We start from the raw sequence: 121,896 nt of genomic DNA, 5'->3' as shown, positions 1-121,896 counted from the left end.
TTGGTACTTAGCTCCTTCTCCCTTTTTCCTGAATTGTGAATTCATCTTCCTTACTGCTGCCTGCTTAACTCTATGATAACATCTCCCTTCCCTGAGGAGACTGCTCCTCTCTCTTCTTTCAGCATTGCCTTTCTCGCTATCCCTCCTGGATCCTGCAACCTCACTGCTGCCCCCACTCCACCCCAGCTGCCATGCTTTGTGGAGGAAGCGTGTGTGTCTGAATAAAGACTGATTTCTCAGTTCCAAAGTTAGATACAAGAGCAGGATTTTTCCTAGCTGTAGGTGAGTGGGCCTTTACATACAGACAAAACAGGCATACTAAGTGTGAGTAAAAGAGAAGCAGGTTTTAAAGCTGCCTCTTTTCCCCCCAGCTCAGTGTGGAAGAAAAGGGCGGATGTCCAGTCCAGAGGGATCAGCAGGGTCAGGTAAATGGTGATGGCAAAGAAGGAGCTGGGTGAGTAATATTGCAGCAAGCCAGGGGCTTCTTGAGGAAACACAGCTTGCCTAGTCTGGCCAAGGGAGGAAGAGCATGAACTGCCTCCATTGGATCTCAAAGGGGCAACGTCAGCAGTGTGGATTGGGTGAAGGTCATGTGGCTCAGGCCTGTCTGAGGAAGGTGGCTATAGAACTTTTGCTTTTGGTAGCCTGCCTGGGTGTATAGTTCTGTCTGGGCGAGCAGCAGCCAGGCATCCAGGGGCTGGGCCGATCAAGCACAAGGGACTTTCATCCTTTAAAAAGAAAATGCTATAAGTCAATCACATTCTTACATTTTAAGCATAACGCTTGCGACTAAAACCAAACTGCCGTATTATAATCAAGATGCATCCGCCTATTTTATATTTAAGGCCCACAGGCTTCAACTAATTTAGGGGACCATCTGGTGAGAAAGAGAGAAAGTCTCATTACAAAGTGGCATTTGTTTGCAGGCTGAGGCCTCAAAGTAGATTATCTTGGGGACCCCGACAAATGTCCTGTGTGAGTGCCCAGTGCTCCCAAGCCTACCGCTTAGGTAGAAAGAGCACAGCTTTGGATTCAGGTAAGATTGAATTCCTCCTCCCAACATTCACAGACTGGGTGCCTGGAGCCACAGGACTTCTGAAGTTTGAGTTTCCTCAGTTTCCTCTTATGTAAAACGGGAATCCTCAGTTTCCTCTGATGTAAAATGGGAATCCAATTGTACCTGAAGTTGTTGGGAAGATTAAAGGAGATAAGTGTCAGAGGCAGCCCAGAACTATTGCTTCCTTTCCCATGACCCATAACTTAGTTCTCCATTTTACTCCCTCAGAGCCTTGCTCTTCTTGCCTCCTTTGCTTAATACCCACTTTCTCGTGCATAGACATGGCATGCTTTTAAACAGATCTTTTTTCTTTAAAATTTTTTATTTTTTATTTGACAGAGAGAGTACAAGCAGAGGGAGCGGCAGGCAGAGGGAGAGGGAGAAGCAGGCTCCCTGCTGATGTGGGGCTTGATCCCAGGACCCTGGGATCATGACCTGAGCCGAAGGCAGACGCTTCACCATCTGAGCCACCCAGGCGCCCCAAGTGTAGTATCTGTTCTTATCAGTTTAAACAGATCTTTAAAAAAAAACAGATTTATTTATTAGAGCACGTCTGCATGTGTGCACAAGTGGGGCGAGGGGCAGAGGGAGAGAATCTTCAAGCAGACTCCCCACTGAGCACAGAGCCCAACGGGGGGGGGGGGAGGGGCTCCATCTCAGGACCCATGAGATCATGCCCTGAGCCGAAACCAAGAGTTGAAAGCTCAACCAACTGAACCACCTAGGCGCCCCTAAACAGATCTCCGAACAAAAGATGTAAAAAATAAATTTTGTTCTAATTCTGTTATTTGTTCGCCTCTCCAGAAGGTAAAGAGGTGAAATGGAATTGCCCTGGGATGCACGGGTCAGACGGCAATTTTGCCTCTTCTGCAGCATGCTGAACAAATGTATTCTCAAAGCCTCCCTGTCCTATGTTCCTGTAGTTGAAAGGAGACAGGATTAGATCATTAGATCAGTTAGCTGGGACAAATGCCGGTTGCAGCACAGGGGTGGGAGGAGGGGGAGTTGGGGAGCGGGTTGGTTAGAGATGGGGAATCTGGGAATGGGGATGCTTTTAGATTCTAACTAGATAACCGCTACTGAGGTGGCAGCTTTATTTCAAGTGAGACTATGAATTTGGCTGTATTCCTAGTGAGAGCCCAATGCTCAAAATTTCCTCTAAATCAAGAAACAAAATTAAAAAGTGATGATTGAGATTGGCAGAATGTAATTGCTGAAGCTGAGTAATGGATACCTGGAACTTAATTGCATTGTTCTCTATACTTTCATGTATATTTGACAATATCCAAAATTAGACGTTTTTTGTTTATGTGGCAACTATGGGACAACAGAGGTGACTCAAGAACTGGGAATTTTGGGCGCCTGGGTGGCTCAGATGGTTAAACGTCTGCCTTCGGCTCAGGTCATGATCTCAGGGTCCTGGGATCGAGTCCCACATCGGGCTCCCTGCTCCTTGGGAGCCTGCTTCTCCCTCTGCCTTTCTTTCTCGCTCTGTCTCTCACGAATAAATAAATAAAATCTTAAAAAAAACAACTGGGAATTTTGACTGTCATGTCAGAAAAGCTAGTAGAAGATATTTGGACCAAAAGAATTCCTTAGAGGAGATGTGATTTCTATAACACTTATCTAGTTAACTGGATTTATTTGAAGGATTAAATAGCATGCAGATAAAATATTCGGTGGATGTAATATAAATTGACCTCATGAAACTTTTGATAAGATGTCACAACCACTGTTTTAAAGGCAATTGAGTCACTATAGGACTGTGACCCTCTTTCCTCTGAGTAGATACTGTCTTAGAAATAGGAAACAAAGGTAGAGATAAAGGAGGTTAAGGATATTATTTTGACATTGCAAAAGCATGATTTCTTAGGGGTGGGGGGTAGCTAGTTTTTCAAAAAATATATCTTTACAAAAGATCCAAAGGGAGGAATGCACAGTGAAATCTCCAAGTGGAAGATTATATGAAACTGTTTCTGACAATGAAAAGCTTAGTTGATGGGAATAAACTATAAGGAAATCTCATGGCCACGGTCATGGGCTCATTACTGAATGACCTAAAGACAATTTACATAGGTAATGTACGCAAATGTGTTTGACGCTAGAGTAGTTGCTGCCATTGATTGTGTTACTCAGGAGAACAGGCTTTTCCCCTGCCAGGATCGGCATTTTGGAAGGTATAGGCAGATATTGTGAGGGACACCGATAATCCATCCTGTTGGGGGCTGGGAGAGAGTGTAAAGCTAAAATCTAATAGGGAAGAAGAACAGTCGGTCCTCAGAGGCTTTCCTTCCTCTTCCAGGGAGAGGGTTGATCAGCCTGCTGACAGTGGAAAAAATGAGTCCAAAGCCTCCTTGTCGAGAGGTTTTCCTTTCTGTGTGAAGGAAGGAAAATTGAAAACAGCACATTCTCACAGCGGTGGCGGTTGCGGACAACACATTTCAGGATGACAGCTGAAGAGGCAAGGTATCCTCCTGACAGGGCCAGCTACAGAATCTGCAGGACCCAGTGCAAACTGGAAATATGGGGCCCCTTATTCGTGAATTATTCAAAATTGCAAAATCATGACAGTAGGGTATTAAACAAAACAGGGGCTCCCGTAAGCCTGGAGCCCTGTGTACCACCACAGGTTGTGTGCCCATCGAGCCCACTGTACCTCTGCTGCCCAGGAGTGGTGTTGATAGCCGACGTTCAGAAGGCAGTCGTGGAAAACCAGAAGGCAGAAAATCAAAATCATCTAAAATCCCACCACCTGGAAACAACCGTTGTTACCATTTTGCTATATATCCCCAAGATTTTTAAAAAAATTTTATTTATTTATTAGAGAGAGAGAGAGGAGAGAGTGTGCGCACAAGGAGAGGGAGAAGCAGGCTCTCTGCTGAGCAGGGAGCCCCATGCAGGGCTCAATCCCAGGACCCCGGGATCATGACCTGAGCTGAAGGCAGATGCTTTTTTTTTTTTTTTGAATTGAAGCGTGGATTTTATTTTTATTTTATTTTTTTAAGATTTTATTTATTTATTTCACAGAGAGAGATAGTGAGAGCAGGAACACAAGCAGGGGGAATGGGAGAAGGAGAAGCAGGCTTCCCGCTGAGCAGGGAGCCTGATGTGGGGCTCGATCCCAGGACCCTGGGATCATGACCTGAGCTGAAGGCAGACGCTTAACTAAGACTGAGCCACCCAGGCGCCCCTCCCCAAGATTTTTCTGTATACATATGTTGATAGATATTCATGCAATTTTTATACGATGGAAATGGGATATCGTACATCATCTTCTGTAGCCTTAAAAAAAAACTTAACTCTATTTTAGAGAGCTTTCATGTAGTAAATATAGATCGTTTCAATCCTGTTGTATAGAGGTTCCATGATCCATTTAACCAAACCCTATTGTTGGGTGTCTGAGGAGTCTTGAGTTTTTCATTATTACAAATGATGCACATTGAATATCAATAAAGCTGAGTGAGAATTGAATAACTTAATCAGTGCAAAGCTCCTTACAAATGTTAGTGTTATTTTTATATTGTTAAATAGCCCTGTATAAAGGTGAACTAATATACATTCCCAACAGTAGGGTGAGGGGGCTTGGTTTCCCTAACTCCTTGCCAGTTGTTTCAATATTTGCCTCTTCATATTTCTTTCTCTGTGAATGGCCTGTTCATGTTCTTTGCCAGTTTTCCTGTTGGATTTCTCATGCTTTAAAATTTTTAATTGATTTCTATATTGGGGCTATCAATCCTTTGTAATATGAATAACAGGTACTTTTTTCCCCTAGGTTTTTTTTTTTAATGTTTGATTTTGTTTGCTTTAACCTCACAGATATTTTTAAGTTTAGTATGGCTGAATCTGTCCCATCTTTTCCTTTAGGATTTCTGTCTTTGCTGTCCTCCTTTAGGAAGTCTTTTGCCACAGAACGGGTTTAGAATTCAGTGGTGAGGAAGGCTTTCCTGCCATAGATTAGCTCCAGCAGGTTTCCTCTGAGGCTTTATTCTTCCGGGGCGTGGTTTTCCAAATTCTGTCAATGGAATTCACAACACTAGACTACTTTAAACGTATATGGGAGGGGAATACTTTTATTAAGTTTAAACCTACTTGTGAAGACACAAGATGTATTAAAAGTGAGTGTTGTCTATCTTCATCCAACCCAAAAAACACTTTTGCTCCTTTTACATTTTCTGCCTTTGTTTGCTTTCTATGGAGAGTTCTGTTTTTACTGGAGCTATTCTTTTTTTTTAGAGATTTTTTTTTTAAAGATTTTATTTTTTGACAGAGAGAACAGTGAGAGAGGGAACACAAGCAGGGGGAGTGGGAGAGGGAGAAGCAGGCTTCCTGCTGAGCAGGGAGCCCGATATGGGGCTCGATCCCAGGACCCTGGGATCATGACCTGAGCCGAAGGCAGACACTTAACGACTGAGCCACCCAGGTGCCCCTTTTTAAAGATTTTTATTTATTTGAGAGAGAGAGAGAACAAGCAGGGAGGAGGGGCAGAGGGAGAGAGAGAGAGAGAAGCAGACTCCCTGGGGCTTGATCCCAGGACCTGGAGATCATGACCTGAGCCGAAGGCAAACGCTTAACTGACTGAGCCATCCAGGTGCCCCTTTACTGGAGCTATTCTTTTGGGGATCCAACCAAAGAGAAATTGAGTTACAGATACATTAATTTGGGGTTAGCAGGATATATTTTATGTGGTTTGCTATCATTTCTGCATATAGTTAAGTTATGGGTGGCTGTACCAGTGTAGAAATGACTTGAGGGCCCTCAACACTTTTAAAGCAGTAAATCTAAACCTTATTTAAGAGTAGTCATTACATAAAGAACTTGACATAGTCTAAAATCTTACAGCTTATATATACAAGAAATGATAGAGATTTGATAGAGGTTTTCCCAAATTTGACAACAACCCAGAATATATACATGACATTAATCAGTGATGGGTTGGGAAACCGAAAGAAACTTTTCTAAACTCTTAGGAAAAAATTGTTTCCTGTTCTCTCTATAGACATTATAGTACAAAAGTGGTATCAGATGAAGAGGTGATCAAAAGATGCAGGCAAAAAATATAGAAAAGGTAGCAAGGAGTTGTACCAGTTAATATAAGGAAAAATACTGTTGTTTTTAAAAAATTTTGTGATGTTTGTACATTTTGTCAGTTTTTAAAACTTGTAGTTTCTTGTCATTTATTGTATCATTTTAAATAGATATTCAGGATTGTACCTAATTTTGCACTTTAAAAAAAAACTTACTTAACCCAAATGGTATAAGCTTCGGGCCCCACAAAAGCTGGATCTGCCACTGCCTGTGTACTAAATATTGATGGTCACTGGGAGTGTTTCATGTTACAGATAAGGGCACTGGCTTGCCCAAGCCAGCATAGATAGTGGGAGAGCCAGGATCCAACCCTGAGTCTGTCTGGCTTCAGGGCTTTTTTTCCCCTCACTTTCCAAAACTGTCTTCTTTCAGATGAAAATGTACAGTAATCAACCCAAATTATAGTAATAATGATAATCTACTGGCCTCTTTAGGGCCATATTTATAGTTGCCACTGAGGGTCCATCGCATTAACCCTAAAGCAGCCGTGCTCTTCCTTTGCTCTTACCAGTCCTGCTTTTCTGGCAACACTACTACCTTTTTCAGCTTCTTTTGTTGATGTCAAATGTGGTTGTCAGCACCTGGACTGCCATGGTACCTTTTTCTTCAAGAAGGGTAGACCCCAGGGCATATACCTGGATCATTGCCAGTTTTTCCCTCACTTCTCAGCTTGGAGGAGAACAGGGACCTCCAGGTCACAGCCTTTCCACATTCCAGTATGAGATTTTAGCCTGCAGATCTCAGTAGGGCAGGCGGAGGCTGAAATAAGCATTTTGAGGGCCTGTGAAAAAATGTGAGACAGGGCTCGCCTTCTCAAGTTAGAGCTTACTTTGACTCCAAGCAAGCTTAGGGAAACCATTTTGCAGGTGTCTTCTCAATCCTAGAGACTGAGCCTGTACTTGACTCCTTCCTCCCCACTCTCCGTACTCACTCTGAACAATAGTTCAGCTCTCCACCATAAAGGAGATGCTTTTCCAGGGTGCCTGCGTGGCTCAGATGGTTAAGCATCTGCCTTCGGCTCAGGTCATGATCTCAGGGTCCTGGGATCGAGCCCCGTGTGAGCCTCCCTGCTCAGCTGGGAGTCTGCTTCTCTCTCCTCACTTCTGCTCTCTCTCTCTCTCTCTCTCAAATAAATAAAATCTTAAAAAAAAAAAAAAAAAAGGAGATGCCCTTTCCTCAAACAATCAGTCCAGGCCTGACTTCAGCTCCAAGGCTCTGCTTTCCAGGACACCAAGTACCTGAAGGTGTTGTCTGTCATTGTCCACTTTGTGCTACAAACTCAATTTTAAAAACTGGATCCCAAGTCTCACCAGCTGACAGACCTCACTTGGCAGATGCAGTGGTTATCCTCACCTCTGTGTTTTTATGACATAGCACAGATCTCCAGTCTTCAAAACTGCCGTCAATTTATAAAAGGCCATGGCAGTGGAGGACAACACATGCTAAAACAGATCCCTGAGCCAGGCAGCCGGCCAGTCTCCAAAAGCGCAAGAGGAAGCGCATGAGAGCAGTTTGCCTGGGGGAAAACTGCTTTGTTTGCTTTGGGGCATCCCCCCGCAAGGACAGCTTTATTTTCATATGCAACATAGTTGTGCCCCACGCACAAGTCTTCCTAACTGCCAGGCCTGGTATTTTGACCTGCCTCTCCTCCCTCTTCAATCACGTGTGTTCCGATTCTGATCTGATCACCCTGAGCTAACTCATTGAGGTGTTCTGCAATCTTTGAACAGTCCTTCAGCCAGCTCCTGTGGTGTCTGCTGAATCCCCTTCATGTTTTAAATTTCGGGGCCTGACCAGTCAGTGATATTCCAGAGTCTGCCCAGCCCCTGTTGTGATTTTATACATCCATCATATTTTATTGAGGTCTAGCAGGCCTGGCATTTGTCAGGGGACAGTTTTAGGCTATTTCCCAGGTGATCCAGTAATATAAGGAGCCATCGTTCGCCAAAGCTCCGCCAAACATAATTATGCCATCTAAACAAATAAGCACCTCTAGTTCATTCATATCACCAAATGCTTTTTCCATCAAACTCTTGAAGGTGTCTCTGGCTCCAAAGACGTGTGGAGCAGCCTTTCAAATAGGTAAAACCTAACAGAGCAGATGCAAGCTGTCTTGTTTGGCCCAGTCAGACGTAGGGATTCAATAATAGCACTTCTCAAACATAGTGCTGGAAATCACTGATTCCCTACCATGCAGGCTAGAGGTTAATCTGGACACAGAAAACTCTGTAAGGTGGAGAAAAATAATAGAACATCAATACCCCTGTCCCGTCCCCCATCTCCTTGCTGTCTTGAGTCTGCTCTCTTCTATCATGAACTTTCCTTCTTCCCCTTTCCATATTTGTTTATCCAGCTAAACAGTAGTTCTTAACCCTGACTGCCTATTATAATCTGTGGAGTTTGTTATAAAACATGTATCCTTGAACCCCACCCTCCCCTAGAGATCCTAACATTTTCTTTTAAGATTTTATTTATTTATTTGAGAGAGAAAGCGAGAATGAGAGAGAGCACACAATCAGGGGGGAGGGGCAGAAGAGGGAGGGAGAAGCAAACTCCCTGCTGAGCAAGGAGCCCAATATGGGACTCCATCCCAGGACCCTGGCATCATGACTTGAGCCGAAGGCAGACGCTCAACCGACTGATCCACCCAGGTGCCCAAGATCCTAACATTTTCTAAATACCTATTCTATGCTAGGCCCTATGTCCTGCCCTAGGAGTAGAGGCAATTTATTTGTTTGTTTGTTTGTTTAGTAAATTCTGCCCCCAACATGGGGCTTAGGAGTAGAGGCAATTTAGTCATGGTCCCTGCCGCCACATAGTTCATGGTCAAGGGGCAGAGACAAATACATTAAAAAGTATAATTCACAGAATAAATATGGTATAACTGCATGTTTTTTTCTTAATCTCGCTTGTTTCTCATAAAACTGTGCCAGTATTAGTAAGGTAAACATAGATTAGTTCAACAATTTCTAGTATATAGGAGGAGGCGGCTTTCTTGGGTTCTTGGGTGACAAGTTAAGAATTTAAAAAAATAGTAAAATGTGAATGTCCATAGAAAAATTTTTTAAGTAATAAAAATTTATTGAGAATTCCTGAGATGGTGGTTATCACCTCCCCACCTGGAGGGAGGAACCAACACTGTAGGAAATCACTTAGAAATCACACTGTCCCAACACCTCTGGCCAACACAGGGAGGAGCAAAATCATTCCCCCCAAAACTGGTCAGGCTTTGTTCATTCAAGAAGGCTTGGGAGGACAGATGCAGGAGGGACCATCACATGATGCTGGGGGTGGGATGGGGGTGTGCTTGGACCCCAAGCTGGCTCTTCAAAAACCAGAGGAGAAACAGATCCACTTCTTCTCCGGGAGTGGAGTTCCTGGTCACCAGGCTCATTTCTTCCCTTTGATGAGGCTGTCACTGCCCCGGGCAAAACTTTCATCCCGTAGGTTCAGGACAAGGTTGTCAGCAGTGAGATAGATAAGATTCTGTGATGTGGCAATCATCTTGGAGATTTTCCGGGCTGTCTGGATCTTGCACAGTTTGATATAGCCAGGGTTCTTGCTCAGGGCTTCTCCAAGGTGAGCAGGTTAGGGTTAAGGGTTCACACAAGGCCCGTCACAAACCCTGGCCCCATCCTTACTACTCCAGCCCTTCTCTAGGCTGTCAGATCAGATGGCTCATACCTAGTCCCACTTTGGTCCCTTCCTGTCCATAGAAATTTTATTTGTAATAGCCAAAAACTGGAAATAGCCCAGATGTCCTTCAATGAATGAATGGTTACACAAACTGGTATATCCATACCTTGGAATACTACTTAGCAAGAAAAAGGAACAAACTCTTGACACCTGTGACAACCTGGATGAATCTCTAGATAGTTATTCTGAGTGAAAAAGGCTAATCTCAAAAGGTTACATCTTGTGTGATTCCACTTACATAACATTTTTGAAATGACAGAATTATAGTGATGGAAGGATGTTCAGTGGTTGAAGAATTGGAGAGGGAGGTAGGTAAGTGTGGCTATGAAAGTGCAACATGGGGGAGCCTGGGTGGCTCAATGGGTTAAGCATCTGACTCTTGATTTCAGCTTAGGTCATGATCTCAGGGTCGTGGGATCGAGCCCCACATTGGACTCCACGCTCAGCGCGGAGTTTGCTTGTCCCTCTCCGTCTGCTCCTACCCCACTCATGCGCTCGCTCTCTCTCTCTTTCTCTCTCGCTCTAAAATAAATAAATAAAATCTTAAAAAAAAAGTGCAACATGAGGGATCCTTGTTGTGATGAAAATGTTCTAGATCTTGATTGTGGTGGTGGTTATGCAAGCCTATACATCTGATAGAATTATATAGAGCTAAACACCCACCCACACACAACACCCAGACAAAATGAGTTCATGTATAACTGGTGAAATCTGAATAAGCACTGAGGATTGTACCAATGTCAATTTCTTGGTTTTGATATTGCACTATAGTTGTATAAGATGCTAACATTGGGGGCTACTGAGGAAACAGTGCATGGGACTTCCCTATACATTTCTTGCAACCTTTGTTGAATGTATAATTATTTCAAAAAAATAATAGGACAAGTTACTAACCAGAAGCCAAAAGGTTTAAAAAGGTTAAACACATTTACAAATGCAAAACTATAAATGGCTACATTAGGAGAAGCTGGGAATATAGTTACTCTTTGATGTTATGAGGAAGACAAATAGTCCTTCTCAGGGAATATTACATTTAAAAAATAGAAAGTTTCATTGTTTTGTTCCCAATTAAAAAAGAATGTTTCTTGTGGAAAATTTAGAACAGGTGGCTCAAAAAAGGTCATTAATAATCCTATCATTTTGAGATAAACATTTTTTTCAACATTTAAGGTAAATCTTTTCAGTCTTTTTCTATGCATAAAATTAAAACAAAAATTTTCACAATCAACAATAGATTTTTCCTGTCTTTAAAGAGTCTTGCATTAATAGGACTTTAATGTACATACAATATTCTATCATATGGATAAAGAATGAATTATTTACCTAGCCCTCTATTTTGGATATTTAGATTGTTTCAGTATTATAAATAATGCTGCAATACACATCATTGCACTTGCATCTTTGTATGTATCTCTGATTACTTCCTTAGTATAAATTCTTAGGAGTAAAATTACAGGTCAAAGATTATGTGACTTTTTAAAGCTTTTTCTACGTTTGGCTAAAAAGCCTGCCAGAAAGGTTGTATGAATGTTCCATCTTGGTTTTTTCTTTCCTTTTTTTTTTTTTTAAAGACTTTATTTATTTATTTATTTATTTGAGAGAGAGAGAGAGGCGCGTGCGTGCGTGCGGGCACACACACACACACGCACGCACACACACGCAAGCAGGGGAGGGGCAGAGGGAGAAGCAGACTCCCCTGCTGAACAAGGAGCCTGCCATGGGACTTGATCCCAGGACCCTGAGATCATGACCTGAGCCAAAGGCAGACGCTTAACCAACTGAGCCACCCAGGTGCCCCATCTCTGTTTTTTCCGGAGTGTGTTCTTTGTTGATAATGTTAGCAACTGGGGAGTAGGCTGGATAAATCCACTGTGGCAATTTTTCTTTTTTTATAAAGTATTTTTTAAAAGATTTTATTTATTGGAAAGAGAGTGCATGTGCACCAAGTGTGTGAGCAGGGGGAGGGGGAGGGGCAGAGGGAGAGAGAGAGGGAGAGAAGTAGACTCTGTGCAGTGCATGGAGTCTGACGCGGGGTTCAATCTCACGACCCTGAGATCACCACCTGAGCCGAAATCAAGAGTTGGACGCTTAACTGACTGAGCCACCCAGGCACCCCAGTGGCAGTTTTTCTGTTCCTTAATACAGTGCTATAGGATCTAGCCCAGTGCTGGGTTCACACTAGGCCCCTAAGAAATTTGCTGATTTAATATTCATCATAATACATTCCTTGAAACTCTTATGTGGGGCATGTGGGAAACAAAATCATCAAAATATTAGTGTGCCTGAACCCTGAATTATATCACTGACATCTAGTAAAGAGTATGGCCTTGAGGGAATAGACAGGTACATTTTGTTTTTTGTTTTTTCTTCAAGATTTTATTTATTCATTTGAGAGAGAGAGAGCACAAGAGAGGGGAGCGGGAGAGGGAGGAGCAGACTCCCTGCTGAGCAGGGAGCCCGATGCGGGACTTGATCCCGGGACTCCAGGATCATGACCTGAGCCGAAGGCAGTCGCTTAACCAACTGAGCCACCCAGGCTTCATTTGACAGAGAGACAGCGAGAAGAGGGAACACAAGCAGGGGGAGTGGGAGAGGGAGAAACAGGCTTCCTGCAGAGCAGGGAGCCCGATGTGGGGGCTCAATCCCAGGACGCTGGGATCATGACCTGAGCCAAAGGCAGACGCTTAACAACTGAGCCACCCAGGTGCCCTAGAGAGGTACATTTTGACTGGGAGGAAGGACTTGGGAGAGGCTTTAAAGTGGAAAGTGTGAAGATAAAGGAAACCTTATTTAAAATGGAGTCAGCGGGTGCTTGGGTGGCTCAGTCGGTTAAGCTTTCCACTCTTGATTTCAGCTCAGGTCCTGATCTCAGGGTTGTGAGATTAAACCCTGCGTCGGGCTCCGTGCTCAGTGGGGAGTCTCCTTGAGATTCTCTCCCTCTCCCTCTGCCCCTACCACCATGCGTGCTCACTCTCGCTCTCAAATAAATAAAAAAATAAATCTTTTAAAAAAATTTAAAAATTGAGTCAGGAAGCCCTGAAGGGGGAGCTCTCACGTGTTACCACTTGCTTGTAAGAAGCATATTTCACATTGCCCAAGAGGAAGCAGCTTACCTTATAATGCCCCAGCAGGAGGAAGAATTTCTCCTGGCCCAGCAACAATCCAGCCAGTAAGAACTCAGCAAAACAGCCCCTCCCAGCTTCTTCCTTTCCCCTCCTAAAAGGAAGCCCCTCTCCTCTGTGTTCGGAACTTGCCTGTGGTTCACTGTAGTTTTCCTGTCTTGAGTTGCAATTCCTCTCCATTACCTAATGAAGTTATTTTGCTGGTAAAATAACTGGCTCTTTTGCTTTTTAAGGTCACCATGTAATGTTGGGACCCAAAGGAGATGAACCCCTGAGGAACTAATGACCCCCAGAACCGTGTGAAGTACCCACAGTTAGTGCCTTGTGCTCTCTGCTTCTGTGAGTTATCTTCTTGCTTTTAGTTCGGTAAGTCTCCTCTCGGATCTGAGCTCCCTCCTTCTGGTTGAGCTCTCCGACTTTATTTGGGATCTGATTAATTTTTTTTTTTTTTGTGAAAATGTTGTCCTTCCTGGTGAGTACTCTTCTGTTTCCTGAACCTCTGGTTTTGAGTAATGGGTTCTCAATCTGCTAAATTCTCTCAGGAGGGTCCTCCTTCTGGGACCCCAGCCAGTTTTATGTTTAAAAACTATGGTTCCTCCTCATGTGCATTTTTAATTGGACCAACTTAACAAAAAATAACTTAGGACTCCAATGGCTGTTATGGGGAACTTTTGGTCTTCTCAAACTTGCTTTTCTTAGAACGAAATGAGAAGCTCTAAAATAAAATGAACTGAATGGGATACCTATTTCAATTAATATCTTGAAGCTTCCAAGAGTATCCAAGACTCTAAAATCATCTCTTTACAAAATACTATTTTAAATTAACCAAGGTGAACAAACAATTGAAAGAATGCAAAAAACCCTTTTCAGGCCTTTTTCTTCCTCCCCTGTCCTCTTTGTCTTCGTCCCCACATCTTTTATACCCTCTGCTTCCTCATTCTGGTTCTCTCAGTGAACTTCCCTTTTTTTCTGAACCTTTCCCCTCTCCCTTCTCTGAACCCATTAGAACCTGCCCCTTTAAAGTTAGACTCTTAAGAGGATCCTGATGCTAAGCTCCTAATTTCCCATGTCCCCTGGACTAAGGCTGAACTATGAGTCATAGTCAAAGATTTTCCTGGAGTTATTGAAGATCCTCATAGATTTGCCCAGGATTTTAACAGTCGTTCAGACCTGCCAACCAGTTTCCTCAGATTTGTATCAACTAGTTGACATGCTTATTGAAGGCCAGGCCCAGCACTGGTTGAAAACAGCTAATTGGGATGATCCTGAAAAATCTTTAGAACTTTATTTTTTTTTTAAGATTTTATTTATTTGTCAGAGAGAGAGTGCGAGCGCACAAGCAGGGGGGCAGCAGGCAAAGAGAGAAGCAGGCTTCCCGCTGAGCAAGGAGCCTGATGCGGGACTCGATCCCAGGACCCTGGGATCATGACCTGAGCCGAAGGCAGACGCTTAACTGACTAAGCCACGCAGGTGTCCCATCTTTAGAACTTTAAATGAGAGACCAACCCCATGCCTTTTTATATGATCAGGCTGGGCAGTTGCCAGACAACTTCACCTCGCAGTCCCTAGGGCTTTCCCAAGACCTGTTGATTGGAACAAGACTGAAGCTTGCACTCAGAAACCCAGTGAACCTGTACACGACTATTACAGTCACCTCTGAATTGTTTTTAAGGAAAATTCTGGCCTCCCTCTGGATGTTAAATCCACTCAGGTACCCTTCAATTCTGTGTTCATTAAAGGGCTGAACTGGGATTTTTCCCTTGTAGTTAAAAGGACTAGGATGGAATGGGAAACTGTCCACTTCAGATTCAGTTAATTTAGCAAAGTGGTCTACCCACATCCCAGAGAATTCGGCTACAAGGAAGACCACTAAAATCTTTAATTTTCAACTCCAACAAGTGGAGGCCCCTAAAACAAAACCAGCCCCCTCCTGGTCTCTGCCATTATTGCAAAAACCATTATGGAAGAAAGATTGTTCCAAACGCGAGCATTCTAGGTGCCTTCAGCCCTCCAACCAGCCTTTCCAGTGCCCTCCGAACTCCCAACTACAGGACTACGAAGAGCTACAGGGGCTTTTCCCAGTCCTTCCTCTTTACCAGCTTGGAGAAAAAACTCTCCAGATTGGGGATGAATCTCTTTGTGTCCTTATCGACACCGGAGCTACACTTTTGGTGCATGACCCTACTGTTATTAAACAGCCCCTGCTCAAAGTACTGAAATGGTTCAAGTAGTGGGGGTCTCTAATAAACCTCAACAGGTTCCTACTTTAAACCAATTCCTTCTTGTTTCCTTTAAGAGATACCTATTCTTTTCTTCTTAGTTCCTCTGCCCCTATTCATTTTTTGGGCTGAGATTTCTTAGAAAAATAGCATTGGAATTTTTTTTCTCCTGAAAGGGGGAGATAATTCTAGAATTTGATAGCAACAACCAAAATTGCCAACTAGGTGAATCAGATGACCTTCAACATCTTTTATTTGTTCCATCAGATTTTTCGCTGTGATTGATTTCTCTGTGGATAAGGTCAGTCAATTACCTCTTTGCCTTTTGGGGAAGAAAAGCAGTGTACCTGGACAGTAATGCTCCAGAGTTTTGCTGAAAGTCCTTCCTACTTCTCCCAAAACTTAAAAGTGGATTTAGAAGATAGAAAGTTACCTGGAAGTTCTGCTTTATTAATACTTAGGCGACTTGCTTCTCTGATCCCCTTCTCAGGTGTCTTTGCAGGGACAGCATCCAGCCATTAAGCCTGTTAGCCTTAAAGGGACACAGAGTTTCCACGGAGAGACTGCAGTTTGCTCAGACTCTGGTTTGATATTTGCGGCACTTGAGTTCAGAACAAAGGCTACACTTAGATCCAAATAGGCTTCATGGCATCCTGAACTTCCCCCAACTAAGCCAATTATAAGGTTTTCTTAGGCTAGCTGGCTACTGTGCAAAACTGGATTCCAAACTCTTCGGCTGTAATCTTAACCCTGCCACCATTCTTCCTTCTCTGTGGACAATACTCTTCATGACTGTCTGACTCCCCATGATGGCTTATAGAAAACTCCTTTGGATAAAGCAGACTTTTTGGTGGTTTATCAGTAGTTCTTATTTAAAAGGCGAAAATGGTAAATATTATGTTGGGTATGGTATTACAATTGTTTTTGAAGTCATTAAGGCAGCACCTTTGCCCTCAGCTATTGTGGCCCAACAGGCTGAATTATATGTTCTTGCTTGGACCCGTGTTTTAGCCAAGGGCAAAACTGCAAATATCTATACTGATGGTAGGTGGGCCTTTGGAGTAGCTCATGACTTCGGAATGCTATAGAAACAGTGAGGCTTCCTCACTTCTAGTGGGGACAAAATTAAAAATGGCCTTTATGGGGGCGCCTGGGTGGCTCAGTCGTTAAGCGTCTGCCTTCGGCTCAGATCACTGTCCCAGGGTCCTGGGATCGAGCCCCGCATCAGGCTCCCTGCTTGGCGGGAAGCCCGCTTCCCCCCTCCCACTCCCCCTGCTTGTGTTCCCTCTCTCGCTGTCTCTGTCTCTGTCAAAAAATAAATAAAAATAAAAAATAAAAATGGCCTTTATGTTCAGGAATTACTAGATGCCATACTCTTGCCAGATGCTTTGGCCAGTATCAAGGTCCCTGCGCATTCCAAACTGGATTCCTTGGAGGCCAGAGAAAACCACCTAGTTGATATTTCCACAATGAATGCTGTTCTCAAAGGAACCAACAGCCAAGCCTCTGTCATGGTCCAAAGGGATGTTCCCCTCCCCAAATGATAATCTAGAAAAAATGATAGTGATGCCCAACAATCAGCCACAGAAAAGGAAAAACAATATTGAAAACCTAATGACTGTTGGTTTGATTAAAAAAAAGAAAACTCTGGGCTGGGCCAAATAATAATCCAGTGCTGCCAGAGACTCTAAAATTCCCATTACTGACTACTGTACATGTATCCAGTCATTAGTCTGCTGATAAAATGAAAACCTTTGAGCCAATACTGGTGGGTAAATGTAAATAAGACCACAGAGTGCCTACTTTGCTTGCCCCACCTGCCTTTAAATATAATTCGGGAAAACCTGTCTGCACTGCTCCTGGACACTTTAAGTTGCCCAGTGGATCAAAGTTTGGCAGATGGATTTTATTCACCTTCCTCCATCTCAGGCATATAAATATGTCTTGGTAATGGTTTGTATGTTTTCTCACTGGACTGCTATTTTTGTGGCTAAAATCCTACTGGAAAAAATCATGCCTACCTGGGGAATCCCCCTCAAACTTCATAGTGACCAGGGAACTTGCTTCAGCAAGTTTGTGCTGTTTGGCTATTGTTACAACACTTCCACTGTGCTTACTACCCTTAATCCTCAGGGCAAGTCAAACACACTGATGGCATTGTCAAGCAAAATTTGTAGAGGCCCTTCAAATACTCCGGCCAAAAGCACTGCCATTAGTTTTCCTACATCTTAGATCTACCTCTTTGGAACCTATAAACTCTCACCCTTTGAGATAATCACAGGATGGCCAATGTACTTGGCTTCTGCTTCTTTCGATCCACAAATGGTAAAAAGAGATATGCTTAAATATTGCAAAGGCCTAATTGCTTCTGTTGACAATAACCATGCTTTAGTAGAACAATCTTTCCACAGTGTGTTCCTGGGAGATAAAGATCTTAAGCATCATACCTTGCAGTCCAGAGATTTCATCTATTGGAAAAGACATCTACAAAAAGACTCTCTTCAACCCTGTTGGAAAGGCCCCTATCAGGTACTGTTAACTAACCCTTGTGCGGCCAAACTTCTTGGATGACTCTTGGATCCATATGTCACATCTTTTTTTTTTTAAGATTTAATTTTTTAATCTCTCCACCCAACGTGGGGCTCGAACTCACAACCCCGAGATCAAGAGTTGCACACTCCTCCGACTGAGCCAGCCAGGTATTCCCCCCATGTGTCACCTCTACAGAAAGCACCAAACCCTGATTAGATCTGCACACCAACTGAGTACCTGGAAATAAAGATTTCTAGGAATTGAAGCAGACGACAGCTGAAGGAGACAGATTTCCCAAGATGACTGGACCAGACCTGTATACCTTTTTCTTGCTGTTACTTCTTACCTTATTTCATCCCTTTCTTTCATGGTCTAATCTATTGCAAAAGGGGAACCTTTCTGACCGTTGGATCTGACACCAGAAACAGATTTGTTCTTCCCTATTTATTATTTGTTCCCCTGCATCCAAGGGAAATACAAATGAGCTAAATCCTCTTTGAAAGGCTTTTTTAAAAAAATATTTTTATTTATTTGAGAGAGAGTGTGTGCAAAAGTGAGCGAGCAGGGAGGGGCAGAGGGGGAGGGAAGAAGAATCTGAAGCAGACTCCACACTGAGTGTGGAGCCCGACTCGGGGCTCGATCCCATGACAGCAAGATCATGACCTGAGCCAAAACTAAGAGTCTGACACTCGACTGACTGAGCCACACAGGTGCCCCTGCAAGCCTTTTAGAAAAGACCCCTTTAGCCTTGCAGAAGTTCTGCTCATCTTATTCTGTATGATCACTTTTTAAAAGATTGTATTTTTAAGTAATCTCTCACCCAATATGGGGTTCGAACTTACAATGCTGAGATCAGGAGTTGCAAGCTCTACTGACTGAGCCAGCCAGGTACCTCCTCTGTATAATTATTTTTTTTAAGTAGGCTCCATGCCTAGCATGGAGCCCAACGCAGGGCTTGAACTCATGACCCTGAGATCAAGACCTGAGCTGAGAGCAAGAGTCGGACGCTTAACTGACTGAGCCACCCAGGCGCCCCTTTATAATCATTTTTAAGCTTTATACCTGTTGCCTCTCAAACCTTCATAGAAACAACGTGCCTGATAGGGTGATGCTAGCTCAGCACCTTGAGATGATCTTCAACGTTTATCTCAGATGGGAAATGCCTGACTGTTCTCCCTCCTACCATTCCCTGTTACTCAAATGTGACCTCAGCGGTTTCCAGTCTATGCACTTTCCCTCTGATGTGGGACATGACAACCAGGAAAGGTCCTTTCTGACACCAAGGGCACGAAACCACTAAATATGAAAACAACAACAACAACAACAACCCAACACAACCCTGACTTTTGATTAGCAATTCTTTTGAAAAAAGACTTTGATCGAAAGGGGGAGATGTGAAAATAAAGGAAACCTCATTTAAAATGGGGTCAGGAAGCCCTGAAGGGGGAGCTCTCATGCATTACCACCTGCTGTAAGAAGCATATCTCACAATTCCAAGTAGGAAGCAGCTTGCTTTCCCTACCCCAGCCTGAGGGAGGAAGAATTTCTCCTTGCCCAGCAACAGCCCAGCCAGTGAGAACTCAATGAAACAGCCCCTCCCAGCTTCCTCTTTTCCCCGGTGAAAGCAAGCCCCTCTGTTCTCTAGGTTTACCTGTGGTTTACCATAGTCTGCTTGTCCTGAATTGCAATTCCTCTGCTCTTCCTGAACAAACTCATTTTGCTGGTAAAATAACTGGCTCTTTTGTTTTTTAAGGTCAACAGAAGCAGAAACCACCTGAGGTTTCTGGGAACAGACTGACAGAGTCTGAAAAACGAGGTTTGCTGGGAAGGGAGGTGGTGTCTGGGGCATTAAGGGTAATTGTTGGGGTGGGAGAGAGCAAAACTCTCGCCAGTTTACCCTGTTCCCACTACCCCACTCCTTTAAGCACTCAGGATGTTAATTCGCCTGGCGGTCTTTATGTAAAACATTAGTGTGCAAACTTCTCCCAGCAGAAATCTGGGCATAATTATACTGAATTGTGCTTTTATTTTTTATTGGGGGGGGTACGAGTTTCATCTAAGTTTCCCCCTTTGTGTCCTCCATGCAGTATTACTAGTCAAGTGGGACCAGTGGCCAGAGGTCTGCGCTTCTGCTTCCCCTCATTGCTGCTCCATCCACCCTGTGCCTGAAATGTAAGTAGGGTGGGTAACACCCACACAGGCCCCAGGGCTCTCTAGGAGGAGCCCATCATGGTTTTAGAAAAGAACAGGCATGGCTGCCTCGATTTAATTACCAGATGTGATTAAATAATAAAAATATGTGAGCATTCAAATTATACCAGACTCTTCTTGGGTGACTTTATGTCATCTCATTTAATCTTTCTAACAACCTGGTAAGATAGAGCCTTATTATCCCCATTTTACAGTTGAGGACATAGACTTAATTAACTTACCTGGGCTTGTATGTTGCAGATCTTGGATTTGAAATTGGATTTGAAATCTCATCCATCTGATTCCAGACAGCTGCTCCTAACCACTGTCTGATTTAAAGCACACAGGGCGATGTGCTCTTCCTGAATCCATTTCCTTCATTGCACGTCTTATTTTCTTAGATTCTACCCTTTGAGATTCAATCCTTTGGATCATGAAGGCTTTTCCTACCCTAAGATCCCTTTTTTCAAGGTATCTATCCAAAGGAGCAGCAATGGCTTAAGCACATTAGATAACATTTGAGTGGAGGAAAATTGGTTATTAGCTAAGTTCCCCAAACAAAGGACACAGACAGTTGTTTCCTCGAGGTAATCAGTTTTGGCAAATCAGGGACACAAAGGTCCAAAGAAGAATAGACAAGATCAAGTATGAATGTTATATCGGTATCCTCAGACATTTGCTACTGCTTAGGAAGCCAACCCTTTGGGGCCTACGCTACTGTTTTTGCATTCCAGATGACTTACTATCACGTAAGGTAAAGAGTACATTTTCTCAGAGGCCCCCGGCTTCACCTTTTGAAGCCTTCCTTGCCTACTTCAAAGTTCCCTTTATTTCTCAAGATTACAGGAAGATTCAGTCAGGTTCATATATCCTGAGGGAGTTTTTCCCCCAGCAGGCTGAGATAGCGTGCTGTCACAGGTCCTTTGATATTCTGCTTTCGGTGTACATTTTAATAGGTACTTGTTCAGATTCATCAACAATCTGTATGATGTAACAGTATGTTATCGAGTGCATATTATATTCCAGACTGTGTACTAAGCACTTTCCATGCATGATCTCATGAAAGCCTCATGAGTCTGAGAACAAACTCTATCCCAGAAAGGCCAACTTGTTTGAAGTCACAAAGATAGTAGCAGAATGAGGGTTTAGGCTGAGTCTGACTTCAGAGTCTCATAACCATGCCTGGTGGTAGCTATAGTTAGAAAATAATAATTGAGCTAAATAGAGAAACAGGGGCTCAGATAAAAGGTGGTAGGGTATTTACTGACCAACAACGTGGTCTGTGCTAACATTTTACTGGTTCCTGTAGGGATAACGATCAATGAAATGGCACATTTATAATAATTAATCAAATAATAATAAATAACAATTATTGTTAGTATTTTATTCCTTGTAGCAGTAGCTAACACCTCCCTTATTCAATGAACAAATATTGAGTGCTTCCTATATGTCAAAGATTAGGCAAGATTCTGGGGATACAAAAGTAAGCAAAAAGTACATGTTTCTTACTTTCTTATGCTTTTTAGTTTAGTAGCAGAAACAGATATCAAACAATCACTCTGATGACTATGTAATTACAAAGATAAAAGATCAGAAGAGAAAGAACATGGTTCTCAGTGGGCAAATAAGAAAAGAATGTGAAATAGATGGTGGGTTGGGATCAGGAAAGGCTTCCCTGAAGAGAAGTAAAGGTGTAAGGGTGAGTTGGAATGAAGTAGGTGAGGGGTGGGTGGGAGTTGAGCTGAAAGGCACATCTCAGGGAGAGGAACGGCATTAGCATATGCCTTAAGGATTTGGTCTCTATGCTAAGAACACTTAAGTCACTGGAAGGTTTTAAACAAAGGCCTGCTGCGAGCCGATTTACATTTTAGTAAGATCACAGGAGTTGCTGCAGGGATAATGGATGGGAGGGGAGGGAAAGTGGAGGTTGGGACCAGTTAGCAATAGTCCAGGCTAGAGATGATGACTTAGACCAGGGTCGTGGCAGTGGAGATGGAAATGTATTTGGGAGGTGACGGATTTCTTGGAGGTGGTGCTGATAGGACTTGGTGATAGATTCAATAAGGAGGTGTGGGATGGGGGAGGGCGGTGATGCCCTTTAATCTTCACAGCTACCCTATGAGCGAGATGTTACTATCCCTTCTTTTACGAAGAAGGAAACAACTTCTCATGGCCTTCAGCATAAACACCATAGGCTTCCTAGGACCCTCGGGACATTCTCTCAGCCAGGCTCTATTGACTTACATATCCTGGTCTCTGCCATTATCCCCCCTAGTTCTCTGTGCTCTAGCTACAGTTGCCTTTTAGTTATTTGCTCTGCCAAGCTCTTCTTAGTCTTGAAGCCTTTTCATATGCTGTTCACTTGACCCGAAATGTTTTTTTCCTTTTCTTTGCCTGGCTCAGCTTTCCTTGGGGAAACCTCTGACCTATCAGACTGGGTTATGCCTTTCAGTTATCTGCTCTCCTAACACTCTGTACTTTTGCACTGATTACACTTGTATCTAGTTTTTTGTGTGATTATTTTTGGACAGTCCCTCCTACAAAACTGTAAGCTCCGGAGAAGAGATCTTGTCTGTCTTGTTTATCTCCCTATTGCCAATGACTAGCATAGGGCTTAACATAGAGTAAGGTGTTACATACATGTTTGTTGAATGAATGACTGAAGCTTATACAGTCTAAGCTAACTTGCCTACTGTTAAACCGTAAGTGACTGGTCCAAGACTTGGACTCAAGTCTACCCAACAGGAGAGCCCAAGCCCTAACCACTATGTAAGACTGTCCCTGTTCATGTTTGCAACTGAAATGTCAAAGCCATTACAGCAGTTGCTAAAGAAGTAATAATCCATTTTCTTTTTCCTCCTCTGCCCTCCTTTCTTCTTCCTTCATTCCTTCCTCTTTCCCTCCCTTCTTACCTTCCCACCTCCCTCCCTCCTTCCCTGCCTGCTTGCTTGCCTCCCAGTGTTTTTCTTTTATAAGATTTGGAAAGACTGTAAGAAGTCATCTTGTCCAACCTGCGCATTTTACAAATGATGAAACTGGAGCTAGACCAAATTGCCTGCCCAAAGGCCATAGTTATTGGCAGGCTCAATAGATATCTTTATCTTTTATGGTGGGCATCATTCTAGCAAAATCAATGGAGATCTAATTTATTTCAATCTTGTTTACCCAATATCCGTTTGTTATAACCAGGTTAGTCTCATCACTGACGTGGGCACATGTTTTGCTCATTTTTACTTCAGTAGCATGATCCATACTGGTCCCTTTGTTTGGGACTTAGTTTTTCTTTCTAACCTATTTTTTCATCCTTCAAGCCCCAGCTCCGTTCTTATCCCTTCCATGCAGACTTTCTGGCTCACTGTAGTCATACAGTAGTCTATATCACTCATTTGGCCTCTAATCATACAGTAATGTGTATTTTCTTTTAAATGTTCTTAGGTGTGTTTTTTCTTCTTTGCAGACTGCCCTCACCCCAAGCTTCTCAAGGGCAGGAACCATATCACATTGTTTGCCTCTTTTATAATCCTTTTGATCCCTAGAAAAGTACTCTACACATAGGAGACACTCAAAGAATAATTCTTGAATGAATGAATGAATGAATGATGTAAGCAAGAAAAAATGAAATGGTAAACTCTGCCATCTTGTGGCTATCAGTCTTCAGTGTTGCCATTTTCACTGTTTTTCGTGTTGAAATTAGAAAAACGGCACATGGTAATAAACAAAGGTGATGGTGGTGAGGTGGGAAAGGTTTCTTTTCCTTTTGCTCAATGTACCAACAGCATGGTTACTGAAATATAAGAGAAAACAGAGGGAAACTAAAAACCAAACTAACCATGTACTTAAGGACTGAGGAATATTGATCGCATTTCCTCAGGTACAATTCCTGCTTTGAAAGGGACAAGTAAAAGAAATTGTCTCAACATGTCCAAAAGAGCTCTGATCAGATGACCAACCTACTCATTGAGGGGAATCTATTAATAGACCTTTTGTGAGCATTATCTGGTGAAGAGAATCTCTGCCTTTGAGTTACTGGCCCTAAGATCCAGTCTTCGTTTTGCTGAACAACCTTGTGCAGATCAAACAACCTCTCTTGTCTCAGTTTTCTTACCTGTTAATTTACTGCCCAGTTTACTTCCAGGGCTGTTGTAAGACTGTGAAACCACAGGCACGAAAATTCTTAGAAACGTTTTTAAAATGTGATACATACGTTTAACATTTTCATAAAAGAAAAAGAATGTTTCTACTTCCCATTTGTACAGCACCTAAATGTTCCCAAAGGGCCTGTAAGGCCATCGCCTATTTTTAGTCTCATGGCAACTCTAGGAGATAGGCAGGCAGGTATTATTACCCTCAATTTACAGATGAAGCTTGGAGATTCATATTCAGAGTTAATGAACCTACATTGAGGACCTGCTACATGTCAGGCCGACTGATAGATACTTGCACATGTTAGAGAAGTTAAGTTAGTTGCCCAAGATCACCTGGCTGCTAAGTGGTAGTGTCTGTAATCTGATCCAGGTCATTTGGCTTTGGAAGCCCGTGCTCAAATGCCACTATATTTAGGTCAGTCAAATTCCTCTCCTGGGGCCATTGCATTTCTCTCTCTTTTGTAGAACAAAATATTTTGTTACCTGTTAAAAATATTTAAGATCTGAAGAGCAGACCTGGGTGCAGGTTACAAGCCTGTACTCTGCTTAAGGCAGTGGTTCTTAGCCCTGGTTGTACATTAACATCACTTGGGGAATTAAAAAAAAAAAATTACCCATGTCCTGGGCCCAGAACAGAGTAATTAAATCGGCCTTTGGGGGTGGAGCCCAGGAAAAAGGTTTTTTTTTTTTTCTTTTTTAAAGCTAATTCCAAGGTGTAGCCAGGATTGAGAACCACACTGCTCTAGCAGAAAGGTCAGCAACCCAACATTCTGACAGTCGATCCAACTTTATCAGAGATTGGTCCTGGCAAACATTAAGAGCATTCAATGAGGAAGAGGGAAGAGGAGTAAAGAAACACCTTAGCAATGTAATTTGTTAGGTCTGCTTTTAGTAGTGCAAGCGAACTGAACAGCAGTGACAGAGGTAAATAATTAGAGCTAAAGAAGAACCGGGAAAGAAAAGGACATGGATCTCACTTTGAGGTGAGAGGGATGGCAGACACTTCCTTCTCCAAAAGAGCAGACATTATAACCCCCTTTTCACCCATCCATCCATCCATTCATTCATTCACTCATAAAATATTCACTCATAAAGTATTTACTGAGCATCTGTGGTGTGTGAGGCACTCTTCCAGGTACTGGAGATACAGACTTCAGTCTCACGGAACTTTCATTCTAGTTGTGGGTATAGGGGAATGGTTCTGCTATGGTGGTCTAGTGACCTTGAACATCTCCCCAGAGGCCACATAGCCAAGGCTCAACCACGGTCTGACTCAAGTCTTGGAGGAATGCCCTGTAATCCTCTCTGGAATATGGCAAGATGAGCAATTGCAAGGAGCTGTTACAAAAGACCATCTCTTTTTAATGGGAGGCTGCCACGAGGCAGTTTCTCATCTGCCTCCCTGGTTCTGGTGAGGCATAGGGCTTTCCACCATCATGCACACAACCCCCTTCAGTGTAGGGGCGGCATAAACGGCGTGGCTATAGTTTAGAGTTGGCTCCTCTACAACAGTGTCCCACTGTTATGTCATCTGTCATCCGGCCCCTCCAAGTCAATGTCATCCTGTGGGACTAGGGACATGGGAGTGCTGACACCATGATGATCTTGCTTTGCTGCCTATGTAAGTAATAAGCTGTCCGTATGCATTTGGACTCATTGTCTTTTTGTTGGCTGAATCTATGGAAGTGTGCAGTAAGCCAGCCTAGCAGCTGCCAGTACCCTGCTCTTTAGGGACTGCCTGACCGCTTGATAGTAGTTCCAGACTGTATAATTTGATTGGAAAAACTTAGCAATTGGCAGAACCTTCACGTTGGCTGTTTGGCCAGTAGAGTAAGAGCTAATGTAGTAGGAAAGGCCAAATAGAAGCCTCAGAAACTCCTCACTCCCACCTACCAACATAATAAGTAAATAAAAGTTAAAAACCGTATTGCATCCCAGGGAGAATTGCAGAATTTAGTGCTCTCAGAGACTTATGCAGTGCATTCCCCCATCAGATACCTATGAAATTCACTAGTGTGGCCCCCAAAAAGAAAAACCGATGAATCATGGCAGGTGACAATATGAAGTACCACAAATTTTACTAAGTAGTACCAACTGCTCTGTCAGGTGTGATATCTTCATTCGAGCAGATTAACACAGCCATGTGTATGTGGCTGTCGATCTACCAAATGTGTTATTTTCCACACCCATCAGAAGGCAGATCAGAAAGTTTATGTTCACAGGGTATGGCCATCAGTGCATGTGGTGAATGCTGTAATGTGCCACCCAGGTCGCCTTTCAGCAAGGAGGACATTATTCCTCCAGCTGCTGGGAGCACATCTAGATGGCCTTCAGGTGTCAGCCCTCTTTATGGGATGCCTCAGCTAAAGAAAACTGCTTCACCTAAGTTCATGCCTCCTTCCAAGGGAAGCCCACATCCAATGACTAATAAGTTCAGGGGTATAAAGGCCCAGCCCTTTTAACCCAGTTTGGGGCAACCAGATATTCTAGTTCTAGAGCCTACCATGGAGTTGGCTGAGGCCTTCGTTGGAACTGTATCATGGCTTCATTTCTCCCTCTGCCCAGTGCTTTTTTTTTTTTTTTTAAAGATTTTGTTTATTTATCTGACAGAGAGAGAGGGAACACAAGCAGGAGGAGTGGGAGAGGGAGAAGCAGGCTTCCCGCCGAGCAGGGAGCCCGATGCGGGGCTCGATCCCAGGACCCTGAGATCACGACCCGAGCCGAAGGCAGTTGCTTAAGCGACTGAGCCACCCAGGCACCCCTGCCCAGTGCTTTTCCTCCACCTCTTTTCCACAAGTTTTGATCCCAAAGGCACTCCCTAATAAACATCCTGTGCACCAGTCTCCATCTCGAGGTCTGTTTCGTGGGGAAGCCAGACCCTGTGACATTTGGTGCCAGGAGCGTGTGTGGTGATGGGACTTTGGACCTGGCCCACCCATTACCTGGCTGCCATTGAGAACCCCATACTGGTGGTAGGTGGAGCATGGATATTCCCTGACACAAGGCAGCAGTGCAGTTAAAACTTTCATTGGTGGGAGGGAATAAATTGGCTACTGGGATACATCAAACATTTGAGAAATATGGGGAGAATAGTAATCTTTAAGGGAATGGGATTTGGTGGCTATTCCTAAGTTTGATGGGCACTCTGGAAAAAGATAACAAAAAGCTGAAAGTGATTATCTGGCAATTTAAAGTTCAGTGGGTAAGTCGCAGAACCTTCCTGGTAGCATCTACAGAGGCTTACCTCCTGCAGCAGGATGATAAAGAAAGTGGATGGCTGGGCCCGGGACTTGAATCATAAGAGTAGTCAGTCTCCAAGGGCGGTTAAAATCCCAACTAAGGCAGGTCTGCTATGCCAAGGTCAGGACTCTGGCTGGGAAGGAATGGGACTCTGACATGAGAGAGGGACTTCTAGGCCTAAAAAACCTTGAATTCCCCTCTGAGAAGTGGCCCATTCCTCCCTATTAAGAGCTAGCACACCCTGTTTGTTTGCACACAGTACAGAGGCCTCTCCCTTGCGAGGCAACATGTGCCTATCCCCTGTCCTACTCCTCCTCTCAGACAGTAGGCCAATAACTAGGGTTAAATCACAGTGTCACCCAATGGGGGATGTGCTCGGCCTGCAAAGAGAGGAAAGGGACAACACCCTGATAAAACCGCAGCATCTAGTAAAAATGTCACAGCAGGAGCTGAGACAGTAGGTATGGGCAAGAATTTTCCTTAATCAAGGGAAGTAGAACACAAATTTGGATAAAAGGTCATTTGTAAATATAGGAGTAGTCTCCCAGGATACAGGATTTAACAGCCTGGCAGAGAATCTGAAAGATGGTGCAGACACACTGCTAGGATGGATCATAGCATGGAAAACAGGTTGGCTAAGTTGGGTTGAAATTACCTGAATTTTCATGACAGACAATGGATTAGAAGGCTTAGGGTGGAGTCTGCTGAGTGGATCTGTTATGTGAGGCCAGAAGATGTATTGGAGGATCATTTTGCACAGAGGTGCTCAGGGAACACACTGTTCACCAAGGCCGTGAGGTTTGTGCTGGTAGGAGAGGCACCAGCATGACGAAGAAGTTCATGTGCAGGCCACATGCAGGCCAGAGTGGACAGTAGGTGAAGCAATCACAGAGCTGAGCTCATCATTAGCAGTGAGGATGATGGGGAAACTGAAGGAACAGAGGCCAGGTGACTACGGTCAACTGCCAGACGCTAGGTGGATGCAAGAATCATAATCAGGAGCTAGGTCAGAGTGGCAGCCAAGGGGGCCTGATCTAGAGGGAGTTATGAAGGTTAATAGGATATAGCATCCCTAGGGGCGAGATAGATGGGCAGATGACAGGGACACTGCTCAGTCTGCAAAATCAAAAGCAATCAAAGTTTGATCAGGAGGCTGAAGGTAGTTGCTCCAATTCCAAGTCATGGCCTCTTGCTGAGTTGTCGGACATAAGCCAGTTTTCAGTCTTGGAACCCATGGACTAAACGGGGTGCAAGTCCCTCAGGAGGGAGGACCCTGCAGTAGCACTGTGAGTATGTGTAGTCATGATTTCTTCAGTCCTTGCCCAGAAGGACTCATGGCCATTTACTTGGGTAACTGTGCACTGGAGAAAGGAACTCAAACATTTTGAGAACCATCTGACTGATGGACATGGGGGTACAAAAGGTTATTTCCTCAAGTTGGTGGGGGGAAGGTAATACTCCGTAGTGCAGTTTATACTCCAGAGGATCTTCATGGGATCAGACTGAGGCTAGTCTCCAGCTAAGACCAAATTCTTGCCTACCTTTTCCCCCTGGCCCTATCCTGTTTGACTTAACTCCCTTCTCCTGAGAGCACCTCCCCAGTAAATCATGTGCACAGGAATCATTGTTTCAGGCTTCATTCTGGCAAACCCAACCTGAGACAAACTGTGTCCGTTCATACATGAAACATTCATAACAGTGCACAGTATGATTGTGTCCCGGTACATTTAACCATTCTCCAAGTGGTGGACATTTGGGATTTATCTAGTCTTTTTCTATTACAAACAATGCTTCAGTGAATGTCCTTGCATCTGACTCTTTATGTCCCATATGTCCTCAAACCTTTTTATATAACTTGCCATCAGAAAAATTCATCTGGGATTCCAGGTAGTCCCAAGAGGGCTATGAATATTAGTTTTGTGGGCTGTGGCTATATCCAAGGAAACTAATTACCTGAGGTAAATCATGAAAGAGTCCGTGACTTCTGGGGCTACACAGAGGTATTTGTGAAAGGGTCACAAATTAGGGAAATGGAAAGGATGAAGGATGGTTGGAGAAATAAGTTGAGATAGAATAGTCCAGATAAGCTTTGAGGAAGTGGTTAAAGTAGCATTTAGGAGTCTTTTCACTAGAGGGAAATTCGAATTTGAGGTGAGGTAGGATTAAATGGCAAACCCAGGTTCGAATGTTCTGGTTAATTAGGAGACTGACGAGATAAGGCAAGGGACTAAAGTGAGGATCTTGAAGTACAGTATTGGAAATTACAGTCAAAATGGCTAAAGTCAACAGGTGTACCTAGGAATGAACTAGTAATGAATATCAATGCCTAAGAATCATTTTTCTTGAACTCATTGCTTGTAGTGCTTTTCTGAAAGAACACCGTGATCCTTCCCAAGCTTATTTTCTTTGTTTTGATCATCATTCCCCCCTCACTTCCTGTCTTCGTTGCCAAGATCCAGGAGGCAAAGATAGGCAAGAGAGCAGGTCATGGACTATAAGTGGACAAGCTGTGTGACTCAAGAGGCCAAACAAAGGTTGGGGCATGGCAACCTTGCTTTGGCTATGCTCCTATACAAACGGGGCACCCGGCCTATTTTTTGTTAAATGTATCCATTAATATGACAAGGTGCATTTTGTGATTGTTCCATTCCATGTGTTCCAATGGCATACTGCTTTTTAAAAAATTGTTTTATTATGTTCAATTAGCAAACATATAGTACATCATTAGTTTTTGATGTAGTGTTCAATGATTCATTAGTTGCATATAACACCCAGTGCTCATCGCCACCCATTATACCACTGTTTTCATTGTGACTTGCATTATAGTTAAACTATTTACTATTCTGAGCTCACAGAGTGGTGGCTTATGGGACACCTCCGACCCATACATATGCTTCATTAAGCTAACACATGTTCACATTTAAAGAAAAATAGTTGCCAGTATTTCAAAAATAGGAGGGTTCATACAAAAATACGGATTCCTGACTTTTGAAAAAACAGAATCTGGCATACAGGGCCTCCATTTCCTCATGACAGTGGGAACTGAGCAGTGGCTACTCTTATTTTTTTTTTAAAGATTTTATTTATTTATTTGTCAGAGAGAGAGCACACACAAACAGGGGAAGGGGCAGGCAGAGCAGGCAGAGGGAGAAGCAGGCTCCCTGCTAGGCAGGGAGCCCGATGCGGAACTCGATCCCAGGACCCCGGGATCACAACCTGAGCCAAAGGCAGACACTTAACCGACTGAGCCACCCAGGCGCTCCGTGAATATGAAGGCTTTTATTAAAATTCTTTATTTGAGAAAGAGAGTGAACATGAGCAGGGGTAAGGGGCAGAGGGAGAGGGAGAAGCAGACTCCCTGCTGAGCAGGGAGCCAGACGTGGGACTTGATCCCAGGACCCTGAGATCATGACCTGAGCCGAAGGCAGATGCTTAACCAACTGAGCCACCCAGGCATCCTGAGCAGCGGCTATTCTTGTTATTAACTTGACATTGAATCTGAAAGTCTGCTACCATTTTTCATGGACCAGGCATTGTTGTTCTTACAGTGACATTCAGAAGAAAGTGAAACGTTTTTCTATATCCAGTTTATATAAAATCTGGGAAAACGGGGTGCCTGGGTAGCTCAGTGGGTTAAGCGTCTGCCTTTGGCTCAGGTCATGATCTCGGGGTCCTGGGATCGAGCCCTGAGGTGGGCTCCCTGCTCAGCGGGGGGCCTGCTTCTCCCTCTCCTTCTGCTGCTCCCCCTGTTTGTGCTCTCTCTCTCTCTGTCAAATAAATAAATAAAATCTTTAAAAAAAACCCTGGGAAAACAATAGCTAGGCTGAGAGGGGAGAAGACTATTGTGATTTAAGAATTAAAGGATGGAGGGGTGCCTCGGTGGCTCAGTCGGTTAAGCGTCCAACTTGGTTTCGGCTTCAGGTCCTGATCTCAGGGTCATGAGATCAAGCCCTGTGTCTGGCTCCAGGATCTGTGCAGAGTCTGCTGGAGAGTCTTTCCCTCTCCCGCTCTGCTCTCCGTTGCCCCCCCCCCCGCAATGTGCATGCACTCGTTCTCTCTCTCTCTCTCAAATAAATAAATAAATAAATAAATAAATAAAATCTTTAAAAAAAAAGGATGGAGGTAGGGTGAAGACTGTTAGGCTAGCTTGGACAAAACTGCTAAGATGGCAGAGGGAGAAGGTAGAGGAGCTAGCCGAGACACTTCTCTTACCAGGCTTTTCATGAGGGAAACCACACCTAGGACATATTGTACTGTTTCTCCGCCTTCCACTGCAATTTTCATCGTCTACACTGTGCCAGGCGCTGGGGATACGGAGGTGAGCATAGGAGATGTAGCCCCTGTTCTCCTAGAGCTCACAGCTGAGTAGGGCAGCCAGACACTAATAAATACTATGAGGGAAGATAAGAGGATGTGAAGGAAACAAACACTGGAGAAATGCTTTTCTAATCTAGGGGATCAGGGCAGTGACACTTAAATTGGGGCCTGACAAGTAAATGGGAGTGAGTCAGGCAAAGAGGCGGGGATAGAGCTTTACAGACAGGGCAGAGCATGTGCAAATACCACAAGACAGGCAGAGTTTGGCACCACTGAAGACCCGACAGGAGGTCCGGTGGCTGCAGTTAGACAGGAGAGTGGCTGCGAATGAGGCTGGATCTTCTCTTCCGAGTGGCAAGAGTCACCAACAGGTTTTAAGCAAAATGCACCACGATGCGAATTTTAATTCTTACTTCGGCTACCCAGTAGCTAACATACGAGAGAGGGACTTCATTACTCCTTTAAAGGCCCTGTCTCTAAATACAGGTACATTCTGATGTATCGGGGGTTTGGGCTTCAATATATGAACGGGGAAGGGGGGCATAATTCAGCCCATAACAATGAACCATGTGCTTTAGAAGCATCTCTGGTGCTGTAAAGAATGTTAAGAATCTTGTGCTTCGGGGTGCCTGGGTGGCTCAGTCGTTAAGCGTCTGCCTTCGACTCAGGTCATGATCCCGGGGTCCTGGGATCGAGCCCTGCATCAGGCTCCCAGCTCCATGGGGGCCTGCTTCTCCCTCTCCCACTTGCCCTGCTTGTGTTCCCTCTCTCGCTATCTCTCTGTCAAATAAATAAATAAAATCTTTTAAAAAAAAAATCTTGTGCTTCATCCCAGATCCAGTGATTCAGAATCTACTTGTCATGAGTCTGAGGACACGTGGGTTGTTCAACTCCAGAAGCCCTCGAATTGGCAGGACTTCACACTCTCCTCCTCACCAAGAGTATAGACGTAGAATTCCACTCCTTCGTTGTGCTCCTCTTAACCTCTTGGCACAGGTGAGGCCTTGGTATGCGCATTACCTCTGCCTTGTAACCCTGGACAGAAACCCCCGCCCAACTTCCGCAAGATCAGAAGGCATGTACTATTGTCTACTCTGTTTCAGTTGCTTTAAATAGACCTCACATTGTTACATATGTAGGAATATCAACAATAATAGTAATAAAAATACTGTCCAACATATACTGAATGATACTATGTTTCAGGAATTACGTTAAACATTTTATATTATCTCATTTAATCTTTACAACAGAGCTATGGAGTTATAGTCATTTCCATTTTACAGAAGAGAAACAGGATCAGAGAGGTTGTTACTTAATGAAGGTAGCACAGCTAATAAATGGCAGACTCTGGACTCTAACCTAGGTCTGTATATCTCTAAGTACATGTTTTTCCACCATGATGGGGATCTTGCCCCTAGGTTTATGAGAAATGCTGGTCTGTAATTTTCTTTTTCTTATACTATTTTAGCCTGGTTTTGCTATCAGGGTAATGCCGGCCTCATGAAACAATGTTTGCCCTTCTACTGTTTTCTGATAGAGATTGTATAGAATTGATGTTATTTCTTCTTTAGATGTTTAGTGGTGAAACAGTCTGGGCCTAGATATTTCTTTTTTTGGAAGGTTTTTAAAATATGATTTCGGGGTGCCTGGGTGGCTCAGTCGTTAAGTGTCAGCCTTCGGCTCAGGTCATGATCCCGGGGTCTGGGATTGAGCCCCGCATCGGGCTCCCTGCTTGGCGGGAAGCCTGCTTCTCCTTCTCCCACTCCCCCTGCTTGTGTTCCCTCTCTCGCTGGGTCTCTCTCTGTCAAATAAATAAATAAAATCTTAAAAATAAAATAAAATAAAATATGATTTCAAAGTCTTTAATAGTTACAGGAATATGTAGGTTCTCTATTTCATCTTGGATGAGTTTTCATACTTTGTGGTTTTCAAGGAATTAGTCCTTTACGTGTAAGTTTTCAAATTTCAAATAGAATTGTATGTAGTATTCCCTTATTTTCCTTTTAATGTCCGAGGCATTTCTGCTGATAGCCTCTCTTTCATTTCTGGTATTGGCAATTTGTATTATCTTCCTTCTTTTATCAGTCTTTGTCAGGTTTATTAATTTGATTGATTTTTTTCAAATCATTAGTTTTTATTTTCATTTATCTTCTCTATTGTTTTCAGTTTTCAATTTTATTAGTTTTTCCTCTTTATGATTTCCTTTCTTCTGCTTGCTTTGGGTTTATTTCATTCTTTTTTTCCTAGTTTCTTGAGGTGGCAGCTTAGATTATTGACTTGAGACTTCCCTCTTTTCTAATATAAGCATTTAATGCTATAAAATTCCCTCTAAGGATTGCTTTCACTGCTTCCCATAATTTTGATGTTTTACTTTCATTTTCATTCAGTTTTATGATCTAATAACCCTTATTAATTTCTCCATCTTTTTTCTCTCTGTATATAATTTTGAATAAAATCTATTGCTATTTCTTCAAATATACTCATTTTTTCTTCTGCAATTATTTGCCTCTAATCCATCAACTGTACTTTTAAGATGTTGTAATTTTTCACCTCTAGAAGCTCCATTTGCATCTTTTTTATATCTTCCATTTCTCATCTCATCATGCTCATGTTTTTCTCTGCCTTTTTGAACATATAAAGCATATTTACAATAGCTTTTTCTAATGTTCCTGACTTCTATTTCCATCGTTTTGGTCATATCTTGTTCTCTTTTTATTGACTTTTTTCCTTATTGGGAGTCATATTTTTCTGCTTATTTGTGTGCCTACTAACTTTATATGGAATGTCAGACATTGTTAGGTTTTTGTTATTGGTTGCTGGATTTTACTGTATTCCTTTAAGTACTGTTGGATTTATTTTTTCTTTTTATTTACTTATTTTTTTTTAAAGATTTTATTTATTTATTTGACAGAGAGAGACACAGCGAGAGAGGGAACACAAGCAGGCAGAGTGGGAGAGGGAGAAGCAGGCTTCCTGCGGAGCAGGGAGCCCAATGTGGGGCTCAATCCCAGGACCCTGGGAGCATGACCTGAGCCGAAGGCAGACACTTAATGACTGAGCCACCCAGGTGCCCCTACTTATTTATTTTTAATTTAAATTCAAGTTAGTTAACATACAGTATAGTATTGGTTTCAGGAGTAGAATTTAGTGATTCATCACTTACATACAACACCCAGTGCTCATCCCAGCAAGTGTCTTCTTTATCGCCCATCACCCATTTAGAGCATCCCCCCCTTCAGCAACCCTCAGTTTGTTCTCTATAGTTAAAAGTCTCTTATGGTTTGCCTCCCTCTCTGTTTTTATTTTATTTTCCTTTCCTTCCCCTATGTTCCTCTGTTTTGTTTCATAAATTCCACATATGAGTGAAATCATATATTTGTCTTTCTATGATTGACTTATTTTGCTTAGCATAATGCACTCTAGTTCCATCCGCGTTGTTGCAAATGGCAAGATTTCATTCTTTTTGATGGCCGAGTAATATTCCGTTGTGTATATATACAACAATTTCTTTATCCATTCATCAGTTGATAGACATTTGGGCTCTTTCTATAATTTGGCTATTGTTGATAATGCTGCTATAAACATTGGGGTGCATGTGCCCCTTTGAATCAGCACTTTTGTATCCTTTAGATAAATACCTAGTAGTGCAATTGCTGGGTTGTAGGGTAGTTTTATTCTTAACGTTCTGAGGAAACTTCATACTATTCTCCAGAGTGGCTGATCAGTTTGCATTCCCACCAACAGTGCAAGAGGGTTCTCCTTTCTCTACATCCTTGCCAACACCTGTTGTTTCTTGTGTTGTTAATTTTAGCCATCCTTAGAAGTGTGAGGTGGTATCTCATTGTGGTTTTGATTTGTATTTCCCTGATGGTGAGTGATGTTGAGAATTTTTTCATGTGTCTATTACCCATTTGTATATCTTCTTTGGAGAAATGTCTGTTCATGTCTTCTGCCCATTTCTTAAATGGATTATTTATTTTTGGCATATTGATTTTGATGAGTTCTTTATAGATTCTGGATACTAGCCCTTTATCCAATAAGTCATTTGTGAATATCTTCTCCCATCCCATTGTTTGCCTTTTAGTTTTGTTGATTCCTTTTCCTTTGCTGTGCAGAATCTTTTTATCTTGATGAATTCCCAGTAGTTCATTTTTGCTTTTGTTTCCCTTGCCTCCGGAGATGTGTCTAGTAAGAAGTTGCTGTAGCTGAGATCAAAGAGGTTGCTGCCTGTGTTCTCGTCTAGGATTTTGATGGTTTCCTGTCTCATATTGAGGTCTTTCATCCATTTTGAATTTATTTTTGTGTATGGTATAAGAAAGTGGTCCAGTTTCATTCTTCTGCATGTCACTGTCCAGTTTTCCCAACACCGTTTGTTGAAGAGACTGTCTTTTTTCCATTGGATATTCTTTCCTGCTTTGTCAAAGATTAGTTGACCATATAGTTGTGGGTCCATTTCTGGGTTCTCTGTTCTGTTCCATTGATCTATGTGTCTGTTTTTGTGCCAGTACCATACTGTCTTGATGATTACAGCTTTGTCATATAGCTTGAAGTCGGAGTTGTGATGCCTCCCACTTTGCCTTTCTTTTTCAACATTACTTTGGCTATTTGGGGTCTTTTCTGGTTCCATACAAATTTTAGAATTCTTTGTGCTAGTTCTGTGAAAAATGCTGGTGTTATTTTGATCAGGATTGCATTGACTCTGTGGGTAGCTTTGGGTAGTATAGACATTTTAACAATATTTGTTCTTCCAATCCATGAGCATGGAATGTTTTTCCATTTCTTTGTATCTTCTTCAGTTTCTTTCATAAGTGTTCTATAGTTTTCAGCATACAGATCTTTTACCTCTTTGGTTAGGTTTATTCCTAGGTATCTTATGATTTTTGTGCAATTGTAGATGGGATCGAATCCTTGATTTCTCTTTCTACTGCTTCATTATTGGTATGTAAAAATGCAGCAGATTTCTGTACATTGATTTCATATCCTGTGACTTTGCTGAATTCCTGTATCAGTTCCAGCAATTTTTTGGTGGATTCTTTTGGGTTTTCTACATGGAGTATCATGTTGTCTGCAAAGAGTTAAAGTTTGACTTCTTCCTTGCTGATTTGGATACCTTTTATTTCTTTTTGTTATCTGATTGCTGAGGTTAGGACTTCCAGTATTATGTTGAACAACAGTGGTGAGAGTGGACATCTCTGTTATGTTCCTGATACTAGGGGAAAAACTCTCAGTTTTTCACCATTGAGGATATTAGCTGTGGGTCTTTCTTTTTTTTTTTTTTAAAGATTTTATTTATTTATTCATTAGAGACAGAGAGAGAGGCAGAGGGAGAAGCAGGCTCCCAAGGAGCAGGGAGCCCGATGCGGGACTCAATCCCAGGACCCTGAGATCATGACCTGAGCCGAAGGCAGACGCTTAACCATCTGAGCCACCCAGGCGCCCATAGCTGTGGGTCTTTCATATATGGCCTTTATGATGTTGAGGTATGTTCCTTCTATCCCTACTTCCTTGAGGGTTTTTATCAAGAAAGGATGTTATATTTTGTCAAATGCCTTTTCTGCATCTATTGAGAGGATCACATGGTTCTTATCCTTTCTTTTATTAATGTGGTGTATCACATTGATTGATGTGTGGATGCTGAACCACCTCTGCAGCTCAGGAATAAATCCCACGTGATCATGGTGAATAATCCTTTTAATGTACTGTTGTATTCAATTAGCTAGTATCTTGTTGAGAATTTTTGCATCCATGTTCATCAGGGATATTGGTCTGTAATTCTCCTTTTTAGTGGGGTCTTTGATTTTGGAATCAAGGTAATGCTGGCCTCATAGAATGAGTTTGAAAGTTTCCCTTCCATTTCTGTTTTTTGGAACAGCTACAGAAGAATAGGAATTAATTCTTTAAATGTTTGGTAGAATTCCCCTGGGATGCCATCAGGCCCTGGACTCTTGTTTGTTGGGAGATTTTTGATTACTGATTCAATTTCTTTGCTGGTTATGGATCTGTTCAAATTCTCTATTTCTTCCTGTTTCAGTTTTGGTATGTTTCTAGGAATTTATCCATTTCTTTCAGATTGCCCAATTTGTTGGCATATAATTGCTCATAATATTCTCTTATAATTGTTTGTATTTCTGTGGTGTTGGTTGTGATCTCTCCTCTTTCATTCATGATTTTATTTATTTGGGTCCTTTCTCTTTTCTTTTTGATAAGTCTGGCTAGAGATTTATCAATTTTGTTAATTTCAAAGAACCAGCTCCTAGTTTAGTTGATCTGTTCTACTGTTTTATTTTTTATTTCTATATCATTTATTTCTACCTGAATATTCTATTCTAGAATATTCTATTGCCTAAAAGAATTGCTCCAAACTTTCCAGGTAGTACATGTTTTTCCTCTACTTGATATTTATTACCTACCTACCAATAATCCTAATTATTTCCTTTCTGCTGGTTTTAGGCTTTATTTGCTGTTCTTTTTCCATCTCCTTTAGGTATAAGGTTAGGTTGTGTATTTGAGACTTTTCTTGCTTCTTGAGAAAGGCCTGTATTGCTCTGGTCCTCTTAGGACCTCCTTTGCTGTGTTCCCAAAAGTTTTGGACTGTTGTGTTTTCATTTTCATTTGCTTCCATGTATTTTTTTAAATTTCTTCTTTAATTTCCTGGTTAACCCATTCATTCTTTAGTAGGATGTTCTTTAACCTCCATGTATTTGTGGTCTTTCCAAATTTTTTCTTGTGGTTGACTTCAAGTTTCATAGCGTTGTGGTCTGAAAATATGCATGGTATGATCTGTCTTTTTGTACTGCTTGAGGCCTGATTTGTGATCCAGTATGTGATCTATTCTGGAGAATGTTCCATGTGTACTTGAAAAGAATGTGTATTCTATTGCTTTAGGATGGAATGCTCTGAATATATCTGTTAAGTCCATCTGGTCCAGTGTGTCATTCAAAGCCATTTTTCCTTGTTGATCTTCTGCTTAGATGATCTGTCCCTTGCGTGTGAGTGGGGTGTTAAAGTCCCCTGCTATTATTTCATTGTTATCTATGAGTTTCTTTAAGTTTGTTATTAACTGATTTATATATTTGGGTGCTCCCAAGTTGGGGGCATAAATATTTACAATTGTTAGATCCTCTTGTTAGATAGACCCTTTTATTATGGTACAGTGCCCTTCTTAATCTCTTATTACACTTTTTGGTTTAAAATCTAGTTTGTCTGATATAAATATGGCTACTCCAGTTTTCTTTTGATGTCCATTAGCATGATAGTTGGTTTTCCACCCCTTCACTTTCAATCTGGAGGTATCTTTGGGTCTAAAATGAGTCTCTTGGGGTGTCTGGGTGGCTCAGTTGGTTAAACGTCCAACTCTTGATTTTGGTTCAGGTCATGATCTCAGGGTTGTGAGATCAAGCCACATATCAGGCTCTGTGTCAGTGGGGACTTTGTTTGAGATTCTCTCCCTCTGCCCCTCCCCCTGCTCTCTCTCTCTTAAATAAATAAAAAATCTTGAAATGAGTCTCTTGTAAGCAGCATATAGATGGGTCTTATTTTTTTTTAATCCATTCTAATACCCTTTGTCTTTTGATTGGAACATTGAGTCCATTTACATTCAAAGTAATTATTGATAGATATGAATTTAGTTCCGTTGTATTACATGTAAAGTTGCTGTTCTTTGCAGATTGTCTCTGTTCCTTTCTAGTCTTTGTTGCTTTTGGTCTCTTTTTCCCCTCAAAGGGCCCCCTCTAATATTTCTTGCAGAGATGGTTTAGTGTTCATGAACTCCTTTGGTTTTTGCTTGTCTTGGAAAGTCTTTATCTCTCCTTCTATTCTGAATGACAGCCTTGCTGGATAAAGTATTCTTGGCTGCATACTTTTCCCATTTAGCATGTTGAATATATCATGCCACTTCTTTCTGGCCTGCCAAGTTTCTATGGAGAGGTCTGCCGCTAACCTTAAGTGTCTACCCTTGTAGGTTAAGGACTTTTTTTTCCCCAGCTGCTTTCAGAATTTTGTCTTTGTCTTTTGCAGGTTTCACTGTGATATATCTTGGTGTTGACCTGTTTTTGTTGATTTTGAGGGGGGTTCTCTGTGCCTCTTGGACTTGAATGCCTGTTTCCTTCCCCAGATTAGGGAAGTGCACAGCTTTAATTTGTTCAAATAAATCTTCTACCCTCTTTTTCCCACTCTTCTTCTTCTGGGACTCCTATGATACAGATATTATTGTGCTTTGTGGAATCACTGAGTTCCCTAAGTCTATATTCCTCAATCTAATAGTTTTCTTTCCCTCTTTAGCTTCATTATTGTCCATAATTGTATCTTCTATATCACCTATTTGATCCTCTGCTTCTTCCATCCTTGTTGTGATTACATCCAGTCAGTTTTGCATCTCAGTTATAGCATTTTTTATTTCAGCCTGACTAGTTTTTAGGTCTTTTATCTCTGTAGCCAGGGTTTCTCTGGTATCTTCTATGCTTCTTTCAAGCCCAGCTAGTATTCTTATGACTGTTGTTCTACATTCTTGTTCTGATACACTGCTTATATCTGTTTTGAGCAAATCCCTGGCTGTGATTTTTTCTTGATCTTTCTTTTGGGGAGAATTCCTCCATCTTGTCATTATGTCTAGGTTTCTGTCTTTTGTGTATTATGAAAGCTTGTTATGTTTTCTGCTCCTGAGAGTAATAGTGTATTAAGGAGGGGTCATACACTGTCTATGACGTGGTGCTTCAGGAGGTGTTTCTGGTGTATGCTGTGTGCACTCTGCTATTGTGTTTGGCTGCTCTTTCCCACAGGTCAGTCCTCTACAGAGTTCTTCTTTGCTTGCAGTGGGGAGTGTTTGGACCTTCAACTAGGTGTGCTTTGATTTGTTTGTTAATATAAGCCTGATTTTGAAAAAAAAAAAGGCCTGATCCAAGAAAAGAGAAAAGGAAAAGGAACAAAAAAGCAGACAGAAAAACAAAAAACTATAAGCCTGATTTCAAAGAAAAAGAAAGAGAGAAGGAAAAAAGAAAAGAAAAAGAAAAAAAAAGAAGCCTGATTCAAAAAACAAGAAAAGGAAATAAACAAGCCAACAAATGAACAAAAAACCATAAGCCTGATACCAAAAAAAAAAAAGAAAAAGAAAATTTTAAAAATTAAAAATGAAAAAAAATTAAAGATAAATAATTGGTACACCTGGGTGGCTCAGTCGGTTGGGCATCTGCCTCTTGATTTTGGCTTGATCATGGTCTCGGGATTGTGGGATTGAGCCACACGTTGGGGTCTGTGCTCGGCGGGGAGTCTGCTTAGGATTCTCTTTCTTCCCCTCCCTCTGCCCTCTCCCCACCCCCCGCTCTCTCTCTCTCTAAAATGAATAAATGAATCTTTTTTAAAAAAATAAATAAGAAGAAAGCCTGCTCCTGTTTCTACCAGAATGGAAGGTGATGCTTTGGAACACTCTGTAATCAGTAGACTTGGTATATGCCAGGAGCTTGTGTTCGTCTTCTGAGAGGTCCGCTTCGCTGGCTCACAGTCAGACGTGTCTTTGCAAAAATGCCCCTGCTGGGTGCAGGGGGTTGGGGTTTGCTGTAAGCAACTCCAGCCTCCACTGGAGACTGTGTTTCTCTCTGAAGTCTGACAGTGCTGGTGGGCAGGGATGGATGATGGCATCACACTGCCCTCTTGTCCCCGGGGAGGGCAACTCGTGGCACCCACTGTTCAGGAGGCCCTCACAGTAAAGCAAACAATCTCCCCTCTGTGTCCCAGGTTTTTGCCAGATCCCTGCCCTCAACCTGTCTGTGCCTGGGCTGTTGGCACGCCTGGTGCCACAGCTCTTCTGTGTTTTATCTCTGGCCTGTGGCTGGGATTCAAAACTCCAAATCTTAAAGGACCCATCAAGCGTGGACTTGTTTCTCTTCCCCCGGAGGAGAGCCTTGCAGTGCACCTGGCACTGTTCTGTCCCAGAAAAGCAGTCACACAGTGTGTGCACAGTGGCTGGAGTCTATGGTGAAGCACCAAGCAGGTTATCTGTCTTCTATGCAAGTGTCTGTCCCCTGCTGTTGAATGGCCGTTCAGTGGCTCCCGGCAAGCCTTTTGTTCTTGGAGAAGCAAAAATACCCTTTTCCAAATGTAATTCAGGAAGGAGAACGTTCTCTCCCAGTGTGACGTAGGGGATTCCCCACCCTACTGCGTCCTGTGCGAACCCTACCTGCTGCTGTCTCTCCCCTCTTTCCCTCTCTCCCTAACTTCCCTTCCACAAAAAGGGCTCACTCCCCTTCGAGGCACTGTGGCTTTTCTCTCCCCCAATTCACATCTGCAAACCTCACATCTGCCATGTTCTCCCCCTCCAGGTGTGCAGATTGTTTTCTTAATCCTCAGATCGATTTCCAAGTTGTTTGAAATGATTTGATGTTGATCTAGCTGTGTTTGAAGGATGAGGCAAGCTCAGGGTCTCCCTACTACTCTGCCATCTTAAGTCCTCCCTTGGATTTATTTTTCTGATATGCAGTTAGACTTAGTTAAGACTTAGTTTGATCCTTTCAAGGCTTGCTTTTAAACTTTGTCGGGACAAGTTCAGAGCAGCCTTTATTCTAGGGTTAATTTTGTTCCGCTATATCTTCTGAGGATTCCACTGGATGATCTGTGTATTAGGATATTTTTCTACTGTGGCTGGTGAGGACATGAAGTATTACCAGCCTTATGTGAACACTAAGTATTATTCTAGCTTCTTTCTTTTTTCTTTTCTTTTTTTTTGAGTTTTTTTTTCCCTGGCTCTGGGTGTTTTCCTGTCACATCTGTGCATATCAGTGCTTAGCCAAAGACTTAAGAGGACCCTTCTGCATATCTCTGGAACTCTTTCTCTGTGTAGCTTCCTCCTCTCTGGTAGTCTGCCCCACAAATCATAACTGCTTTGGCCTCCCTGAACACCAGTCTCTGTCCCCTCAACTCAGTGAGTGCTCTTTTTGGGTTCCTTTTCCTTGAGCTGCATCCTGGAAACTGCCTCAAGGCAGTAACCTGGTACAATTTTAGGGCTCACTTTGTTTATATACATTTGAGGTTATAGGCCTTCCCTGCCCAACATCTGAAAAATATTCCTTCATAAGTTTTGTACTGTTCTGTAGTTTCTAAGGTGGAGGGATAAATCTAGTCCCTCTTACTCCATCTTGGCTGGAAGCAGTTCAATTAACTGAACGTTTACATTTAAATTTTAGCTTTGTTTTTCTTATCTTGCTATGCTTAGCTTTTAGTAGAAGGAGGCAAACAATACAAAACCAAGGCTGTGTCAGGGATTTATTTTAAAAAATCAATTTGTAGAGCATGTCCCAGGCTCAATCCACACTCAGCCAATCTGAGAACTATATGCCCTAGATGTCTAATTTTTCGTAATTGATAATAATGACCCTTAGACTCTTAACCAGTAGAAAAATACTGTCTCACTTAGAATCTGCTCACTAGGAAAGAATGAGCTCAAATTTTATAAAATGGCTTTGCAAGAGTGGTGTGTGGTTGTGGGGAGTAATCCAAAGGGGTTTCTGCTTGACACTTAACTTGCTAGAATATTCTATTGCCTAAAAGAATTGCTCCAAACTTTCTAGGTAGTACGTGTTTTTCCTCTACTTGATATTTATTACCTAGTTTATCACTACATGTAGCTGCTTCTTACCCTCTTCTGTTCTTCCTCACCATCAGTGCTTCTTCCCCATAGACGCCATTTTCTTCCTGGCCCCTGCAGTATGTCAGAAGCTGAGCTATGTCCCAACTCCTATGAGGCTTGATATAACTCTAGCTGTACTTTCCACTCCACTCCGCCATGGTCCCTCTACAGGCTGGCTTCCTCACTGACTTTTGACTATGTTGTACTCATTTGGAATTTTAAGTTCATGCTCATGCTGTTACCACTGCCTGCAATGTCCCTTGCCACCACAAATCTTGGGCATCGTTCAAGGGTCAACACAAGTTGCATGCAGGGGTAAATGCTCAGAAGTCTGAGAGTGCAAACAAACACTCCACTTCTGGCTCGGGGCTTAGTGGGTAGGGCAACCAAAACTTATGTGGAATGGAAGTAGGAAAGGGAATCAGAAATTGACCTCTGCAGGTGGAGAGCCAGGGAAGGAGGTGAGGACATGGACAGGAGCATTTTACATCACTGAACTCACTTGGGAAACTGCAAGAGACCATTTTCAACTATGCTTGAGGAAGGAAGGCCAGATGGCTAATGGGCAATTCTGCAGGAAGGAGAAGGGGCAAACCTGGCTGGGAGGGGGCAGTAGCCAGTTCCTTTTTTAGCAGGGGAAGAAAGCCAGAACACCAGGTGTGGCTAGTGACCCTACAGTGACAGTATGAGTCTTTGCAGCTTAGAAATCACCTGTGCACCCCCACCAGCTCCTCCTTCTGCTCCTTGACTCTTGGTGTGGGTGCCAGTCTCTGGCCTGAGGAGATGGACAGCTCTGTGGCCCAGAGCCCTGGCCCTTCTTTTGTGTCTCTGGCATGGCTGGCAGAGGTAGCCTCTGTCTGGGACTCCTGGCTCTTGGGAGGGGGTGAGGGGACCTTTCCTTCCTGGTCGGCTGCTCAGTAGTGCTGGCCTGACCTCACTCTCCCTTGGTGAGCGAGGCTAGAGACACAACATCTTCAACCTCTTTCCGGTTTCTCTTGAAGGCAGAGCCTCTATTTTTTTTATATAGTTTTTTAAAAATTTTTTTTTATTTATTCATGAGAGGCAGAGAGAGAGGCAGAGGCAGAGGGAGAAGCAGGCTCCCTGCCTAGCAGGAAGCCCCATGTGGGACTCGATCCCAGGACCCTGGGATCATGACCTGAGCCGAAGGCAGACGCTTAACCATCTGAGCCACCCAGGTGCCCCCAGAGCCTCTATTTGAAAGGCTCCAATAAGGGAATTATTTCTCTTCCTCTCCTCCTCCTTTCCTACCTCTCTTCCCTTCTCCTTCCCCTCCTTCTTCTCTTTCTTCTTCTGAGTCTCTCAGGGACTCTTTTGTGGACTCAAGAATGAAAGATTCTGGCTCAGTGGCACCTCTGGTGGCCTGGGCTGTCTCATCTGTCCTATTCAGGGTGAGAAGACCACCCCCCCCCTTTGCCTATGGATGTTAAATCTTTACTGCTTTTCAAGTGGCCATTCTCCGGTCCTTTGTCCTTGGCGGTGGGGTGGAGGAAGTGTTCACCTTGCCCGAGGATGCGTAAGAGCTCTGGATGCTCATCCTGAGGGTTTGTTGGAGGATACTCACAGTCTCTCCAGACCCACACCCCTGGAGGGAGTCTGGTGCTTAGCGGAGTGGATTACTGAAGGAGTAGACTGTCAGGGGAGGAGCTGTGCCAGAATTTCTCATTTAATTCTTACAACAATGCTATGAGATAGATAACTATTGTTATCCCTTATACGAGGTTCATAAAACCAAGTCTCAGAGGAGTTTAGTAACTTGTCCAAGGTCACACAGCTAGTAAGTGACTTAAATTAAAACCCATGTGCATTTCTAGAGCCTGTGTTTTTAACCAGGATAGGTTAGGCTACTTTGACGGCAAATCAGTAAAACCATGTGAATGCTGGTACTGGCAAATGTGACTTTTCTTGCTGTTGACTGTGGGTGTAAGAAGATGTATTCTCTTCCCCTCTGAATTGTGTGCCTTTGTGGACAGAGGCTGGCCCCACCTACAGTTCAGATGTTTGGCAGATGTGACTGGGACCTCTGAAGGGAATTGGAGTAGGTGTCAATTAGATGACCAAGTTCAAGTCACCGTGTCCTGGTCAATAGAGCCATGGGAAGTGCTGAAGGAGGCACAACCATTAGTTGTGCTCATGGAGGAGAAATCCGCATTGAAGCAGAATTCTCCTCACTTGCCAGGTTTCTTACCGAAGGGTAGCCTGATGAAACTCATTTGGACTTTGTGTGTTTCCTTGAGTGAGTCAGGTGGTTAGAATGCGGGCATCTGGCTGCCAGCATGGCCTGCAGCCCCCTGTTGGAAGGTACTAGCTAGAGCGCTCCTGTGAGTGCAGTAATTACTGAGCCATTATTGAAATGGGCTTTGGAAGAAAACTTGTTTAAAGGGTTTTATATCCTGGGAATTTTTACTCCTCCAATGTTATTAAAACCCAGTTGCTGTTTTCTCGGTTAGGCAAATGTTAGAGGAAATGAAATATAAACAGATGAATTTCTTCCCTCTGACATTTGATTTGCATTAGTTCCAAGTTATGCTGTGTTCCTTTTAAAAGCTCTGTTCGACAGACTTAATGTATGTATTTTTTTCTTTTGAGATTGACAATGGACTTTAAAACTCATGTTTCTAAAAAAACAGAGCTTTGATGTGACCTGCCTTTCTTTGCTTTATCCAAATGGTGTATTCTGGAATGTGTCTTTTTGGGCAGAAAATAGCCACCAAGTAGATCCCTCCACTCAGAGCTAGGCATAGTGTGAAGGAGGATGCAAAAGCTTCCATGGATGGCTCCCCACTGCCTCAACCATTTTTCTTCACCATCCCCTTTCTGCCTCCAGCGGGCTTGCACCAGAGACTGCTCACTCTGCCCTCCCACCCACTGTAGTATGCCCCCCCTTTTCCCTCTTTGTTTCAAGAACTTCACTCCCATCAAAATGTCCTCCCCCAGGACCTGTACTCTGCCCCCGGCTTTGTCTTACCATCCATTCTCTTTCTTCCATCCAAGACTGGGAACTGACTCCTCCTTACTCTTTCTCCTGGTCTGACTCCTACATGACTCTGGTTTCAACCTTGCTATACCCTACGCTATGCCAGAGGCAACAATAAGTATTTGTTGAATGAATGAATAGGTAAGTGAATGAATTTAAGTAATTCTGATAATTTTTTAAAGATTTTATTTATTTGAGAGAGAGAGAGAGCATGAACAGGGGAAGGGGTAGAAGGAGAGGGAGAAGCAGACTCCGCCCTGAGCAGGGAGCCTGACACAGGGCTTGATCGCAGGACCCTGAGATCATGACCTGAGCCGAAGGCAGATGCTTAACCGACTGAGCCACCCAGGTGCCCCAGTAATTCTGATAATTAAACAGCATGTCAGATCCTTTATTATTTCTAAATCGCTTCAGTATGAACAATTTCAAATATACAGAGAAGTAAAGGAGTAGTATAAAGAACCTGATGTGCTTGTTACCCAACTTCTATAGTTATCAACATGTAGCCACTCTGTTTTCATTTTTACCCCATCTACCTCTTGTCAGGCCCTTTAACTGAGTGCAGTTCAGGCGAGCAAGTGCATGCTGGGAACACTTAAATGGCCACTACAGTATCTGTCCTTAATCATCCGAATTCATTTAGATCTCCTGCTTGCTCCTCTGTTACTCTTTGTTCGGAACTTTCCTGGATTATTGTTTTGGCTTCTGTTTTTCACTTCTACCAGGGGTTCTTAATCCAGGTACACAAATTTCCAAAGAGTCCATGGATAAATCTGTCAATTATATCTCAATTTAAAAAAATCAAGGGGTCAGGGCACCTGGGTGGCTCAGTCAGTTGAGCGCCCGACTCTTGATTTTAGCTCAGGTCATAATCTGGGGTCCTGGGATCAAGCCCTGCATTGGGCTCTGCGCTCAGCGGGGAGTCTGCTTCTCTGCTTCTCTCTCCCTCTGCCCACCCCACTCCCTGTGCGCGTGCTTGTGTGCGTGCGTGCTCTCTCTCTCAAATGAATAAATTAATCTTTAAAAAAAATCAAGGGGTCAATAAATTTGTATGGGGAAAACACAGCTTTGTTTTCACTAGCCTCTAACTGAAATTTAACATTTTCTTCTGTCATGAGTATAAGCAACAAACCACAGTAGTATTCACAATACCTGCAGCTTTGAAGCTAGTAGAAATGTTTTTAAATAAAGTGACAGAAGTTGTAGAGATTTCAGAATACCTCTTATGCTCATCACTGCTTTGAAATTATGGTAGCTATTATACCCAATACTAGATCTTATTATTTAATGTGTTAATAAAATAACACATATATTATTATATCATATAAAATATTATATAATTGTACAGCATTATATTTGGTTTCCTTTTTAGTCCATTGTGTTTTATTTTATTTTTTTTTTAAAGATTTTATTTATTTATTTGAGAGAGAGAGAGAGAGTGAGAGAGAGAGCACAAGAGGGGGTAGGGTTAGAGGGAGAAGCAGACTCCCCGCTGAGCAGGGAGCCCGATGTGGGACTCGATCCCGGGACTCCGGGATCATGACCTGAGCCGAAGGCAGTCGCTTAACCAACTGAGCCACCCAGGCGCCCCATTGTGTTTTATTTTATACATGTAAAAATATTACTCTCAAAAGAAATCCATAGGTTTCACCAAACTGTTAAAGGGGTCTGTGGCTCAAAAATGATCAGGAACCTCAGGTCTAGACACTTTGATTGATAACATATTTGAACTCCCTATTCTAACTTTGATTTGCTCCCTCCCACCACCATTCCCCCGCCCCTCTCCACCACACTGTTTATTGCTTGTTTTCTGCCTGATACACAGGAAGGAAGCACCTCTCTTTTAAATCCTGCCTGTAGGGCTGATTGCCCAGGGCCTGCTCCTTTTACTTTCTGCCAGAAGAAGAGCCTGAGCAACCTTGGCTGGCAACCCCAGAAAACGGATTCAGCCAATTATCATTTACTAGCAATAGGAGGGCCTGATGGATGACTTTAATATATTTTAGTTTTCTACTGCTCAAGTAATTCTCATAATTCATCTGGTTTCACATTATAATCTATTTTAGACCCTGACTGTTGGGTAAATATTTAATCTCTGACTCTTCCATGGTTTTGGCAGGCACCCCAGCCCTTAGAATTGTAAAAGAAGAGGCAGGTTGGGTTGGGTGCCCCTCCATACTTTCTTTTATCAGTGCTTCCCCCACCTTTTCTGTTCCTTCTTGGCCTCCTTCCTTTTCACACTCCAAGACAGTTTCATTTCTTCTGGGCCCAGATCTCTACTAGGTGGGCCACAGGCGATCTAGTGGGCCTCACAGTCTGATGGCCGCTGCACTGAATTTATAGGCCCGAATTGTAGGAGCACAGCTCAGGTTGAAAAGGGTGGCCATCCCAGCCTCTCTGCAGGGAGGCTTTGTCTCATTCTTTGCCTCAACTCCACCCCGCTGTCCCCATTTTCTCTACGCTATCACTCTTAGCCTTTAGGACAGTAACCAGACCTGGACAGCTACCACATGGGCTTGGTGACTCTGGAGGCGGGGCTTCCAGAGCAGGTCCTAACACCCCAGGAGCATCTACTTCCTGTAGTTTTTGATTTCCAATACCTACTGTCCAGTTGTCGGCTAATAGATAATTACTGTCTCTTCCATTTCTGAAGTCCCTGTGCCTACAAGAAATTGTCCTCTAAGTTCTTTTTATTATGTCTGAGGGATGCTGCTATTTCTATAGATCATTTGCAGAGGAGAGAAGATTGACATGCCCTGATTCTCCCTTCTTCTGCTAACAGCTCCTGTCAGTTTCCCAGGTAAGTTTTCTCCTTAAAAGGGAATGTTCTTAAAAGAATCTAATAACTGGTTTAGAATGTCAAAACACCTTAAACTTACTGTTCTTTTCAGACCTTTAAATGCAAAATCAGGCATGAGAATCCTATAAAAATCTGAGGCAGACAGCTCAGGATTAATTCAGGCTCATCCTAATTCCCTTCATGTGTTAGCTAGCTTCCCTGCATCTCTCCAGTTTTTACTTTCATACGTTGGTTTTACATTTCTGCTAACCCCTCAGACTTGGGGAATCTATGTTTTGGGCTCTATACCAACTTGCATCTTGGCGTCCTCAGGACTCTGCATTTGGAATGTGCTCCTTGGCTCCATCCACTGTAACCCTGGGCAACAAACACATTGGCTACACCCACCGTCCTTGGAACATCCTCTCCTCCTGCCTAACACAAATGCTGAGCTCATTCACTTTCCAGGGCCTCCAGAGATCTCTTGTATAGAGTCATGGATCACGCATCCCACCTTGCAGCTCAGCAAAACAGCATCTGATGAGAATGAGGCAAAAGTTGAACGAGCACATTGAACTACCACCATCCTTGTGCAGAAACAAGATAGGAGTTGCTGGCACCATTCTCTTGGGCCTTCTGTTAAGATGCCCTTGAGCTGCTTCTGCTTCTGTTATGGCTTCTCACTTCAAATATGAGCATTAACACAAATAAAGCAATTGCTTTTTTCTATTGTGCTAAAATATATATGATGTAAACTTGGCCATTTTAACCATGTTAAGTGTACAATTCACTGGCATCAATTATCTTCACCATATGGTGCAACCATCACCACCCTCCATTTCTGAAATTTACATCACCCCAAACGGAAACTCTGTACCCATGAAGCAGTAACTCCCCATTCTTCCCTCCTTCCCATCCCCAGTTCCCTGGTAACCTCTAATTTATTTTCTGTCTCTATGAATTTGCCTATTCAGGCTGTTTCGTATAAGTGGAATCCTATAACATTTGTTCTTTGTGCCCGGCTTATTTTGCTCAGCATCATATTTTCCAGGGCCATGCTGCTATAGCATCTGTCAGTATTTCATTCCTTTTTAAGGCAGAATAATATTCTCTTGTGTGGATGTACCACATATTTTTATCCACTCATCTGTTGATGGACACCTGAGTTGTTTCTACATTTTGGCTATTGTGAGTAATGCTGCTATGAACTTTGGTGTACAAATACCTGTTGGAGTCCTTACTTTCAGTTCTTTTGGGTATATACCCAGAAGTAGAATTGCTGGATCACGTAGTAACCCTATTTTTAACTTTTTGGGGGAACTTCCAAACTGTTTTTCACAGTGACTGCATCATCTTAACATCCCCGTCAGCAATGCATGAGGTTCCAGGTACACATCCTCACCAATACTTGTTATTTTCTGATTTTTAAAATATTACAGCCATTTTAGGAGAAGTGAAGTGGTATATCTTTTTTTTTTTGAAGTTTTTATTTTATTTAAGTAATCTCTGTACCCAACGTGGGACTCAAACTCACAATTCCAAGATCAAGGGTCACATGCTCTTCCCACTGAGCCAGCCAGGTGCCACAAAGTGGCATATCTTTGTGCTTTTGCTTCATACTTCCCTAATGTCTCATGATGTGAAGTATCTTTTCACGTGCTTTTTGACCATTTGCGTGTCTTCTTTGGTGAAATGTCTTTGCCCCCTTTTAAATTGAGTTGTTTGTCTTTTTGTTGTTGAGTTGTAGGAGTTCTTTATATATTTTGGATATTAAACCCTTATCAGATGTGTGATTTGCAAGTATTTTCTCCTATTTTATGGGTTGTCTTTTTACTCTCTGAATAATGTCTCTCGATGCACACAATTTAAAAAATTTCAATGAAAAAACTTCAAGTTTTTTCTTTTGTTGCCTGTGTTTGGTGTGATAATTAGGAAACCATGCCCAAATCCAAGGTCACAAAGATTCGCCCCTATGTTTTCTTCTTTGAGTTTTTATAGTTTTAGCTCTTAAATTTAGGTCTTTGATCCATTTTGAGTTAATTTTTGTATGTGGTATAAATTCCAGTTTACTGCTTTTGACAGTCTCGATTCCTAACCTCTGGCTCTTTCTCCAAATTTGGCTTCATACCATTGTTCTTACTATTTTTATTATTATCTTTTTTTAAAGATTTTCTTTATTTATTTATCAGAGAGAGAGAGGGAACACAAGCAGGGGGAGCGGCAGGCAGAGGGAGAAGCAGGCTCCCCGCTGAACAAGGAGCCCGACGTGGGGCTCAATCCCAGGACCCTGGGGTCATGACCTGAGCCGAAGGCAGATGCTTAACTGACTGAGCCACCCAGGTGTCCCAGTTTTTATTATTATCTCTTAAATCTGCACCCTTGGACTGGCTATGCAGTTGGGATCTTGGGCTCATCAAGTCTCTGCAACCATGAGTTTGTGTCACTCTACCAGTATGTCAGGGAAAGATACCAGGCATAAACATAGAGTACCAGGCAGCTGGTCACCAATTCTAAGAGAAGGAGATTTTCTTACATTAGTATGCAGGAGAAACATGTGCCTACCACACACCTAATTGGAGCCAGTATAAAAGGATATTGTAATAGAGAATTCAGAAGGGTTGAGGAATCATAGATTGTCCTCAAAAGAGCTATGAGAGCTGAGATCTCTCTCCACGTTAGTCATATGACACAATCTCTGCTGCACGTTAATCCTCGATAGTAGAAAAATATCCTGACTCTTTAAAGAGTGAAGGCCCTGCCGAGAGGATAAGGCAAACGTGACAGGCCGCTTTGGGGAGTCACCTTGGACAGGAAGGAAGCACTTTTTTGTGCTGCTATGTGTTCGCCACAACACGCTGCTGGCTCGACTGTGACAACACGGAAGGCCGAGGCCGTCTGGAGGGAGTAATGAATTTGCATCTAATGCGAGAGAAAGTGACCCTGGAATGAAAACCTTGCTGTGTCCCCACTCATGCTGTAGAGGACAGCATCTCTCTCAGTTCCTCTACTGCCTAGGGTTGTGGCATCTGCCAAGGAAGGTTGAGAATCTCTTCTTCCTTCTCTTCTTGTGTAATTCAGTGAAATTTCACGGAGCAGTCTACTCTGGGCCAGGCCCTGCACTAGACTGGGGATTGATTGAAAGGTGGAAAAGACTTGGTTCTTATTCTTGGGAGAATTTCCCCCCAGTCTTATCTCATTGCTGCCTTACCCTATTACTTTATGGAAACGTGAGTGCTTCAGTCTGTATTGGTTTCTGGGGATATTTGAAGGAGCATACTCAGGATTTTATGCTCAGGTTTCCATAGAGGAAATGAGCTTTGAGGGTGCACATAAGAAAGTTTTATAGATTTGACTGAGGGAAATAGGGCATGCTCCTAGAAGAAAATCTTCCCTCTGCCAACCACTATATAGTTGTATCTTCTTAGGTTGTTAGGCTTTGATAATGTATTAATTAATAATAATAATAATAATGATAATGATAAAAACAACAGCGGGCATTTACCTTTGGCAAGCACTGTACTTAGCATTTTACATGTATGAATTCATTAAATCTTTGCCTCAATCTTATGAAGTGGGTGCTTTTATCATCCCTATTTTACAGATGAGGAAAAAGAGGCACAGACTGATATGCTGGTTTTGCTGTCTGTAGATTTATATAAATAAAGCAGCACCCCTGGAGATAGATATTTCCCTTTTGGGCAGTGCCGGTCCAGTCAAGCTCTGCCTGAATTGAGGTTACGCTTATTCCCGGAGAATGTCAGGCTACCATGTTGATCCTGTTGGCATGGATGGTGTCCTGAAGGCTGTCTGAATCCTCTTAGAAAATCATGCTTCTTCTGCCTTTATCAGGAACTGCCTCTGCTTCTGGGGCGGTGTGACCAGACTGGTGAGGCTAATGCCAAGTCTTGGGAGAACCACTTGTTATAACTGACTTAACTTCATTTGAGAGATCTGTGACATTAGGATTTTAAAGCCATGGGTACTAACTCTGCAAACCCTGATTAACCAAGCCAATTTCCCCCTAATTGTGCTTTGGAACTTTTTACCTGTCAGATTTCTGTGGCTAGTGAATTTGTTAACTGTTAATGTTGAGTGTTTTTTATGTAACCATTGGCCAAAGGATATCTTTGAAAGTGTTTTTTTTTTTTGGTTGGAGGGGGCTGAGTAACAAATCAAAACATTCCTGAAATAGAACATTCCCTCTCTATCTTCCTCCTTTCTATTCTTTCTCTCTTTTCTTTCATACAAAAGCCCTCAGTCCCGTGCTTTCACCAAAATACGCAATCTGCCTTTTAAGTGGATAGAAAGAAACTGTTTAGATAGCCCCCAGTCCCCTCTTCAGTTGTGATGAACAGTGAGATGAACAGTGAGCTAGTTTTGCAAATTGTGCCATATATATATATATATATATATATATATATCAGGTAAACTACTTTTAAAGCGGAACAGAAAAAATAATTTTATCAAATCCCTGGTGCTGGAAATATAGTAATGGTCAGCAAGTATGTATATTTCTCTCATTTGCAGAGCTGTCTGTGAAATGCTATCTTGTAGGAGATAAAAGAAGAGTAAGACACAGTTTCTGCCTCCCACCAGAGGCTTAACCTCGGTCTCCCCTCTTCTTCACGAAATCTCTTGAATTGCCTGTTCTGCTTCATTCTCACTGCCAAGGTGGTAGTGTGGGTTGCTGTACCACCAGGGCTGCTTGGCCGCCAACAGTCTCCCAGCCCACTTCCATCTCATTTCAGCCTCTCTTGTACACCATTGCCAGATTGATCTTCCTAAAGTCGTGTTTCCCAGATTGTGCTTTGGGAAACGTTAGCCCTGATACATGCTTCCTGTTCAAGAGAGGATTTTGTGCCAATGCAAGTTGAGGAACCAGGGAACATTCAGATCCCTCCTAAAGATTCACAGGGTACCTAGTTAGTATGTTAAAGGATCTGAGAAGTCCTGCAATAAAGAAACATCTTTTTAAGTTTCTTTAAGCCAACTTAATTGACCACAGGACTTCTTTGTCATGTAATATCAATTAATATTACATACACACTTTTGTCAGAAATGCTGCCTAAAGCATCATTGTAATCATGTCACTTTCCCAGTTTTAAAATCTCCAGTGCTTCCCCACTTTCCCATGGGAGAGGGCTATCCACCTTGTCAGTCTTATGTCAAGGACCTTTGCAACCTGATCTTAGTTTAATCCAACTCCATTTCATCTCTTGCTGCTTCCCTACTTGGACCATTTTTTCCCCAATTAGACTGGTCTGCTCATCATTCTGTGCCGATCAACTCTTAATGTCCAGTTGAGGAGGTAGGCCAAGAATGATTGGGGACAGAGATCTGAGGCTTTCAGCAGCAGTCATTTGTGAGTAGGTTATACTTGGAAGGCCCGGCAGCAGGAAGCTGGGAGTGGGACAACCTGAGTAAGATGAAGTGGAGGTAGAGTCCAGGATGAGTAGGTGTGGGAATCCCCATGGCCGAAAATGGCTTATAACTTAATATAATCATGAGCATGCAGTGCAAGGGCAGATAGCCAGAGAAATGAACATCAGGAAAGGGCAGATTTCAAAAGTAAGTGCCAAAAAAATGAAAAGAAGCAGTGGTGGGATCAAGTCAACTATTTTCATGTGTAGAAACAGCTATGGTGCCTGCCAGGATGGGATCAAAAACTGAAAGCATCCCGGGTGCCTGGGGTCTCAGTCCATTAAGCGTCTGCCTTCGGCTCAGGTCGTGATCTCAGGGTCCTGGGATCGACACCCCACCCCTCCCTGGGCTCTCTGCTCAGCGGGAAGCCTGCTTCTTCCTCTCCCTCTGCCCCCCCATTTGTGCCTGCTCTCTCTCAAATAAATAAATAAAATCTTTTTATAAAAATGAAAGCATCCCTAAAGACAGTGTGTGTGTGTGTGTGTGTGTGTGTGTGCGCGCGTGTGCGTGTGTGTGTGCACCTTTGTTTAAGGCAGTGATGGTTGATATTCTTTGAGAATCTGATGGAAGTTATGAGGCTTCTCTTCAGAAAGATGCACATACACAGAGAATTTTGCATAAAATTTTAGGGATAGACTCTGAAATCCATGGGCCTAAGTTTAAGAAAACCTTTTTATTTAATGTTTAAGGGAGAGAGAAGGTGAGAGAGTGAGAGAGTGAGAGAAAGAGAGAGAGAAAGGGAGAGGAATCTTCCCAAAGAGATGCTAGCAGGCCAGTCTCTTAGGTATATTTTTCTCCGTTCTGTCTCCAAAGCAGCCCCAATTATAAAAGCTAGCAGCGTGACATTAACCCAATTATACTTCATTTCTGCTTATTGATTTACTCTGCTACCACTTCTAGAATTGATTCCGTGACCTGTTCTCTGTGACGCTTTTCCATGTCCCTGAGAAACCCATACTCTGTGACCTTTCAATCTGTGAAACACACACGTACACACTCACATACACATTCACACTCACACAGAGTTGCTTAGATACCTTCATGTCTACAGCATCCTGGAGAGAAGGAAACACATGAAAGAAAACAAGGTGGTTTATGAATCAGGTCCCCAGGGGACTCTAAGGAGAGGGAGTCTTCTGTGTGGATAAGGACAGGGCAGAGTGTGAATGAAGTTGCTGTGCTAGGTGAGTGATGAGGGTGGTGAAACTTGCTTCAAGGAACGAGTGTACTTGAGTGGTGCTCACATTAAAGTGTGAGGCTTGAATTTCTTATCACTCTTCTCCCAAAGCAATGGTTGTCAACCCTGGCTATGTATTAGAATCACTTGAAAAGCTTTAAAAATATGCCCATGTCCAGGCCCAAACCCCAAGGATTCTAATTTAATTGTTCTGAGGTGTAGTCTGAGCATAATTATATTTTATAAACCAAAAAACACTTAACTTAAAAATGCTACTCTACATATATTAAAAACAGCTCTTACAGACACATGTAATGTATTCTGTAGCTACTGGTTTCCTTTGCTTAAAAATATTTTATCTATTATCTGTCTATCTAATCATCTAAGGAAACTATAAGTCTCACCTATGGAAAAGCCTGTATTCTATCACAAACGTGTATGGCCAGATTCCTCAGACTCCCCCCCCCCCCACTCCCTTTTTGGTAGATATATTTTAGATTTTTATTATGATATAAAAGTAGACAGAACAGTATAAAGAACCCTTTTGTTCCCATCACTCAGTTTAAATAATTACTAACCCATGGCCAATCTTGTTATATCTGTATCCTCACTACTCCCTGTGTACTTCTGTCTTAATCTGTTTGGGCTGCTATAACAAAAATCCCATAGAGTGGGTGGCTTAAACAACAAACATTTGTTCTTTACAATTCTGGAGGCTGGGGAAGCCTGAGGTCAGGGTGCTGGTAGGTTCTGTGTCTGGTGAGAGCCCGCCTCCTGGTTCATGGATGGCTGTCTTCTCCTTGTGGCTTCACATGACGGAAGGGGCAAGGGAACTCTCTGTGGTCTCTCTTATAAGAGAGGGCTCCACCTTCATGACCTCATTACCTCCCAGAGGCCCTACCTCCACATACCATCACATTGGAGATTCAGTTTCAAGATATGAGTTATGAATTTTGGGGGGACACATTCAGTCTATAGCAACATATATATGTATGTATATATGTATGTATATAATCCTTCAGTTCTGTTCTTTTTAAAAAAGATTTATTTATTTTTATTTTAGAGAGAAAGGGAGAGAGAGAGGGAGAGAGACGGGGTGGGGCAGAGGGAGACAGAAAAAATCCTCAAGCAGACTCCCCGCTGAGCGTGGAGCCTGACGCGGGGCTTGATCCCAGGACCCTGAGATTATGACCTGAGCCAAAATCAAGAGTCGGATGCTTAACCGACTGAGCCACCCAGGTGCCCTTCAGTTCTATTCTTTTTAAAATAGGTTTATTGAGATATAATTTACCTTCTTTTACTGTAAGCATCTATTAAGTTTTGAAAAGCTAATACAGTTTGTATAACCATCACTGTGATCAAGGTATAGAACATTTGCATCCCCCCAAAATGTTCCCTTATGCCCCTTTTTAGTAAGCAGTCACATGGTATGGGTGTACCACAGTTTGTCCATTCATCCATTGAAGGACTTTGGGGTTATTACCAAATTTGACTATTATGAATAAAGCTGATATGAACATTTGTGTATAGGTTTTTGTGGGAACATGAATTTTAATTTCTTTTTGGTAAATATCTAGAAGTGGGGGGCCCCCTGGCTGGCTCAGTTGGTAGAGCATGCGATTATTGACATCGGGGTTGTGAGTTCATGCCCCACATTGGGCATAGAGCTTACTTAAAAAAAATATCTAAAAGTGGAATTTCTGGGTCACATGGAAGGTATTTAACTTTATTATTATTTTTTTTTTTGGTATTTAACTTTAAAAGAAATTGTTGTCCTTATAAGCACTTGATATTGTCAGAGTTTATTATTATTTTTATTGTAGCCATTTTAATAGGCATGTGGTTTTAATTTGTATTTCTTTAATAACTAATTATGTTGAGCATCTTTTTTTAAAAAGATTGATTGATTGATTGATTGATTTGTCAGAGAGAGAGAGAGCAAGAGTGAGAGAGCACAAGCAGGGGGAGCAGCAGGCAGAGGGAGAAGCAGGCTACCCTCTGAGCAAGGAGCCCAATATAGGTCTTGATCCCAGGACCCTGGGATCATGATCTGAGCTGAGGGCAGATGCTTAACCGACTGAGCCACCCAGGCGCCCCTGTTGAACATCTTTGATGTGCTTATTTGCCATCTGTACTGGGTTGAATAGTGTCCCCTCTGAATTCTTGTTCACCTGGAACCTGTGAATGTGACCTTACTTGGAAATAGGGTCTTTGCAGATGTAATCAAGTTAGGATAAGGACATACTGGATTAGGGTAGGCCCTTATCTAATGACTGATGCCTTTATAAGAAGGGAGAAATTTGGACACATACAGTAGTCTGCCCTTATCTGTGGGGGATATGTTCCAAGACCCCTGGGGATGCCTGAAACCATGGATAGTACAAAACCCTCATATATGCTATATTTTTCCTATACATACATACCTGTGATAAAGTTTAATTTATAAATTAGGCTCAGTAAGAGATTAACAACAACAATAATAAAATAGAGCAATTATAACAGTATACTGTAAAAAAAGTTATGTGAATGTGTTCTGTCTCTCAAAATACCTTACTATCCTGTACTCACCCTTCTTCTTGTGAGGATGTGAGATGATAAAATGCCTATGTGATGAGACGAAGTGAGGGGAATGATGTAGGCTTGTGACATAGCGTTAGGTTACTACTGACTTTTTGACACTGTGTCAGAAGGAGGATCATCTGCTTCTGGATTGTGGTTGACCGGGGGTAACTGAAACCGTGGAAAGCAAAACCTCGGATAAGGGGGGACTATTGTACATACACAGAGGGAAGACAATCATGTAAAGATGGAGGCAGAGATTGGAGTTATGCTGCCACAAGCCAAGGTGAGCCAAGGATTGCTAGCAACCACCAGAAGCTCGGAAGAGGCAAGGAAGGATCCTTCCCTAGAGCCTTCTGAGAGAGCATGGACCGGCAGACATCTTGATTTTTGTACTCCTAGCCTCAAAAATTATGAGAGAATAAATTTCTGTTATTTAAGCCACCAAGTTTGTGTTGCTTTGTTATGGCAGCTCTGGAAAAGTAATAAACCATCTGTATATTCTCTGGTGAAATGTCTGTTCATGTCTTTTGGCCATTTAAAAATTGGATTGTTTGTTTTCTTATTGTTCATAGTTTTGTTCAACACTCTACTTTTGGGTAGCAGGGAAACCTATATATCTAAATTAGTCTTTAATATAATCAAATATTCATTCACGTATAAATTTCCAGTTATCTCATAAATGTCATATTTTTTTCTGTTTGCTTTTTTCTTTTTTTTTTTTTTTTTTTTTTAAAGATTTTTTATTTATTTTTTTGACAGAGAGAGACATAGCGAGAGCAGGAACACAAGCAGGGGGAGTGGGAGAGGGAGAAGCAGGCTTCCGCAGAGCAGGGAGCCCGATGTGGGGCTCGATCCCAGGACCCTGGGACCATGACCTGAGCCGAAGGCAGACGCTTAACGACTGAGCCACCCAGGCGCCCTCTGTTTGCTTTTTTCAATGCAAATAAGGTCCATACATGGTAATTGGTTGATATGTCTCTTGTATTCTTTTAATTTATAGGTTCCTTTCATATCTTTTTTAAAAAAAGATTTTATTTATTTATTTGTCAGAGAGAGAGAGACAGAGCACAAGCAGGGGGAGCGGCAGGCAGGGGGAGAAGCAGGCACCCCGCCAAGCAAGGAGCCCGATGCAGGACTTGATCCCAGGACCCTGGGATCATGACCTGAGCCAAAGGCCGATGCTTAACCGACTGAGCCACCCAGCCATCCCCCCCTCCTTTTTTTAAAGATTTTATTTATTTGTCAGAGAGAGAGAGAGAGAGACGGACCTTTCATATCCTTTTATTCTTTGCAATTTATCTGTTGAAGAAACTGGGTTCTTTGTCCAGTAGAGTTTTCCACAGCCCAGATTCTGCTGAAAGCTTTCCCATGGTATTGTTTAACATATTCCTCTGTCTTCTATATTTCCTGTAAATTCATAGTTGGATCTAGATGCTAACTCAGGTGTAGGTTCATTTTTTTTTAGCAACCTCAATTATGAAGTACTCGTATCAAGCCATAAGCAATATAATTGCAAAACAGCCCTCCACACATTTCACATTTCATCAATTCTAGTATTGTAATTGCAACCCAACAACTCATGAATGTACAGAAACAGGCATCACGAGGAGCAAGAACTATCCTCATTGATTTTGTAGATGAGCAGTGTGCAACTCTTGAACGACAGTGCTCACTTCACTGAATCTGTGCACTTTTCATTCATCTTGTGTGAATGATGGGGTGACTTAAGCTCAAATGCAGCATATAAACATTTTCTTGCCAGAAAAGCACAAGTTAAAAACAAAATATTTGCATCATTTACTATTTAACACCATAAAAAAATTGCCTTGACTAAGCTCTTTCTCACTATATTGAGCAGGCTAATAGGGCATGTTAGGGCATGATAGAGACTCTCCTATCACAGATGACCCACAGGTTAAACTCTTTAAATAAGACCACCACGTATGCTTCACCAGCTTTCTGAAGTACACTATGGCTGCCCTCAGGAAGCTCAAATCTATTTTGAAATCCTGGATAATTGCCCTTACCAGATTCTGGAAAGAAAGCTTTTGGATTGGAAGCTCTATTGACTTCCAGACTGTACAACAAGACTTTTAAGTCTCTGTCTGCCTTAGTGACCAGCTATTTTCATGGGGGTTTTCCAGTCAGTGGATTTGTGAGCACAGTGCTTTGTGTCACCCATTTCCTTTAACCTAATACCAAAGTCTTGGGTTGCTTCTGTGTCTTTCTTTGCTGCTATACCATTCATGTGCTCTAGTAACCAAGCTAAGAAAAAAAAAAAAGAGTTGCTCTTCAACCAATACCTAACCTTTCCACTCTCAGAATCATTGTCTTTTTAAAAAGTTTTTTATGTATTTATATGGGTACACACACATAAGTAGTGTATGTGTGTGTAAGTGTGTGCATATGTATGCACACATATACATATGTAATTTAAATAACTTTTTAAAAACGAATAAGGACTTTTAAAATATAACTACAATGACGTTATCACTTCTAACAAAATGAACAATAGTGTATTAATATGATCTAATACCCAGCCCATATTCAGATTTCCCTGGTTTTCTCAAAAATTGGTTATTTTGAGTCAAGTTCCAAACAAGAGCCACACAATTCATTTTATGGCCATGCTTCTTAAGTCTTTTTTATTCTACAACAGTTTCCCCTCTTCCTTTTCTTCCCATGTATAATGGCCTGAATGTTTGTGTCCCCCCCCCCACAAAATTCATATGTTGAAATCCTAGCCCCCCGTGTGATGGTAGAGGAGGTGGGGCCTTTGGGAGGTGAGTAGGTCATGAGGTTGGAGCCCTCATGAATGGGATTGGTACCCTTATAAAAGGGACCTCAAAGAGCTCTCTCGCCCTTCCACTATGTGAGGACACTGCAAGAAGTTGGCTGCAAGAAGTTGGCTGTCTGCAACTAGGGGGCAGGCCTTCACCAAGAACCCAATCGTGCTGATCCCTTGATCTTGGACTTCCAGCCTCTAGAGCTGTGAGAAATAAGTTCCTGTTGTCTATAAGCCACCCATTCTATTATATTCTGTTAGAGCAGCCTGAACTGAGTAAGACACCATGCTATTGGAGAAATTTTTGGCCATTTGTTTCTCAAAGTGCCCCACTTTCTGTGTTTGGCTGATTACCTCCTTCTGGTACCATTTAACTTGTTCCCCTATCTCTTTTATTTCCTATACTGGTGTTTAGATCTAGACTAGAAGATTTATTTGTTTCAGGTTCACTGCTTTTGGCAAAAATGCTTTGTAAGTGGTGCTGTGTGCATTCTATTGCATCAATCAGAAGGCACATCATATCTGGTTGTCTCACTTTTAGTGATGAGATTTATTTTGCGGTGAGATGGGGTTGGCCTATTCCTTGTTAAACTTTTAGCTAATAGGTTTAGCATTCATTGATGCTTTTTGCCTAAATCCATTCGTTCATTAGGAGTTGCAAAGTGGTGATTTTATAATCCTCTCGTTCCTTTTGCATCAATTAGTGGAATTCTCCGTAATGAAGAACTTTTCTTATCAATCTTTTTAGTGACCCTGAAGTACTGTTTGACCAGGAAATGAAGAATCAGTGCTTAATTCTTTACCTTTGTTAATTTTTAATGTAATGAGTTGTTGCTCTAGAAACTTCCAATGATGATCAATGAGTTTTTTTCTTGAGAGTCCTAATGAACGTATACAATTTTATGTATTTGATGTGTTTCAGTCAACCGTAGTCATTTTTTAAATGCTCAATTTGATAACCTTTGGCCAGGAGAAGCCCCTTTAAGTCAGCTCCTGAGTCTTGATGTATCCTCAGTAGTCTTTGATAGTGTCCTTGCTTTTTGGTATGACAACATGCCTGAGGCTCATCTTGAATTCCCTACCCTACACCTGGAATCAGCCATTTCTCCAGGGAGCCATGGATCCTTTTAATGGGGAATGCAATGAGCATAAGTAATTTTGGGTTTTTTTGTTTGTTTGTTTTTTAAATTTTATTATGTTAATCACCATACATTACATCATTAATTTTTGATGTAGTGTTCCATGATCCATTGTTTTCGTATAACACCCAGTGCTCCATGCAGTACGTGCCCTCCTTAATACCCATCACCGGGCTAACCAATCCCCCCTCCCCCCTCCCCTCTAAAACCCTGTTTGTTTCTCAGGTCCATAGTCTCTCATGGTTCATCTCTCCCTCCAATTCCCCCCCCCCATTTTTCCCTTCCTTCTCCTAATGTCCTCCATGTTATTCCTTATGTTCCACAAATAAGTGAAACCATATGATAATTGACTTTCTCTGCTTGACTTATTTCACTTAGCATAATCTCCTCCAGTCCCATCCATGTTGATAATTTTGTTTGTTTTTGAAATAGACTTTATTTGTTAGAGTAATTTGGGGTTTCCAGAAAAATTGAGCCAAACGTATAGGGAATTCCCATATATCTCTTCTTCCCCTCTTTCACAGTTTCACCTATTAACATATTGCATTAGTTGGGTACATTTGTAACAACTGAGAAACCAATATTGATACATATTATTACTAAAGTCCATAGTTTACATTAGGGCTTACTCTGTGTTGTATAGCTCTATGCATTTTGAAAAATGTATATTTCATGTGTACACCATTATAGTATCATACAGAATATTTTCACTGCCCTAGAAATGCCCTGTGCTCCACCTGTTCATCTCTTAACCCCCCTCCCAGAACTCCTGGTAAGCATTGATGCTTTCACTACTGCCATAGTTTTGTCCACAAATATTTTCAAAAAGTTCTATCAGATGAAGGAAGTTCCTAAAAGACCAAAAGTGAGGATGAAATGTTACCCAGAGGAGACAACTGAAAGACCCAAGTCCCTGCAGAGGCAAGAGCAGATGGAGTCTAGAAAGGATTAGCTCTGATAGAAGCAGCTACAGGCAGAAAGAATGTGGGTAAGAGTTAAGATCAGAGGACAACTGAGCCTGGGGGCTACTACTACCACCTCCAGGTGTTGAGTGGGGCACAGATCCCAGATACTCTCAGAACCTGCCTCTTGCTCCTTTGTGTACCCAGGCTCAGGAGACCTAGCCCTTCCCTCTTTTTCCCTCAGTCCTCTCCTCTCCTCCACTCTTGGAGTCCCCTACTCTTAGGCAATCCAGTTCTACTACTTATCTCAAGGATAGCTGTGAAGCCTAAGTGAGATAATACGTATAACGTGCTTTACACACAGCAAACAATAATAATCAGTTGTCCTTGTTGTTGTTACTGAATTAAGGCCCCAGAACTTTCAGATCTTGAGGTTCTTCACCCTTTTATCTGCTCTCGGGTTTGATTAGTACCAGGGCTTGTAGGATTTTAATCAGCATCAATCTGTGTGATGAGGCCTCACCCAACTCCCTTACTTATATTTATCTCTGTACAGTACCCATATTTGAGGACCCTTTTGCTTAGGGCCCAGGACAAACGACCACTGCCTTCCTCCTACCCTCCAGGTTTTGCAAAGGACCTTCAGAGTCCCGAATGCCTTGTCTATGGTGAGAGTGTAGGTGAAACTTCTCTTTTACAGGACGTAGGTCAATGAGGCAGCCAGGCTGGCCATGTCAGCTATAAAGCAGCCTCACAATTGGCTGAGTTGTATTTGAAAGGCTGTCCTTTGGGTATATGTGTGGACAAAGTTATGAGTATTCTTAAACCCACTGGAACTTCTCCATTCCAAATATGTACTCCATCCCTCAAGATCATCCAGCAGGCTGAAGATGAGGGAGTGTGGATACTTGTCCCTTCACCATCACTTATTTAGGCCTTGAGCAGTAGGGTAAAACTGGGGCAAAACTAGAATTTTCTGGGATTTTTTTCTGTCTCTGAGAAAGAGTAACTTGCTTTGAGGAGATCCAGGCCAATGGTACAGTTTTAGCCCCTTGGGAAACGATGGCTGAACATCCAGTCTTGAGAGTTTACCCAAGAGGAAGACATGGAAATATCAGACCTCATGAGTCCAGTTAGGGTGGGCAGTGCTGCTGCTGTTGCTACAGGCCACAGGCTGTGTGGACAGAAGTCAGCCAAGATGAAACCTACTGCTCTTCAGAGCTCCAGGTGCAGACCTAGAGCCAGACCTTTAGCAGGTACCAACATAGGAAATAAAGGATAGCTGTTCTGCCTGTTTCCCTACCTGGGTGCCTTAGATTTTCAAAGGCAAGGTCTAGGTCATCTGAGTCCCTGCCAGCAGTGAGGAGATGCTCCTATGGAAGTACTGTGTGCAGACAATACCTCTGGGGCTGTTTCTGGAAGGGTGGGGCTTTGTGTCTACAGGGCCAAATTTTGCCAACCACATAATAGGCTGAAGCCATCAGCCAGAAAGTGGTAGCTTCCTCCCTGAGCTCCTATGATAACTAGGATTGGGAATGACAGAGTTGCTGGGAACTCCTCCAGGAGGTGCCTCTAGCACAAGTAGCTCATGGAATGATGTCTAGGTCTGGCCAGTGAAAGCTTGGGCAAGCTGGGTAGAAGGGCCATTTTGGAGGGAAGCATCTGAGTAAAAGCATATTGAACTCCAGGTCAAGCTGGATGGGTAATGCCCAAAGTGTTAGTGAGGTGGCGATCCAAAGTTAGGACTCCATTACTGGCCTCAGTGTGATGAGCTTCTAGGTCTGTAAGCTCTCCAGATTAGAGACTTTGCATTGCCCCAAACTAGAGAGGAGTTAGAGCTGAAGGCTGAGGGACAAGGCTACCGAGATTTAGAAATCTGCAGGGGAGGAAGCTAGGTAGGCTTGAACCTAGTCTTTTTGGGCATTCTTCCAAGAAGCATTTAAATGGCCCAACTGGCATCCTGAAATCTAGAGCCCCTTCTGTTACCACCCCTCCTCCCTTCTCTGGGCAACTAGTTATTTAATAATTAACAATGGGTTAATTGCTTGGAAATGTTTATTTGACTGAGCCAAGATTTAAACTTGCTTCCAGATAAGTATTTTGGGAGGGTCAGAAGCCTACAAGGGGTAGTTGGTTGCAAAATGGGAATTAGATGGAGAAGGGATCCATCTTGAGGATGATGATGATTTTAGTAATCTCTACACCCAACATAGGGCTTGAACTCATGACCCCAAGATCAAGAGTCTCATGCTCCTCCAACTGAGCCAGCCAGGTGCCCCAGGATCCATCTCTATTAATCTCCAATTAAGTAGACTTGTGAAGAGAGCTAAGAACTTCATTGTTCAGTGCCATCAGGAAGTCACTTATTTTATTCTCTCTTCAGTAGTTACCTATTAATTAAGTGGAAATAAAGAGGAGAATAATTGGAGATGGATTTGCTCAGACTGTCTTGTGCCTTGTAGAGTCAATATTCTTGGCTATTAATGAGATCTTGGATAAAAGGAAGTAGGTGCAAAGGGAGGCAACCAGCTAGAGGTATTGCCTGGCTAAGAGCAATACGATGGGCTAGATGGACTCAGAGTATTCTGCCTCTTCTCCTAACTTTTTCAGTGATCCTTTGCTCTGGGTTCTACAACAGGAGTCCCAACCTTGGGGTTATTCCACCGCTATAGACAGAACCCCATGATTTCATATATGATGATTAAGAGTATGGGTTTGGTGTCAGATCTGAGCTAGAATCCCAGCATGGCCATTTACCACCTGTGTGACCTTGAATAAGTTACATAATCTCTCTGTTTCCTCAGCTGCAAAATGGTAGTAATAACAATACTTACCCCTTGATTTCTCAGAGAAATATATGCATTTAATGCACATAAAGCACTTAGTGTAATGCCTGACAAATAAAAGGTACTCAACAATGAATACTTGTTTCTTTTCATGCTTTCTCATACCAGGAATCTAGTGTGGTGGAAAATCCCAATTGCTCTGATGTTGATTTTTTTTTTAACACATATTTCTTCTGATAAGGCTGCTACCAGTGGAGGCTTGATGAAGCCCTGGGCCCTACTTAGGGCCATGACCTGGCAGCCCCTCTGTCTTTGACAAGCCCATCTCTACTTTTTCCAATATGGTATAATAGTTCTGAGTGTGGGCTCTGGAGTTAGATCTGGTCTGGAATCCCAGCTCAACTATTTCCTGGCTGTATAACTTTGGGCAAATCATTTAACCCTTCTATGTCTCAATTTCCTCATCTATAAAATAATGATAATATTAAGTTATCTCATAGGGATTGTTGGGAGGACTCAATGAGCTGATGCATGTAAAGCACTCTGAACAATGTCTGGCACCGGATGCCTGGCTCAGTCGGTGAAGCATCTGCCCTCAGCTCGGGTCATGATCCCGGGGTCCTGGGATCGAGTCCCGCATCGGGCTCCTTGCTCAGCAGGGAGCCTGCTTCTCCCTCTGCCTGCCGCTCCCCCTGCTTGTGCTTGCTCTCTCTCTTGGACAAATAAATAAATAAAATCTTTTAAAAAAAATGTCTGGCACATGGTGAGTGCTCAAAAAGTGGTAGCTGTATTGTTGTCTATATTATTATATTATTATTTTTTAAAGAAAGATGATTTTTTAAAAGATTTTATTTATTTATTTGACAGAGAGAGAGAGATTACAAGTAGGCAGACAGGCAGGTAGCCAGGCAGAGCAGGCAGGGGAAGAAGCAGTCTCCCTGCTGAGCAGGGAGCCTGATGTGGGGCTCGATCCCAGGATGCTGGGATCACGACCTGAGCCGAAGGCAGATGCTTAACAGACTGAGCCACCCAGGCACCCCTATATTCTTTATCCTCACTCCCATTCTCTCAGCGACCTGAGGGGTGTCGAGAATTCATCTGGCAAAATCATATAAGCAGACACTCAATGGTTTAAGTGCCCCCTCTTCCACTACAATGAAACCAAAGGCACCATTAACTAGTGACAGGTTATGAGTTCTGAGCTATGCCATTTTATTTTTATTTATTTATTTTTAAAGATTTTATTTATTTATTTGAGATAGAGAGGGAGAGTGTGAGCAGGGGGAGCGGCAGAGGGAGAGGGATATAAGCAGACTCCCTGCTGAGCAGCAAGCCTGACGTGGGGCTCAATCCCAGGACACTGAGATCATGACCTGAGCCAAAGGCAGACACTTAACTGACTGAGCCACCTAGGTGCCCCTAAGCTCTGCCATTTTAAAACATGGCTCTCACATTTTTTATACTTCTCTGATTGAGTGGTGCTATCTAGTCCCCTCCCCTTGAATCTGGGTTCTGTGAATGCTTGGCTAATAGAATATGACAGAAGTGGCACTGTGCCAGTTTCTGGGCCTATGCCCCAAGAAACTGGCAGCTTCTTCTTCCTGTCTCTAGGGGTGTTTATTCTTGGAATCCAGTCACATGCTGTGAGGAAGGCCAAACAGCCCATGGAGAGGCATCTGTGGAGATGAACTGGGGCTCCTGGCCCTCAGCTCTGGCTAAGCTCTCAGTTGACAGCCAGCACCAACATGCCAGTCAATGTGAGTGAGCCATCTTGGACGTAGATCCTCCAGCTCCCAGTTGAGCTACCCTAGCTGATACCACATGAAGCAAAGATCAACCCACCTTGCCAAAGCTTGTCCATTGTTGTGACCAGTATGAATGTTGTTGTATTAAGCCACCAAGGTTGGGGTGGTTTGTTATATAGCAATAGATAATCAGAACACAGATTATGGGCAGCTGACCAATAGGTGGGAGAGATCTTGGGGCAGGCTGTTCCATGTATTGTGAGCTCTATCTTGCAAGTGGTAACTGGTTTTATCTATGTGTAGGGCTGGCCTTTGGCTGAGTTTTGGAATGGAACTGTCATGGGATGTGGTTATTAAGTTTAATGCTTCAGTCTTAAAGAATAAACAACAAACACAAAATGTTTTTACCAAAATTGTTGGACAGCATTGCACTAAATATTGACCTTCTCCCTGCCAAATCTATTCCTCCCCCATACTCCATATCTCAGACATGATATCATGTCCCATCCAGTTACTCAAGTAAAACACATAGGGGTCATCCATGAATCCTCTCTTTCCCTGACCCCTCAATCCAGTTCATTAGAGAGTGCTGTTGGTTCTATCCTCAAAATGTATCCTAAATCTGTTACTTTTCTCCATCCCCACCATCACAACTCTAGGCCAAATTATCCTTTTGTCTTACTTGGACTAACCTGTATAGGACACAAACTGCTGGTGCATCTTCTCAGATTCTTTCCCAAGGTTCTGCCCACTTTCCAAATTGTGCTGCGGCCATTCCATGTTTTGGCATCCCTCCTGAGCTTTCAGAGCTACAGGGTAGTCTAAATTGAAGCCCTGCACCTGCCTGACTCTCATGTCCTATACACTGAGCCTGTGAGTGCCAAGGTATCACACCATCTATGGGGATGGGGTCAGGCTTTGTGAGAAGCTGCCAAGGGACCAAATGATGAAACTCGGGAGGGGGAGTCAGCACCTTGCAGTATGAAACTTGACTAGTGGAAATGAGGAGGCATGAGGGTTCCCAGCAGATAAATGTCTCCGACTTTCTCCCTTTCTGTCCCAACTCTGAAACGCATGCGCGCCTTTTCTTTTCAACCATTTGGAGCAAACATACCCGGCAAGTGACCTGCAGTTGGTGACGCAATGTCCAGTGAGGTCATGCATTGCATCACATTGTTGTTCTACATCGTTCCTTGCCTTACTTACCCTTTCCCCTCATCCGTGTTGCTTTAGGCTTGCACAATTCCCCAGTGGTTAGGACTTGAATTCCTGGCTCAGGCTCCGTTTTAGAAAAACCAGGCTAAGACATTTGGTGTTAGAAGTGGTTCTAGGAATCACAGACCTGTACCTCTGAAACAAATAATACATTATATGTTTAAAAAAAAAAAAAAGAAAGAAGAAGATAGCAGGAAGGGAAGAATGAAGGGGGGGAAATTGGAGGGGGAGATGAACCATGAGAGACTATGGACTCTGAGAAACAAACTGAGGGTTCTAGAGGGGAGGGAGATGGGGGGATGGGTTAGCCTGGTGATGGGTATTAAAGAGGGCACGTACTGCATGGAGCACTGGGTGTTATACGCAAACGATGAATCATGGAACACTACATCAAAAACTAATGATGTAATGTATGGTGATTAACATAACATAATGAAAAAAAAGTGGTTCTAGGAAACAGACTATCAGGATGGGGTTTTGGAGTTGGATTGTTGACCCATCTAAAAGCAATAGGGACACTGTGAGTGGTGTTAAGTGTATGGAAATAGCCCCTGACGCGAGGTGCCATTGCAATTACTTGAGCTTTCACCTGTGGTGTGTGGTATTTTATTGGTATAATGTGGAGGTGCAGGGCAAGATATGGGAGGTCAAGTGGCTGTGGCACTTAATCGATATACAAACAATGTTATTTATAAGGATCTTGGAGTAGAATGGCTGCTTTTGACGGCAGTAGAAACTCTGCCTCTATGCAACTTTAATGGAGATCCTTATGTCCCGCAGCTGCAGGACAGATTGGACTGAAAATCAGCCTCAGGATCTGATAATAAGCGTGGCAGAGATGCAAAAAAGACAAAATATACAACCTTATAGGGTCTGTTTTTTCAAAATCAGATAGGGAATGAGTTGAACCTGGAGATCCAGGATGGTTATTTGGGTGAGTGAATCCAAGTATTAATGAGCCCTTCAGTTTCCCCCTGGACTTCTCTTGGTGGCAGAAGCATCCCCCTTTTCCCTTGCCAGCGGAGAGTAACTTCCCTTTCATGGAAGCCATGTCATGATTTCACCTGAAGCAGTTGCCTTGTGAGATGACATTTTTTCCAAGATGTGCCCCACCATCCTCATTACTTCTAGGTCACTAACCAGAATCATATCTCAGGACAGCTTGGATAGAGAAGTACACATCCTGCTCTGGAAATTTTTATGCTCATTAATAGGGAGAATCAAAAGCAGTTCACAACCTCAAAAACATTATTTGCGTGCAAGAAGCCAGATACACACAAAAATACAGACTGCATGGTTCCATTTAAATGCCTTCCAAGAACAGACAATACAAATCTATGGAGAAAGAAATCAGAAAGTGGTTGCTTCTAGTTGGGCATCAGGGGATTAACTGGAAAGTAAAGGAGGAAACTTTCTGGGGGTGATGAAATGTTGCATATCTTGTTTTGAGTGGTGGATACATGGGTATGAACAACTGTCAAAACTAAGGTCTCCGGGCACCTGGATGGCTCAGTCGGTTAAACATCAACTCTTGATTTTGGCTCAGGTCGTGATCTCAGGGTTGTGAGATCGAGCCCTGCGTCGGGTTACGTGCTCGGCGTGGAGCCTGCTTAAGATCCTCCCTCTCTCCCTCTGCCCCTACCCCACTCCCTCTCTGAAAAACACCCAACAACTAAGGTCTCTATTTTTTTGTATGTAAATTACGTCAATAAAAAATTAGTTTACCCTTATATGGCAAGGACACGCTCACTTGGGGCTATTTTAACTCTCATGCTTTTTTTTTTTTATAAAGATTTTGTTTATTTATTTGTCAGAGAGAGAGCAAGCACAAGCAGGGGGAGTGGCAGGGAGAAGGAGAAGCAGGCTCCCCGCTGAGCAAGGAGCCCGATGTGGGACTCGATCCCAGGGTGCTGGGATCATGACCTGAGCCGAAGGCAGACGCTTAACGACTAAGCCACCCAGGTGTCCCAACTCTCATGCTTTCTCTAATAATATTGCATATAGGAAACTTAAACATCCTCACACTCTGCAGAATATCACACTAGCCCACTTCATTGAAGAATATGTTTGCATCATGAATTTCTTTAGATTTGGGGGTCTGGGGCAGAATATCCTCTCTAAGATAAAGGACAAAATACTGTACTTTGCACTCCCTATCACTAAGAAGGTGGCACAGCACTAGTAGATCTTTGGGGATTTGGGATATAACACATGGGAACACTGCTGTGACCCATTTATTGGATAACCTACAAGGTTGCTAGTTTCAAGTGAGGTCCAGGACAAGAGAGGGCTCTGCAGCAGGTCTAGCCCGCATTATAAGCTGATCTGCCTCCTGGGTGATGTGATTTCTCAGATCCAATGGTGCTAGATTAGTAAGTGTCTGGCCAACCCCTAGGAAAGTCACAGTGTAGATCTATTTGGTTCTAGAGCAAGGCCATGGCCTTGGTGGCAGAGAACTGTTCTTTTTTTTTTTAAAGATTTTTATTTATTTGACAGAGAGAGCACAAGCAGAGGGAGAGAGAGAGAAGCAGGCTCCCCGCTGAGCAAGGAGCCCGATGCGGGACTCGATCCCAGGACCCTGGGATCATGACCCAGGCCGAAGGCAGCCGCTTAACCGACTGAGCCACCCAGGTGTCCTGAGAACTGTTCTTTTAAAACCACCTCCCATCACCAGAGTATAAGCAATCAGGTTTACCCAGTTCCCCCATAAGCAGTTGATTAAGGAAACTTTCTCTGGAGAAATTGAACAGCTCAGTGATGTTAACACTTAAGGGAACCTATCAAAACATGCCAGAAGGCCACATGTTTGTTCTAACATGCAGCCCACCATTTGGCTAACTCTGCCCACACACAGAGATTCCATTCAGCATTTAGAAGTTCAATTTATTTTTTTAAAGTTTTTATGTAAATTGCAGTTAGTTAGCATACAGTGTAATATTAGTTTCAGGTGTAAAATATGGTGATTCAACACTTCAATTTAAAATCAAATGAGCAACTGAGAAGCAAATAAAAAGAACAAGAGATAGTTCAAAAATGTAAGAAAGCTTCAAAGAGACTCTAACACTCTTAGAGTGGTAAGATATTCTATCCACTAAACTCGAACAGGATGCTATATAAAAGGAACAGAGAACAAGGGACTTTGGAACTCATTCTGGAACACAATTTTGGTTTTTGTCTTCTAGTCATACACACCGTGGTGGAAGGTAAGAGTGCAAAGTTGTGAACCTGAGTACCATACTGAAAAGAGGGGACGTAAGTGGCCAAAATGTGGACTGAATATTATATGAAAATACATTCCTACATTTTCTATTATAAACAATCCATGTTGTTTCATATTCTTTAAATTGTGTAAGGAAGAGTATAAATTGTCAGCCAGACATAGAGCTTAGGGCCTTCTCAGCTGTCTTTCTGAACGTGCACCTAGTCCTGAGCATGAGTGTGGCCTAGAGTCCCAGGAGTACGTGGAAGCTTTTCAAAGCCCTTATCCTCCAAAGCATCTCATGGCCCAGCCTTTCCTGGGTTGGTCTGTTTTTTGCCCCAACTGTTATCCCTTGACCCAGGTGGTAGCAAATAATTTGCTTGTTCAGATGTTCTTGAGAATCACCCCCTAGGTTGTCTTTAGTCTCAGCCCTGGGAGAGTTCTGAGTTAGGCTAAATAAAGGCAAACTTTCCAGGGCAGGGAGTCAGCAGGCAAGTCCAACAAACAGACACAATTCTTTGAGAATAGGTCTGTTTTGCTCCCTCCAGGACTGAGTACTGGCTACTGGTACCAGGAATGTGGGCTGTTGTCTTCAAGGTCGCTGCTAAGCTGGGGAGCAGGGTATAGGTCCTGGGTAAGTTAAAATGCCACAGAGCCCTCTTACCAAGATCCAGCAGCTTTTTCTTGATTGAGCATACCCCTGTTTCTGCAAGCTTTTGATTAGTATCCAGAGTTCTGAAAAAGTTCTTTTTTTTTTTTAAAGATTTTATTTTTAAGTCATCTCTACATCCAACATGGGGCTCAAACCCACAACTCCAAAATCAAGAGTTGCACAATCCACTGACTGAGTCAGCCAGGTGCCCCTGAAAAGGTGAATTCTGATTTTTTTTTTTTTGCCAGTTTATTCATTGCTTTTGTGGAGGGAGGGACTTTTGGAGTTCCCTACTCCACCATTTGCACAGATGTCACCTGGAATATTTCCTTGTCTTTGATGGCCTTGACGGTTTTGGGGAATATTGGTCAAGTATTTTTTAGAATGCCCCTCCATTAATATTTGTCTGCTCGTTTTCTCATAATTATACTGGGGCTGTGGGATTTGGGAGGAACACCATAGAAGTAAAGTGCCATTCTCACCACCACATTATATCATAGGTATATACTCTCGACATGACTTGTTACGGTTAAGAAGAACAGAATTAAAGTGTAGTGGTTTAGGGGTTTGGGCTCTCAAGTCAAACGCAATAGAATTCAAATCCTGGCACCTCCAGTTGCTTGAATAAATGATGGGACTTTTCTAAGCCTCAGTTTTCTCATATGTGAAACAGGAATAATAATAATAGTAGTTACTGCATAAGGTAACTGTGGAGAGTCAAATGAGAAAATGCATGTAATTAACATAATGTAATTAACATAATGTCTGGCACATAGTAAGTGCTCAATATATGTGAACTAGTGGGATAAGAGGATGTGTGTATATATGGGTATACACAAGAAAAAAATTAAAGATAGTATCAAGAGAATCTGAAGTGATTTTTATGATATAAAAAAGTGCCATAATTTCTCAGAAAGATTTGATGGGAAACCCAGAGTTCTGTGGAATTAGGTATGTTTGGATAAAATGGGAAATTTCATTCATGGGGCATTATTCCTGAGGGCAGGCCAGATGACTACCTTGGCTGGAGCTCCTGGGTAGCCGGAAGCTATTGTAAAAAGCCTGGCAGTTGTGGTCAGGGAGGGACCCTAGAAAGAAAAGAAGGGGTGAACACTATGTAGTAGTTAGAAGCACCTCTATTGGAATCATACAAACCAGGGATCAAATCCTGACATTCCTTTCACGGGCTCTGTGACCTTGGATAAAGTGACTTAATTTCTGTCAGCTGAAGTTTCCTCATCTGTAAAATGGGGATGATAAATTGAGGATTAAAAGAAATAACCCATGTAAACAGCCAAGAACATTCCCTGTCACATAGTTAGTGCTCAGTCTTAGCTGGTCTTTACTACCTAACAATGGTGACTTGGTCAGGTCGGGAGACACACCATAGTAGTCTTAAGTCTTTAAGTCAAGGAAGGCATTTTGTGCCAAGAGGTGGCTTTAGGAAGCTTCGCCTTTCAATATGGAGGACGTTTTGGGCTCCTCCCCTTTCTAATGGTCTCAGTCTCTTGCTCAGGCCTGTTGCAAGCTGCCCCTAGGGGCAGGGTGCTTTTGTGATATTTGTGGTGGCTAAAAATCTTAAAAAACAAAAGACTTTCCATGTACAATCAGAAAGAAAATGGAAACCATATGGAAAATTTAGGCCATTCCAATGTGTTCTTAGTCTCCCATTCTACATCCTGCTAGGCCCTCTTCTGCAGATGATGGCTGAGACTATCCTCTTTAGAGTAATAAATCACAGGAACATTAAATGCATCCTTGCAGCTGCACCACGGCTAGTTAGAGGCCTATTCAAGAAAAGGGCTTATGTGGAGGGGTTTTTTCCCTCCTCCTTTTAAAAAGCCACCTGTACCATTTTTGTCTTGGTTTTTAAGTGGAAATGATTTTAAGATGTAATTTTCTTCCTCTACTTGTGTTTATGATGTACAAATAGTTCTTTGTTAATAGGAAAAGAAAAAAAAAACAACCCCAAATCCAAATGCCAAACCTAATTAAGGCTCTTTAGAGAAAGTGTGCCTCTTTAACTTTCCAACTTCCTTTCTGAGTTAGTAATTTAGGGACTGGACAAGATGCAGGTGGAAGGAATTGCTTCCTTGACAGCTGGCCCTGAATCTTTCAAATTCCTGGAAGTGTACCAGTTCAGGGGTACAGAGCTATCTGGGAGAACTAGGGCTAGTCTGGAAAGAACACATACTGTAATCTAAATCCTTTTCCTGTTGATTGGCAAAATCCCAAAAGTTCTTTGAGGCTAGGAGAGAGAGCTTTGAGGAGAAAATTGGGACCAGATAATCTAATCCATATGTCAAAAACCAGGCCTTGAGGGGGAAAAAACCTTTTTATTATAAACTAGGCCTTGAGGGAAAAAAAAAATCTCTTCTTTATAAACTAGATCTTGAGGAGGGAAAATCCTTTCATTATAATCATATCAATTCTAGTTAGATTCACATAATGAGGTTAGCCATGCAATTTGGTGAAGATGATGATCAGCCATGTAGAATGATTTAAAGAGTTCCAGAAGGGCTCCTTCTGCACAATATAATCGTCCTTACTCAGGTTCATAGTGCCTGATATTTCTTCATCAGTGGCTCTTAACCCTTTTTTGGTCAAGGACTTGCTTTAGAATCTGGTGAAAGTTACTGACCTTTCCCCCAGAAAAATGAACATGTGTATTCACACACCAGTGTGCATTTTTATAAGGTTCACAGACTCCTGTGAACTGCCCCGGGGGAGGGTGGGTTGGATGGCCAGTGTTTTTCATAGTTGATTTTTAAGAGCTATGTAATGGACACCCTGCCCACACATAGACCCTCATTGAGGTAAACTGAAAAGAAGCTCCACCACATTTTTATCACCATTACATTAAAATATTTAAAATATTATGTTTAATAATAACTTCATATCAGGGAGAAGGATGGTATTTAGGGGCAATAGTTCACCAAGGTATATGTCTACCTTGGTGATGCACAGCTTAATCACAGATCAGCTTCCATTTTGAGTTGGTTTCTTTCCTATTTCTTGTAACTTTAAAAAAAATCCAAACTTTAAAATACTTTAAAATACCCTGGGATGGAGGGGCCTGGCTGGTTCAGTCAGTAGAGCATGTGACTCTTGATCTTGCGGTCATGAGTTCAAGCCCCATGCTGGGCATAGGGCTTACATAAATAAGTAAGTAAGTAAATAAATAAATAAATAAATAACTCTAGGATAGGTAAAATAAAAATGACAAAATTTGATAATTACTTGTCTTAGATCCCCCCCCAAGCAGCGTCTGAAGCAAGGACTTGGGTGTAGTTAGGTATGTTTGAGGTGTTGCCCCAGGAAGCAGGAGTGAGGTAATAGGGAGAAGTAGAAAAAGAGGAAAAGTCAATGCAAGGGTGCAGCATGAGGTTGCTACATTGGGCAACAAAGGCTTGATTCTGGTCAGACTTCCTGAGAACGATACAGAACATCTCCCAGAACTGTTCCCCTGATGGATGAGAGGCTCTCATCCACTGGTCCCTGTCTCCCACTGGTTGAAGGCTATCCACAAAGGTATTATCATTCCCACACTTCCAGGCTGTGCTTTCATGTGGACTGGTTTGGGAGAAGGCCCTGGAGCAGAAGCAGAAAGAGAGAAGCTTGATCTCGAAGTAGTAGGTTGTCAGTGTGATGTGAGTCTGAGCTTGCATGGAACTGTCCACCAGAGCTCTGGCTGAAATCTGAGGTGGACTGTTGGGCTGTGAGGTAGGGCACCAGAGGCATTTGCTACACTACTGAGTCTGAGTAGTGGGTACATGAAGGTTCATTATCGTGTCCACTCTACTTTTGAGTGTGTTTGAAAAATTTTCATAACAAAAAGTTAAAATTCCTAACTCAGAATTATAAGTCACTGGGAACTGTCTCAAGTATTTAGTGGCTTTATTATGTAGTTTTGGGGGTTTGGAGCAAATTACAATGACAGTTCCCTGATGACACTTTGAAGCACTCTATCAGATGCCAAAGTCCTTGAGCAAATCACACTCAAAGGCTGGAAGGTTGAATAGTTCAACTTGGGAAGTAGATGGATGAGGATCCCTAATCACCTCTTTAATTGCATTCACTTCTAGAAAGCATGGTGGCACCTTCTACTGAAAGACTTGGGTGTGATGTTTAAATATATTCAATAATACGTAGTCCCTTTCTTTTTGTGAGAAGTGAAGAAATCTCCACATGTTGGGGAAGAATCAAATTCTTAGTGATAAAGCTGCATCATAGTTTGGTCTTTTTAAAGAAACTCTGATTATTTTAACATTAAATACAGTGATTTTACCACTGAAGTAATTACTTGTAGCCTCTTCAAGACTGAATATATGGCTATGAAACACCTCTTGAGCAACACATTTAAAATCTGAGAAATGATCTTTAGTATCATTAACATTGTCATAAAGTATTTGTTTCCCATCCCTTGTTTTGGTAACTTGTGGGAAAGTGGTTCCTCTCAACACTCCTGCTTAGAGTGGAAAAGTGGAGTTTGGTATTTGCTGCTTGTTTCTTTGTACAGCATACTGTGAAGACATACCCTTAGGGACCACAATTTGATTATATTCACAATTTTTCATTTTTTTCAATACTGAATTGTGATCAGCAAACATATTGCTGATCATTGTTATCAGTGACTCAAGCAGCAAGTGGCTTGGCATTTGGGTGCAACCTCTATTATTTGCATAGCAGCCTATTTCTGGGCTGCGCTCATGGGTAATTCTCCTCAGAATTGATCCCAGTGCTCCCTTTGCGATCTACTTTGTGATTCACAAAAAAACATGTTAAAAAAATTAAAAACCTTTCCTCTTATGGGGAGAAACTGGATCCTTCTACCTTGCTGGTGAAAATGTAGAATGGCACAGCCATTCTGGAAAATAGATGGACTTTTTTTTTTTTTAAGATTTATTTATTTATTTTCGAGGGAGAGGGAGAGAGAGTCTTAAGCAGACTCCGCACTGAGTGCAGAGGCTGATGTGGGGTTTGATCCAATGACCCAGAGATCAGGACCTGAGCCAAAACCAAGAGTCAGGCGCCCAACCAACTGCGCCACCCAGTGGAGGGCCTGTTGCAAGCTGCCCCTAGGGGTGCCCCAATAGTTGGACTTTTTAAAAATTGAAGTATTAAATAAATAAATAAATAAATAAATAAATAAAAATTGAAGTATAGTTGACATACAATATTATATTAGTTTCAGGTGTACAATGTAGTAACTTGACATTTAGGTACATTATGAAATGTTTACCACGATAAGTATAGTTACTCTCTGTCACCATATGAAGTTATATTCCCTATGCTGTACTTTACATCCCTGTGACTTATTTATTTTATAACTGGAAGTTCGTACCTTTTAACCCCTTCACCTATTTTGCCCATCCCCACCCCTTCCCCTCTGGCAACCACCAGTTTGTTCTCTATATCTGTCTGTTTCTGTTTTGTTTTGTTTGTACATTTGTTTTGTTTTTTAGATTCCACATATAAATGAAATCATACACTGTCTTTGATTTATTTCACTTGGCATAGTACCCTCTAGGTCCATCCACAATGTTGCAGATGGCAAGATCTCATTCTTTTTTATGGCTATTTAATATTCCTTGGTGTGTGGGTGTGTGTGTGTGTATGTATGTGTGTGTGTGTATGTGTGTGTATACTCCACATTTTCTTTATCCATTTGTCTACTGATGGACGCTTAGTTTGCTTCCATATCTTGGCTATTATAAATAATGCTGCAATAAACAAAAGGGTGCATATATCTTCGAATTAGTGTTTTTGTTTTCTCCGGATAAGTACCCAGAAGAGGAATTACTGGACTGTATGGTAGTTCTACTTTTAATTTTTTGAGGAACTGCCATAGAGTTGGGCAGTTTCTTATAAAACTAAACATGCAACTGCTATACAACCACCAGCTGCAGTAATGGGCATTTATCCCATTGAAATGAAAACTTACGGTTACACAAAAACCTCTACACAAATGTTCCCAGCAGCTTTATTCATGATAGCCCCAAACTGGAAACAATTCAGATGTTCATCAACAGGTGAATGGTTAAGTAAATTGTGATGCATACATATCGTGGAATACTATTCAGCAATATAAAGGAACAAATTGAAATACAGTTGATACACACATCTTAGGTAAATCTATAAAGAATCTATAAAGAATTATACTGAGTCAAAAAAAAATAATGCCCAAAGGCTACATACTGTATGATTCCAAACATATAATGTTCTTGAAATGACAAAATTATGGAAATGGAGAACAGATTAGTGGGTGTCAGGATTAAGGAGGGGGTGGAAGTGGGAGTAGTAGAGGTGTCTATAGAAGGACAACATGAGGGATTTTTAAAAATTTCATTTCAAGTTAGTTAGCATCCAGTGTAGCACTGGTTTCAGGAGCAGAATCCAGTGATTCATCCCCCACATACACCACCCAGTGCTCATCCCAACAACTGCCTTCCTTAATGCCCATCACCCATTTAACTCACCTCCCCTCTCTGCAGCCCCCCTCCTCTCCAACAACCCTCAGTTTGTTCTCTATAGTTAAGAGTCTCTTATGGTTTGCTTCCTTCTGTTTTTATCTTATTTTATTTTTCCTTCCCTTCCCCTATGTTCATCTATTTTGTTTCTTAAGTTCCACATATGAGTGAGATCATATGATATTTGTCTTTCTCTGACTTATTTCGCTTAGCATTATACCCTCTGGTTCCATCCACGTTGTTGCAAATGGCAAGATTTCATTCTTTTTGATGGCCCAGTAATATTCCATTGTATATACATACCACATCTTTTTTCTCCATTCATCAGTCGATGGGCATTTGGGCTATTTCCATAATTTGGCTATTGTTGATAGTGCTGCTATAAACACTGGGGTGCAAGGACAACATGAGGGATTCTTGTGGTGATGGAAATGTTCTGCATCTTGACTATATCAGTGTTAATATCCTGGTTGTAATATTGTACTATAGTTTCACAAGACACTATGACTGGGGAAACCGGGCAAATGGCACATGGTTTCTGTCTGTATTATTTCTTACAAGTACATGTAATTCCACAGTTATCTCAAAATTACAAGTTTAATTTAAAAAAAACAACCCTTTCTTTAGGGCACCTGTGTGGCTCAGTCGGTTACATGTCTGACTCTTGATCTCAGGTTAGGTGTCAATCACAGGGTTGTGAGTTCAAGCCCTGCATTGGGCTCCATGCTGAGTGTGGAGACTACTTAAACAAACAAACAAACAAACAAACAAAACCCCTTTTCCTCTTATGGTATGGGATTTCAGGGCCAAAAATGCAAAAAAGCTGTGGAGCACTTCTCCCTTGTACATATAACACTCTTATGCCAAAATTTTGCATATCAGTGGTTCTTTCTGATTCTAAAGTAAAATATCCGCTAGTGTCCACATATGTTAGTAATTGTCCTTCTGCACTGTGTGCTGTAGATTTTATGGATGACCAATGATGTTGTTTGTTACAGGAATTCTGCCAATAGCTTGTTCTGCTTTTTCTAAGTCATTTGTCGTTAGTGTTGTGCTTGGTTTTACAAGCTTCTTGACAATAAAGTGGCCTGTACCTGTTTTGCCAAGAGGTCTAACAACTTTGAAGACTTACCCCTATAGCTTTAGTATCTTTTCTCACAATATTCATCAATTTCACACAGCAAAGGATTACTTTATGCTTGTTCTTGAAAAATCCCATTGGTTTACCACAGAGTTCACTGTACTTTGTTTAATAATTACGTTAAAGCTTTGATGACTTCATGCTACAATTTTCAATATGTCTTATTACAGATAGCATGCTGGAGACTTGTGGCAAATGGATGGCAGGTCTAATAAAGTCAGATTTTCATATATTTACCTTCTTCCTTCATATTTGCATTTTTGGCTGCTTGTGTAATTTGTCACATGCACAGATTTATTTGTCCCGGCACATACAGATTCACATTCTGTATTTATACTGGAGTCCTGTTCGCTATTTATGTACATGGTGTTGTAGCATTTAATTTACTATTTTTACTACTACTTTAATATTCAGTGAACCATTTTTGAGTGGTTGATTTGGTTGGGGGATATAATGGTACACAATAGTCATAACACAAAATGCAAATTTAATAAGTATAAGCAATAACATGCAAAAGGCACAAATATATGTTAACAGAGATTAATTGTACCCTGATATGTGAGTGTTGACAGAGACAAATACAGTTCTTGTTCATTCCCAACCTTTGAGAATGTAAGGATTGTTAAGAAGGTAATGCGATTGCTGTGGAAAATAATAATTAGCCCATTTCAAATAGGTGGAAAGCATGTGAAGAAATAATCTCATTACTTTTTCCTCTGCCACTTGCTAGGTTTCTAGGGGACAGTTGGTGGCCCTGGACCACCCAGGGTCCATGCATCACACTTTGAGAAACAATGCCTAGGGGAAGGGTCTATGCTGCACATTAAACATATTTATTCATACGTTAAGTTTTGATTCTCTTTAGGTTTGTTGAACTTGATTGAATTTGATCGTCAAGTTTCCACTCTGGGTAGGACACTGTGACAGAACATATGCTTTTTCCTGATAGGAAAGAGGTATGGCATCTTTCATAATAATAGAATTGTAGCTGGGATGAGGCTGTCCTCCTGGGTACTACATTTCCCAGCCTCCTTTGTGGTCAAGTGTGGCTAACGGCATGTGAGCAGAAGTGATGTGTGCTCATTCTAGGCCCGACCCTTTAAACTTTGCACATGCGCTCCTCTATGCTTTCTTCCTCTTTCTGCGTACAGAAACACGGATGGTCCTGAAACACAGCTTCAGTTGGGCAGATGAGACTGTCACCCTAGCGCAGAGTGGGGAAACATGATGGGATGGAATGAACCCAAGTCCACTAATGACTGAATGGAGCCAAAAGGCCCACCTGTTCACCCTGGACTGTCAGATGGACAGAAACTTTGTTGTTCTTGACCCACTGTATTGTTGGGTCTTTATATTATAGTAGCTTAGCCCTTTAATTCTGATAAAGAAGGGGAAATCATGGAGGTCTGAAAGCCCTGGTTGGTAGGTTGTTGGAAGTGCAGCTCTTGGTAGCACAGTGCAGGTGGGCAGGAAAAGGGAGTCAGGACTTGGCACAAGACTACCCACTATGGTAGGGGAGTATGGCAGGTGAGTGCCCACCTGATTTTGAATGCTGATTCTGATAGTACTGCCAGGCAGGGGAGACAAGAAACAAGGGATAAGCTTGGTTGTAAGTCGTGCAGAAATGTAGTGGAAAAGGATGACTGACTTATGGGAACTAGTGACACTCAGAGTCACCCTGTTTAGGATTAGAAAGCAATAACACCAAGGGAGGCACATCAGCCCAGGTCATCCCTGGGCCATCTGTTGCTAGATCCAGTAGAGTGACAGTTCTAAGTTCCCTGAAGGGTGACTGGGAATCTTAATTTACTTTAGCCATGGTTGGTATAAGAACTGCTGTGGAACTGGGTCTACAGGTTGTGGTTTCATGGGTGGCTTCAGCTATAAAGATTTGGGGCTAGGAGCAATCAGAACAAAATCTCTTTTACCTTACAATTTGATCTACAGCTCTTCTAATGCCTCAGCCACTAGGTGCTAGGGCACCTTTGAATAAACTAGAAAAAGTGCCCCTTTTTCTGGGCACATGGCCTAGGCAACACACAATATATTAAATTAGGAAAAGAAAGCATGGCTTGCTGAGTGCAGTGCATTTTGGATTTTACATTTGGATTTTGCATCTGACTCCCATGACTGAGCATCTTTGTGCAGTAAACGACATGCACAACTGTACATGGTGGCCTTGCAGGCCACCAGAAGTACAGTGAGAGTGGAGAGTGAAATTGGAGAGTGAAGGACCAATCCAAATGTGACTCCCTGACCAGGAAAGGTAAAAGGAAACTATTTTGGAGATATAAAAAGTGAAGGGTGATTTTAAAAGCTTTAAACTGGGAGCACCTGGTTGGCTCAGTTGTTAGGTGTCTGCCTTTGGCTCAGGTCATGATCCCAGGGTCCTGGGATCGAGCCCCGCATCGGGCTCCCTGCTCAGCGGGAAGCCTGCTTCTCCCTCTCCCACTCCCCCTGCTTGTGTTCCCTCTCTCGCTGTGTCTCTCTCTGTCAAATAAATAAATAAATAAATAAATAAATAAATAAATTTTTAAAAATCTTAAAAAAAAAAAGCTTTAAACTGCTTTGCAAAGGGCTATCCCCAAATACACAATGTATTTTCTTGTATTAATACCTTTGCTCATGCTGTTTTCCATCTGAACCATCCTCTCTGGTTATAAAGTCCTTACACATGCTTCAAGGCTCAGCTCTAGACTTAATTCTCCGAAAAGTCTTCCATGACCTCTGTAGCCCACAGAGATCCCTCCCTCCCTCTTTCCGCTAGACCCTGACCATAACAGTTATTTCTGCCCCATATTTAGTGCCTAGGCTGGCCTGCTTTCCTTTTTGGCTGATGACCTCCTGTCTGAAGCCCTTCATGCCTTCTTGTGTGCCTCCTCTATACCTACAGGAGTTTATTACACTCATTTGTTTGCACGTCCATCTCTCCTTAGTGGATGCTAAGCTCTCTAAGGACCGAGACTGTGGTTTATTATCTCTGTCCCCACCTAGTACAGGGCTCAACAAATGTTTGCTGAATCAACAGATGGGTAATCCGTGCTCAAAAAATGTCTATCGGTTTGAGTGATGGAGTCTGGAAGACTTCTTCTCTGGTCCCAAACAATTATTTCTACTCGGGGAACCTCCAACGAGCTCTCCACAGCAAGGCACGGGGACCACTTGTGACCAATCAACTTAAAATCTTTCCCCGGTTCAGACCCTACTTTAACAAATCATTGTAGTGGCTGGAGCTCTGGGCTTATCGCCTGGTTCTAGGCCAGTGTTGCTATAAACTAGCCATGTGACTTTGAGCAAGTTGAATCAGCTCACTGGCCAGCCTTAGTTCCCTACCCTGTAAAATGAAGAAATAGCTCTAATAGTCTACCATGTTGTAAAGCAACACAATAAACAATGTGGTAATTGAGCTGAATGGAGAAGATGTATTAGTATCTATGGTAATACCTAACTTCTAGCTCAGCCTGAAGCACTTTTTCTTTGGTGGTAAAAGGTCACAAGATTTTTCTATGTCCGATGATGAACAAACAGCTGTAGGAAACTTGGGGAAAATATAATTCTCCCTCTCAGCCTGTGTAATTTTACTTGTTGTTATAATGGGTTACCACCACCTCATCTCTCTCCTGCAGGAAGTTTATTTGTTCCTTCATCCATTCTACTTAGGGTTGACAGATTGATCAAATAAAAATACAAGATTCTTTCTTTTTTTAAATTTTTTAAAAAGATTTTATTTACTTGAGAGAGAGTGAGAGAGAGAGAGCACAGAGGGAGAAGCAGACTCCCTGCTGAGCAGGGAGCCTGATGCGGGGCTCAGTCCCAGGACCCTGGGATCATGACCTGAGCCGAAGGCAGATGCTTAACCGACTGAGCCCCCCAGGCGCCCCACAAGACTCTTTCATATTTGTTCAGTACTTCACAGGTTATGGAGGGGCATCGCAATGGACTAGAAGGCACTAAGGCAGGAAGAGCCTTGCTATCTGAAGTGTGTCCCCCCAACTGGCAGCCTCAGGATGACCTGGGAACTTCTTAGAAATGCCAACTCTGGGCCCCACCCCAAACCTATTGAATCGGAGTTTGCATTTTAACAAGGTCCCTAGGTGATAAATTGCACATTCCATTTAGCTTGGGGAGCCCTGGGCTATTTGCTAATCTTATCCACCATCTGCTCAACAGCTGTCCCCAAACTCTGGAGTGGGGAAGAGGGAGAAGGGTTGCCTAAAATATGAACTCTTCAGTTGGCCTCTGCATCACCGGGACTGTGGCAAATTCAGTGGTTTTGTAGGGCAGTGCCTACTAAATAGCAGGTAATGTTGAGTTTCCTGTCGGGGGGCCACGTGCTTAAAATGAAGTCAGAAACCACATTCCCAGGATGATGAGAGAGCCCTAGGCAGGGCTGGACCTGGCTCAAGCTGTAGTCTGCCTAGCCTGCTCTGTCTATGCCTGTGAGTACTCTTGAGCTCCCCCTTTTGGCTCCATTTTGTCACCTACAAAGCCCTGTCCCTTTTTCTCTCAGGTGCTGGGTGTCCTCCCCAACCAAAGTGAACACCGGGGAAGGGGGTGCTCTGGTGTAAAATTAAGCACATGTTTCTCCTCCCCGGGGCTCATTACATTCTCAGTTGTCTTCTTCTTTGCAAACCCCTTTTAAAATAAGGGACTTCAGTCCTCAGCTAGTATTGGAATAGGGTATTTGGGGAGGGGTGGGTCAGATACTCCTGAGAATAAGGACAGCTCTCCTAGGCTCTCAGCCCCAGCCCTACCCATATTCCAGAATCTCTCCACTTTGACTGGCCTCTCACGCAGTTGCCCCTCTTGCCTTCACAAGTCTCTCTCTCCTCCTGTCCCCTCCCAGTTTGGGCTTCGGTGGGCCATGGCTGAGGCTACACTGAGGATGGCTAGGCCCCAGAGACCAGTCAGGGACACAGAGACACTAAAGCAACTTGGGGATCCCCAGGAAACCAGAGTGTTTCAGTGCAAGAAGTGCAGTGAAGTAGGCATCATGTGGTACCCGTGAGTGTAATAGGAGGGAACTGGGGATTGGGATTCCCAGGCAAGAAAGGCTCCAGATTTCAGGACATTTAGGGAGTTGGCCTCAGATCAGGGAACCTGACGTGCTGACTAGGGATTCAGGGAACAGACAGAGTCATGACTGGGCAACCAGTGATTAACAAGAAACCAGGGAGTGGACAGAGGTTCTGAGATCACAGAAGAGCCAGGGGTTGGGATGGATTTGGACCTATAAGTGGGGTTGGTGGCTCCAGGAGTGAAGACTTGAGTCCTGTGCCAAAGCCCCACCGTTAGCTTTATTTGTTTGAGTGACAGACCTGGGCATTACAGAGCCGGGATTAAGAAGGTGGGCTCTGGAGCCAGACGGCTGGGGTTTAATTCCTGGCTTCACCCCTTACCAGGGGTGTTCTTTGGGTAAGACATTTAATCTCTCTGTGCCTCTGTTGCCATCCTCTGAGGGAGGCTGTGAGGATCAAGCAAGACAATACGTAGCAAACCCTTAGCACAGTCCTGGCCCGCAGTACCTCCCGGATAAATGCTATGCGTTATTATGATTAACGCTCAGACTTCATGCCGCTATCTGCTGCCCCTCAGGCTCACCTATGGTCATTGGTACATGTTCCCTCTGCTTGGATGCCCTTTTCCATCAATTCCTTTTCATCCTTCAGGCCTTAGTTCAGACATCATTTCGGTAGGAAAAATACACTGTTTTCCTCTATTCTCACACATACGGTACTTCAGACGTCAGATGTGTGGGTTTTCCACACCAGGCAATTCTCCGACGTCAGCTGGCTGTCCTACAATTCAGTTCAATTCTAATGCTAATCCGAGTTATCACAGACCCCCCAGGTTAAGGGCTCAGCCCCACAGGACTGCCCGCGTCCACCCACCTCAGGTGCCAGTCAAAAGTCCAGTTTCTCATCTGTGCTTCTTACCAACCGTCTGTAAATAGGAGTTTCCCATGACCCCCCGCCCCCGGGTTCGATCAGTTGCTGAAATAGCTCACAGAACTCAGGGAAACACTTTACTGGTTGATTATATAATAAAGAATATGATCAAGGATACAGATGAATAGTCAGATGAAGACATATATAGGGTGAGGTCTGGGAGGGTCCTGAGCACAGGAGTTTCTGTCCCTGTGGAGCTGAGGCAGGCCACCCTCCTGGCATGCAGATATGTTCACCAACCCAAAAGCCCCTCAAACCACATTCTTTTGGGACTTCTATGGAGGTTTCATCCTGTAGGCATGATTGATCATTACCTCAGTCTCCATCTCCTCTCTCCCCTCTCTAGAGGATGGGGGCGGGGTGGGGCTGAAAGTTCCAAACTTCTAATCACGACTTGGTGTTTCTGGTCACCAGCCCCCATCTGGAAGCTATCCAGGAGTCCACCAAGACTAACCTCATTAGAACAGAAGATACTCCTATCACCCAGGAAATCCCAAGGGATTTAGGAGCTCTCTGTCGGGAACCAGGGTCAAAGGCCAATATTAGAACAAAAGATGTTCCTAGTCCTCTTATCACTTAGGAAATTACAAAGGTTTTAAGAGCTCTGTGCCAGGAACCAGAGCAGAGACGAATATGTATATGTTTTCCGTTATCTCAGAGGGTCCCTTCCCAGACCCTCTTGGAAAGGGTGAGGTGCTCTCCTTCACGCTCCGACGGCACTTGCAGTTCCAACATCATGCATTGTAATTGCTCATTTCCTTGTCTGCATCTCCCAGGAGACCCTCAGCTCCATGAGTTTTTGGATTGCATCAGTTTTTCCATTGCTGTATCAGCAGTGCTGACACACAGTAGAGATTCATTAAATGTTTGTTGATCAAATGAAAAGATGGTGAGAGACGCCAGGCTTAGGTCCTGTGGGGAGCCATAACCAGACAGCATTTCTCCGTTAAAGCTTAATCTCAGGGCAGCTAACAATTGTAGAGCCACAACCCCAAGGCCTAATGTCCCTTTCAGATGAAGTCCCTTTTAGGAGGTGGCAGTGAAACCCACCTGGGTACCGCCTTACCTGTCTGCCTCCTGTGTGCTGTGTGGGCCAACAGTAAGGTTGGGCAGAGGAGCTTTCAATTCGAGAGTGCCCTACACACCCTCCAAGCTACAATGGCAGCCACCATCTTTCCCAATCTTGTGTGCATAAGGGCGCCTGAAGGCTAGCAAACAGAGAATAGTCCAATATCATTCAAAGCATTCTGGGAAGTACAGTAAGTATGCTCCTGCTTCTGGCACGTGAATATGTCTTACTTCATCTGAGATGCTGCTTTTCTGAGTATTCATAAACTCTTGCTTTAAACTTATTGTAATAGGCCTGTCAGTCTGTCTTTGTGAGCAAAACAATAGCCTCCATCAGCAGAACTACTAGAAGGTGGCAGGGGCCTGAAGAGACGGGCTTAGAAGTCACAGGGCAAAGGCTGGACAATAGGCCCCTTCTCCCTCCTCCTAAACTGTGTGATTCCCCCCAGGGAACAATCACAGAACATTCTCAGGGCCTCTAAGTGACTGACCATCGCCCACTGTCTCGTCATTTGTAGAGACATTCTACACATTTCTCTAAAACTGGCAGGTGGTAAGGTGCACCCGGGAAGAATTCATTTTGTGTGAGAAAAGGGGACAGGTATCCCAGAGCAAGTGAGAATTGGAGCCAGGGAAGTCGCCAGTTGCTCTCAACACGAGAAAACTAGCCTTGTGTATTTATTGCAGGGTTGGGGCACTGGGGTTAGGTCTGGAGAGTTTGGCCCTCATTAGATAATTTGGGAAAAAAAAGCACACAAAAACTTTGGAGACCCTGATTGATTTCGTACCCCATTTTCAAAGGACAATGTAGAGTCACATTGCTGCTGTAGGATCCCTGCGTAGAGTTTGCTAAATCTTCCAGATTTGCCAGATTTAGCAAATAAAAATAAGGGATGCCCAGTTAAACTTGAATTTTGGAAAAATAACAGGTAACTTAAAACTATTTATATATTCGGAGCACCTGGGTGGTGCAGTCGGTTAAGCTTCTGACTCTTGATTTTGGCTCAGGTCATGATCTTAGGGTCGTGAGATCAAGTGCCGCATCGGACTCCATACTTGTCCCTCTCCCTCTGCTCCTCCCCCCGCTCGTGCTCTCTCTCTCTCTCAAATAAATAAATAAATAAATAAATAAATAAATAAATAAAATCTTGAAAAATATTTATATATTCCAAGTATTGCATCCTGTAATTTATCTGGTAACCCTGTTCTCAGGCCATTATCACTTGGGGCACCATGCTGTTGGTCCACTTCATAAGGCAAAATGCCTGAGAAGCCTCCTGCTACTGGGGTGCCCTTAGCAGCTACAGTCAGTTCACCTCCCCCAGCACTGCTGGAAGCTCTGAGAGGCTAGCAGAGCCCCTAATGAGTTGAACTGTGTGTGTGTGTGTGTGTGTGTGTGTGTGTGTGTGTGTGTGTGTGATCTTAATTAAGCCTCTGCTGCTGGCGTATATAAAGATGGGGTTGGATGGAACAGCTGGTCTTTCAACAGCCCTGTCCCCCACTTCTCCTCTTTTCTCCTTGGGGTATGCCTTGAAAACCCTACTACTTCATTCTACTCTAAACCCCTTTCCCCAGCAGCCAACCCAAATCAGTCAAGGCTCTTGAAACTTTCAGCCTGAAGTCGACTTATCCTAATAAACAGAAACCACAGGATTCAGAAGGAAGCTACCGCATGTGCAGTAGTCAATAGGAGAAAGAACAAAAAGGACCCTTGCTGAGAGTCCCCAGGTCTGTTCACATGGAAACCATCCAAATGTAGGAATCTGAGAGGGCTACAGGCCTCCCCTGGACATTGAAATAAGAGAAATGATGCAGATTCAAGTGAAAGACAAATCCCACTGGAAGTGTTAGGCAGCAGTGGCTTGGGGACCAGTGAGCTGCAGGGAGGAGCTGTTTGCTTCCCTGCAGATGTCTTGCAGGCTCCTTTAAGAAAAGAACTTTCCCTGTGTGTTGTTTGGAGTTGGGCCCGGGAGGGTTTATTGCTAACTGACCTGTCCTAGCCTGTTCCCGGCACTGAAGGGCAGTTTGGCACCCTTAAGACTGAGGCTCCTGGGAAGACTCATCCTACCCTCCATGGCCCTTAAGTCTTCTTTCCAAGGTCTTGAGCTCAGGTTGCTGTTTGAGAGACACAGACCCCTGGGTGGTTTTATGGGCAGGTGAAAAGAAGGGGGTGGGATAGGGTGGGGATAATTTCTGCCCTTCTGTTCAGTTCTCAGTGCAGCCTGGGGTGCAGTGATTCTGAGACGCTGTTAGGCTACCTGAGGTAGAAATAAGTTGTCTTCTCATCTCAGATGATGAGGGCTGGGTTGACAACGAATGGTACAGGTAAGGCTTAAGAAGAAAGGCCTGGTGGGGACTGAGCCAGACTGTCGGCCAGACTGGGGTTAAAGACTCGTCAGCACTGTCAGACCAGGACACTCTGACATGTAGCTAACCACCTGCATTTAGGGCTGGAGGACGCTTAGCTGGCATTTGGGCAGCACTTTATAAAGTGATTTTCCACACACAGCTATCAAATCAGCCCTGGGGTCCAGGGCGAGCCCTGGATCAGCTCTCACGGAGGCACTTCGCCCTGGCTGCCTTGTTCTCCAGGGCAGGACAACTCCAGCCTCTTAGGTGCGTCACCCTAGGCTTTCAAGAGGGAAGTCTTGGCCAAATCTGGGATAATTTGAGGACTGAAATAATTAAGTACACTAATGAATTATAAACCACTGGAAAAAACTGGAATCCCTGAGCCCATACTGACAGTAAAGAGATGAATAAACAGGGAGGAAGGGAGGTCTCTTGGTTACAAGAGTAAGCAGAATACTCAGGGCCCAGTGACATGTAAAAGAGTGCTCAAGTTGGAAAATCATCATTTTGCAGCCATCATAGTAAATACTGGATCAGGTAACCATTATCAATGGATGCTAACTCTAGGGGAAATATTTTATGAGGAGCAGGATATTTGCGTGTTCTTAAAGTGCTTATTACTTACAAAGGAGAAAAACTAAGTAATCACACGGTGGAGAAATTGGACAACACCTTGGCTGCATAATCAAAATTAATACAACCAGTGAAGAACAGATGCACATGGTGTGTCTCCAGATGTGATACTGTTGAGAAAAACATAACATCGCCTATGCAGTTTTCCAGTTGGGAATGCACAATCTGAATCTAATCAGGGGGAAACATCAGAAAAACCCCCAATGAGGACTGTTCTATTTTTTTTAAAAAAGGGAAGGGACTGTATTTTTCAAAAATGCCAGTGTCCTAAAAGACAAAGAAAGGCTGCATCAACCAACAAATTTGAATACAGATGGTAGATTACATAAAATATCGTATCAATGTTGAACTTACTGAAGTTGATTATTATATAAGAGAATATCCTTATTTTTAGGAATACACACTGAAGTATTTAGAGGGAAAGGGCTATGGTATATGTAACTTATTTTCAAATAGGTCAGAAAAAACTGTGTGTATGTGCATACACACACACACACACACGCACACACTGAGAATGATCACCTAATTAATATTAGGTGAATCTTGGTAAAGGCTAAAGAATATGTGAGTGTTCTTTGTTCTTTTTTTTTTTTTTATTCTTCCTACTTTCCAAATAAAAAGTTAAAAGAAAGAGTGGAGCCTGGAAGGTAGGTGTTGATCCCCACAGAAGGATCCATGAGTCTGCCCCTCAGGCCTGTGATTCATGGCAGTGCTACCTCCTTGGGGCAGTTTGGAGGCTAGGGAAGAAGGCTGGTTCCCCAGGAATTTGGCTCCTCTCTCTCTGACCCCCAACTTGTCCTAGGCCAGAGAAGGGGGCTTGTATGGGGCCTTGACAGTCTCTCCCTCTTCTCTTTCCCTATGTTCCTTTTGTACTATCCTTAGCAATAGTGGTTAAGAGAGCAGACTCTAAAATCAGACTGTCCGGGTTTTATTTTTTTTTAATTCTTTTTTTTTTTTTAAGATTTTATTTATTTGCGAGAGAGAGAATGAGAGACAGAGAGCATGAGAGGGAGGAGGGTCAGAGGGAGAAGCAGACTCCCCGCTGAGCAGGGAGCCTGATGTGGGACTCGATCCCGGGACTCCAGGATCTTGACCTGAGCCGAAGGCAGTCGCTTAACCAACTGAGCCACCCAGGACTGTCCAGGTTTGAATGCTGGCTCTGCCATGGTGTGACTCGGAATCTATTTCTTAACCTCTCTGACTTTTAGCTTCCTCACTTGTAAAATGGTGTTTATAGGGCTGGCATAAGGTTGTTTTTTTTTTTTTTTAAGATTTTATTTATTTATTCATAAGAGACAGATAGAGAGAGAGAGAGAGAGAGGGGCAGGCTCTCCACCAAGCAGGGAGCCCGATGCGGGACTCGATCCCAGGACCCTGGGATCATGACCCGAGCTGAAGGCAGACGCTTAACCATCTGAGCCACCCAGGCAACCTGGCATAAGGTTTAAATGAGATAATACATATATAACACTTAGAAAAATAAGTGTTCAATATACGTAGCTATTGTTTCTTCCTCTTTCTTAAAAAAGACCTCATGTAATGAGTTGGGGGAGGAAAGAAGGGTGAGGAGGAAAAGAGGACTTTTAGGGCATGCAACTGCTCTGTATGGTATGTAATGCCATCCATGTTAATACAAAACATGTCATTATATATTTATCCCAATCCACAGGATGTCCAACACCAAGAGTGAACCCTAATGTAAACTATAGCTGTTGGGTGATGATGATGTGTCCGTGTAGATTCATCAGTTGTAACAAATGTACCACTCTGGTAGGGAACGTTGATAGTTGGGGAGGCTATGCACTATAGGGGCAGGGGGTGTATGGAAAATCTCTGTATCTTCCCCTCAATATTGCTCTGAATCTAAAACTGCTTTTTTAAAAAGTCCATCAAAAACAAACAAGAAAAAAACAAAGGGAAATCCCATATAACCTTATTATTATTGTCCATAATCCAAAGGAGCACCTAAAAATGGGAATTCCATGCTCATAGGTCAGCAGAGGAAATGCCTGGAGATAGAAGAGTCTCATGGAAGCTCCTCACTTGCCAATGGATAGAGTCGTATCTACTACTCGAAGCAGTGTGGCACAGTAGTGGAGAAAGTCGCAGGATTCGGAGGCTGACAGGTCAGGGCCAAAATCCTAATGCCACTTCCCAGTGGCCTGGTCACAGGCAAGCTACTTGACCTTGCTGATTCATACTCTTCGTCTGTAAAAAGAGATGATGATAGTACTTATCTCATAAGTGTTAGGAAGATTAAATGAGATACTGTATATAGAAACCTTAGCTCAGAGCCTTGTAGGTGGTAAGTACTCAGTGAGTGTTAGAAATGAGTAATATGGGCCCAGCACTATGCTAAGCACATCCGTGTCCACTCAACATCAGCCAGCTGGTAAGTGGTAGAGCGAGCACTGGAACCCAGGTCTGTCTGACTTCATAGATCAAGCTTGAAACCATGACCCCATCATTTCTCAGCCTTCAGTCTCTCAAATACCACCTTCAGGATTTTTGCCATATCATGCACTGTCTATACTATTATTTCCTTGATAGTTTTGAGTCAACCTGCTTTTTAAAAAAATTTGTTATTATTATTATTTTTAAGTAGGCTGTACGCCCAGCATGGGGCTCAAACTCATGACCCCGAAATCAAGAGTTGCATGCTCTACTGACTGAGCCAGCCAGGTGCTCCAATATTTTATTATTATTTTCTAAAGTAATCTGGGGGCACCTGGCTGGCTCAGTGGGTTAAGCGTCTGCCTTCGGCTCAGGTCATGATCCCGGGGTCCTGGGATCGAGCCCCGCGTCGGCCTCCCTGCTCAGCAGGGAGTCTGCTTCTCCCTCTCCCTCTGCCTGCCACTCCCTCTACTTGTGCTCTCTCTGTGTCAAATAAATAAATAAAATATTAAAAAAATAATCTGTACAGCCAACGTGGGGCTCGAACTTCCAACCCCAAGATCAAGAGTCACATGCTTTACCAATTGAGGCAGCCAGGCGCTCCTCGACTTGCTTTTTTTATATATAAATAAATTTTTGTTAAAAGGAAATGTTACTATCATAAAGTGAAATCCAGTATCAAGTGCCCTAAATAAAACTGTAATAATAGACCTGTAACTGTTAATTATAAAGGTTCATTTGGGTATGACTAACAATCGTCTCGCATCTCACTGGTGGTTTGCCTAACATACTTTGGGCAACGGTATATTGTTCTAAATAATTTCTCCATCCTCAGGCTTATAACACTCCTTGAGGGCCATTTACTGAACCTCCCTCCCCAATCCAATCCTGAAATAGCCTACACAGTCTTTCAGTTGATACTCTCCTGCCTCATCTTGAATGTCTCTTATGAGAAGATGGAAAACCTTTTGCTTCTGACCAGAAGCTGCCATCACACATTCTCCTGTGCCCTTTGAAGTTGACATAAGTATACAGCCTTTGAAGAACTCAGTACTAGTGGAAACCAGACATAAGGCCGCGTGGGTGTCCCCACCTTTGCACTTCCTTCTTTCTCCCTTCCTTCTCTTTTAACTTAGCCCTTGTAGGGAGAAGGAGAAAGGAGTTGCATAGGTGATGCTGGTGTGTTGAAGAATATGCACAGGATTGGAGTTGGATTTATGTGCTTCACGCCAAATGAAAAACCAGGTACAGTGAGCTGGACCTACTAAGAAATCCTTCAGGGCGCCTGGGTGGCTCAGTGGTTAAGCGTCTGCCTTCGGCTCAGGTCATGATTCCAGGGTTCTGGGATCGAGCCCCGCATCGGGCTCCCTGTTCAGCGGGAGGCCTGCTTCTCCCTCTCCCACTCCCCCTGCTTGTGTTCCCTCTCTCGCTGTGTCTCTGTCTGTGTCAAATAAATAAAATATTTAAAAAAAAAAAAAGAAATCCTTCCTCTTGGGAGGAAAGGGGACATTCTGCATGCAGATGTGTGTGTCTCCTAGCCCAGCTGCCTTTCAAATCATTTCTGAATCTTTTGAGAAAAAGGAAGTGGAGGAGAAGGGAGGAGTCGCTAAGGAAAACCCAACAAAACCTTAGTAGGACATCAGCACATAAGCAAGCAAGCGTGCTTGGTTTTCTGTAGCAAAGGGTATCACAAAGGGAAGAGGCATTCTCCTTCATCTACAGGAACGCTCGGCATGGTGGCTTTGGCATTTCAAGGGCCCCCGGGCCTCCGCTGTAGCAGCAGATGGTCGTGCCCGGCAGACACAGAGGGCCTTCGCACCCGAACCAAGGGTCGCAGCGGCAGCGGGCCCTGGTAGGGAGCGGATAGCCCCGATGCACTAATAATATTCAGGCTACGTTCTGCGTGAGAGGTCAAGGCAAGAGCTTGTAACATTTGGGAGCTGACTGGTAGTGTGACTTTTTATACCCCCACAGGCTGCCAAGGCCCGGGGAAGCTCAGGTTCCATGCAGCTCGGGAAATCTTGGTGCCAAGGCAGACTAAGCCAGCTCCAGACCTCACAGAACAAGGGGTACATGCCCTTATAATGAAGGTCTCTTTCGAAGCTCTCAGAAAGGCCTTGAAAATATAATACATGGAAGCAGAGCCTGCAACACAGACATGAGGTGTCCGGCGCCATCATTATTGTGAATTAGCCACTTGATCACCAACCATCGCTCGAACACAGTGCGTGCTGCGAATGGGTCCGAGTAATTGGAGGCCGGCTATTTGTTCGCTAGGGAGACAGAAGTATCAGAGTGATGTCTGGGTGAGGTATTGACAGGGAGGGATGCATTCATGGAACAAAATGGGTCCTCAACATAGTTTCTCGTGTGATGGCTCCGAAAGAAACCCGGGACTCAGGCCCTTTACATGGCCGAATTACCATCTGCTAATGTCTCTTGCATCTTGGCTGGAGTGGGGTCTGTCAGTGAGCTTCGTGTTGACACAGGTGCTGGGGAGAGGCTGGAGAGGAGGAAATAGGCTGGAAAGGCTGCTGTCGGGAGCAGCAGCAGGGTGGGGAGGGGCTGGGGGCGGGGGCGCAGCTGCTTTGGGGTGGTAGAAGCGGGAGGAGGGGCGCAGAGGCTTGCTGTGTTCTGTGTGTCCGCATCGACAGCGCTCACCAGCCCAGCTGGGCCCTGCGGGCCCTGGATAAGGCAGCCCTGGGCAGCAGCTGGGGGAGACAGCTCTAGCGAAGCACAGCAAGAAGCCACTTTCTTTCCTCATCTTCATGGGGAGAAGGAAGGAGGAATAATAATGAAAATCCCTATTTGTTGACCTTTCCGTGAGCCAGGTAGTCACAATGATCTCGATAAGTAGGTATTAATGCTGGCCCTATTTTACAGATGAGGACAGCGAGGCTCATTTACCCCTGTTTATTTTATTTTATTTTTTTAAAGATTTTATTTATTTATTTGACAGAGAGAGACACAGCGAGAGAGGGAATACAAGCAGGGGGAATGGGAGAGGGAGAAGCAGGCTTCCCGCGGAGCAGGGAGCCCGATGCGGGGCTCGATCCCAGGACCCTGGGATCATGACCTGAGCCGAAGGCAGACGCTTAACGACTGAGCCACCCAGGCGCCCCTACCCCTGTTTATTTTTTGCAGAACACCGATCACAATCTCGAATCCTCTTGTTTATTTGTACCCTTGTCTGTCCACCCCTGTAGAGCGTATGTGCTGGGAGAGAGGACTTTTGTCTCTTTTGTTCACTGCTATATGTCCAATGCCTAAAAGTGTGTGTGGTACATCACAGCTTCTCAGGTCTTCTGTCAGGTCTGGGATTTGATTTTACCCTACTTACAAACTCATAATTTAGCCTGTTGCTGTTTCATGGGTGCTGGAAGAAAATAGGAGACTCCTGGATCAGAGATAACAGACTGTATTGCTCATAGCACAGCAAGCGGCATGGTCATTGGCTCGTCTGTGACAGTTGCCCTTGTCACCAAATCCCACAGGGATAACACAGAGGGCCCCATATGCATGCTTTACACATAATCGGTTTACATCACAGCCGCGGGGCACTGAGCTTAGGGAACCCAGCATTTTATAGCAAGCGGTAAGCCTGCCTCCTCTTTGTCCCAGGGGGTGACATTAACTCCTTCCACAAAATTGCCAGCTGCAATACATAACCCTGAGAAATGTCCAGATAAAGAGTGGTCAGGGCCTTGCCTGTTTGGCATAGCCAGCGAGAAATACAGGAACACAACAGACCCATGGAGGAGTGTCTCCCAGCATCCTCTTCCTCCTTGGACTTCTGAACCACGTGTGGGCACTTGGCAGAACTACCTCGTATTAGTCTCTCTTTCATGCATAGGCCTCGTCCCCGTATCTGGTTCAGACTGTGAACGTACTGAGGACAGTCCCCCTGTGTAGTTACCCTTTGTAGTCTTCAAAACTGTCTGCGTGATTTGCATACAGCAGCTCCTTAGGAAACAAGGACAATAACAGTACCAGCATCAGGCCTTGGAGTCACAGACTCAGGTCTGACTGTCAACTCTGATTCACACTCATTTTGTGACCTTGGGCAATTTGCTCCACTCCTCTGAACCTGTTTCCTCATCTGTAAAGTGGATAAAGGTACTTAAGTCGGAGGGTTCCTGTAACTTAAATGAATTTATCCAAATTTGGGGAATGGAAGAGTGCTTGGCATGTAATAAGTATTTCATAAGTAGTAGCTATTTATTGTTGATATTATTATTGAGCCTCTATGTGCCAGGTGCTTTGATATTCAGGTTTTTAAAAGTATAATCCTTCTCATACTCAAGCACAATAGATGCTATCCCTTTTCTGTACACAAAGAAATGGGCGGAAAGATGAAAGGACGTCTTACACAGAGTGGCAGAACGGAGTTTTGAGTCCTCTACGCTACTTGTGCTCCATGAGTTGAATGGTTTCATCTTTTCTGAAGGAGTGGAAGGGTGAGCTTCCCCACTTGGGCCATTTCTTTAATGAAATGCTTCAACCCTGAGCCACCAAGGATCTTACAACGTGCGTGCCCCCAGAAACCTGGCCTGGGGGAGTGGAGTCAAGGAGAAGCTGAGAGGAAGAGAGGGGGCTGGCTTTCTGGGGAGCTGAGGGTGAGAACAGTGTGTTGAGGGAGAGCCAAAGCAGAATTAAATCCAAATGCAGGTGATTTCACTGAGGCCAGGAAAAGAACAGCTTTCTGGCAGAGAAGAGACACCCGCCCACCAGAGGCCAGCAGGGCCGGTTCCTAGCAGCTGGGAAGACTTTTGCACTCCTTAAAACAGCCAGTTCTCAGGGATCCAATGTATGCTTCTCCCTCCTGGGACTTGTGCAGAGAGAGCTGTAGGGAGGGGTGCAGAGCAAACAACCCAGTTCAAGGCCAAACAGATGCTCTCTTCTTGAGGATGTTCAGGGTGACTCGATCTGCAACAGGGCCCCCTGTCACCCCTAATTTAGGGGCCTCACGTTGAAGGAGAGCTCATCCCCTTCTCCTGGGACGTGAGCCTGCTAGGATAGATGCTTCACTAAAAGACATGTGTGCACTTTGTCCCGGATCTGAGTTCACTGTGAAGGGCCTTTGAACTCATCAAGCAACTCCAGGAAGTGGAAGAGGATCAAAGAGCACAAGAGAATCATGCTTTAAGCTTCTTTTAAATTCTAACCTGGCTATGCGGTGAAGAGGGAGGAGGCATCTTCCTTGCCCAAGGGCATTCACACACACAGGAGAGCTGTGAGTCCTCACAAAGGACCACTTGCCCCATAAGTACCCAGGCAGAGGGGAAGTGGGGCTTCTGACATGCAGATTGGGCTCCCCTTAGACCCTCCAAATCAGAATCTCAGGGGTTGGGGCCCAGCAGTTAGCATTTCATACAAGCTCGTCAGGTGATTCTCATGAACAAAAACATTTGGGGACAACTGGGTTGAGGCATGGGCTTTAGAGAGGACCAGTCCGGCCTCTACTACTTACCAACTGTGTGATCTTGGGCAACCGATTTAACCTCTCGGAGCCTTAGTTTCTTGCATATAGAAGGGAATAATAGTACCTTCCTCGAAGTGCTGGTGGGAGAATTAAATGAGATAATATGTGCCTAATTAAAAATGGTAGTTAGTATTCAACTTCTTTCCCCACCACCACCATGCTTTTTTCCCCTGCTTTCCCTTTTCAAGGGGAAATGCAAACTTATTTTTCTCCCTTTGATGCATCCCTGTTTCCTCCCACCACCAGGTATTTGGCACCTCTAAGCACTTGTTAAAAACAGGGTTAAAAGCTTAGGCAAAGCAGAGGCTCCCTATAGTGGCTCCAGATGCTTACCACATGGCATGCCTCTCTCTGAGAAGTGCCTACCTGAGCAGTGCCCCCTTTCAGATTGCCTTCTCTCCCCTTCGTTCCCCCTAAATTAAAACTTCTGCATCCAGTAAGTACTCCATCTCTGTATGGCCCTCCTCTCTGTCAGGGCTATGGCACCGTGAATTAGTCGTGTAGTTGCATAATAATGTAGCCTGTGTTATTAGTCTATTGTGAGTTTGGTGAATGGGAGTTGATCCCTCATGAAGATCCCCTCTGAATGGGCTGACAAAATAGTTTGTTAATCTCTAAAACTGAAAGCTGGTTCGTGGACCCTAGTTGATTCCATGGAGGCACAGGTGCACATGGAGGTACGGTCTGTCTCACCTCTTAACCATAGCATACTCCATGATTCTCCGCAACGCTGCCTTGACCATACTCCACTGACTGCCCCCTTTGGTTTTTTCCCCTTGGTGATCATTTGAACCTGATCTCATCCAGATTCTTTAATGAATATTTATTGGTTTCCTCTGCAGAGGGGTTGTCCCTGTTATTCATAAGATATTAAGGGCTATTTGACTTTTTGAACCAGGAGTTAATGCTGGCTGCCTATTAGGATCACCTGCTTAGCTTTTTAAAAAAAGGATTCTTGGGCCCTACTCCCAAAGATTCAAATTTAATGGATATCAGTAGGTTTTAAAAGCCCTCTACTCAAGTGATTCCAAATGTACAGCGAGAGCTGGGAACCACTGCTTGAAACTATGTGAATTTACTCATTCCACAAATATTGAGTGTTTATCACAGGCCAGGCACTGTTATAGGTCCTGGGAACACAGCCATGAAGATAGCCAAGAGACAACATGAAACTGGGGCGCCTGGGTGGCTCAGTCGGTTGGGTGTGTGACTTTGGCTCAGGTTGTGATCTCGGGGTCCTGGGATTGAGCCCCCCTCCCACTGCCAGGCCCCTGCATAGGGCTCTGCACTCAGTGGGGAGTCTGCTTGTCCCTCTGCCCCTCCCCCCTCATGTTCTCTCTCAAATTAATAAATAAAATCTTAAAAAAAAGACAACATGAAACTAATCTAACACTGTATATTAATTAAAAAAAAACAAACAGAGGGGTGCCTGGCTGGCTCAGTCAGTAGAGCATGTGACTCTCGATCTCAAGGTCATGAGTTTGAGCCCCACATTGGATGTAGAGTTTATTAAAATAATAATAATAATAATAATAATTTTAAAAAAGATAGCCAAGAGACGAAAATCCCTGCCATCATGAGGTTTTTTTATTTTTTATTTTTTTTAAGATTTTTAAAATTTATTTGACAGAGAGAGACACAGCGAGAGAGAGAGAGAGACAAGCAGGGGGAGTGGGAGAGGGAGAAGCAGGCTTCCTGCAGAGCAGGGAGCCAGATGCGGGGCTCAATCCAGGACCCTGGGATCATGACCTGAGCCAAAGGCAGATGCTTAACAACTGAGCCACCCAGGCGCCCCATGAGGTTTATTTTTTAATGGGAAAATTAGACAATAAATAAGATAATTAAATATATATTCTTTTGATATGATGATAAATACAATAGAAAAAAATAAAGTAAGGAAGAGGGGATAGGGGATGGCAGGGGTGGTATGTTATGCAGTTTGGATTGGGGTGGTTGTCTTAGTCCCTTTATGCTGCTATAAAAAAATACCATAGACTGGGTGGCTTAAATAACAAATATTGATTTCTCAAAGTTCTGGAGGCTGGGAAGTCTAAGATCAAGGTGCTGGTAGATTTGGTGTCTGGTGAGGACCTGCTTCTTGGTTCATAGAGAGCTGTCATCCCGCATTGTCCTCATGTGGCAAAAGGGGTGAGGGAACTCTCTGGGGTCTTATTTATATGGGCACTAATCCCATTCATGAGGGCCCCACGCTCATGACCTAAACCACCCCCCAAAGGCCCTGCCTCCTAATACCATCGCATTGAGGGTTAGGATTTCAACATATACATTTTGGCCAGGGGACACAAACATTTAGTCCAAGAGAGGTCGAGGAAAACTTCACAGAGAAAGGGACAATTAATGAAGACCTGAAAGAGGTTGCTGGGGTGAACCATTGCAGATGCATGGAAGAGTATTCTTGGCAAAAGGAATAGCCAATGCAGAGAGCTCAAGTCAGGAGTGTGCTTGGTGTTCTAGGTAAAACAAGGAGCCTAAGTGTGGCTGGAGGGAAGTGAAGGGGAAGGTGGTTGGGGGCGGGCAAGTTGCTTAGGGCCTTGTAGGCCATTGTAAGGACTAGGACTTTTTTTAAAAAAGATTTTATTTACTTATTTGAGAAAGGGAGAGAGAGAGAGGGCACAAGCGGTGGGGAGGGGCAGAGGGAGAGGCAGAGGGAGAAGCAGGCTTCCCCGCTGAGCAGGGAGCCCGACCTGGGGCTCAATCCCCAGACCCCAGGATCATGACCTGAGCCGAAGGCAGACGCTTCACCGACTGAGCCACCCAGGTGCCCCAGGACTAGGACTTTTACTTTGAGTGAGATGAAAAGACACTGGATGGGTTTGAGCAGATGAGGGGCATCATCTGCTGCAGGGCAACAGACTAGATCAGGAGCCATTATGTGGAGGATAGACTACAGAGTGGCAAGGATGGAAGGAGGGAGGCTATGTTGGGGGCTGGGGGAGTATTCAGATTGGCCTACGCGTTCTTATCCCCTCTTATCCTCTCCCCTTGTGGGGATGGGGGAGTGGGGAAATTCGTGACCCTGGACTTTGCGCCACAAGGATAAAGGGAGAAATAAATCAGATGTGAGAGTGTGCCTAACGTGTACGGATGTGTTTTCTCTGGATTAAGAGCCGAACACACCGTGGCAACTTGAATCTCTTCCTCTTTTGTCTCTTATTCCACCTCAGGTCCCCTTCCTAGTCTATTTCTTGAAGCTTCTTAGGCACATCCCTCCCCCACACCCCAGTAGTGACCTAGGTCTTTTGTCCTGTTTTACCTCCTGCTTTTGACAGAGAAGGAGATAAAGACCTGCGTTGATGTGAGTGGAGATCTTATTATAGCAGCCACCTGTGAAACGGCAGCGGGAGGTAGAGATGCTTAATGTGTAGAATGTTCGTTGTCCTGGAAAAAATCAATACTACAAATGTGGACTTAATGGCACCCCTTGGGGAATGGGAGTCTGGGCAATGTAACATTCTAGTTAATTGAAAGGTAACCCACTCCTCACCCCTGCTTTTTTCCCTCCTTTTCTTCGCATTAGCTCTTGTGTCTGAGTAGAAAAATAATGGTTTTTATTGTGCACTTATAATGTGCCGGGCACTGTGCTAGGTGTTTTATAGACATTGTCTTATGTAATCCCTGTAACAACTGATGATGTAGACTTATCATTGTCCCCGTTTTAAAGTTGAAGAAGGTGAGGCTCGGAGAGAGTAAATAACTCGCGCGAAGTGGCACAGCTAGTAAATGGCCAAGCCAATGTGTCTGGCACTGAGAGGATCAGCCTCAGTGATCAGAGTTTGTCTATCGTAGACTCTGTTGTGACTAGTTGTGGAGCTTTAGACAGGGCCTCAGCCTTACCACGTGGGCAGTCTGGGGAGACTGCTCAGGGTCAGCAATGCGGGCAGAGGGGAAGTCAGGAGCCTGGGCTGTGTGATGGAAGCTCTGGGAACGAGGTGCATTTATTATTATTATTTTTTAAAAAAGGTAAGGGCCCCGGGGCGCCTGGGTGGCATAGTCAGTTAAGCATCCAACTCTTGACTCTGGCTCAGGTCATGATCTCAGCGTCGTGAGATGGAGCCCCGCATCGGGTGTCCCGCTCAGCGCAGGGTCTGCTTGAGATTCTCTCTCCCTCTGCCTTTCTTGCTCATGCTCTCTCTCTCTCTTTCTCTCAGAATAAATAAATAGCTCTTAAAAAAAATAAAAGCAAGGGCCCCAACGTCAGCTCTTTTTCTTATTGTTATGCTCTTCCAGTGGACTGCAGACAATTTTTCATTCATTGGTAACAGTGTTACATTACTATAAGCATTAAACCTCCTTAATTTGGTATACCTACTTTTTATTTGGGGGGGCTGCAAGGAAACCAACCTGAAATAGTTTTAAATCCAAAACCCAGGCTATTTTCTTTTTCTTTTTTTTTTTTTTCCAGGCTATTTTCAATCAATACAGTTCCATTCCTTTCAGTCACATTTACTAACATGAGCTAATGCTAACAAAGTGTCAAAGTGAGACCTATTTTAATAAATAGATAAGAAAAATTTTATTCATTGTCCTATGCAAATGGATTCTTTCATAGTTTAAAAATGTCTGAAAATGTTTACTTTCTTCCAAAGGATTAAAAGCTCTTTTTTTGCCGTTTAGTTTATCCTGCTCATTTGGTTAACAAAGCCAGTTTTCACAGTCCAACGAACAAGACCTTGATCTCTGCTCCTCTGAATTATTGCAAAATCTGAATGAGAAGTTCTGTGCTGGATAGCTTCCACCTGCCCCTTCAGATCTTCCCTCCATCCCTCTCCATCCCACACTCAGCCTCGGGAGGCTGTCCTGTAGGAATGACATCAAAGGCCTCTTGCCTAGATGATAAAGGCATCCCCATCTCCTGTTACTAGCCCTGGGCGCCCTGTCTGCACCTTTATGAATAATTTACTAACCCTCTCTCTCCAAAATACTCATTTTGAGTATGCCGTTTAATTCCTGATGGGACGCTGACTCATACAGGTTTTGAATGATGTCTATCTTTACAGGTCTGAAACCGACTTCAGGGTGTTATGACCATCTACTAATTTGAATGTACAAGGCTCCATGCAGGTCCAGTGATTGACTGGGTAGTGTTAGGGAACACAGAGACAAAGGAACAAGCACAGTCCTGGCCATCAGATTCCTGGGACATGAGTTTCAGGAATCTGGATGTAGATAGATCATGACTGGGAAAAAGATAGAACCAGATCAAGGGGTAATGGTGACCTGTCTGGCCTCTTTGTTTCTGGCCTATCAAGATCCTTCTGGCCAGGCTTTGGGTCTCAGGCCTGGGGTTAAGGCAGGAGACCCCTGTGGACTGGATTCAATGCCCACAATTGGTCTAAGGAATAGAGTAGAAACACCTGGGTTAAGGATGGGACTGAGGAAAGGAGTCTGGTCCAAGAATCAAACAGACAGCAGACCCAGGAGGACACTGGATTGTAAACTAAGGGAAGACATTGTGACTGCCTTGCTCATTGCAATGAGCATTAGTGCCTAGCCAGTAGACGGGCACATAGCAGGCATTCTATAAATATTTGAGTGAATGAATGACTACTGGAAGATAAAGGAACACGATGACATAGCTAATACTGGAAGATAAAAGAACATAATGCACAAAGAAGTTAGGGGGCTGCCCTAGGGAGAATCCTAACCCAGGTATCAAGGTCAGGATTTGGGAATGAGTAGTAATTTGCCTTCCCTGGGTAGGAAAGCCCCAGCTGTGCACTGCACATAATCCTTTGGGCAAGTTAGACTACCAGAGCCAAGGAACAGAACCCATGGTCAGTTTGGCCACTGCTAGTTTTAAATAGAGAAGAGTTTGAGCAAATGGGGATCTGATTTGATGAAGGCCTTCTTGGGGCTTAAGTAGTTATTTGAAAAAGTAGGGAGGTTGTTTTGTTTTGTTTTGTTTTGTTTTGTTTTTTAACTGAAAACAAACTGTACCCATATGGTCTCTTTTACTAGAAACATGGGACATGTCATTTTCAGGGATTCTTGTCTAAAAACACAAGATCATATAGAAGATCTAGTAGCAGATCCGGCTTTATAGTTCTTTTGACACTTGTACTGGTATAGCTAATTGTTTTACTTAAGTGTATAATATAAAAAAGAGAGAGAATATGATGTGCAAGTGAAATGTTTTGGGGTTTTAAAAGTGAGTGTGTATGTGATTAGAGGGTCTCTTTGCTTTATCATTTCTTCTTAGGGCCTCTTGAGGACTTCTCCCTGGCAATGATTGGTGGGGAGGGGGACACTTAAAGTCACACTCTGTGCTTTATTTTTTTTTTATTTTTTATTTATTTATTTATTTATTTGACAGAGAGAGAGGCAGGGAGAGAGGGAGCACAAGCAAGGGGAGCAGCAGAGGGAGAAGCAGGCCTCCTGCGGAGCAGGGAGCCCGATGCGGGGCTCGATCCCAGGACCCTGGGATCATGACCTGAGCCGAAGGCAGACGCTTAACGACTGAGCCACCCAGGCGCCACCAACACTCTGTGCTTTAAATTAAGAAGGCAAATTAATAGTACTGGAAGGCTGGATGTTTTGGATGTATCAATTGATCAGAATCAGTTGGGAATCACCAACAAATTTAAACTTTGTATCAATTTGGACCAGCCTCCTTCCTTCCAAAGATCTGAAATGGAAAGTTATCCTGAATTCCAAGAAGCATGAAAAATGGTCTGGGAGAGGTCGGGTCAGTGAGGTTTTAGGCTCACCCAATGGTAACAGGTTATGGTGATCCAAAGTGAATGATTCCACTCAACCCCTGAGTTTTTAACATTTCAGGTCAGCCTCGGTAGCTAGAGCTGGTGGGAGAGAGCACCTTCACAGCCCTGCTGAGCACCAGTTGACAAAAAAAAAAAAAAAAAAAAAAAATGAGGTCATGTCTTTCTTTTACACAATTTTAATGTAATCCTCACTAGCATTAGCGAAAATTGCTTTTTGGTGGCTGGAGGGAAGCAAAGAGCACTTGACTGTCTTAACATCCTCATCCCTGACAGCCTCTGTTAAAATGGAAAATTGTTGCGTCGGGAAGATCAGCTTCAGAGACTCTGACAGGGGGCAGCAGGTTCAAATCAACCTTGATTAATCCATCTTCTTTGAGAATTGGTTGTGTAAAATGGTCAAGGTCATAAGGAGACACTTCAGTCCCCGGATCCTGTTCACAGAGTGATTGTTCTGTCTTGTTCATGTAGAACACTAAATGTGCCATAATTATGGTGGGGGGAAGGGATTCAGAAAAGGAAGGGACAGGAGGGAGGGAGAAGCGTCTAGACAGCAGGGATGAAAGTAAAAGAGAGCGGGGATGGAAAAAAAGGAAGGGGCGAGAAAAGAAATGAAAGGTGGGAGAAAGGCGGTTATAATTCAGCCCCAGCAGGGTATTGATCGAGCCACAAGGGCATGCTGGGAGCACGCACTAGGGAGCCGAGGAATAAAACCTCGATTAGGAGGAAGGGGAAAATGGTATAAAATCCAGCTTCTTGGGGTGGGAGGGCGGAGCTGACAGTCCAAATATCAAGTCCCAACAGGAAGGGGACAGAGTTACTGTCATGGAGGCTATGGGGGCTCTGTACTTAGGGGAAGTGTGACAGGAGTGCATTTCGGGGGGTACAAGGCAAAGATGGTGACAATGCCCATTTCTATACCTGTCTGCCTAGGAGTTTGGTCAGAACAGGGCCAGTCTGGCCCAAAGAGGGCTGCAAAGAGGCTGTGTTTGGCCCTGGGCAAGCTGCGTGATTCCCAGTCCCCTGGCAGCTGTGTGGGACTAACCAGTGCTTCTCCCTGGTCTTGCCATGGGACAGGGGTAGCTGGCAGACCACACCCGAATTTCAGGCTGCTTGTTTGGGCCTAGGACAGGATTGTACTTGGAGGAGAGTGAGTCTAAGAGAAGGAACAAGGTAGAGGAGAGGGGAGGCATGGAGAAGAAAGGCTGGAAGAAGGGGGAAAAAAACGTGTAAAAGGAAGTTGTAGAATCATAGATTTAGGAAACTGAAGAGAAGGAAAGATCCTTATGGCAAGAGAAGGAACGAGCAAAGAGTCCCTCCTTCCTTACCTCCCCAACTTTGAACCTGTTCCTGATGTCTTGTTCTCTATGGGTGGTTTATGGGCAGAACTGTTTTATGTATTCTGCGCTAACTTGACCCTGAGTAATTTCTGGTGCCTCAGTGGTGGCATACTGCATATTTTATTTCTTAATTTAAAAAAAAGGTTTTATTTACTTATTTACTTGAGAGGAGCAGAGGGGGAGGGACAAGCAGGCTCCACGCCCAGCACAGAGCCCGACCGTGGGGCTCCATCTCACGACCCTGAGATCATGACCTGAGCCCAAGTCAAAAGTTGGACGCTCAACCAACTGAGCCCCCCCAGGCGCCGCGGTGACATACTGCATATTCTAGTTCTAACTGTTCTAAAACTGTTGCTCAGATACCCTCCCATGCCCTGCATCTCGGATTTTTCTGGATCTTGTGGTAAGGGCGATGGTACTCGAAGCGCTGAAGAACTCAGGTGAATGGTTTCCAGACCCTCTCCCTTTCACATGAATCAGTTTCAACATGATCAAAGGAAGTAGTCTGCCCGGCCAGCCTGGCCCTGCCTGGGTATTTGGGTCCCTTACTGCTCCACTAATTGGGATCCTTTTAAAAGATCTGGCTACTCAGTTACCCATTGTCTCGGGTAGTGGAGGTGTGGCTGGCCTCTCTGGCCAGATGTGCTAGCTGCATCTTGCAGCGCCCCAGAGAGCCAGGTTTCAGGGCCCTTTATTTGCTGTTTCTGAAAGGACTGAATATGTCTGTGTTCTGTGCTGCATGTGTTGCTTCTGGCTGCTTGCAGCAGGCTGAGTGAGCCAAGCACCGCAAATATTTGTTTAAGGTGGTTGTTATCCAGAATCTCTGATGTCAAGGGAAGTAAAATTAATGCTAAAAGCAGGAAGAGTCTCTCGTTGGCCTTTGGAATGCACGTGGCTGGACTTGATTCATTCCACATGTTTGGTAACCTTCCTGAGTTTACAGGAACACTTAATAACATTTTAAGCTCTTTCCTAGTAGAAGGAAGAGGTTACTGTCCTTTCCACTGGTAGTCAGCAAACATGTTTCTAGAACTCTGTGGCATATTGGAAAGAGGACTAGGTTGAGGGTCAGAGCACTAGTTCTATCAGATAGCAACTTGGTGAACTTGGACACCTGGGTCTCAGTGTTCTCATTTGTGAAATGGAAATGTTGGACTAGTGCAAGTGATTCGTAGACTTTCACGTGCATTGGAATCGCCCAGTGGGCTTGGTAAGTCACAGATGGCTGGGTCCATCCCTCAGAGTTTCTGATTCAGGTGGAGCCTGAGAATCTGCATTTCCATACATTCCCAGGTGATGCTGAGGTGGCTGCTGTAGGGACTGCACTTTGAGAACCGTTGGACTAGATGATCTCCCCGAGGCTGTCTCTTTGTGAAATGACTCTGTAGAGCATGGAGCATGGTGGGGAATAGCCAGAGGATATAGAAGGCCGGCTCTGAGCCTGTCTTTTAACCAGAGTAAGAGGTAGCATCCAGCGTGTGACCCAAGGGGCACCGAAAATTAGTTCTTTTCCCAGCCTGCCACGAGCCTGGAACCTCTACCACAAGTCTCTTGGTTGGCTTCCAGTCCCTGTTAGAACCTAAGGGGTGGAATGGTGATAGAAACCAACCAGGTCATCTTTGAAGCAGGGTATATTGCAAGAATATAAATGCTGACAATTATTGGCAAAGTAAACTGACACTTACTTACTGTTTCATAAAGGCTGGCATCGGTGCTTTCTTTATCTACCTACTTTTATTATTTTTTAAAGATTTTATTTATTTATTTGAGAGAGAGAGAGACAAGTAGGGGGAGCAGCAGACAGAGGGAGAGGGAGAAGCAGGTTCCCTGCTGAGCAAGGAGCTCAACCCCAGGACCCTGGGATCACGACCTGAGCTGAAGGCAGACGCCTAACCGACTGAGCCACCCAGGCGCCCCTATCCACCCACTTTTATTTATCAAAAACTCACTGTGTGCTGGATACTCTACTAGGTGCCTCATGTGAGCCATTCTATATAATAGTCACAAAATTTATACAAAATAGTACTGACTTATGAGGAAACAGATTCAGAGAGGTCAAGTGGCTAGCTCATGGTCACATAGCTGGTAAGTAGCAGAGAGCAGAGTTAGGATGAAAACCTCTAATACCAAAGGTAGAAACTTTAAAAATCGACTTTACTGAGTAATCATTTACATACAATAAACTATACCCATTGAAAGGATACAACTGAATGAGTTTTGACACATGAATATCCTTGTGAAACCTCCACCAATGATCATAATACAGAACACATCCATCACTTCCAAAAGTTTCCTCCTTCTGTGTGACAGTCTTTCCTTGCCCCCTGCCCAGCCTCAGGCAACTACTGGTCTCATTCCTGGTGCTCCAGATTCGAATACATTTCCTAGAATTTTATATAAATGGAATTGTACATTATGTAGTAGTTTTTTGGTCTGTCTTCCTTTACTCAGAGCACTTTAAGATTCATCCATATTGTTTCATCTATTACTAGTTCATTCCTTTTTATTGCTGAGTAGTATTTCATTGTAGGGTTATATCACAGTGTTCATTCATTCACTTCTTGATGGAGATTTTTTTTCCCCTGGTTTTTGGTTGTTATGAATAAAGCTCTGTGAATATTTGTGTACAGGTCTTTGTGGGGACATATATTTTCATTCTCTTAGGGAAGTGACTTTCAGTTTCAGCTCTGATATGTAAGGAGATTGGAAGTCATTGCTCCCATCCTTACAGGAAAAACTGGGCGAGCTGGAAATGAATGACTTTTTTGGGACCCATCAGAGAACTAAGGTCAGAGGGCAAACAGCCACCCCTAAATCTGCAGAGACAGGTACAAATAGAGAGATACAGCATTTGCGATTTGCTTACATGGAGCAGAAGGCACTGGACTTCATAGATAGTAGGACCACTTACTTGACTAGTAATTTTGACAAATTGCTGGAGTCTATACGTGGGCCAGCATGAGAGTGAGAAAACTCCTGGGCGCCACAGTTGAAGGCAGACCCCCACAACGAGTATGATTGTTCCCTCCGGGAACTCCATCAGTCTCTCAAAGTGAGGACCTGGGAAAGGTGCCTTCCTGGCCCTGGCTGGCTGGAGAGACGAGGAGCCATTGCCACACACACTGGAAGTCTGCTCCATGACAAAGTCCTCCTTTCCAGGGAAAAACCTTTACCCCTGGGTGATACAGAAACTGTACCCCACCTGGGAGAAGGGCATTGCTCCCTACCCCCATTCCAGCTGACTCCAGAATTCCTATCACACTTAAGAAGCAAGACAAACAAAAACAAAAACAGGGGCGCCTGGGTGGCTCAGTTGGTTAAGCGACTGCCTTCAGCTCAGGTCATGATCCTGGAGTCCCAGGATCGAGTCCCACATCGGGCTCCCTGCTCAGCGGGGAGTCTGCTTCTCCCTCTGACCCTCTTCCCTCCCATGCTCTCTATCTCTCATTCTCTCTCTCTCAAATAAATAAATAAAATCTTTAAAAAAAACAAAAACAAAAACAATAAGACAGTCACAAGGGGACAGGGTTTTAAGGAAATAGATTGGGAATGCTGCAGCTAGGGTGGGGCTGGGGGACAGGGCGGGGGAAAAAAGCTATGGCCCTGGAGGAGGGACAGAAATACCTGTGAAGGCCACATCCCAGAGAGGCTGGACCACTCAAGGACTGAGACTTAACCAGAAGAGTATAGAATGCCCCCCACAACTCCTGCCACACCAACCAGCCTCTAGTATACAGTGGGTTACAGCTGAAAGAGCTGCAGGACACAGATGCTCTCTAAGGAGGAATACTTGGGGAAGATCAAAATTAAGATGAGACAAAAACAAGGACACCAGAGCAATTTGAGGCCTTTAATACCTATTAGTGACAACACACCTTAAACACAGTCTACTTTCTACCCATATTAACATACACTACATCTATTTGCTTTTTTTCCTACTGACATAACATGTCTGGGGTTCAGCCCAAAATTACAAGGTATGCCAAAAGGCAATCAAGAGTAGTTTGAAGAAACAAAGTAATCAAAACCAGACTCAGATATGACACAGGATTTAAAGTACTTAATTTAAAGTAACTATGAGGATTTATGGGGCGCCTGGGTGGCTCAGTCGGTTAAGTGTCCAACTCTTGATTTCAGCTCAGGTCATGATCTCAGGGTCGTGAGTTCAAACTCCATGATGGGCTCTGTGCTGGGTGTGGAGTCTGCCTAAGGTTCTCTCTCTCCCTCTCCCTTTGCCCCTCTCCCCCCAGCTCATGCTCTTTCTCGCAAAAAATAAATAAATAAATAAAATAAAAAATAAAATAAACTATGAGGATTTAAAGTAACTGTGATAAAAATAGACTCAAAATTGTTGAAAAACCTAAATGTGAGACAGGAGTCCATCAAAATCCTAAAGGAGAACACAGCAACCTCTTCGACCTCACCCGCAGCAACTTCTTCCTAGAAACATTGACAAAGACAAGGGAAGCAAAGGCAAAAATGAACTATTGGGACTTCATCAAGATAAAAAGTTTTTGCACAGCAAAAGAAACAGTCAACAAAACCAAAAGACAACCGACAGAATGGGAGAAGATATTTGCAAATGACATATCAGATAAAGGGCTAGTATCCAAAATCTATAAAGAACTTATCAAACTCAACACCCAAAGAACAAATGATCCAATCAAGAAATGGGCAGAAGACATGAACAGACATTTCTCCAAAGAAGACATCCAAATGGCCAACAGACACATGAAAAAGTGCTCAATATCGCTCGGCATCAGGGAAATCCAAATCAAAACCTCAATGAGATACCACCTCAGACCAGTCAGAATGGCTAAAATTAACAAGTCAGGAAATGACAGATGTTGGTGGGGATGTGGAGAAAGGGGAACCCTCCTACACTGTTGGTGGGAATGCAAGCTGGTGCAGCCACTCTGGAAAACAGTATGGAGGTTCTTCAAAAAGTTGAAAATAGAGCTACCATACAACCCAGCAATTGCACTACTGGGTATTTACCCCAAAGATACAAATGTAGGGATCCGAAGGGGTACATGCATCCCGATGTTTATAGCAGCAATGTCCACAATAGCCAAACTATGGAAAGAGCCAGGATGTCCATCAACAGATGAATGGATAAAGAAGATGTGGTGTATATATACCATGGAATATTATGCAGCTATCAAAAGGAATGACATCTTGCCATTTGCAATGACGTGGATGGAACTGGAGGGTACTATGCTGAGCGAAATAAGTCAATCAGAGAAAGACATGTATCATATGATCTCACTGATATGAGGAATTCTTAATCTCAGGAAACAAACTGAGGGTGGCTGGAGTGGTGGGGGGTGGGAGGGATGGGGTGTCTGGGTGATAGACATTGGGGAGGGTATGTGCTATGGTGAGCGCTGTGAATTGTGTAAGACTGTTGAATCACAGACCTGTACCTTTGAAACAAATAATACATTATATGTTAAAAAAAAAAAGAAGAAGATAGCAGGAAGGGAAAAATGAAGGGGGGGAAATCGGAGGGGGAGACGAACCATGAGAGACTATGGACTCTGAGAAACAAACTGAGGGTTCTCGAGGGGAAGGGGGTGGGGGGATGGGTTAGCCCGGTGATGGGTATTAAGGAGGGCACATATTGCATGGAGCACTGGGTGTTATACGCAAACAATGAATCATGGAACACTACATCAAAAACTAATGATGTATGGTGATTAACATAACATAATAAAATAAAATAAAAAAATAAAGTAACTCTGATGTGTTACTTTAGGACTCTAATGGAAAAAGTAGACAACATGCAGGAACAGATGGGTAATGTAATCACAGAGAGGAAGATTATAAGAAAGAGTCAAAAGGAGGGATGCCTGGGTGACTCATTCAGTTAAGCATCTGCCTTCGGCTCAGGTCATGATCCTGGGGTCCTGGATCGAGTCCCGTGTAAGGCTCCTTGCTCAGCCGGGAGCCTGCTTCTCCCTCTGCCTGCCACTCCCCCCTGCTTGTGCTCTCGCTCTGGCAAATAAATAAATAAAATATTTTTTTAAAAGAGTCAAAAGGAAATACTAGAAATAACACAAAAACAAATGAAGAATGCTTTCTTTTCTTTTTCGACAGGGAGAGAGAGAGAGAGAGGCAGGGAAGGGGCAGAAGGAGAGAGAGAGAGAGAATCTCAAGCAGGCTCCACACCCAGCATGGAGCCCCACATGGGGCTGGATCCCATGACCCTGAGATCATGACCCAAGCTGAAATCAAGAGTCAGAGGCTCAACCAACTGAGCCACCCAGGCGCCCCCCGACCCCTTTTAGGAATGCTTTTGAGGGGCTCAGTGACAAACTTGACACAGCTGAGGAAAGAATCAGTGAATGTGAAGATAGGGCAATAGAAACTTACCAAACTGAAATGCAAAGAGAAAATAAGTAATGACTAATAATAATAATAACAGAACAGAAAATTTAAGAAATGTGGTACAATATTGAAAGGTATGACATTTCTCTTAGTTAAGTATCTATGGTAGGGGCGCCTGGGTGGCTCAGTCATTGGGTGTCTGCCTTCGGCTCAGGTCATGATTCCAGGGTCCTGGGATCGAGCCTTGAATCGGGCTCCCTGCTCAGCGGGAAGCCTGCTTCTCCCTCTCCCACTCCCCCTGCTTCTGTTCCCTCTCTCACTGTCTCTCTCTCTGTCAAATAAATAAATAGAATCCTAAAAAAAAAAAAAAAATCGATGGTAGACAGAATTCTGAGATGGCCCCCAAGATTCCTGCTCCCTGGTCTATGCATCCTGTGTAATTCCCTCCATTGAATATGGGTGGGCCCTGTGAATATGACTAGAGATCACTCCTATGATTAGGTCACATTATATGGCAAAGGTGAAAGGATTTTGCAGATGTAGTTAAAGTCCCTAATTGATTTGAGTTAATCAAATGGATATTCTGGGTAGGCCTGACCTAATCAGGCGAGCACTCTTAAAAGAGTGTCTAATAGTCCGAGAGGCCATCTTCTGGCTTGCAAGAAGTGAACTGCCATGAATTATGCAACTGTAAAGATGTGAATTCTGTAGACAACCACATAATCTTGGAGGAGGACCCCAAACCTTAGATGAAATTGCAACTATGGTTGACACCTTGATTGCAGCCCTGTGAAACACTGAATAGAGGACCCAGTTAAGCCACACCCAGACTCCTGAACCATGAGAAATGTGAGATTATAAATTCGGGTTGTTTTAAACCACTAAGTTTGTAGCAATTTATTATGCAGTGTAGAAAAATTAATGCAGTACCCATGGATTGAATTCTGGGGTCACAGGATAATGTGTATTTAACTTTGTAAGAAACTGCTAAACAGTTTTCCAAAGACTGTATATCTTTTTAACATCCCCACCAGCAATGTATGAGAGTTTCATTTGCCAACATTTGGTATTGTCTGTCTTCTTAATTGTAGCCATTCTAGTGGGTACGGAGCGATAGCTCATTATGGCTTTAATCTGCCTTTCTTTGTTGACAATCTTTTCACATGCTCGTTGGCCATTCATGTATCTTCTTTTGGGAAGTGTCTGTTCAAATATTTTGTCTATGTCTTAATTTATTTATTTTTCTTATTCTTTATATACTCTGGATAAATGTCCTTTGCCAGATTTGTATATTGCAAATATTTTCTCTCATTCTGTGGCTTGAGTTTTCATTTTCTTAGTGGGGTCCCGAACCATGTGAGAGTAAGTTATTCTATATCATCATGATCATAGCTTTTTAATATTTCAGCAGATATTTCCTAAGAATAAAGATATTCTCTTACATAACCACAGTATAATTAGCAACTTCAGCAAATTGAGCACAGATATTTAATCTACTGACTCCGCCAATTTTTGCAATTGATTAAGTAGTGTTCTTCATTGCCTTATTTGCCCCTCCAGTATAGGGTCTGATCTAAAGTTAGGGTGCTTTTAGTTGTCATGTCTCTTTTGCCTCTTTTAATCTGGAATGTTTCCACAGCCTATGGTTTTTTTTTTTTTTTTTTTTTATGGCATTGACATTTTCGAAGAATAAAGTCATTTTACAAAATAGAACATTCCTCATTTTGGGTTTGTCTGTTGTTTCCTTATGGTTAGATTCAGGTTATGCATCCCTAGCTGGAAAACTACCTAACTGGTGCTAGGTCCTTCTGAGGGCATCCCGGAGACTGGTGATACCCATCTGCCCCTCGTTGGTAATGCTAATCTTCATCACCTTGTCAGAGTGTTATCCAATTTATTGTATGCTTACAGTTTTTTTTCCCTCACAAATAATAAACAATCCATGGAAATAGTGTTCCAGGCAAAGGATATAGCAAGTATAAAGGCCCTGAATCAGGAATACGCCTGTAGTGTTGGAAAAACAGCATGGAAGCAATATGGCCGAAGCAGAGTGAGTGAGAGTGAGACAGTCTAAGAGGCCAGAGAGGTAGGACGTGGCCGACTGTATGGGCTGTAGAGGCTATTGTACAGAATTTGGTTTCATACTGACCAGATGAGGGAGCTACCAAAGGTCGAGAAGGAGTGATCTGTCATTTTTTGTTTGGTTACTGCTGTTTAAGGGCCCCAAGTTTGGAGGGCCTAGGTTTCAGTGAAACAATCCAGTTCCAGAACTGGGCAGCAAGTGGAGACTTGAATTAAGGGACAAGACAGAAGCTCAATGAAGTGCTGGGGCCCCAGGTCTTAGGTGGCCCAACAGGATGTGCTGGTGAACTCCTGAGCGCTGTTAGAGGGCCCGTTTGGTCTTTGCCACTGGTCTGCAGAAGAGTTAGAGTCTAAGTGGGGCTCAGCCTGTGGATGGGAGCAATGATCCCTTGGGGAGGAGATGGGGGCCGCAGGGATCCAGAGCCAGGCTGGTCCCAGTCCCTAGCAGCCGACTCTGTTTTCCAAGGTGAGAACTCGACAAATTGGATTTGCTTATCGATCCTCATGGTAGAAGTCCAGTGGCCTCCTCTCTCATGCCAAGTATTCATTCCTAATTTCCACTCCCTCCCTCCTTTGTCAAACATGTAGTAAGTACCACTTGTGTACCAGATGACACGTGTCTGTGGAGACAGGTCCTTGGGGGTAATGCCTTGCTGTTGTTAGCCAAACTGAAGAAGTGATTCAATGATACCAATTCCAGGGTCAACTAATAACTAGTGAGGGCATATATTTTTCAGTAGGGTAGGGGGTGAGAAGGGTGTAGGGGATGAGGAGTTTTCAGTAGATACAGTATAGGGTGGAGATTAAGAGTGTGGGCTCTACAAGATGTCCATCAACAGATGAATGGATAAAGAAGATGTGGTATATATGTACAATGGAATATTATGCAGCCATCAAAAGGAATAAGATCTTGCCATTTGCAACTACGTGGATGGAACTGGAGGGTATTATGCTGAGCGAAATAAGTCAAACAGAGAAAGACATGTATCATATGACCTCACTGATATGAGGAATTCTTAATCTCAGGAAACAAACTGAGGGTTGCTGGAGTGGGGGGTGGGGTGGGAGGGATGGGGTGACTGGGTGATGGACACTGGGGAGGGTATGTGTTCTGGTAAGCGCTGTGAATTGTGCAAGACTGTTGAATCTCAGATCTGTACCTCTGAAACAAATAGTGCAATATATGTTAAGAAAGAAAAAAAGAAGAAGAAGAATGTAGCAGGAGGGGAAGAATGAAGGGGGGGAAATCGTAGGGGGAGAAGAACCATGAGAGACAATGGACTCTGAAAAACAAACTGAGGGTTCTCGAGGGGAGGGGGGTGGGGGGATGGGTTAGCCTGGTGATGGGTATTGAGGAGGGCACGTTCTGCATGGAGCACTGGGTGTTATGCACAAACAATGAATCATAGAACACTATATCTAAAACTAATGATGTAATGTATGGGGATTAACATAACAATAAAAAAAATTAAAAAAAAAAAAAAAGAGTGTGGGCTCTAGGGGCGCCTGGGTGGCTCAGTCGTTAGGCGTCTGCCTTCGGCTCGGGTCATGATCCTGGGGTCCTGGGATCGAGCCCTGCGTCGGGCTCTCTGCTCCATGGGGAGCCTGCTTCTCCCTCTCCCTCTCCCCTTCCCCCAGCTTGTGTTCCCTCTTGTGTCTCTCTCTGGCAAATAAATAAATAAAATCTTAAAAAAAAAAAAAAAAGAGTGTGGGCTCTGGAGTTAGACTGAGTTCAAATCCCAGCTCTGCCACCTACTTACTAGCTGTGTGATCTTGGAAAAGTCCCTTAACCATTTTGTTCCCGTGTTTCCTCATCTGTAAAATGTAGTTAGTGATAATACCTACCTTATAAGGTTTTTGTGAGAGTTAAATGCATTACTATATGTAAAGTCCATAAAACAGAGCCTGATGTAGTTATTACTTGTAAGTATTAGCTATTAGCATTATCATAGTTAGTGCCCATCTTTGATGGAATGGTTCAGATGAAAGGGATCCACAGTTATTCCTTGTTGCTCCTTTTCTTCCATCCTTAGGAAGAGTCCTGCGGCCCAAGAGCCGGTGGACTAGACTGGCGGGTTCCTCAGTTCCAAGCTGTGCGGAGCAGCTGGGGACATTAAGGGTGTGCAGGACTCAGGAAGCCTTGCCAAGGATGCAGACAAAAGATACGTCAGTGAAAGCATCCTTTGTAAATTACATCAGCTACAGATCCCTGGGTGAGTTCAAAGGGGAAAAAAAAAGACTCCATCCATCCAACTGCTTTCTCAGCCTACTCAAATGCAGTCATCTCACTTCTCAGAACAATCACAGTGCATTTGTATCTCTTTATATATCAGTCCTGATGAACTGGACTTGGCATCCCCAAAGTCCCAAAGACCTTCACATTCTCATAGTCAGACCCAAGGCCTTCTTCCCTCTGGCTACCCTTCCTGGGTGGAATAAAGATGGAAGAAGATATACTTTATTTTTTTGTTTAGCTTGTTACTGTGGGAAATCGCAAACATGTACTGCAGCAGATGGTGCTCCCATAGCATCCCCCCTGCTAGCCATCTCTGATTTTAGCCACTGCTGGAATGGACAGTTCCACGCAAGCTCAGACCCATCTCGCAGGGACAGTATCCTACCTTTAGTACGTCACTCTTTTCTTTCTACTTTCTGCCCCAGGCCCTTTTCCTATACTCTGGGTAGCCCCCAACCAATGGGGATGGGTGAATGTGTTTTTCTCCCACACTTTAGGTAGTCAAATTTTGGGAGGCATTCTGTATGCCTCTCAGGTTGTCCTGGCATATGTGAGTCCCCACTGCCCACAGTGGTGACCTCAGTAACATTCTTACATTTTCCACCTTCTCTGTTGCCCTTGTCCAACTCCCTTAATCCTGCTCCCTGGAATTGAATCCCAAATAACTACCAGCACCCACGTCTTTGTCTTAGGCTCTGCTTTTAGGGAATCTAAACTAAGAAATATGTAAAAGTAGATAGAACTGTATAATGAATCTCCTTGTATTCATCACCCAGCTCAACAATGATCAACTCATGGCTATTCTTGTTTTATCTCTACCTCACTCTTAACCCCCACCCCTAGATTATTTTTAAGCAGATCCAAGATACCATATAAAGATGCACTTTAAGCTTCCTTGAAACCCCTTTCCACTTTGGAGGGTGGCTTTCGGGGGTAAGATGATCAGATTAAGTCGCAGTCTTGCATTTGTTACTTAGTTTGCAGATACTGTATACCCAGTTTTTATTCTTAGTATACAGTAATGATACCTGTCTCCTAGCGAAACATTCTGACAACACTATTTCTAGTTGCTCCCCTGCACAATGATTCCTATGGTTCTCCCACTGCCCAAAGGTTAAAGCCCAAGAGCCTCGGCCCAGAGATACTCTGGTGTCATACAGCACTGAAATAGGAGGCAGAATGTCTCCGTTTCTAATCGGTAGTGTGTCTTCAAGCTCGTTATTTGATGGTTCAGAGAATCCACTTCTTCATCCGTCTGCCCTGCCAATTTTATAGGGTGGTTGAAAGATCACATGGGATCAGTATTTGAAAGCCTATTAAATTGTAGGACACTCTAATAAATGTAAAGTTCCCTATTCTCAAAGCCCTTCATAGGTTGGCCCTACCTTCCCTTTCAAGTCTTATTTTCCAGTGTACTCCAATAGACACTTTCTGTTCCATACTTGCTGATGCATTCATTCAACAAACATTTACTGAGTGCCCAGGCACTGAGGTTATGGGCCTGAATTGGAAACAGTTCCTGGCTTAAAGGAGTATACTGGCTGGTAAGGAAGACAGACAGTGGCAATATAGTGTGTTAGTACACAGTGAGAAGAGTAAGCTGAAGATGCTGCAGAATACTGCTAACTCGGGGAAGCTGAGCTGGGAAACGGATCTGGGAAGGCTGCTTGGTGGAGGAGCTAGGTGAGCTAAGAATGAAAGAAAATGAGTTCACTAAGCCGAACTGGGGAGGGAAGGCATTACAGGCAGAGGAAACAGTATGGGTGGAGGCCCAGAAGTGTGAAGCAGCTTGCTGTATTCAGGGGAATTACAGCTGGTTTGGCAGAACTAAAGCGTGGAGTGCTTGGGAGTTGGAGTGGATGTCCAGTGATGTAGCTAGAAGAGTGAGCAAGGATCAGATGAGGGAGGTCCTTCTTGTCAAGGAATTTACCCTGAAGGTGACTGGGAACCTTTGGAAGGCTTAACCCTCAGGATATTATCAGGGCCTATTGGACCCAATTTTCTTTTTTTAAGTGTCTGTTTTCAACAGTTCTAATTAATGGTGAGGATTGGTATTTCGTGACCCTTTTTTTTTTCTGAGAGGTTTCCAAAAGAACAAAGAGAAACTAAGTTTTTTTAAAGAACAGAATGGAACTTACTCTGTCTTGCAATTACCATGTGAGCTCATTGAACCCTTTTATAAAGTTAAGATACATTATGGTATCTTACTGATCTTATTTTTTTATATCTTGAAACGCTTTGCTATTTCAACATCTCGGGGATTATTTCATCATTACTCATCAATTATTCTCAACTATGGTAAAAAGACTAAAATAATAAGAAAATAAAAGAATCATGGAATAGTCTGGAAGGATAATGCAATTCTAGAATAAATCACGACTATTACACCACCTTCCAGCTTTTTTAAATTGTGTTGTCCAAAGTCATTCATTGCCCTTCAAAAATATATAAAGAAGTTTGAAAACACATCTTTTTAGTTTTTTTAATTATTATTATTATTTGACAGAGAGACAGAGAGAGAGCACAAGTAGGCAGAGTGGCAGGCAGAGGGAGAGGGAGAAGCAGGCTCCCAGCTGAGCAGGGAGCCCGACGCAGGGCTTGATCCCAGGACCCTGGGATCATGTCCTGAGCCGAAGGCAGGCGCTCAACCGACTGAGCCACCCAGGCACCCCTCTTTTTAGGTTTTTTAAGACTTTTATATACACAATTGAAAATTCAGAAATTTTAATTTTACACCAAGAGAAGAAAATTGAGAGGATGATGTTTCCCAATTATTAGATAAATCAGAAGATGAATCCAAAGAGACAGCAGCACTCTAGACTAATGGGGATGGTGAAATTGATCATATAAATGAAATCTCAGGCTGTGGGCCTAGAAATGTTGATATCCTAAATACGATTTTCAAGGTCAAGAATCTATGAGGGAACAGTATATCTCCAAGGATGAAAAAGAAATACACTATTCTCATCCAGGTAGTCACTCAGTAGGAAGGACTTTATCAGGTCATATTTTGTGACAGGAACCTGGACTATCCCGTTTTGCTAAGAGGTCATGTGACATTATTCTTTTCTCTTTCATAATGTTTCTGCACAAAAATTTACTTGAAATCGTTCATAAGTGGATACATGCTGAAAGCAGATGTACATCCAAAGGTGAATGGATGGAAAAAGATGATGCAGAAATGAAAAAGAAAACATCATTGAGAGGCGCCTGGGTGGCTCAGTCGGTTGAGCATCTGACTCTTGGTTTCAGCTCAGGTCATGATCTCAGGGTTGTGAGATCTAGCCTCGTGTTGGGCTTTGCACTCAGCAGGGAGTTTGCTTGAGATTCTCTCCCTTTCCCTCTCTAAAAAAGAACCACATCATTGAATTGATCATTCTAATCGGTATTTAGAATTCTAAAAATGAAAATGGCTTGTAATTATGGAGCAAAGAAGATGGCTGTCCTCTCTTTAGCAAAATTATGAGCCATCAGTTTTCAGAAGTATTGCATTTTGACATTTTAAGTGTATGAATGAGAACCAAAGGCAATGATAAACTGAAACCTGTTAGAGATGTATCTGAAATCTGAAATCAGTATTTACAAGATGGATATGTTCCAGATTTGTGCATGACAGTTAATGAGCAGTTACATTCAAAGGACGTTGCCCATTTGGGGTAGATAGAAACCAGGAAAACCTTCAAAACCGGAGAAATATAGATTACATTTGATATACTATGTCTAAATTCTTATTAAAGTTCCTAATCAAACTGTTTTTCATTACCCCTTTAACCTTAGTTCTGTTAATTATTTGTAAAATTACTTAAAATATAAAACTATAAAAAGGTCCATTGGACCCAGATGGTAAGTGGTTATGACTATTTTTCCTGGTATATTGAGAATTAAGCAGGAGAATAATCTGGTTTCAAAGTTAGTAAATGACAGAGGTGCCTGGCTCCGTGTCAATGGAGCATGTGACTCTTGGTCTTGGAGGCTGTAAGTTCAAGCCTTGCGTTGGGTATAGAGATTACTTAAAAATAAAATCTTTAGGGGAGCCTGGGTGGCTCAGTTGGTTGAGCGTCCAACTCTTGGTTTCCGCTCAGGTCATGATCTCATGGGTTGTGGGACTGAGCCCTGCACTGGACTCCGCACTCAGCAGGTAGTCTGCTTGAAAGATTCTCTCCCTCTGCCCTTCCCCCCAACTAATCAATCAATCAATCAATCTTAAAAAAATAAACTCTTTAAAAAACAAACAACAACAACAACAAAAAACAAAGTTAGTAAATGACATGCAGGGGGTTAACTCAGTTTCACCAGTCTCTAGTTTCTATGTTATGATGTCTGACCAATAAATTGCTTACAGTCCCTGTGAGCTGGGCATTTCCGATGATGGAGATGGATGGATAGACTCTTCAGGGCAGTAGGGTGGTGCAGCAGTGGCTCTCAGACAGATGAGTTTGTCCCAGGACTTGGCATTTGGGAGCTGAGGACTGCTGGCCCTTTTCAGTCTTTGTATGTAACTGTGTCGTGTGCCTGTGGTTCATCTTATCTCCCAATTGGGATGTAAGCCCCTATAGAGCCTGGACAATAGTGTCAATTCCTTTTGAATTTTCCTCTGTCTCTAGCACGTAGCAAATACATCAGAAATCTTTTCTGAATGGACAACAGTAAAGCTGAGCCGAAAACAAAATCAAGTGTCTCATTGTGACGGAGTGGGTAGAGGTCGGTTCAAGCACCATTCGTGGAGTCCTGGTTCTGTGCCAGGCCCGGTCCAAGAGACTAGGGGTGTGCTGCTTGTGTCTGTCCTCAGAGGGCTCTTGGTCTAGCAAATCAGGTAGTCCAGGGAGAGCAACAGAAACCCCTGCTACCTTGCTGTCTGGAGATCTCACAGCACGAGGCTCTGTTATGCCGTGTGCTTCACACACAGCCGACCTTTGGTTCAGGGTCTGAGGCTAACTATGTGCTCCAATTTCAGAATTCCTTCTTGGGGAACTCCCATTTCTGGTCTTCTGGTTCTTCCTCCTGACTACAGATGATCCTTATAATATGTTGTTCACTCTCTAAGGTGCAAATATTGTCAAGGATCTCCGAATTAACAAGGGCTTGGAGGTCTGGCCTTAGACTCAC

At 43.3% G+C, this 121,896-nt stretch overlaps 1 long non-coding RNA gene across 1 annotated transcript; it reads left to right on the top strand.

Annotated features, from left to right (window-relative positions):
* The first annotated feature begins 312 nt into the window (after positions 1 to 312).
* LOC118551515 (uncharacterized) lies at positions 313 to 67,502 on the top strand. Its single transcript, XR_013444581.1, has 8 exons — positions 313 to 425; positions 3,360 to 3,523; positions 13,194 to 13,326; positions 17,591 to 17,708; positions 19,465 to 19,527; positions 19,799 to 19,883; positions 32,439 to 32,599; positions 67,378 to 67,502. It is a non-coding gene; the product is annotated as an uncharacterized LOC118551515 (long non-coding RNA).
* Positions 67,503 to 121,896: the final 54,394 nt, after the last annotated feature.

This window comes from Halichoerus grypus, chromosome X (genome assembly GCF_964656455.1).
Source record: "Halichoerus grypus chromosome X, mHalGry1.hap1.1, whole genome shotgun sequence".
NCBI lineage: Eukaryota > Metazoa > Chordata > Mammalia > Carnivora > Phocidae > Halichoerus > Halichoerus grypus.
This window is presented reverse-complemented; position numbering and strand designations above follow the sequence as displayed.